Below are 144179 nucleotides of genomic sequence, written 5' to 3'. Positions count from 1 at the left end.
CTCTAGAAACATGAGTTGTTATTCTTGCATCTCATTTCGCATAAAACCTATTGATTAATTGTAGCGATGTGCTAAACTGTTTGTCAAAAACCACAGCGAAATCCTGTGTCTGATTCATTCTGTTATCCTCAAAGAAGTCCAACACAGTCCAGGAACCTGGATTCTACAATTCTTAGTCAGCCAGTCTGAGTGCAAAATGATGTGTATTATGTATTTGTTAGCAGCCTGATATTTTTGCGGATGCTTTCTTCAATCTTGTCAAAGAGGCAATGTGCTGATTTTTGAATGAATCAAAGTCTTTGGAATTATCACAGTTGCAAAATTAAATAAACAAAATTCTTCAGGATATTACTTTGCCAATAGTGACAGTAAATGTGGCAAAGACACTGACAATTTCAGATGGGAAAGATGTTTTTCATTGAGAACAGATGTTTTCAAATTTAATTTTACATTATTATTGAATTATAAAATTGGAGTAAACACATTTTGTGTTTTATTTAGAGTCAGACAAATATAGCATTGTATAAAATCCCACAGTGTAAATTTCACAAGGTAGGCCTGCACAAACTAAAAATTAAGTTGATGTGTAGCTGCAAACAATTTTTACGTATCCTGCAATGACTACAAAAATCGCTCTGTGTTTGTGTATGCGTATATGTGTATGTGTGTTTGTGTGTGCGTGCAAAAAAATGTGTGTGTGTGTGTCTCATTGTGTATGTGAGTGTGAGGTCACAGGCATACAAAGGCCCCCACTTGTAATTGTATGAATGAATAAAAGAGATTGACAGTAATACCATTCTAATAACTAATCAGCTCAACACAATGCCTACTCATTTGTGTTGACCTTTCAACCCTCAATTATGGAAATGAGTTCTGCCGTCCGCTGCTTGGCTAAGGAGATTTTTAGCCTGCTGTCACGTGTCGCTGACTTTTCCAGTCACTTGCTCCTTTTTGCTTGTTGTTTTGTTTTTTTAGATTGAATTTGGGCAGAATTTTCAGTTTGGTGATGTAGCAGCAATTCAAGAAATGACCAGATATATTTTTTTAATTATATTTACGGCATTTCTGCTTTAGTGAGTTGACACTCTAGTGCCTAGAAAGGCATGGAGAGAGGAGAGGTGACATACAACAGAAGTCATAAATTGCAAAGTAAATAATGTGCCAGTGACAAAGCATCTTGTGCCAATAATTTGAACAAAAATGTCACCAAATTCAAGGTATGAGAAAAAAATCCTTTGGAAATGTGCCAGATATAGTGTTATTTTGAATCCTTAATTTTATCAGACATTTTTTTCTGTATCTTAACTTATTGCTTTTGGTTGACAGCATACAGGATGAAATAAAATAATATCCAGCAATGTGGGCCCTGCCCCCAGCAGGGGTGAGAACGGGGAGCTCTTCCAAAGCCTTTCTGTTGATTATTAATTAAGTTAAAGACACCAGACTCTGATGGTATAGCTCATGCCCCCTTTGGCCAGAAATTACAGGAATACTGATGAATTCCTACACTAATGAGTCATTGTAATTGCCATGAAGGCTTCAGGTCTGCTACACCATGGCTTGCTCTTATCGTATCCTTTAAAAAGAGCTTAAGCATTGCATGGAGCTCAAGCTTACTCACTTCTCAGGCATCGTGATATCTTTCATGTTGAACGAACGAGTGCCGTCTCTGATGTATTTTGAAGGGAGATAATGCCGTTCTCGATCTCTCTTTTTATGTCTTTTACTCTCCTAGCTCAGGCAGGTCAAGCTTATTGGATGAGTTGCACTTTCTTATGATTTGTGACGGCAGTGCTTAGCTGATTGCATTGCTGTTAAACAAAATGAAGGCAGGATAACTAATGGAGCAAAGTAGGACAGGTCTATTTGTTTTTCACCGTTGGGAGTGTTCCTTTACTTAGGCAGGCTTCTTTTTTGTCTTTTCAGATATGATGCAGTCATATACATGCAAAAGAGCTATTAACCTTGAGTAACTCCCTTCAGACAATTATGAGATCAACCAAGAGCTACAACTTCACCCTTTTTGACATCTGCTTTGTTTGTTTTCCGAGGCATCCTATTCAATATCTTCTGATTCATTAAATTGCTTTTTATTTTCTATTCAAATCTCAGTAAAGTCGTCCCACATATTTTCTTATATATCTGAATAAACATAGAGGCTCATGCATCAAGTATGAAAGCATGATTAATGGAAGAAAGCAAAATTGCTATTATATCTGTAGAGATTATGCTGTGGATAAAACAAATGCTTGGAGTAAAATGACCAAACCACCCAAAATAAAGAAGTGGGTCGTGACTTAAAGCACCGTAAAAGAAAATACCCAGCAAGTTTTATTTTTCTTTTTTTCTGAAAGTGCTAGTCTATGAGTGTTCACTGAACAGACTGGAGTCACTGAAATAAAGCGTTTGTATTATGCTGTGGAGTTGATTGAGCACACTTCCTACTTCTACTGAAAGGGACATATGTATATGACCGCGCACATGCACGCACGCACGCACGCACGCACGCACGCACGCACGCACACACACACACACACACTCACTATGCATACGCTTGAACACAAAATAAAATAAACATACAAGGGAGGGACATTTTTTCATGGTTTTGATCAGGTGTGAATTAGGTCCATGTTCAGGGCTCATGCCGGCTTGTTTGGCTCTTGATGGTCGCATGTGGAAGAGGAAGTGGCTTCCTACAACTGTGATTAAACATGTGTAACTAATCAGAGACTTTGCTGCCATGGCACTAGCATGTAATTTGTTGAGTCTTATTTCAGAGAGCATGAGAGAGAGAGAGAGAAAGGGAGAGAGAGATAGAGACCCAAGCAAAGTTGAGTATTTCTTAATTGAAAGGAAATGTTTTGCATTTCAACAGAAATCTGTAAGGGCCCAATTTTCTATGTTATATGTATTTTGGTCGCACAAGTTTATTTGTATGAATGGACAAATTTAACGTTGAATGGTGCAGAAAATATATGAGAGCAATGGATTCAACAGATTTCTACACTTATTTTTGACAGCATAATCTACCTCACATCCAACACAATACAGTCCCTTGTTTATAGATTCAGGGCTTAAGTATTACTTTAGCAATGCTAAATGAAAAGGCCCAGGCATTTGAAATTCAGGTGGAAATGACTGGGCTTGATAGCAGAGGGGAATCCTAATGGGGCCATCAAAGACCTGATTTGTACCCAACAGACGCAGCAGCTGTGAATTGTATGAAATATTGGAAATCAATAGGTTCTATGGAATTTCATTAAGCGGCAGTATCCACAATTGATAGGCCCTCATAATTTGATGGATTGCACAAAGAAAATTATTAGCTGGCTCTATGGAGAGAGTGAGAATGCGCACAACTGGGTCTTGAGAATTGGTGAACTAGGGCAATTTGTTCAGAGTAAAAAAAAAAAAAGAATATTGATTTTGGTTATGTTAAAAGAGAGAAAAAAATCAGAGGTTAAATCTTTGCAGCGCTGCACTGCAAAATATGTGTGGATTCTTTATTGATTATTTATTCATTAATTCTTCTTTTTTGCTCCCTCCTCCCTCTCTCCCTATCCCCTTCCAACTCCCCTCCCCCTCCCCCCAGCCCGTGGTGATGTGCTGGATGATGCCGACAGTGGGAACGAGAGCCGCAGTGGCAGTGAGGAGACCCATGTATGTGAGAAGTGTTGCGCCGAATTCTTCAAGTGGTCAGACTTCTGTGAACATTTAAAGAGCTGCACCAAGAATCCTCTGGTGCTCATAGTGAATGAGAATGAGGGTACACCTAACCCCTCCCAGGAGTACCCTACAGAGCCCTCTCCTGTACCCAGTTGCTCCAGTGAGCAGGCTGACAGCGAGGACCCTAGAGAGGGCAACCACAGCCCTGCTGGTGAGGGGGATGACGTCCCGGACATGGCAACTCTGGATGGGGTCATTGCCCTGGAGAAGGAGGACGAGCCGATGGAGCTGGAGCTTTCTCCTGAAAAACCCCTGGATCCTGAGGAGAGAGATGCACCCTCCCCTGAGCCAGACGGCTCCCTACCTCAGCTCAGCGATGTCGCACCCTCCACTGTTACAAGCTACACCATGCCAAGCACCAACGTTACCCTGGAGACACTGCACGGCACCCGGGTTGCAGTGGCCCAGTTTTCGCAGAGTGTGAGGTCAGCGGCGGGCAGTGGGGTCTCCACCATGGCCATTCCCATGATCCTGGACCAGCTGATGGCCCTCCAGCAGCAGCAGATACACCAACTGCAGCTGATAGAACAAATACGCAGTCAAGTGGCTCTGATGAACAGGCAGTCTGCCTCACAGCCGGCTCTCAACCACCATACCCATCACAGCGCTGCTGCTGGAGCCCAGGGGGCTGCATCCTCATGTGTCGCCCCTGTACCTGGCCAGCTTCAGCTACACAACTTCATCACTCCTCCTGTCCATCAGCTACCTATTAGGTTGCCGGCCACTCTCAATGGTCAAGGCCCTTCACCTCTGACCTCAGCAATAGATGGGCCTCTCTCTCAACCACCACAAACTGGCAGTCAGCAGTCTAACTCTTCAATCCCCAACACATCCTCAACTAATTCGGTGTTCCCCCCACCCAGTGGCTCTGGACTGTCATCTCTACTGCCCCCCTGCTCATCCTCAGTCACAAACAACAACAATAGCAGTAGTAGTAGTATAACAGGAGGTGGTGGCATCAGCAACAGCTCAGCCCTTTCCAGGAACTCCACCACCCCTCCATCATTAAGCCACAGCAGCCTCCTGAGCTCTGCCTCCAGTCTACCACTGATACCTCACAGTTCCTCCAGCAGCGTCATCTTCCCCAACCCATTAGCCAGCATAGCAGCCACAGCCAATGCTCTTGACCCCCTCTCTGCTCTGATGAAGCACCGCAAGGGGAAGCCCCCCAATGTGTCTGTATTTGACACTAAGCCCAGCTCTGAGGACCCCTTCTTCAAGCATAAGTGTAGGTTCTGTGCCAAGGTGTTTGGCAGTGACAGCGCCCTGCAGATCCACCTGCGTTCCCACACTGGAGAGAGGCCCTTCAAATGCAACATATGTGGTAACCGTTTCTCTACCAAGGGGAATCTGAAAGTCCATTTCCAGAGGCACAAAGAGAAATACCCACATATTCAGATGAACCCCTACCCTGTGCCAGAGTACCTGGACAACGTGCCCACCAGCTCAGGCATCCCATACGGCATGTCTCTGCCTCCAGAGAAGCCTGTGACCACATGGCTAGACAGCAAACCCGTCCTCCCCACCGTCCCCACTTCAGTCGGGCTCCAGCTCCCTCCCACGTTGCCAAGCATGATGGGAGGTTTTGGTGAGTCTCCAAGCCTCACCCCGCTCAGCAGATCCCCTCAGAGGCCATCTCCACCCTCGAGTGAGTGTGCGTCTCTGTCCCCTAATATCGTCACTGACTCTGGCATGACCACTACTTCACCCTCCCCGAAACCCAACCTAGGGAGCGATGCACCTCCTCTCTTGAAACCTGAGGGTGTTCACCTGCCCCCAAACTGCTCCACTAGGCCAGGGGACAACACCTCCACCACAGCTACAGTAACTCAAGTGGTCCTTTCCACCACCGTCACCTCCACCACATCTACCAGCAGTGGCCAGGTCACTGAACCCATCACTGCCCCCAGCTGTGTCTCCCATCCTGTTCTCCCCATGCTCTCAGACCAGTTTAAGGCCAAGTTTCCCTTTGGCGGCCTCCTAGACTCTATGCAAACATCAGAGACCTCAAAGTTGCAGCAACTTGTAGAGAACATTGACAAGAAGATGACTGACCCCAACCAGTGTGTCATCTGCCATCGTGTTCTGAGCTGCCAGAGTGCTCTCAAGATGCACTACCGCATCCACACTGGCGAGAGACCTTTCAAATGCAAGATATGTGGGCGAGCGTTCACCACCAAGGGAAACCTGAAAACTCACTTCGGGGTCCATAGATCTAAACCCCCACTCCGTGTTCAGCACTCCTGCCCTATCTGCCAGAAGAAGTTCACCAATGCTGTTGTGCTGCAGCAGCACATCCGTATGCACATGGGAGGGCAGATCCCCAACACCCCGCTGCCTGAAAGCCTCCAGGAGATGGACACCGACCTCTCCTTTGATGAGAAGAGCTTAGATGCAATGAGCAACTATGACGATGACCTTCTGGATGAGATGGAGCAGGCTATGGAGGATGAAGCTGACCTGAAAGAAGGAGAGATGGACCCATCTAAACCATATTCACCTGGGAGCTCCCCACCAACCTCTGTCATCTCCAGCATTGCTGCCTTGGAGAACCAGATGAAGATGATTGACTCCACCGTCAACATGACCCGTTCATTTGGTCAGAAGCCCACGCAGAACGGCAGCAGCTTCGGAGGGGAGAGTGATTTCTTTACCAATGATTCTCTGTCTGTGGTGGGGGATGTCGAAGGTCAAAGCTTGGGGAGCCCAGCCCTGTCTGAGTCCTCTGGCTCCATGCAGCATTTATCCCCAGCTCACAGCCACTCTGAGAGCCAGCGCTCCAAGTCCCCCACCACACTCAACAACAATAACAGCAGCAGTGCTGTGACAGCTGAGGAAGGGCAGGAGAACAATACAGCTGGCCTGGCAACAGTGAAGTCGGAGAAATCAGAGACCCCATCCCCACTTTCTGCATCTGAAGGCACTGGGGCCCTTGACCTGACTGCCACTCAGCCTGGCAGGCACTTCATCAAGGAGGAGAGCCACTTCAACATGCTGTTTCTAAATAGAGACCGAGGTGTGTATGTGCAAAATCAACTAACCTTTAAGGCACACATCAGAACAATCTACTATTACATAACATCTGAATCAAATGTAAATACATATAATGGAAAATTGCAATTATTATAAAAAATAATGTAGTTGCTAAGGTAACAATATATAGCTTTGGCATTAGTTGCTCCATTACACACATTTTAAGCAATGATCAAATGATTTAAAGCTGCACGCGATTTTTAGGTAAAAAATACACCCCAGGAGTTAGTGACCACCTGGTGCACAGCACTGTTACTTGTGAATAACCTAAATATTATTCACATATTTTGTAAAAAAAAAAAAAATACACCCGTCTTATTAGTCTAAATCAAGTGGGGCTGCAACAGAAAAGAATGTCCCATCTAATTGAGATACCGTAGATCCACTCTGTCCAAATTCATTTCTGGTGTCGTGTATGTAGACCGGTGGGAAATCTTCTCTGTCCTGAGGAAGTAATGAATCAAAACCGAATGAAGCAAAATACAAAATGAACATGTATGTCCATTTTTTGACACCACGTTACATGGCAAAATTCAAGCAGTTGCCTCACTGCCTTTTGGAAACACTAGCATGCAAAGTTGCCTAGTGCAGCTTTAACATTTCAGATTTCTAATATTAACTTTAACTCTTTTCTTCCAGGCCTGAGCACTCCTAATTTGGCCAGCACTGCATCGAACATGATCAAAATGGAAATGAATGGACACGGCAAGTCAATGTCCCTGAGCGACAACTCTCACCTGCCAGTGGGCATCCAGGTTCCTGCTGCAGCGCCCCAGACCACCATGAGCCCCAGCATCACCCCCATGCTGGCACCTCCGCCCCCCCGCCGCACGCCTAAGCAGCACAACTGCCACTCCTGTGGGAAGAACTTCTCCTCCGCCAGCGCCCTGCAGATCCATGAGCGCACACACACTGGGGAGAAACCTTTTGGCTGCTCTATTTGTGGAAGGGCTTTCACCACTAAGGGCAATCTGAAGGTAGGAGCCAGCTTCATAAAGTACCAATAGTTATTTAATTTGACATAACCCGGTGCATCCTAATGGCTAAGATGGCTAAGGTGAATATCATGTAACTGTGACCCTCTGCGGTCAAATCTGAGGCTGCTTTGTAGCACGTCATCCCCCCTCTCTATTTTTCTTGTTTCTCCCCACAAGAAAATAACAAAAGTAAAAGACAAAATACTTTTCATTTCTATCTAAAAACATTTTAAATCTATTTTGAAGGAAATATCATCTTTTTTTTCTTTTTTTTACCTTATTCAGCTCAGTTTTGTCCAAAACATAATATGCCCAGAGTCACTGGATCTACATAACCCAATGAAAACTGAATGTGTTTAAAACAACCCAGCAATCATTTTGACTTTGAATAGATGTTGACATGACAGACTGCACAAACATTGAAAACTTGTGTAAATACAGTGACGTCCGTAGTCATTCATAGCTGCTACCTGCATCGTTTTGTGAAATTAGGACCTAAATATATTTCTGATATCAGGTCAAAACAGTTTACAAATTTATTTTACTATGAATTTTTATTGTGTGATAATTTCATATTCTGAAAAATTTGTGCTTGTTTGGGTTGACACTGATATTCAGCATTCTCCTGCACATTGCCATCAGTGAAATGTTTGCTGGGATTTACTTGCTGATGCAATTTAAGTTGAGGCTCCCATGACTTATTTTTTTTCGTTCTTTTTATTTTTATTGTAGGTTCACATGGGCACACACATGTGGAACAACGCTCCAGCCCGTAGGGGTCGGCGCCTGTCTGTGGAGAACCCCATGGCCCTGCTGGGCGGGGACGCCATGAAGTTCAGCGAGATGTTCCAGAAAGATCTGGCGGCTCGGGCCATGAATGTCGACCCGGGCTTCTGGAACCAGTACGCAGCCGCCATCACCAACGGCCTGGCCATGAAGAACAATGAGATCTCTGTGATCCAGAACGGAGGCATCACCCAGCTGCCTGTCAGCCTGGGAGGCGCGGGAATCACCTCATTGGGAGCCATGCCTGGAGGAATGGACCGGGTGCACACCGGCAGCAGCCCTCCCATGACGGGCATGGAGAAGGCCGGTCTGGAGGTTGGGGGCAGCCGTCCCTTCTCCAGGTTCATGGAGGAGAACAAAGAGATTGGGATCAATTAAAGACTTTTCTGTGTTATTCCAAGGTAGGCTTTGGCAAAGACTAAGAGTCTTAGGACAAGGAAAGAAACTGCTGATCCAGTTTGAACTCATACGTACTATATTATGTACAGATGAAGTATTTTTTGTTTGGTTTTGGAAATATAGTATTTAGTATTGATTAGAGGTCTTTGCCTTTCACCCATTCCCTCCTCACTTGATATTTCGCTTATACGAAGAAAACTTTGTCTCTTGTTTGAGAATATGTCGTCTTGCAAGATTTGCATGGTACTTATTGGTTTTTATCAGTATGTTTGACTGCTTTTATGAATTCCTTTGAAAACCAGGATCCTGTCTCATTTATGATGGGCAAGCATCTTATTTGGACAGGACTAAAACAGAAAAGAGCAGAGGTTTGTTTAAAGACAGTCTAGCCTTTGTCTCGCAACCTTGTTTATGATTGCTCTTTTAAATATAAAAGGGCCATGGATAGACTGAAGAAAAGACTGAAGTATAGTGTTTCTGTGCTCGCCTGATATTTTTTCTCATGAACTAGAAAACTTGAAAAAAATGATGTTTGAACTATTTTAATCTTTACATTTAGTCTCCCAGCATTGTCTTATAATATTGTCCTGTGTCTTTAGTATTTATGATATTGACAAAAAAAGCGGGTATACGAAAATATATTTAATGGCCCAAGCATTTTATTGATCCATTTTTTTCTAAACTGCAGGCTTCACTGATGAATATCTCTTTCAATAAAGACAACATGTCATTTGAGTTGAACAACAGAGAAAAATGGTGAAGTTTTATTTGGATATCTATTGAGACTATGTGTAACACGGTACATGGTAAAGAGGCTAGAGATATCCGAAGCTGCTATGACCACAACCCTGCTTTTAACCTTTGTAAAAAGAAAAAAAGTTATCCTTTCGAAGAAATATCTATGTATAGAAATACAGACAAATCTAAAACAGGTATGCATATTTTGTATCACATAAAAATAGACATCATGAGTTGAGAGTATTTGTCATGTTTGTGAATGCACTTTTTAAAAACAAGACGTTTTGTCTGTGAGTTACCGTTAACCTTTTGACTGAGCTATCTATCACGTGCTGTTTTAATTGTTTTCAGCGTACCACTCCTACAATTTGCAGAGTCGGTTCTCTGTTGTTGCATCTGTGCTACTCATCAGAGTGCAAACTCATCACTCAATCAAAACCTTCTTAAATAAAAAAAAAAGAGAACAGGTCGCGTGTGTTTGAATGGTTTCCTTCCCTACATCACGTTTTCCCCTTTTCTATGAGCCTTTTTTTTTTTTGCTTCCACTAAATGAAACAGAATTAAAATATTAGACAAAGATATACAAATCAATCGGTACAGATGATTCTTTAATTTTCTTACTAATTCTCTAAATTACTTTTTTCCCATTTATACACAGTATGATTTAGTATTGTTAGGGCTAAAAAGATTTAGGGGGATAAAACAGTCCAGTATAACAGGGAAGGTATTTTGTTTTGTGGTGTAAATTACCACTAAAACGTCTTACTTACATTTTGGAAGCAAATGACAAGCTGAAAAAAAAAAAATTGTATTTTTAAAACGTGGTTAGCATAAATTATTTTTCAAACCTTTACAAACAAATGTCACCGTTACAGAAGGATGACCCAACAGCAATATGTATTTGATATTCCAGTATTAATATAGTTCTTATATAGAAATTTGTGGTGATCTCCCAAAATTATCTGGTTTCGTTTCCTGGAAGCTGCTTCAAAATTGCCCTTTTATTTTTGGAACATCAAATAGATACTCCTCCTCTTCTGGGACACGGCTGTTTTGCCCACAGTTACCAGACATTTTGTAGTGATTAAAACATAGAAATCCTTGTGTAACCTAAAAGGAACATGTTTGATTTCCCTTTTTGATCCCCCTCAAAAATCTGTTTTTCTGCTTCTGGTGAATCCATTTTTTTGTTGCTTTGCATTGAATCCATTTTTGTTATTTATCTTTTGTTAAAAGCAAAATCATAATAATATGGAAAAGATTGTCAAATTACTATATTCATGCACTGTGGACCGTGCGTGTGTGTGTGTGTGTGTGTGTGTGTGCGTGTGTGTGTGTCTGCGCGTGTGTGTGTGTGTGTGTGTGTGTGTGTGTGGCTGGATGGGCAAATATTAACACTAGAAAGGCCAACTGTAGTCAGTTGACTGCTGTTTTGAATTTTAGAATTGAAATATCTCAGATTTAAAAATGTCCCCCTACTCTCTGTGCAAATATACAACATTTGAGAAATATACAAAGGAAATACTTATGATTAAATTTATCCTCTTCAGCTGATGGCTCGTTGGCCTTCTCTTAGACCCTGAAAATCCACTGGTCTTTGTACTGTTAAGTGAAATACTCTATCAACAACTATTCATGCAATGGGAAATATATCCATATATCCATACACACCAGTCTGGACACTTCATTCCTAACCAGGAGTTTTAATGATGTACACTGAATGTACAAAATATTTGGGACACTTGCTCTTTTCATGAAGTACACTAATTAGGTGAATCCAGGTAAAAGCCATTATCCCTTATTGATTTCCCTCATTAAATCTATACTGATCACAAAAGAGGAGATGAAGATAAAGAGAAGCAGACGAGTTAGAGGGCAATTTTTTTAAGCTTTCTGCAACTCAATGTGAGGAAGATGTCCTTAATATTTTGTACATTCAGTGTATAATCAGAATCAGAATCCTAATCACAATCATTAATGGGGCTTACAAATCATAATTCCACCAATAACCAATGATTGATTAGTACTTTAGAAATTTGTGGATTTGTGGCAAATTTATCAGCGCTCACATTAAGCACATGTACAGGTCTTTCTGTAACTATTCCCAGTACCGAGGACAAAATGTGACATGATGAGCCCTGCTGTGACTTATGAAAGTAACTGCTGTGCTTTAGAAACACAATGGGAATCAGGAGATCACATGTTCATATATGTGAGACAATGTGCGTGTGTCCCCATGATAATCAGTCTTAGTCACATCTGTGTGCAGCAGTGATGTGCCAAGGCTTTTCACTTCATAACTAGGATGCATTCCTGTGCTGCTGTGGCAGTATGGATTTGTGAGACAACATTGTGTCTGGGTAGCATATGCTGGTTGGGATTCAATGAAGTCGTCTTATGGGTATGGGTATGTTTGAGTGGTGTGTGTGTGTGTGTGTGTGTGTGTGTTTGTGTGTGTGTGTGTGTGTGTGTGTGTGTGTGTGTGTGTGTGTGTGTGTGTGTGTGTGTGTGTGAGGTAAAGCGCTGGTGGCCTCCCAGCATTCAGTCCCCCCGGAGCGTCACACTTGACACATGGTCTTGACACATGTGCGCACACCCAATCTCACGCTCACACACATGCTCTCACACAAACACACACACTTTCGCTAACACACACACACACAAGATAAAATTATACCAGATACTCTCAGGGACGGAGATAAAAACTATTCCTGCTGTAAACAACATGCAGCCACATCAGGTGCAAGATGGTAACTGAAGGGAAGAAAAGTTCCTCTCCGGACTTATCTGTGGCGATTAGACAGGCAGACGTGATTCACTCCGCTGCGAGCCTTTGATACTGAATTCCTCACAATATACAGTAAAAGATTAACACTCCTTTTTCTTAAGGCATGAAAAGAAATGACGCTGGAGGCAAAAATAAAACAGTTGAAGCTGCTCCAAAAAGACAAATCTGATTATCTGATTTCAACTTTTCCTCTTATGTGTTCACCCACAGTGTCAATGGAAATTAAGTTTAATGCCCGCATTACCGCTGCCCATGTTCGCAGACATTTTTGAGCAGCTGCTATGTGTGAGTTGCAGCTACTAGACATGAAAATTGTTTGATCAAATCAGGAGACCTCAAAGCAGCAAAAATGTAATAATACAGCCTTAACAAAAAGATATGAATATGCAAAGAAATAGAACTACTGCAAATAGTTAGATAATATTAGCTGCAGACACCAGTGGCTAATTTGCTGGTTGTCTAAGTGATGATTGGCCTGTAACTCTGTGTTTACATCCAGCTTGCAGTAGCTTTTATCCTATTTTAAGACATAGCTGTGTTTTTGTTATTTTTTCCTATGGGTTTTACAGACATATTAATTTTTATGTTGTTGAATCTGAGTTGAGTTTGCCCTTAGGAGCTCTTTGGGCTGATTCGGGAATGTGGGCTACTATTTGTAAGCCCATTGTTTAACATTGCACTGTCAGCTGATTGCTCGGGCTTAGTCAGTGGAATTGTCAAGTAATGAAGAAATTTCATACCGACTGTTTTTCTCCATGAGGGAACTTATTTTGCTCATATTTAAGTAGAAAAAAAAATACATTCCACTCATTCTTCAACTCATGTGCTAGCATTTAGCAAATGATTTTGCAGACAGCCCATCTGTATGTAAAGACTGTTGTTTGAGACTCTAAACAGCAATTCTTCTCAATTTTATAATATAATTCAATAGGCTGTTGCTTCATGGAAGTATTTTGTGAAGGAGGGCTGTTTCACCTCAAGTGATTTCAATTATGATGCCTTTCCAACTCAACATGGGGTTAAATGGGGTTATAAACTATGACACTGTAGGATTGTTATTTCCATAAACAAAAATTGCATGTTACCTAGATATTATGCTGCTATTATGTTTTTCCAGTAAGCAATGCGATACAATGCAATGCCTGACATGTAAAGTGCAATTTCATTTTACTGTTAAGACCAGAATGTTTATGAGCAACCAAGAATGCAGACAAGAAATAATTTTATTTGAGGTGTGTCCATTTAAGAGGATTTTAATACGTATAATTTTAGAGAGGGTTACAAGGCTAATTATCTAAAAGTAAACATAACATGCCTTTCCATTTCTCTTGGGATATTTTTCTTTTCTTGAAATGTGCCAGCTTTCTCCTTTATTCAGCACACAGACAGAATTGCTTGGCCTCCTTTGTTTTATCTCCAGCTCACTTGTGTTTGTTTGCTACCTGTTTGAAGTGAATATGTGTGACATTTGGGCATGGCACAGTGTGAACAGACAGGCCATCATTGGGACGGGGCTGTCGGCTGTTTGTTTAATGCCCTGCCTACTGTGAAAGTCTCCCTGAAACAGGCGCAGTAAATATCCCCATTGATCCAGAGGCAGGGGGCCCTACGATGATGTAGTGGCGAAGAGCCACAGGAGTAAATCTAACCGACAGTAATCCAATCCCATTCTCAAGGCCCTTGGATCTTAGATAGGTGCTTTAAATCCAAAAGTGTGCCTTTTTGCACAATTTCTCTGCCTTTGTTGTTGTTGGTCCTCTTGTTTTTACTGCCATGTCTCGAGTCTAGAATCAATCCATAGCGTGCTGTGTTCACCGGGGATGCTGTGTATATATATATATATATATATATATATGTATATTGTCATTTTTACACCCGTAATGATTCTACACATTCAGTCTCATGCTCATTCCACTGTCAAATTCCGCACTCACTTTCTCCTGTATCAAACCTACGCATCCACCTGAGGTACAAACTCCAAAGTTAATAGTGTGTGTGAGAGGTGTGTGTGTGTGACGACACTCCTCAGGTAATCGCCATTCTCTGTGGATAGCAGAGGGATACACTGGAAACTCTGAATCCCCATTAGGCTGGAATTTCCCTTTGATGGCCAAAAGCTCCCTACCTAGCGCTTGACTGGTTGCTTGGCCGCTTCAGCAAGTGTTAGTTTTCACACAGGCCCTCAAGATGACAAAGTTACGCACTCCAGATCCCCTGGAATAGGATTGTGTGGTTTACAAATTCAGATTCTTTCCTGTATGGATTGTTAAGAGTTGCTGAAGCGTGGTGCACTTTAGCCTTGAGAGCATTTTGAAACATTAACAGTTGGGTACAGTAAGAGATCAACAGTTCTGCACTGCTCACCAAAGTAGATGCCTGCGGTTGCTATTTCACATCAAAATGCTTGTGTTTGATGAACTCTACTGCATGCATCAACAGTAAACAGTGGTTATCATAACCAATGTTTAACTGCCACTCGCCACAGAGTGTAAAGACAATGAGCAAGGTCTGAAAAGATAGGGAAAAAAACATTATATCATTAATTTAAGTCAGAAATCTTGAGTTCTAATGGGAAAAACCTGCTTTGGAGATTTTGAAGTGCATGTAATTGTGAGATGAGGCACCTCCTGTTTGAAAGTGACACTGTGTTTGTGTGCCTGTGTGTGTGTGCCTGTGTGTGTGTAAGTGTGTGTGTGCTTGAGTACCACCTTCAGCTAACTGCTGCATCTCTCCTTCTATTCCATGTAAGAGGAATGTGAGGAGAGAAAAACCCCTTGACTTTTGCTCAGTTCTCATAATACTTTTAAGTTGATACACCTAGCAGGCCTCTATACTAACAAAGAGCTATATTCATCAGCGCCTTCTGAGAGTGGAACTGGCTGGTCGGAAGCAGGTTGAAGGATACTGCTCTTGCTGTGGACTAGTCAAGGTGGGGGGTGGGTTTATCTTGAGCAGTTAGGTCCTTAAAAAGGGAAAAAAAAACACCACCAGGGGGGGAAATTAGATGTTTTGGAAAATCAATGAATGCGTGGAACATAGTGGCGGTCCACCTCAAAGGAACACGTCATCAATTAAACAAACTTGGAGAACAGGCCCAATTCATCAGAGGTGGCGTGGATCAGCTATTGGGTTCAGCTTCGACGTGACAAATGCCGGACCTCCTCTGTATGCCCAAGGTTGCCGATCGATAGAGATCATCATTCTGATGTGGCCTTTTATCTCACAACCTGCTCCCCGAAGCCCTACATTATTCCCAACACAGAGATCTCAAAGGAGGAGGGGGTGAGAAGGGCACAAGCCTGATTGTATCTTTTATTCTCACGACGTAGGCATTATTTGGTCAAATTGTTTTCATGGCTTTTGATGATGACCCTTGTCTGAAAAGGGAAAGTTTGAGGGCTTCAATAATGCCGCCTGAAGGTCCGTCAGATTTCTTACTTGCTGTCATAGTTTGTTTTGTCATGTTATTAGTCCTTGGCAGATGAATATCACTCTGGTTAGCATGTCTTTACCCACTGAGGGATTAAATCCTTTCAATACAATCCTGCTCCCCCTCAGCGGTACTTATTCAAATGTGTCAAATCCGGCTGAGAGGAAAGCCTCCTGGGTTGGTATTGATCTGCGCCATTATGGAATTTTACGCCAATAAACTGTCATGACTTACTGTAACAGTCCAATGATTAGGGTCCACTTCAGTCACATGACCAAGGAGAGCTTCCTCATTATCAGAGGCCATTATGAGAAAATGGAATTTTGCAATTGAGTTACAGAATGATAAATATTGACTTATTTCAGCTTTAATCGGCTGGTTTAACTGTGTTATTGGTATATGGGCCTATAGAGTTGCCACTAATTGCAATGTCGTTATGACCATCATGATCCACTCTTTTGAATTCTTTTCAACTCTCATCCTTATGTGCAGCCATATGAGACAGACAACAACTTCTATGCTATACAAAGTGGCAATAGAGCCACTAATGATATGTCTAATAAGTGAAATATGGCTTCCCGAAAATATTATATATAAACGTTGCTGCCTACACGTCTTGAGCAGACTTGTTTTATAATCTGCAACATTTTCAGATAGATAAATGTCTCTTCTTTTACATTTGCTGTTCTGAACACCCAGTGTCTGGTAGGTCTTTCCTGAGAAAAATCCTCTGGAACACAGGAAATGATGTGTTTTAACAATAGCAGTTTGTTTGGAATAAACAGAAGAAGAACTGGGTAGTTAGCATGAGCAGCGATAGCCACCATGACTGAACAGACAAAGAAAAGAGTTTCTCAAACATCAGCAGAAAATCCAAGGAACAAGACGTCCCAGTACTGGACACACTGTTTGATTGACAGGTGATCTCTGGGAAGTGCAGTGCAGAAACACCACAGCAACGAGCACTTAGCACCATAGACTGAGACATTTTAATAATAATTAAAATAAATAAATAAAAATGAAGATCTTACCACTTTAAGTCACATCAAGTCACATTATGTTACAAGTGTAATGTACATCTGTGAAGATTTTTGACTATAACCCAGTTACATATATGCGGTTATATAGATATAGTCCCGTGTTAACCCCATAGTATGTCTAAACAAATTTTCAACATTTAACAGTCTAACTTTGTCAAATCTGTTCAGCTGCTCACAAGCGATGAAACTTTACACCTGGACTGTAGTGTAAAATATGCATGGACACTATCAGTTACATGCCTCTAGCTTACTCCAGCTTGGAGAAATTGAGGATATTACAACTCACTCCATGTTTCAATCTTTACTAGGCAGCCCCAGTTTTCCAACACTGATTTGAACCAGTCTGTGCTATCTGCTGTTCATTATGTGAGATTTACGCTATTCTAGTAGCTGCAAAAATTAATAGAGGCAAGGCTTGTAAAGCCACAACAACAGCACTTGAAAAACATGGAAGAGTGAGCTGTTGTTCTGACATTGTTACATAAGATCTTAAACATGCAATACCAACGATGCGAGAACACAGTTCAGTATGTGGTATGCTGTTATAGACCATGCTGATAGCTCTAAAAAAAAATTTGAAATTCATGTCATTATTATTGTCATTATGATCTATTATTATAAGATCTGTGACCAAAAAAAAAAGAAAATTATTACAAAATAATAATAAAACATGATGCATAAACATTACTACATTGATGTTGTTTTTGCCTTTGCTATCCAAACTAGCTAGAATGTGTGTGTATAATAATAGGCTACTGTAGCTGGATGGATATCAGCTACTATCATGGATACATTTGAGCATTTCATTTCACAGTTATTACACAGGTTTCATGCAGATCAATGTGTGATCAGCCAGTTTTTGATGCAATCCTGCAAAATGTATACTCTAAAACACTCAAAACATACGTTAAAAAAATACCCAATAAAGTACAAGTACACAAAAAAGTAGAGGAAAACGAAGAGTAATTATAATTTGTCACTTCCATCCTTGCTAAATACACAAAGGAGTAGCCTATGTTAAAAAAAATAATAAAAGCATTGCATCCCATTTCCTTTTCTTCCCCCTTTCTGCAGAGGGAAGAGTAAAAGACCCACTGGACTTTGTTGTGGTGGTTAAAGGGGATAAAGAACCAATGGATGAATGAATGTCACAGAATGCTGAAATTACACAAGGTTTTGAAGTACATTATGGTGTGCATTAAACCCAACCTCAGCAGATCCTGCAGTAGCCTCTTGACTGATATTGTATTTTGATGCAGCCAGAATGTGAACATTACTTGCTGATGTATGGAATTTGAAGAGTTCAGAGTTGTCACTGTCAGTGATTGACATGATGAGAGGATCGATGTAAAAGCCTTCCTGCCAAGCAATAATCCATCCAAACTGATCACGCTTAAAATTGCCTGGAGATATTGATTACATGTGCAAGCCCAGAAAACACGGTAAGCACTGAGCAATAACAATCAAGAAAGGAGCCTGATTTTTTTTCCCTCCTCCTTGACATTGTTCATTTCTATATTTCATATAGGCTGCACAATATACTGAGAGCTTTTCATTTAAAGGACTACATTGACTTTTGGCCCATTGGTCACCTTACCTAATATGTGATGAGAGGATTAGCACTAAAATCATCTCTGTGTCTTTGCTAGATAGTTCTGTCCGGTGCACATGCTAACACTTTAGAATATGTCATGCTAATGCTTTAGCATATGTTAAGTAATTGTTGGTGACTATTATCCAAAGTATGAAGACCTTTTAGTAATCCAATGATGGTAATGGTTTTAATTGTATGTCCTGTATATTCATAACTTCAACGCCATTGAAAGTGTTTGTTTTGTCAAATTTGACCAATCCCATAAACAAGCCTGGCAGGTTTAGACGTGTGTCATTAAAATTAACTAACCATCCAGCCTTAGAGTTGCTACAAGTTCTCATTTTCTCACTTTTAGGATAATGCTAGTTACAGTGTATGCTAAAGCGTTAGCATGTGCACTGCATGGAGCCATCAACCAGGACACAGAGATGATTTTGGTGTCAATCCTCTCATCATATATTGGGTAAGGAGACCAGTGGGCCAAACTCCAAAAAGTCAATGTATTGTCCTTTAAATTTTGTATATTCCAAATATAACTCCACTATTGGGAAACCAGAGCTTTTGTCCTTCTGGCTTTATAAAGGCCCACATGCGACAGGTGGAGATTAGCATAACCAGTCATCTGAAGACTATTCTCACTACAACGGTCTAAAAAAGTACACAAAAATGATATGAATAGATATTAGAGTGGAAGCACGGCAACAGATTGCCACCTTAGCAGCCTGCAATACAGTATGTGGGATGCAGCTATCCGTGATCACAGTAGACCATTGCATTACACCTTATCATTTCCTCTGGAGCTGAAACTCAAACTGAGACTCATCAATAATGCACCTATGATCTCCCATTCAGAAGATCTCAATGGCAGATCAAGCTCTCTCCTCTCCTCTCCTCTGCTCTCCTTCCACATACCTTCTTTAAACGTAATGCCCATGCATGTAAATTCAGTTTACTGACCACAGTCTCCATGCTAATGACCTAAAATGTCCAGGACCCTCATTTGGAGGTTTAATTTTCCACATAGATTTTCCCATTAGTCCATCCTAGGGATGTGCCTAACATTCATTTTCTCTTTTTTATTAAAACCCACACAAATGGATGTCTCCATAATGAGTTTTTTCTTCTTTTGGTCAGAGCAATAAAATGTCAATCGTTGTCTCCGGACAAAAGGATATTCCTGACTATATTGGGTCAGAGACTCTCCTCTATCTATCTCTCTTTCTCTCTAACTGAATTATTAAATACACAGAATCTGGTTAAGCAGTGTACATTTTCCTAAAGGTCAGAAAGTTCATTAACTATGGACTGCCATTGATTGTATCCGTGTGTATTTCTCTGTGCTTGGTGTAGGTTTTCCACCCTGATTATTGAGTATACAACTGCCGCACCAAGATTGCTATTCCATTGCTACAGTAATGAAAGCGATCACACAGGCTACTGCTGTAACATAATGTAAATGTGGGCAGGTGTAGATGTAAATACACTGTTCATATCAATAAAATCTGGTATTATAGCCTTATATTATGCTTTGATTTGAGAATTTGCTTTACAAAAGTATTGATGGGTAACATTTCAAAGGGTTGCCCCTCCAAAGTCCTTTTTCCCATGTCTGTTTGTGCCAGATTTCTGACTCCAACACACTTTCACTGGCTGGACAGCCTTTCAGTGTAAAGGGCACATGATCTATCTTTTTTTCCCAAGCTGTATCTTTAAAGAGAAAAATCCATAATTACTATGACAGCCCCAGTATCTGTTTCACAACAGTCCGCTCATGTCAATCAGCATGATGCTGATAACGATCTGTGTTTTGATTGAATGTGTGCAAAACTACTCATACTTTACACAAGTGACTTTGATGTTAAACCATTTGAAATCATATCAGATGCTCCGCAACGAAAGAACACCCAATCAACAGAGATGATTTCATAAAGAGGGCTCTTGGGTTTCAGCATCATAAATAACTCATGGTAATCCCATATTTCTCTGACTTCTCTCATTTGAGCTCAGGATGGAAAGAGGGCAGTTGTGACAAACATTGTTAGCAGGGCTGCCAGGCCGTTTTGACCTGGCTTTATGTGTCTTGGCTGCTCTGGTTTCTCTGCGCAGGGACTCATGGGGTGATGTCCCAAGTTATCCATATCCTTACCTATTTTAACCCATTACATACTCTGCATATAGGAAAATAAGAAAGAACCATAAACAATTTATTTTGCAATTGCAAGATCACAGGTCAGTGAGGCAACAGTAAACATGCATGAAGCAAACCATTTTGTACAATCTCCGCTCTTTCATGCTGTATGTAATGTTGCTGTTTTTGGCTCCCTGTGTTACACTGATAATGATGATGACGATGCGTGAGTGCATGTGCATGTGTGTGTGCACGTGCACCTCTGTAGGATTTTTGAAATGGCTTGATTCATAAGTCTTGAGTACCCCTGCTGAGACCTCTTCCTACACGTGCAATTTTCCGAAGCCAGCCACTCGCCAAGCAATAATTATGCTGAAGTTTTCAATTACACTCCTTCCATTTCATTAACAAAAAATGTTTGGCTATTGTATAATTAGATATATGAGCTTACCACCTACATTTAACATAGCCACTACACAGCAGCTTGATGGAAAACAGAGAAGGATTTTAGCATGTGTGCATTTACGGCGGTTTAGTAGTCTACTATAAAGTAAAATCAGCTAGACGTTATGCAGCGGGGCTTTTTACCCCCCTTTTTTCCATCATTTTGTAAAGTCCTCTAATCTACTAGAAGTATATAGACCTATAATTGGGTATCATGAGATGTTTGATGAAGCATGGGAACTTGTTTATAGGCAAAATACAAATGTAAATTGACCACGTATTATCAGCATTATTTGTTGGTGCCTATGAATTTATGTTACAAGATTAGACATTTGAACCATGTCAACCAGTTTCGTATTCGGTGAGAGGTTATTACTTACCTTAGCCTCTGACATCAAATTAAACTAAGAAAGAAAAATGGAATTTTATTCCAAGTAAGAATTTATTTTCCCCTTAAACAATTTTATAGAATGTTTTACACTTGGAACCTACTGCTCTGTATCTCCCCTCTCTCCATGATGCAAAGTATGACCCATAGATGATATTATATAAAAAATTAAACTGTCCGTCATCGTGGCTATCTTGCCATCTTAAGTGGCTGTACCCTGTTACCACACGGGCTTGAGTTTCAGGGCAATGCAATCCAATACAAGCCACAGAAACTCTCCTCAGCCCTGTCATTTTGTCTGTTCCCTTTCACATCCTTCGCAACAGGTTTCCACTGGAGGCCAAGATTGTTCTCAGTAAAGAGGTATGTGTTGCTGCTCTACGTAGATTACCAAAAACCACAAAGGCTATTGTTACTGAGGGTAACTTAAATCTTTAAATCAACCTATGCAGCAGATAATTTTAAGTCTCACTGTTGCACTGTGGGTAATTAAACCAGAACCTGGAGTTTTTAGAATTGTACCTTACTACTGAGTCACTGTTCAGTTTAGATGTGCTTGACCTAGTTGCTTGACACCAGTGCATCGCTGATAGACAGCAACACCTCTAGGTGTGTCTGCGATCGCAAGAAGCTGACCAAGACTATATACTGGAGACAAAAAGAGAGAGAAACAGAGGAGAGAAGAGTGATCTGATGACGCAGAGATAAAGTCAGCAGGGGACAGGGTTTTAATGAGGCTAGCCTCTCATTGGAGAGATGGCTAGGTGTTCAGCTGGGCTGTAAAGTGATCCCAGCCTGATATTCCCCGGCCCTGTGACAGAATTATTAAAAGCTCATCCTCTTAATGCAGCATCCACAGTGTCACCTTTCACAGGTCCTCAGACACACTTGCCCAATAGGATTGCCTTTTTTTCCACAGGTAAACTGCCATGGAACAGAGGAGCAATCCTTTGTGCCACAATCCAACATTTCTGACTGCGACTGCTGATGTTACATTGAACCAATTCACCATCTCTTGGAACAAGACTTGCTTGCAGCCACGGTTAATGTTCATCTTTATCTCTCAAAGTTAGATGTCAATATTATGTATATGAGACCTAATTCCCTGTCATTACTGATGCTAATTGCATTATGGTGGTCATCAGTTGCAAAAATGATCTCAAAGTGGTGTCCATTTTTAAGGTAATTTTGATACTAAATGGATTTTGCCTCTTCGTGCATAGGAGCAAGGCCCCTCAAGCCTGTACTAATTACATCCATAATCAAATGCGTTCTGTGTCTCCTTGTTAATGACATTGATCTTTTGGAATATACAAGCCTATATTCTGTGAGATTATTGGATAAAGTGCAGGGCGAAGTCTCTGTGACCCCAGAAGGAAGACGTCGTTGCAGACATAAGTGGGTATTAAATGGATATAATTGACAGTGACCCTTCCTGGCACTCTGTGCTGCTGGGGCCTCTGGTCCATGGATCATACAGCAGAGGGGATGAATTAACATGGGTTAGGAGTGGGGAAAATTAAAATTAAGAAAAGGGAGATAGGCTGAGAGATGGATCAATGTTGAGCCAGTGGGCTTATCATCTGATAGGGGCCAGAGAAGTCATGTGGTCAGGCTTCACTGATGAGGCAAAATGCACGTTCGCTTATATAAGTTACAAATAACTACTGCCCTTAATTTGGCACCAAATTTTACCCTTTAGATTGTCTGTTCTTCTATGCACTTAGTGGATTTAAAGTAATCTTTTTTAATTTCATTTTTTTCTTTGTTTGCATCAGCGACCTCTTATGCCTCCCAGCCAAGCTCCTGTCTTTAAGTACAACAAATGTTGGTGAGCGGGCAGCGACCATGTTTGCTTATTGATCAGACAGAGGTCGTGACCCTAGCCCTAATCCATTGTGACAATGTAGAGGGATGATTTGGAGTGAGGTGACTTCAACCTTACAACATATAGTCTGGGGTTTCCACTACAGTATGAAGGCTAATCAAGTCTTGTACTGTGTTTATAAATGTATCTAATCGTAGAGCTCGGTATTTCAATTTCTATGACATATTGACCTCTCTTTAGACCTCTATTTGGCAATCGTGCCACCCCTGCACAGGTGGGTCCCATTGTGGTGCGTGCTGTTTGGTTTTCTGCTGTACTGTTGGCATGATGAGGGTAATTGGAGTGTTGGTCTGGTGAATCAGTGCCAGCCTGGGTGGGCAGATTGCATATGATGATCATGTTCTGACCAGATGGCTAGCTGGCAGAAGGGCTTGGATTGGTAGGGTGTGCGTGTGTGGGTGTGTGGGTGTGTGTGTGTGTGTGTGTGTGTGCTGGGGGGTGGTTAACTGGATAGGGAGTAGAAATTTCACGACTGCTCCTTTACATTGATCAAAACGCATATACACAAATATAGGCAATGACAGCGGCTGAGCTGAGTGAAATGGTTTCAATGACAAGGGAGAATGATATGTAATATGACAGACACAAATGAACCTAATTTATCCTTGACCAGACATTTGTAACACAGCAGATCTATTTTCAATAACTGCTGGATCCTGTATTCTCTTGCTGGAGTTTGGTAGGTTTGAGAGTTTTCCCATTGCCACAGAATAGTGAACCACTAGTGGACCACATTGGGGTGGCCAGTCTCATGTTCTTGTCTAAAAACCGAGGCACTTGGAAATGTATTACTTTAGAAGATGACAAATGACTCCAGCAAAGTTTTGCACATGCGGCCGGATAAAGTTTATCTTTAGGGCATGTGCAGCTGCCAACAGTACTTCCAGAGAACTTTAATCTTTCCTTTCAGAAGCTCACCTCCTATTTCTGTGCAGGGGACTTGATGGGAGGCAGACCGGGGGTGTTTTGACACCCGTCTGAGGAAACGATCGCAGTGAGTGGGCCTGCTGCTGCCGCCGCTGTAGCAGTGCAGCCTGTCTACTGTGGTTCCCGCTAGCTGTTTCTCCGTAACTTAGCGCCCTGGCTACTTAATTAGAGCTTTAAGTTGGGAAAAGAACCCAGTCGGAGTACAGCACTTCTCCCAGTCAGCAAGCGATAAGGCTAACCAGCCACAGGAAGGTGCTTTTATTGAGAATAATCCATCAGTGTGATCTGATGAGGTGTTGATAAATGATTAACCCAGGGGGTACATGATAAGTAGCTTATTAAATGTCACAGATATGTCATCCATGTGCACGGCGATATTACATGGGGTTGAGTCGCTCGCCCTCACACGTCAACAGGGGCAAACTTCATTACAGTGATGCTGTGCTGCTGCACACCAAACAAATAAATTAAAAAAGCATGGAGCAAAGCAAACTGGCAACAGTAAACACTATTGATGTGGCCGGCAGATTTCATTACAACACTCTGCTGTTTCAACTAATGACTAACTTCTTCAGCAAAATCTAACATTGTGAGAGCAGCAAACAGAGAGAGAGAGAGGGAGATGGAGAGAGAGGGAGGGAGGGATGGAGGGAGGGAGCACTACTGGCGTTGCTGTCAGTAGGGGGCTCAGGCCTAGTGGGGAAACGTCAGCACTGTCAATGGGAAGGAGGGCTTGATGTTGCAATGATAGGCCTCTGTAATGGGCACTTTGAAGGAACAATCACTGCTTTCTGTGAATCATATAGCCCGGCATGTAATTCATGTTTGCGTCTGTGAATTTGTGCCAGAGCATGAGAAAATATATATTTCTAGTCCACAGTAACTAAGCTAAAGGTTAAGCACGTCCTTTTATGAGTCAGACTATCTTGGCTGGTAGTCTGACTCATAGTAGATCTTGCCGTATTTAGTGGGTTTTTTTTTTTTTTTTACTTTTTGGCTCATTTCCTTCATAGAATCTCTATATTTACACGAAGCATTTCCTGTTACACGGCTTTGTTGTTTGATTGTCAGATATTTTGCGGCAGGGACCCACTGAGTGAAAAGTCTCAGTTCAAAACAGTTTCCAAGCCATGAATTTTTACTGTGCCATAATAGCATATTGTGAAAATTTTGAGCTTGTTTGGGTTGATGTTGAACTTGGCCGCCTCCTGCCTGTCGCCATCCATCACGTCCTTACTAGGAAAGGTCTCTTATGATAATGACATCATAGGCCAGTGCCACTACAAAACAGCAATTACCTTGATCTAAGCTAAGCGTAAAGTTTATAGCTGTAAATTCCAAAGTGAAATATATTGTTTCTGCTGAGCACAACGTTTTCAATACTACCCAGGAACAGATATTCAAGTTATTGCCTGAAAAGAATCTTTAAATAGCATGGATACCACTCAGTTAGTATTGTATTGTATTACGACTTTGGACTGACAAAGTCACTGGTATATCTGAGTTGATATTTGAATGGTATGTTCATGTTTCAAACTGAACGAGATCCTGAATGCGGTGTAAGGTTACAATGTTGAATTACATATTTCAGTGCTGTATGCATTCAATCAGAGAAAGGATAGTGACGAGCAAAAGAAATCTGTAACTCTTGCATGCATTTAAGTTTGTACGGGCTAGAACAAATAAATGAACAATGACACAAAATGTCTGTCCCGTACAAGAAAGATGTAAGATAGCAATTGTTTAACTGGATCTTGTCTTTCCCTCCTGTCTTTAGTGTGCTTGACCACAAAGAAAGAAAGAGATAAATCTCTATTGCTTAAACCCCTGCTCCTCCTACCAGATTAAAAATTCATAAGATATATTGAATTGGTGTGGAAATCCCAAAATATATGCAATTTGATCAAGCGGGGATTAAAAGTGTCATTGTGCTTGTCAATAAGGGTTGGTGGCGACGTGGCCGTATCACATTGACTCCTGCGTATTAATACTCAGTGTCCTATTGGGCCATCAGCTGATTGTTTGGAATGTAAATGATGCTGCTGATGGCTCCGGTGACTGATGGCTTAAATTCCAATTAATCAATTGCTTCATCAGTTTCCCTAATTCAGATCAAATATCTCCTGAGTGCACACTCTTCTTTCAGTGGTATTAGGAGAAATAAATGCTCTGGAAGTAATTTTCATCAATCTCGTGTACATGCCAATATCCCTCACAAGCCCAGTCCAGGTTGAGGACTTAATGTCTTAAGTGTGTGTGTGTGTGTGTGTGTGTGTGTGTGAGAGGGATTTGCATAATAGGAGAAAAAGTGTGGAAGAAAAAAACGGGTTGCATATTTATGTGTTCCTATTTACTTAAAATGCTTTTTAATCGCTAAACCTTTCTTTTTCTTCACAATTGTCTGGCAAAACTAAGTTTGTCTAAAATAGAGAGAGAACGGAATTATTTTATAATGTTCAAGAAGCTCTCCGCAACGTCTGCAGTGTCCTTGGTTTTTCTTTGTGCCGCATGCCACACACCTTGCCTCCACTCTTATGTAATTTTGTCAAAGATTAAGATGGTTTTGAAATGCTTCAGCCTCTGTTTCATAGCAGCGTTGTCAACATGTACACTAAGGTGTACTGTAAGACATACAGCCTCATGTCTAATATTACATCGCTGTATATATAAGGTGGTTATGACAGGTCATGAGATCCCACCTGTAAGGACAGCCAACCAACCGCAGTAAATGAACTTGAGGTGAGCCTGCCTTTGTAGCGCTGGCCTATACATATCGCAGCATCTCAAAACTCAAGCTGCCATCGAAGCCCTCACTGTACGATAAGCCTTGTCAATTATACAAAATAAAATCAACTATTCATAAGTAGGGTGTAATGGGATATTGGCTGACAGATTTAATAATTCAGTTTTGCTGAGGCTTAACTGGCATTAGTTTGTAGCTAATGGTCGCCTTTGTAAAAAATTCATTGGAGACAATGCTGGAGTGAGAAGATACACATAATTATGCCTACTTCATTTACTTTAGCCCCCCTGCAATTTAAAAGCTAGTTTCTAAAGAGTCCTCGACCGTTTAAGCATGCACAAGCAAAGGTACTGTAATTTGATTTATGAATTTGATCCCACCCACCCCCTAATTTAATTCATCAATGTTTCAGAAGGAGCAATTATGCATTGTGCTACAGCTCTTCATAGCTCCATTATCCAGCCTGAATATCTTTGTCAGAGGGTGTGTAATGGTATTGCTAAATATTCCATAATGGCTAGACCAGGCCTTGTCCCTCACACCCATTATTAGTGTGTCCTTCTCTTCAAATTGAACTTCTTTTTTTGAATAATTGCTTTTGACAACAGCAGATGACAAGGACACGACTGAAGTTGAAGAGGGTGTGCGGAGCGTACGCTGCTCGCTCAAAGACTTTGACATGTAATTTTTTTTTTTTTTTTATAGCTGATCTTTTGTTTCATGGTAAGAACAAATCTGCCATCTGCCAAATTGAAGGCTTGTTTGATGTGGCCTCTGCGTGCTTGTGTATGTGTTGTACTGGGTATGCATAATTTTACTTTGTGATTCATTTCACACGGTGCTTTAATTTGCTTGAACAGCTTAGTTGAACACTGACAACTGTGTTTTTGCTCCATCGAAAAAAAAAAATTCCCGCGCATCTAAATTAATTTATTTTTGTCGATGTTTAGGTCATAAGACAACAGTGTTTTTGGCGTTATCAGGTGCAAAATGTCATTTCTCAGTGAAATGGCCCAATAGTGTAGTTCTCAGCATCATATATTTATCATTTAACTATTTTTCATTTATTGATTTATTTGTTTATTGAGTGATTCATTGATCTATCTCTCTGTCATATTTATTTATTTGTTTGTTTGCTTATGTGTTTGTTAATTCATTCATTCATCCATTTATTTATTTGTTTGTCCTTTCATTCATTCATTCATTTAGTCATTCGTTTATTCATTCTTTTTAATTTATTCTTTTTAATTTATTCTTTTGTTTGTCAGTCTGTCCGTTTGTTTGCATTTGCTCGCTTTATCTGCATTGCTCCTAATTCTTGATTGGAAGAAAAATGAAACTGGACTAATGGTAAAGAATAACATTGTGTCTGGCTTGTTTGCACTACATGGTGTGAATTATCTGGGCAAGAGTGGGTGGTCAACAAGAAGTGCTATCAGGCCTCTGAGAACAGGCAGTGAGGCGTACACCAGAACACCACCACCGCCCCCCCCCCCTCCTCCCTCCCCGACAAATGCTCAGCGGTCGTGAACTACATCGATCTGGGGTATAATTCTCTATGAAATTGATGGATGAGGGCAGCCATTGACAGAAAGGGTAAAGACCACTTTGAGATGTCCCCTGTGAATAAGTATGATGGAAAATAGATTGTTGAAGAAGATTTATGTTTGTTCTCCACTGCCACAGGAGAGGGTCTGCACCCCCCCACCGCCCCCCGTCCCGGCTCTGACCAATCAAACATGTCATTGTGGTCAGATTAAAGTCACTGGCTTTATTCAGCTGCCAACTTTGTGATGATTAGTTCCTTCGCTAAATGCAAAGATACAGAGGCTGCATTTATCTTGCTTAAAAGATCATATCCTCATGTAACTTACATCAGTTTGATACTGTTTACGACAATGTATATTATGAAGATTTATATCAGCCTAAAAAGGTGAGTAAATGTTATTCTGCAAATAAAAAGGTAGGTAAATTCATTTTGATACATCTCTGGTTATGGCTGACCGCAATCATGAAACTCAACACTTTGGAGAAGCAGCTATTTTCTAAGAAAACAAAGAGTGAATAAAAGTGGCACTAGCCCGCTAGTTTGGACAGTGAACTGGCAAAATAAATTTTCTCCTGATTCAAAGGCTTCCTGGAGACTTTTTCCTCTCTATTAGTGCCATTTTTTATGGTTTAGTTAAATAAATCTATAGTAGGTTTTAAGGTAGACCCTTCTTGCAGTGTATACTTCCTACTTCCTATCTAATATGTTATTTCTTTTTATGATCTTCTATGACCCAACTGACTGTTCTGTGGCTGTTATAGCCACTTGTAAATTATTGAGCCAAGTACTGTTTGCATTTTCCATAGCCCCAAAGAATTTATAGTTTCTTTTTTCTTCATTTCAATATTTTCATACCTATTTCCCCACTGAGAGGCTTATTCATTTTGGCATGTTCTTCTGTGCTGGTTATGTTGCTTTTCAGTGTGAGGAAAGGCATTTACCAGCTGAACTTAGTGAATGTGTGTACAGTATGTCTAGCTCCTGTCCTGGCTCCTCTATGGTGTAGTATTGTTTGGCTGCCAGCAGTGTAATCAGATAATACCACTGAGAGGTCAAAAGCACTGCAAGCTTTAGCTTCAGATTTCTGTCACCTTTTACAAAAACAACCAAAAGAACCATTTCAAACTGTATCTATACCCCACTGTAGGTGCGACTGAGTGGATTTTTAATATACATCCAAATACCCATACAATTATTTTATAATGACTTTGGTCAAATCTTGTAACTTACATTTAAATTGAAGCGACCACAAAATATTACCAGATTCTATCCCACGGCGTCTGTCCTCTGTAACTGAAAAAAAAAAAAAAAAACGGTGAAAAAAAAAAATTCTTACAAAGTCTCAAAAGACCTCCCTAATTTTCAGACCGCAACTTGTGATGCTTAATTTGTTGCATCTCAACAGTACATGTCTGTCTTATCAATATAACCAAATAATGTCTGTGAAAAAAAATAAAAATAAAAATAAAAATATGTGTTTGTGTGTAACGGTTTTTGCAATGCACAGTACTTAAGGGAATTACGGTATGCGCTGTTCTGGCTGCAGAGCCCCAGAGCCCTGCATAAGGAAAATACAGTGTGCGCTCGTACACCAGGCAGTACGGTAGAAGTCAACATGGAGGAGACATGACTAGAAACAGGTAGTAGCTTGGTGTTGAAATAGCACATAAAGGGTGTGGAAGCATTTGTCTTCAGCTCCAGTGACCCAGGTTCCCAATTCATGTAAACAACTTTTCTACTGTGAGTGAAGTTTTCACTTTCAGAAGAAGTTTTTCTTACAGAAACCATGACCAAAACATCAACCTCAACCATTTTTTTTTGTTTTAAACAAAGATTTAGTTGCCCCATAAATTTTAGTAACCCTAACCCTAATCCTAACCTTAACCAAGGTTGTTTTACTGACCTTAACCATTAGCTAACATTTTATGTGACGAACGAGTGACAATGGTGTTTCCAATTTGTGCTATTGTCAAATAATACTTTTTCCTTTGTCAGGGAGGAACGATTATGTGTCCACAACACATAATCTGCATTTCAGCGTTTGTACTCATTTTACCAAATTTTTTGAGAGTGTGTTGGTAATGACATGGGTTATGGTATGACAAACAGAAGCTGTCATTGTAAATGTTTAGGATGCAACTGTCAATCAAATTTGATTAAATTCCTTTACATTCGTCTTATACGAACCAGCAGCTCACATTCACAAAGCAAGTATAATCAAGCTGCTGTCGAGGGTAAGAAGGGTAAATCTAGTACAGCCATGATGTTCATGTTAACCTTTGGTGTCATGATCAGCTTCTTGTGTGGGCTCTGCCTTTAGTCCCTTCCCATGATGCTCTCCTGGTAGGGGTCCTCTCCTTGTGTAGCTTTATTTACATTATCCTCTTATGAAAACATCACCTTTGGCTTCCCAGAGGGTTGAAACAGGATAAAACTAGTATCAATTAGGCACTGAAAAAACTCCTACAAGCGATGTATCCAAAACTTCAGACCTCAGTGGGTCCTGCTTGCCAGAGGGTAAAGAGGTCTCTGCTTTGTTTATGTTTGGTTTGGCAGCCATTGCCAAGCATCATTTGTTGTCAGTAGAACACAGGGACAATGAGGAGTTTACCTTCCCATATCGTTCAACTAGTTTGTAGCAGAGAGCTCACTTTTCCTGACACAGAAAACGGAATGGAATAAGATGTGCAGCTTGACCCCGAATGATAAAACATCAAAAATATTGACAGGAAATTGACCCTGTCAAACACACACAAAACCAATTTCCATAATGCATGACCTGTAATTACTGATGAGGTCAGCGGGGATGTTAAAAGGGCCGTGTATCTGCATGACCTACAGACAGGTAATCGGCTGTATTGCAAATGAGAGTGTGAATAAGAATAGGATTTGATTTCTCATTCTGAATATATCGTGGTTTGGCAATTTCAACAAGTGATCGAAATGCTTTGTCACTTGTCATTTTTGTAAAGCCAAAGGCATTAAAACTATTAGTGCAATTACATCTCTTCAACTTTCTCTATAACTATGAATTCACTTGCATTTTCCAGGGTATGATCTCACATCATTTCTAGTGTCTCTCTCATCGACTGAGAGACTATGTGTGCATGTTCTTACATATCGATGCTTATGAGGACCAAATGTGAAAAATCCTCCAAAGTACAGACTTTTTGCTGGTTTTCACTTCTTTAATGGGCGAATTAAGGATTGGGACTTGGGTTTAGGGTTTAGATTAGAATAGGGATCAGGTGGGTATGGGTTAAATGACTATACCGACTTTAAGTAGTCACTTACAATTACTTAACATATTGTATGCTAACATGCGCACTATCTACCAGTAACACAGAGATGATTTTGGTACTAATCCTCTCATCACATATTGGGTAAGGTGACCAATGGGTTAAACTCCTAAAAAGTCAGAGAAGTTGTTTAAGGATAATTTATGTTTAGATTTTGCGTTTATGGTTAATATTAAAATTAGAATTACATGTAGGGTTAAGGTAAGGGTTAAAGTTAGGCATGTGGTGGTGACGGTTAAGGTCAGGGTTAGGGTTAGGGAATGAATGTAGTTAATGAAGGTCCTCAGAAGTATAGTGATATATAAACCTCTGCCTGTGTGCCTGTGTGTGTGTGTGTGTGTGTGTGTGTGTGTGTGTGTGTGTGTCTCCCCGTGGTGACGTGTGACCTGTTTGATTTCATGCTGCTAAGAGACGCACGGGACAGTGAGGATGTCCGGGTGGTGAGATGAGCTGTCACACACACCCGTCATCTTATGCTAAGGTGTAACCCAAACCTCCGCGAGACACCAGGACAAAAGAAAAAAAAAGAGCATCCTTATACCGTTGCTCCCTCCGAAGGACCTTTATATCTCTCCTCACGAAGAGATGACACCGCCAAGATCTGCGCTCCAGATTTTGTTGTCTTCCCGAAGCACTTAATGTGATCAGAGAATTAAAATTTCAGCGAGTCATTTAATGATAGCCTGGGCCAAAGGGCTTGCAACGCCAAGCTAGAGTTTCCTGTGGTTCTGCAGTCATATCTCTGGCATCCCAATCCCTCTCATTTTGTTTCATGCTGAGTACATTACACCCCTCCCTGCTGCCTCCGTCCCCTGTCCCTGTTTAATGTGATCAGATAGATTTATTATGGGCCATGAGGTCATTGAGATTTTCTGTAATTGGAGGCAGGCTGAATTGTATTAACAGGTCCATAACACTGTAAAGCAGAGCATTTACATTTAATTAGTTTTATTGAGCCCCCGCTCATTTTATTTGTAATGAAGCACATGCTGTGATTGAGGGCGGATTTTAATGATCTTTAAATAAGATGAACAAATGTTGCCCTTGAACTGACAGGTTGGGGTTCATGATATCTCTTTTTATGTCTTTTTATTAATAAAGACGCTGCAGAGAGCGTAGGCAAATCTTGTTACTGAATATAGGCATTATGAGGACATTTGTCGAGGATGTTTTAACAGCTTAAGGCCAAGGATTAGCTGGCATCTCCCGCTCTCTTTCTTTTGCTCTTTGAAAATGTATCTGCTCTTCAAGTGAGCATGGGGCTTCTCAGTTTCAGCTGAATGAATGGAGCCTATCAAAGAAGTAACACTTTGATGAGCTTTTTATGTATTTCGAGGGATTAATCTTGAGAGAGTTATAATGCTAAAAAAACGGCTCAAAAAATGGCATAATTTAGCAGCTTAACACTCATTTGAATTCTTGTTTTTTTCTGATCCTGTGTGTTTCTTTGTATGCTTTGGAAGTTGGCCAGCGTATGTGTACAGCTATGTGATATCAATGTCAGCAGCACTTTTGTGTGTGCGTGTGTGTGTGCGTGTGTGTCAGAATTTCCATGTGTGTGTGTAAATTTGTCGGTGTGTCTGTATCTGTGTGTCTGGGCTGTAGATGCTTTGTCTCATTAATGAGAGGCGTTCAGGCCTCCACGGGGGCCTGTGGAAGATAATCTTCTCCTGTTTTGCTATGAAAGCTCTTCTGAACGTAACCGAAGAAACTCACTCAAATGGCGGAGGGCCTGGTTGAATAATTCAGCATTTACAATCAATTTTGCCCCCCACCTCATCTCTACACCTCCCTGGACCACAGGGCCTGCAGGCTCATCATGGGAATGTTGACAATTCCCTGTACAATGCAGTCTCTGGCCCCGTGGCAACATGAGAGGCTGTGGGAGCATGGATATTTGTGTGAGTTTGCAACTTAGTATGCTGAATTATTAAACCCCCCAAATGCTCTTTTATTGCGCTCTCTCGAGGCTCAAAAGAAATTTACCGACCCTTTTTGTGAAACGGGCCACATTGGATTTTTGTCCGGTGCAAATGGGGTCTAACATACTTTTGATTGAAATTGGCTTTTAAATGCAACCCAGCAAACATTTTGACATAGGAAGAGAGCAAAATCTATTGAGAAAACCTAGCTGCCAAGAAAACATTCCTGTTAGAGTAGGGATGAGCTTAGGATGAGGCTCTTATGTCTGCTCTTATTTTTATTAGCTGTAAAAGTAGTGCAACAGGATTGTTAATTGTATGTTCAATTTTGATATTTCCAGCAAACATTTTGATGCTGTGTAGATGTTGATATCACAGTCAGCACCAACATTGAAAACCCATGTAAATGTAGCACAATTTGTGCGTGCGTATATATGTATAGATTGTGTATACACAGGTTTTTATTGCTATTGTATAACTAGCTGTATATATGTGTGCAAATGTGTGTCTGAGAGTGTGTTCGCCTGGTCGGTATCAGCTTTCCAAAGGTATGATTCGGCTGTGATGGAGGGGGTGGGGGGGTGCAGCAGCTATATTCTCCTGTACAATAAGCTGCAGTATAATAGTCCCGTGGATTACCTCAATTGCAGGTGATAACAGACAGGCAGTGGAGCGGACAGGCCGATACAGGACACCCACTCCTGTGTGGGAAGCCGTATGAATTATTTCTTGTTTGCCCGCCGACTGTCTATGGGGGCTGGGGGCCGGTGTTGGGGGTGAGGTGGGCGGGGGGGGTGGTGGGGTGGTGGGCGGGGGTTTGAGTCAGTGCTAAGGATCAGTTTGACTTTACGGGTAGAGGTGGGGAGACAGCGAAGCTTATCCAAGGCTAAGTTTGTGATTCCTTCAGGTGACACATCAGTTGCTTCGTATTTTGTATTGAATTGTTTTAACGTTTGATCCTCTGCTCTCTTTGACTATAGCATGAGCTTCAGAAAGTGAAATAGGTGAAATAACCCAGCAGACATTTAGATGTTGATAGTCTAGCCTGCGGCAACATTGAAAGTCAAATGTAAATACAGCGCCAAAAAAGTTGAGATGACGTCTGTAGTCGTCCATAGCTGTTACCCACATCGTTTAGTGAAATCAGGACATAAATATCTTTCTGATATCAGTTCAAAACAGTTTCCAAAGCTGTTTTAATATGAATTTTTCCATGCCATAATATCATATTGTGAAAATTTTGTGCTCGTTTGGGTTGACGTTGAATTTCTCCGCCTCCTGCACGTCGCCATCCATCAAGCGCTTGCAAGTAAGTGTTCTGTGTGTGTGTGTGTGTGTGTGTGTGAGTGTGTGCGTGTCAGTGAGTGTGTCAGTCACAGATACCTTATCAAGCAGGAGGCTGTTGCGTTGCTTAGTGCAATGCAGTATGCAGGATTCTTTGTCAATGGTGGAATCATGGAGGAAGGTGATACCTGGTTTAAGCATGATTAAATTGACACCCCATAGAGTGTCTCAGATACGTTTTTGTGCTCTTGATACTGCGGCGGCAGCTTATTCAACGCTGTCTCACATTCAGAGTCTCACCTGTCATGCTGACATCATTGCATTGCAATTACAGAGAGTGAGAGGGTGAATGCATTAGGCCAGCACTGTGGGCAAAGTATCAGGGCAATGTTGTATCTCTCTCTCTCTCTCTCTCTCTCTCTCTCTCTCTCTCTCTGAGTCTCTCTTTCTCCTGCCTTTGATTTTAAAGAGCACACATGAAGCAGACATCATCCCAGCAAGCTTTGCACTCCATAGGATAAGCATTTTCTGTGAATTATAATGTATTATGATGAGTTAGAAAAGTTGAATGGAAAAGTTTTTAAACTTTTATTATGAAATTATGCAATAAATAGCAATGAAAATGCACTTATGTGCATAAATACATAAATAATGACATAGGTCCCCTTTGTGGTTTTATGGCCATTCGTTGGTACATTAGAATATCAACAAGTGTATTTCTGCATAAATATGAAATATTAGCTGACACTAAATAACACCTTGCCCAATTCTAATCAATTCTTGAAAGACTCTTTCCATTTTGTTCTCATGGATGTGTTTTTTTTCTGGCGTTCAGAAATGTATTCGCTTCGACCCAGCTGATGGAAACATACTTAATTTGTGCAACATTTCAAACGTTTTCATAAAATTTGCTGGACAGTTGGATGGAAACACACTGTAGCTCATGTGACCGCAAAATTAATTCATGTGTGCTTTCATACAGTAAGCAGACTGTATGCATGGCAACCTTCCAGAAGTGATTCCTCTACATACTCATCTGCGGAGGACTGAAAGGTTAAGACTTAACTTCCTGAACATCTGCTCCCAAGATCAGAGCTCTGAGACTATTTTGGTGTTTGCAGTTGCTCCGAGGTTTGGAGTTATGACCAGCATGCTCTGTGGTGTATTTATTATTTACACAATTCAGATGTAGACAGTATTTATTTTCACTTTGTTCTCTCAAATGTCCCTCTCTGTCAGCGCACGTTGTCCCCCTAAAACCTCTTGACTTCTCGCCAGCTTCATGCCCAGCGATTTCTTGAAAGTGATTTCTTGAAAAACACGTGGAAGTGCATTTTATTGCTCTTCATTTTCATTTTTACAGAGAAGTGTTTGTATGTAGTGTGAAGATATGAGATATTCTTCGCAGTCGACACAGTGGCCTGAGTCAGTGATGACTTGTTAGCATCCGATCAACAGGTAGTTAGCAGATGAGTGTTAGGAGAGAGAGAGAGGGAGGGAGAGAGAGAGAGAGAGGGAGAGAGAGAGAGAGCACTAGAGAGTGAAGCAGAGCCACAAAGAGGAGCTTTGTTTATGGCCGTCGCTCTTGGCCACACACAGGGCTTAGCAAGAGAGCATTTCCTGTACTGATTCATTCTCCTCTCCGTCATTTGTGAAACTTACGCCTCTGTTAACAAAAGGAAGAAAATACGTCTGTGGCTACACGCTTACCTGCATGCATGCATTTTTGTTTTTTTTTCCATTGACCTTCTCATGTTGCGTGGTTAGTGTGTTAACCACTTAAATCAGCTACCATTCATCATGAAGTTAATGAAAAAGGATGTATGCTGCAACCATATAATAATGAGAATCATCACGTTTATTTATAAAGCACTTTTCAAAAAGCGCTTTTCAAAAGCAGAGACAGATACAGTCAACAGCAAAAGCAATGAAAACAAAGTAATAAATAAAAGCAAGTTTATAAAAGTCAGTTTTAAGTGAATTAAAAGATACAGATTTTGAGACCCTCAGGCAGGTTGATCCTGTAGTTTTTAATCTAGAATATATGATATCAAATGACTTTTCTGCTCTCTTGATGACAGATCTCATTGCTTAAAATTTAAAGGACATTATTTTGAGTTATTCTGAAATGCTCACAGATTAAAGAGCCTCTGTCTTCATCAAGGCAGCCAGACCAAATGTTCTATGTCTTTGACAAGAACATTACTAGTTAAAATCCCCCCCTTGGAGCTGTATTGCTGACTATGTTATAATCAGGGAACACCAAAGTGTTTGATGGACACTGCGTTTTGAGGCGTATATGCTCATTTGCAGGAGAGAGATAAAACGTGCAGACCATTCCTCAGCACAGCCTAGTTAAGCTTGGCTCTGCCTCTATATTTGGGCCCAGCAGGCAGTGTCGCAGCAGCCGCTCTGTGTGTGGCCTCCTTGTTTTGTCATCGTTTTCTATGTGTTTAGGAATCATCGGCAACAATCTGACCGCAGCGTGTCGTCTGGTGAGTCGAATGTGGAGAAAGCGCACACATGGCCAGGGTGCCAGGGTGCCCCCTGCTCTGTTTAGCTGCAAACATATGCGTGCGTGCAGATATACAGATGCACACGTACGTAAACACACACACACACACACACACACACATACACATACACGTACACATACACGGACACACATGCACTCTGGGTTATAGCTTCCTGGACTGATTTATGAAGGCAATAAGGATATAATTGCTTTGGTTACATATGGAAGATCAGAACATTTTAGTGTCGTGAGTGAGTGCGGCTGAGCTGTCCCAGTGTCGGCTGCAGTCGCCCTCAAGCGATTGAGGGGAACACCTGAGCCGTTTCCATATGATGCCAGCATCGGCGAGGGTGGTGGGGGGCTGGGGGGTTGGTGGGATGGGGGGGGGGGGGCAACCAGGACATGGGCGGCTGTCTTGCTAATGGGACACTTAGACGTCTGGGCTTATGTCATTCAGTCCCAGCGCGCCGCATCCAATCGCCCCCCTATCGCAGGGATCCAGCTCCGCGACGATCGATCTGCGGCTAGCCTCCTCCACCTCGGCGGTCATGGCCCAGGCAACCGGAGCCGCCGGGGTCCTGAGGCGTCCCGCTCACCGTCTACCTCCCCCAGCCCCAACACACACACATTGCTGTCCCACTGCCCCTGCGACTCCTGGCCTGACCTTGATCTGCCTCTGGAGAACCCAGCAGTAGCACTTTGTTGTTGCGTTTGGTGTGTGCACTGAGAGAAGCGTAACGACTCAGATGAAAGGAGACAGAGGGCGGCCAAATGAATTCCAAAGTCATGCTGAAGTATCGTCCTGGAATTCATTTGAATTGTGAGAGTCAGGTGTGCGTTGCAACCAGTGATGTCGTGATAAATAAAAAGGTGGGTGACCTCCAGCTGCTCATTATAAAGCAAACGGCCGCTGATATGAACAAAAATCTGTTATATTTTCACTAAGAAGCATTGATCAATGCTTTCTTCCCACTTAAAATACCTTATCCTCATAACCTAACTTATGTACATCAGTTTAATAATACTTGCCATAATGTTTATCATGAAATAATATCATAAAGATCTATGTTTATCTCTTATCCCAGAGATCACCTGGCAATCAAACAGTGTGTCCAGTACTGTGACGTCTTTTTCCTTGGATTTTCTGTTGATGCAGTTTCGGGCAAGGCGGCTGTCGCTGCTCATGCTAACTACCCTGTTCTTGTTCTATTTATTCCAAACAAAACGGAAACATGAAACGCATCACTTCCTGTACTCCAGAAGATTTCCCAGGATAGATCTACCAGACACCGGGTGTTCAGAACAACAAATGTAAAAGCTTTCATAAACTGGTGATGGGCTGAATCACTATTGTGCTACATCAGTTGGTGATAGACTAGATTATGACTGTAACAGTGTTGAGAAAAGTCATCTATGGCACCTCTATTGCCATGACAGTACAGGTCATCTGTCATGAGTCATGCCTTCTCATGTTGCGTGGATCTCTACTTGTTGTGAACCATGTGCTGTGAAAGGGGGGGTTGCCTTTAAGCTTATGAGTGGCCCTCCACCTCTTCCCATCATTGTCATCTAATATTGATGCTGTGTCTTCTTAGCTAAGCCCCGGTAATGAGGGGCTGATTTAAGATCGGGACGCTGATAGTGATGATAATCTGCATATGCTCTCTCATGAAAATGGAGAAGGGCCCTCTCGAAATAACCCTGTATGTCTGGGCGCATATGCTTTCAGTATAAACAGACAAGAGACAGACATCTTTAGTGTGATTGGAGAGGCGGCTGAGGTGATTCCTGAATACGACACTGACTCAGAGGTTATAGCTTTTAGCGACGCCTGAAATATGCTATGGAAGCTACACAAGAAATGAAATTCACATGAACTCAAAAATGACGCCTCAGTGTCGACGAGGAGCAAGGCCTCGGTGCAGTATAAAGTTGTTTATACTCATTCTATTTACAGTAGTTGTCAGTAGAAAAAAGCATTTCTAAATAGTTGTTTCTAATCTAATGTGAAATTTGAACCTCTTCTGTCTCTCTCTTTCCGTCTCTTTCTCTCCATTCACACACTGACTGTACTCACAAAACACACTTTGAAATACAGGAATGCGCTGATATTCTGCAAACCTAAAGTTTGTTTTTGTCTGGATGGAATACTGAAAAAAAAAAAAGAAAAAGCGGGTTCGCTATTGCAATGACAGTGTTGTTTGGAAAAATAGAAACATGCACAGAAAGCGTGCTGAGAGGCTGAGGGAGGCTTGTTTGCCGTTTGCTTGTATTCTAATATCTCCTTTATGCAAAGCTTTACTGAAGCACTGTGTGTGGTCCACTTCGGTCCAGTCTGCCGAGCGGATGGCCATGGTGGCCGCGTTGTTGTCTTTTTGACTTCATTTTTCAACATTGGCCAGTGTTGCTTATAATAAAACCAGATTATGAAAACATTTAGGAGTCCTGACATGCAATGACAAATTCAAATATCAACAAGGAGATATGACAAAAAGGGCACCCAAAGCTCTCTGCCAATGCTCATGTAAACAGCATTAGTAAATGAATTAAAGGTTATTGTGACATTGTTTGTCTATATTTCATCATTCTATTTTCAGGTTTGCTCTATAAACATCTGCAATTCCTAGGAGTGAACCAAGGTGGGGTTTTTTCAGGTTATCCTAGTCCCTCTGTGTTGCTGCACATCACCAGCTCTGGATGTCTTGATTGTAAAAATAAAACAGCACACTGTAATTGAGGTTGGTTTATTGATCATTTCGATTGACCGTTATACTAGAAAAATAGTCATTTTGATTCAAAATGAGCATATAAGATGTCTTGACTTGGACCAAGGGTGACTGAAATAAAATGAGGGTTTACACTGCATAGGATTTATATTCCTTTTTCCAACCACCTGTTGCAGCCAGCATCATAACTCTGGATAAATGAATGTTATTATTCTACAGTCTTTAAGTACCATACACTCTCCTCTCCATCACTCCACTCTAATAGCTTTAGCATCCCTCTGCTGGTGCTATTTGGGCCTCTTCATTGCTCTACCCACCCCTCCATCCCCCACCCCCTACCTCCGACCACCTCTCCAGAGAAATATCACACTGTTGTGGGTGCTAATCATGTTGAGCGGTTTAGTCTTTCATAAACAAAGTGTAAAAATTAGGCCACACTAACAATCTGGTAATTCAGTAGCGGTCGGCGGAGGCTGCTGCTATTCCATTTCAGGGCGGATTATGAATGCGTGTGCAAAGCCGTTGCCCTCTTAATGATGGCCCTGTGATATTACAGCTGCTCACAATTAGCCAGGACTCCCCCCTGGCCGCCAGAGCTCCCCTACGTAAATAAACGGAGGGACGGGGGAGGTGGGGCACAGTAAGCACTGAAACAACACGGCTGATTTGGACATCTGGTGCGGTAATAGAAACGTCTCTTCCACGCTTTGACGTAATGAATAGGGATCAGAGCCCCTGGTTTAAAACCCACCTCTATAGACCGCAGAGACACACGGTGCTACATACATCACTGTTTATTCTCATGTAGAAAGTGTTGAGGTGAGGGGTATTCCAGGTCAGAGAGAGAGGGAGAGACAGAGTGACAGAGAGAGAGAGAGAGAGAGAGAAAGCTGTGGTGTGGTGCTTCAGCATTGCGGCCGACCAGGAGACACTTGGTGTGGGTCTCCTCGACAGTATACTGTATATACAGAAGGTGGACAAAATAACAGAAACACCACATGAAAAATTACTTTAAATTTGAAGCAAATAAATCTCTAAATCACAGTTACAAGGCAGCTACTATACACAGGTGAGTCATACATGACAATTACAGGTATCTTTATGAGGTCTGACAATAACCACTTTTATGATATGTGAGTTTTCAAAGCAACATGAATCTCTGTAAACAGATCAATACAATCTTTGCAAGACAGGCCAAAGATTGGTCAAACATTGCTCACAAAAACAGATTGTGTGTTTTCAGTCTTAAAAATGACAGCATATGCCAAACATGGACAAACTGCATTGGAAAGAGGAACAGAGCTCAGAAGTCTTAGCTCACCAACAGCGATAGACTGAAACTTACAGCATAGTTGCTAAACACCACAAAACTAAAATGATCTGAAAGTTCCACAGCATTGAACCAACACCTCTGAGACACAGTCTCAACATAAACTGTTCATCATGAGCTTCACAGAGCTGGTATTTATTCAAGAGTGGTTTCATGAGCAACAGGATGAAGACAAACTCCGTCCGTGGCCTCCCCAACTGCTGATGCAACCTCTTAGATGCTGTCTTGTGTTATGGGGTATCAAGTAGTGGGAATGGGACACTCTTCTGTGATTCAGCTGAGTCATTATTTTTTAAGACTTTATCAATTGTATGTGTTTATGAGCTCCAGTGAGTGAGTAAAAGTAAAAGATATTTAAGCTCATGTGTTCATTGAAGGGTTGTTAAATTCCCACATCTTATTTGTGCTATGGGTTTTTAAGGTACTGCTGTTGTTTTACAGAACTCTATTAAAATGCTGTTTAAAAAATGAAAAGAGGGGAATGTCTATATGCATCAGTGTCAAATGGTAGACCCTCTCTGACAGCAACCCACTGAGCTGACAGACCAAAGCTCAGTCATAAATTACATTTACATTCGTTAGTCAAAGCTTAACAGGATAGTTGCAAAACACTTCTATTGAGCATTGAAGCTGTTCTGAAGTTAAACAGTGGCCCCACTCCTTATGAGCTACTTAATATTCATAGATTGCTTGGTGTTTCCACCTCCTGTATAGGGCACTTGTTAAAGAAAGTAAAGACAGACTGAGAAAGCATGCAGCTGAGAGAAAGCCGTCTTCTCTCCTTTTGATTTGTATCTTCTTACTGGTGGATTTCCTCTAGGACACAGAACCACGATGACTTCATGGTTTCCTTTTCTAGCGCTCAGCCTCACCTGGATCAGCAGAGCTACAGCAGTTAGCCAGAGCCTCGCTCCTTCAGTCTGCTGATCAGTAATCAATCTGGCTGGATACATAGTTTCGTAACCTTGACTTTCGAGATAAAGTTGCACCTATCCATTGGAAAGGTCAGAGCCAGATGTTAATTAACCAAGAGGGAAATGAACTAATGGGGGTTTTAGAGTGGCATTTAACGAGACACCTAATCCCATGGAAAGAGCAGTCACAGTATCACATTGTTCATTCAGTGTACAGTTCCATGCACAGTGATGGGGGTGTTGTACATTTACAGTCACGCTGTTTATGCAATAGCTGTTGAGTGTGATTTTGTTCAACTCAGGTGTGTTTACTCCTGGGTGTAATGAATGGAATGGCATGAGGCACCTTTATCTTTCTCACCTCTGAGATGACAGGAGTTTATATCTTGATCATTAGTGCCTCCTGCTGTGAGGACTGACTGGTCTTACCGTCTGACACATAGTAATGGTGTGAGCTTTTTTTCAACCTCAAACTTCTCTTTTAGTCATATGGAATACAAGAGAATTACTTGCATTCACTCTATCATACATCATGGTCCAGTATAACAAAGCCCCTTAAATGTATAGATTCCTGTATATGTAATGATTCATTTATTTTCTCTACCTGCTTAATCCTTTTCAGGGCGGCGGGGGGCTGCAGCCTATCCCAGGATGCATTGGGTGGAAGGCAAGGAAACACCCTGGACAGGTTTCCAGTCCATCACAGGAAAAACACAGATAGACAGACACTCATATCCACACCTATGAACGATTAAGGGTCTCCGATTCACCTGACTATAGGGAGAAACCTAGCAGAATACAGGGAGAACATACAAACTCTACCCAGAAAGGGCCAGGAATCAAACCCACATCCTTTTTCCTGTGTGGCGACAGTGAACCGCCGTATAAAATCAGCAACTGCTAATGTTCCTTACACTGCTTTGGTCACTTGACCCCCACTGACTTCAAACGGTGAACGTCATTCTGTGTGGTTTTGTCCGTGCATCTGCCTGAATACCCGTGACTGTATCTGTTGTTTTGTATACGTGATTGTATATGCAAGCATTTAGCCCTGGAATTGAGTTTACACACAGTGAGCACAGGCTTTGAGAGGGCACATGTCCTCAATAGGGCGTGCAGGAAGCTGACAATTTGACAGTAAACTCTCTCAGAGCAGTCGGCCTGATGTGGATCTTGCTGCGACTCAACTGTCACCTGCAGGTCCCTTTTCTTTTGACTTCTCATGGACTAAATATGAGGCTGTCGTTTAGTGGTTTTAGGGAACATGCCCCCCCTCCTCCAACCTATCATCTCCTCCTTCAATGTTGCTTTCCTTTCTTCTTTCCTTGCCTTTATCTCGGCCTTTTCTGCCCTCCTCCCCGCCTCTCCCTGCTTCCCCTCCTCCTACGGCTATACATGCATGACCCTTGTATCACCATCTGGTTCATATTGGGGACTGCCACTGTCATCTGCTGATAATTACTGTCACCTGCACATTGCGCGGTGCGATAAACACTTGGCGTTACCAGCGGCAAGCGGCGCGCACCGCGACGCTTGTTTAGAGCGCCTCGGAGCTGGTGGGAGAGGAGGCCAGAGAGAGAGAGAGAGAGAGAGAGAGAAACAGAGAGAGAGAGAGAGAGACTACCTCCATGACTCAAGCCAATACACGGGGGCCTAATTACAGTATGTGCCTCTTCACAAATCTCCAACATCTCTCGGTGAGAAAAACATGTCTGTATCAGGGTTTGACTGATATAAATTGGAATCGATTTAAAGTGGGATATGCTCCAGTCAGAGTCGTCCACCTCTGATATGATGGATATGATGCAATTTCTTTAATTACATATTTATTGTAGAATTGATCAAAATTATACTGGTTGTCTGTGGGAAGCCCTGAACCTGAATTGACTCGTAAAACATTTGAAACATTTTAGATCCGATTCCACACAAGAATGACTAAATATTTTATGTATATTTTATGTTATGTATATTTCCATTTTCTATGTATTTTTTTTGTTTTTGTTTTTTTTGTTTGTGCCTGGGTATTAGTGGAGATATTTAGTTCCCCCTGGTCTACAGCTAGAGGCCTTTCCAGGAATAAAAACACACCTAATATTTGTAGTTTTAAAAACTTTTAAAACCTTCAGAAACCCATGTTGAACCAGTGTGGTCCCTGGATGTCATGTCTAAAAATTACTGCAGTGATGTGGTAGAATAGTTTGATATTTCACCTCTGTCTTCTGCCTTTTCAGCTCCATTGACCGTCCAAGCCACTGACCCTCGCTGGTTCATTATGAATCATAAAAACACAAAGGCATGCCGTGGATGCTTGCTGTCATACGTGTCTAACAGAGAACATTATCCCGACCGTATCTAACAACAAGCATATTGCCACATCTCCTGTTTGTCATTACTGCCATGTTTTTTCAGGTCAAAGCACAGAGGGTTTCCCACTCACATGTTTATACGTCTAAATCACTGACCTTTGCTTGCACAGGAAATCCATTTGGGCTGATATACAGTATCTCAATGATAAATACTTCCCTTCAAATATTTATAATAGGATCAGGAAGCCACAAGAACATAATAGTTTAAATTAGAGCCATCAAAATGCAAGTGGCTTGTTAGACGACATCCAATTTTTGAAGTTTGGGACACCCTTTCACACGCTGCGGTGGGTAAGAACCTCCAGGAGTCAAGGGTTGCAATCATAATGATTTAGTGATGGCCTTTTCCTCTCTGCAGTACAGTATAAATCCCACCAGCCAGGGAATATAGCTTTGTCCCCTCTAGCGGTTCATCCTCTCTCACTCTCTAAATCTGCCTGGGACACCAAAAATCTTTTGACCCGTGAAACACTAAAAACACACTTTAGGTTCAGACCTTTTTAAACATTTCAGTGTGTTTTGAGTTTTGAATACACGTGAAGACTTATTTTCTGAAATGCTAAGTATCCAAGCTGGTGTGCATGTAAACAGCCACTGCTCCTCACTGCATGTTTTTTTGCTTTTATGCTCTTTTTTTGTCTTTTTTTGTTTTTTTTTAAGGATCTTTAAAATATTCTAAAAACATATTGGATATCTAATTTTTGAACAAAACATGTTTTGATCAATCTGTTCATTCATCTGTTTGTTTGTTTTGCTGTGACATGTTTTTAAACACATGGACAAGCACATTAAGATCAGGGTCAGGCTTCCCTCCACCCTGCACACCCACCATAAGAAAAGAACCAAAAACATTTTTTTCTCTCTTAATTGACTTTCATTTAATTTACATGTTCTCCCAATTAGTATATATAAATATGTAATATTCATAAATATTTACACTTTTCCTTAATGACAAAAGCTTCAACCACCAAACAATTAAATACATGACTACAGAGTATCTTGTCTTAGGTGCTGGAAGTCACTTTTTTGCTTTGTTTTTAATGAAGTGATATTTCATGTTATAAAACCTTGGTCTTCACATTTCATCTGGGTCCATGGTGATATTGCTGGGGATGTTTTGCTTTAATAAATATGAATAATCTTTATCCACAGTTTTGCAGCCTTATTTATCTATAATATGCATGTATTTGGCATTGTTGGCTAGATAAGACTTCCATAGGAGGAACATGCATCTCTTATGAGCACAGAGATTGTGACAAAATTTGCACAATATGATGCTATGAAACAATAAAAATTCATATTGAAACAGCTTTAGAAACTGCAGGTAGCAGCCATGGACGACTGCAGACATCACCTCAACTTTCAAATTATTTACACAGGTTTTAAATGTTGGTGCAGGTCATCATATCAACATCTATTCATGTCAAATTGTTTGCTGGGCAGTGTTTAGCAATAAAACACTTAATAGGATACCTGGTGTTTAAAATGTGTCACTTCTCTGTATTTCATTACCCTCATCTTGGAATATTTCTTCATATTTCATCCTCCTCAGAACCTCCAAGTGTGATGGACTCCTGGAGGCAGCAGCTATAAAACTCAGCCCTCCATCTGCCGAGGGAGCGCTGGGTGCTGCGCGACCGGTCCGCTGGTATTATATTAATGTATTTTCCTTGACAATTGGAGAGCGGGGAGAAAATGCCCCTGATTGGAGTTCCTAAGCTGCCCCCAGTGGCCTGAGAGCAGCTGATAATTGTGAGCGGGATAGATGTGTATATCAAATAGTTTACAAAATGAAGCCAGCTGTGTTTCCCCTGCATACTGTGGCTTCCTGACACGCACCATTAAACCTTATTAGCTACTTCCTTTAACTGAGATCCTCCTCACCCCATCTTCCACCCCTCATATTAACGTTTTTTCTGTTCCTCCAACTGGAAATTATTTGCTTTATTGTAGAGTGTCAACCTCTCGCTGTAGTTTTCTGACGCGACATAATTGGCACTTTAGATTATAATCATGGATGAGAGCTGTGTGATTGCGGTCTTTTATGCGCAGATTTCGGCAGATTGTTGATCATTTTGGTCTGCCTTTGCCTCTTCGTGTCTCTGCGTACGTCTCGTCTCGGATCCCTCTGTCAGTCTGGGTACCTTTTCCCAGAGGTCCTCTCTTCACAGCGCCTCTCACAAGCCATTAGCTTTGAAATGACTCATAAAGAATCAATTGAAAATGATCACAATAGGAAGTGAATATCAGAGGGGACGCTGCATAGCTCATGAACAGATGTCTGCATACACGCTGCATGTCAGACACAGATTATTGCTTTATACAGACATTACCGCCAAAGCCAAATGGGAGAGATAATTGTACTGATGTTTAGATATGATAATAATTTCTTGGAATGAGAGGGGAAAAAAAAAAATCTAAAATGACTCCAAACAGATTGACAGGTGGGTTGTTGAACGTTGCTGGTGGGAGGGTGCGTTCCCAGACGAGTCAGCCAATCGAAAATCAGCACATGCCTAAAAGTGAATGAAATATAGTTGACTGGAGGTTACCATATGAAGGCCAGGCTGTAATACGCCAAGCTATAGAGATGATGTACTGCTAGGAGGGGGCTGAGATTGTTGATGTAACCCGAAGTTGTTGAAGTAATTACTCCTTGTACCTGGGTGGTCCCAACGCGAATAGAGTGCTTGTTGTGGTATGTGTATGAGTGTGTGTGTGAGTGTGTGCACGTGTATTGGTGGGTGTAGCGGTGGTGGAGGCCTTTTACGATTGATAGCTTCCTATGTGGAGAGATATAATAACAGCCAAAACAGTGCAGATGTCTGATAATATTAAATTAGAGCTGTTAACCCCTGCAGCGCTGGGCAGATTGATGGAAGTGTCTCACAATGGGGCCTTTATACAGAGCAGGAAGGTATCCTGATGATGGTGAGAACCAGGAATGAAAGAGTGACAATAAGCCAAGTGATTACTTAATGTGCTATTACAGGTTCTTCATTTCCCCATGCAACATGGCGTTAACATAGGTGCTGATTCTGAAACACATAAACAGTATTATCACTGCATTTAAGACTGTGATTTTAGTTGCTTTTTTGGAATATTTTTAGGACATAAACACCATACTCCATGCAAGCCTTTCCATTCCTTAAAGGGACCCTAGTATAGGAATATGAGTTTCCTCTGCTTAGATGCATATATGATCAAAGATGTTCAATATAGACATTGGTACAATTTGATTTTGTTTGAGAGGTTTCTAAGTTATTGCATGTCAAATATCCATCATTTTTTACAGGTGATTTCAGACTAACTCCAGTAAACGCAACACAACTGGATTGGCTCCCCTCACTAAAGAATGACTGAAATCCCTCCAATCAGGTCAGTTTGCAGCCTGTAAAGTCTCCACTCAGCAGGTTTACCTCATTTGAATTAGAGGAGCTGCTGTTGTCGACCAGTCAAGGTCCAGTATTATGACTCTTCTGCCTGTGAGGAATTCAAAATCATTCAACTCAGCTACATTTATTTGCCAAACATCAAAAAGAACATTATCCTGAGCCATGGTATATTTAAAACCAAATCATGAAAACTCAATAATATGCGACCTTTAAGTTGTTAATTTTTCTTCCATCCTGCCTTGATTCTCAGAAAAGGATGAATCATGGGAAAGTTGCATGTGAGCAACAGAAATAACCTGGGAGCGACATGACAGGAAGGAAATGATTGGCATCAAACAGAGCATAAAAGCAAAAAAACATGCAGTGAGGAGCAGTGGCTGTTTACATGCACACCAATATTTCAATTTCAGCGCATTTATGAGAATGGTAACACTCCATAAGCCTGTCCATACCTTTAGTTGTTTATTTTAATTCTTCTTTGTTTACATCTAGCCTTCATGCCAAAGGATGAATCACAGGAAAGTCACATGGAAGCAATATGACTGAAGCTCATGACAGCAGGGAAATGATTGCTGTTGCTTCTGGCCTGGAAGGAGGAGGTACAGTCAAAAATCTCAGTATGAGAGCAAACATTTTAACAGAAACTTCCTTTCCTTAATCAAATCATTTTCCTAATCAAAGTAAGGGTTAACTAATTATGGTGCACATGTAAACATAGTCAATGCAATCATGTAATAAGTTGACATCTTCTCTGATGTCTTTTTATTTCCATTAAACAAGAATCTTGATTTGTCACTTGTCACAAAAAAGTAAATGGAACACATGTGTAGTGTTTTGTATTTAGTGTGTTAACTTGTTATGAGCCTTTTGTCTACCTGCTCTGCAATGCATCTTTCTCTTTGATATAGCGCTGCTAGATTAATGTGTCACTTGACCATAGACAGTGTTAGAAACAGATATTTCTTCTCTCTTTCTCTTAGAGGAGCCCCAGATGCCCTTGAAGCTTTGCGGAGTGTGATTTGTAAATGAGATAGGCGAGTATTACAGACCCTTGGTATTTCTCTTGGCGCCCTGCGATCAATTAAAGAGCGACAATAATAAATGTATACATTTAGAGGGATTTCGCTCCGGTGACAAATGATTTTACCCTTGAGCTATTGACATTGTCTGGGAATAAGCTGTGTCTGTCCCTGTTGTGTATTCTGTCTGAGGGTCCCTTCCTCTGCTCAGGGAGTCTGAGGACATGGCAGACACATATTCATCATTAGCATGTGAGCATGGATACGCGCGCACACACACACACACAGTCTTCCCCCCACACACACACACACACACATATTCATGCATGCTCCCACGCAAGCATCTTCTGCTTAACATGTGTGTGAAGTCTCAGCCTAAACCTGCATCTCTTGGCTCACAGGTCAAAAGAAGAGTTAGATTTAATCATTGTTCTCACTTATAATGGGATTTGGAAAGATAATCATGAAATATTTGTGTGATTCTCTTGTGCTCGCTGATACCATCTTTAGATCGAGGTAATTGGATCCCCTGCAGTCAACTGAATGATGATTGTGAGCTCTCTTATTAAGTGGGATGAGAAAATTGAAGACTCTGTGTGGTTGCATGTTCCTTGTAGCGCGCTGACATTTTCTTTGTTCATTAATTTCACAACTCTTCTCTCCCGTCTTTGTTTGCTTACTCTTTCTCCACGGCCGGGAGATTTAGAAGTGCGCTTGAATGGTCCATCGCACCCACTTTTCATACGTTTTTCTGTGTCTGACATCAAAATTGGAAAATATATCTTCTAATCCCCTTTTGATTTTATTCATGGCTTTGATATGTCACCTAGTTCATATGATTGATTGGTGGAGGGGGTGATGGAATGGTAGTAATAGAAGTCATTAAGCTGGTGGGGATCTAATATTACCAATCTGCTAGCCCCTGAAAGATCCATCAATAGGTGAGATATTTTCTCTGGGAGAGGGGGGTGACACATTTAACATATTTCAATAACGTAATTTTCATGTGGGGCAGGTCAGGCTGTGAGTACAAAGGGCAATAGTGTTGGAGTATGTGAGTTGAATCGGGGCGTATGCTAAGCAAATCAATAAAACATTAAAGGCAGCATGCAGAGAGCAGCCCATTTGGTACCTGTCTGCCAAGGGCAATGGTCTAGCCACTCAGAAAAGAGAGAAGGATTGGAGTTGCTGGGCTTGAGGAATGCTCTGGCACTAACATAATTGGAAGGTAGTTGCCTTATGACTGCAAATTGGGTTTTTGTGCTTCATCAATAGGCATTTTGACAAGCGGCGTCCATCACGGCGCGTCTCACTCTCGCAACGCCGACCAGAGAAAGAAGTGTCTCAATAATTACATTAAATCTCTCCCTCTCGCCCACCCCCAGCAACCTCCCTTATTGTTGGACAAGAAAAGCAATATGGTATAATTAGGTTTGATTGGGGTTGTGGTGGTGGTGTTGGGGGTGGGGGGGAGGTGTACGTTTCCGGTGAGATCTGCAGATGAACGAAGTTACCATAGCGACGTGCATCTGTATCCACCGGTGCGTGAAACATAAAGTGAGGCACGTGGGCACGTTGGACAACACAAGACATCTGTTAAGTGAGAGGATGCCAGGCGTATTGACACTGACCCGCTGCGATACATGAACTAATGGCGCCTAAATGCAGAAGTGCATCAGTTATACATGATCTGCTGGGAGGGGGTTTAATCTTCCTGGCTCGCTTTGTGTACGGTGTTTCTGTTGTGATTTGTTGGGGGGAAAATGCCAGCAGAAAGGTTGCATTTGTTGAGTTTAACCCTTAAACGCTGTTGGCCGCTGAGCTAGGGACTGAAGGAAGACTGATAGTGATATTTTTGGATTGAAGCTGCCGATATTCAAGATCATTAAATTTTTCAGCTTTCCTACCAAAAAAATAAAATACAAAAGATGATTATTATTCAGTACAGCATGTAGACCATCATAGGACACTAAAACTGGTATATTTGATGAAATTCTTAAGGGTAGGTTAGCAGCTCCTTAAAGGAAAAATCAACCCCAGAACACTGTTAAAAAACTATTGGCAATGTTCCTTGTATTCCTGTTTTTTAGTAGTGTATTTTTCTTATTCCTGGCCAAAGTAAACAATGTGATGTCAATGGAGCTTTAGCGAAGGTTCAGTCAGGAAGACTATATTTTGCATGCTTATGCTGTAGTTTCACTTCTCATTCCATACTGCCATTTCACTTCTCTCACGCATGCTTGTTAAGTCCTAATTCTCACCAAATCATCTGTTATAATAAACTATCATCTTTACTTCATTCACTCGTCTCTCCTGATTGAACTGATATTTCCAATGCAGCTACAATGGCATTTGACATCCAAAAATTGTTCAGCTATCTAAAATATCAACAGTAAACAGAATCAAAGAGCAAGAGCTTCTTTGTAGACTCACTGTTTTGCAGCAACGTTCAACAATCATACAGGGAGAAATCCAGAAATCATAGAAGAGGAAGAGATACCAATTTCTCTTTCAACAGTAGCCTCAGTAGATCAGAATGCAATGCAGCCACAAGACATGTTTTGACTAAGGGGTGCAGCTCTCACCTTTTCTCAGCTGGAAAAACTGTTGCTCCATTATCGCCGTTGCTCTCTCCACCTGCATGTGACTCACAGCTGAATGAAGCAAGATCCTGCCTCTTCTCTGGAGATTGTTGAAAGTCATTCTGGGGAATGTAGGAAATCACTAACTGAAGTAGAAGTAGACGAGGCAGGCTGAGTGAAAGCGGATACAGGAAAAAAGTAAATTGCAACACTTCATCACAAAATAACTGAAATGCACTGAGCATCACAGATGATAGCTTACGTATATAGCAGTGGAAGAGGATTTTTCCTTGTTTCATTGCTGTTGAGTAAGCAAGCTGTCGAGTAAAATCCTCCCACACTCCCACACTACACTGGAATGATTTCTCTGGTCAGACATCTTACATAAAAAAAGAATAAAAACATATTCATTAGCTGTGAGAGAGAGAGAGAGGAACCTCCATCATATCAGAGGTGGATCACACTAACTGGACGATATCTGATTTTTAATGAAAGGCCAATATCGGCCACATACATCGGTCGACCCATACTGCATATATGTGTTCACTAGACACTATTCACAGAGCAGCATTAAGACTAAACATCAGCTCTAAGGTCTTGTGTAATTGTCACCTGAGTTCCTGTGGGAGGCGGCGGACAGGGAACTGCATTAGCGAGTGGGAACGTTTCAACTTTACTGCCCACAGGGGAGCGGAAGCTTAAGGTGCCATGGTGCTTACCAAGACTAATATGGGGATGAGATGGGACTCTAACACATGGATTTCCTCTTGATGGGTTTGTCACTTGACGTTACACAATCCTAGAAGGAAAAAAAATAAAAGCTATGTGAAACAGCAGGCAATCTTTAGTTCCCATTCAGTGTTATCCACATATTGTCTACAGTGCTGTGAACCCCCTCGTCTTTGTGTCTGCTTCTTGTAAACACAGAACTGGACAAATAAAACAACAGGAAGTGTATGACAGAAAGCTCTGTTTGGTGTACGGTTTGATGTGTCATCACATTCGGTTTATGGATATTTCCCCTCTTGTTTTTGTTTTGAAATTGTGTAAACTTTTGTCAGAGATGTACACAGATAACTGAGTGTTTGGATTGCCGCTTGTTTAGCCGTCCTAGCGTCTGTTATTGCAGCTATAATGACAAACAATAATAGCAAATAATATCATTTCCATGACTGGGCTAAACAGACAGGGATATTTGTGATGCTGACGTGCGGGCCTGGGCAGGACATGATGACGGTAGGTGAGATGAGACAGCTGAATGTGACAGATATTGCTCTACTTTGTGTTGAACCTCCACTACAATGAGATCATATTTGGTAACCGAAAGCACACACAGACCCACTTTTATCCTCTTCCCATCATCCATTGCCTCTGCTCAGGTTTCATAAAATCTAGGTCGGTTGCCGTTTGTGATTTACCAATGAAGGCACCGCCTGAAAAAGGTAAAAACAATTATCCTCTCATTTTGGAGGCATATTTCTTTAAAATTGGACAGTCTGGGGATCTGTAATAAACCTAAGTGCTGGAATGAAGAAAAAGCTCCTTTTAAAGCTATCCACCTTGGAGCATGCCACTGGAAATCCTCTGGCTCTTTTTAATACATCAAAGCAGCAAATTAATCCTGAATACAACACATGTACAGGCAGGTAAATGAAGACAAAGCCACAGTGGACCTAGGCTACATGCCTCTTATTACAGACCCTTGATAAACTCTACCTCAAGCCTTACAAATGGCTTATTGGGAGGTGTGGGAGAAACTTATTCTTAATAAGCCTGTCAATTTACAAGGGAAGTGTAAGCCAGAGAAAAATGGTGGCTAAGAACACAAAGACAGTCTTTGTGCATACTGGTGGTAGTCTTCCCAAACTGCTCCTTTTAATACTGGATCTGTGTTTTGGCAGTACAGGTCTCATGATTCATGTAGGTCACTGAACATCATATCTGCTCCAGTTAAATCCAGCTGAGGAGAATTTAAGGAGGAAAATCTCTTCGACTACACTTTGTTGCATTTGTTTTTGCCATAGAAGAAGAGTTTGAGACAAAGCATGCAAGGAGCAAGAAGGTTGATTCACTTTGTCTGGTGTTGCCAGAAAATATAAAGGATTCCAATAATTTTCCACTTAGCCTTGCAAGCAATACCAGCATAAATCTCCATAATTTCTCTCTGTTCTCATTGTGACTAAGCTCTTACTCATTGTCATGGCAAAGAGGAGCAGACCAAAAGTGTTGTGGAAGATTATGGTTTGGAGCAATGACTCAGGAGTGGCTGACGTTTAGCGCCAGGACGTCAGAATCATCAACAGGCTCCTAATTCCAGTTATTATTCCGTTTAAACTGTTGCATGATGGGAACAGTGCGGTCAGCATGTTGTCTAATAGGGGATGTGTAAACCACACATTATGCTACGACAAATGTGAAAAAGATTTTAGATCCTCTGTCTTTTTGGCAGCTCAGTTCCCTATAACGTTAAGGATAAATTCACTCAGCTTATAAAAAATGTGAGACAAAGCTTTACTGCAGTACAGAATATGAAAAGGTCAAAAACAGCTACTAAGACACATTTTAAAGCCGATGGGAAGGCAATTCCTTGACTGCTTTGTAAATGTGTAATTGCACTAACTGTAACAGTACTTTGTGGTACTGTTTGTCCTGAGACAGCTGGACTCACCATCGACGGCTGAATCTCATCAACTCCACCATCAGCAGAGAAGAAGAAATTTAGTTTACTAATGTCACGTTACATGATTTCTGGGTAATGAAGTTCTTCAAACTTTCTCTACCTGCCACTTGGGGCCGCCAAAGTGTGAAGGTGCCTACAGCAGTGCAGCTTTAATATTGTAAGCATTGTGCATAATGTGTTGTGTAACTCACCATTCGGTAACCATCTGACCATAACAAAGAGCGCTGCCTCAGTATTTAGAAAATCTGAATCTGCAGGTTCATAAAGGTAAGGCTGTTAGGCGTTGTTGTAAATAGCAAGGTGCCATTGTTTGTGTGATGTAGTTATTCAATTCAATTCAATTAAAGACTTCAAGAAAATGTTATTTATCCCACATGGGGCGATTTAAAGGACATACTTAAAGGTACAAACAATCACTAAAAAACAAGATATGGAGTACACACATCACATAACAAAAAGAGACAAGACAGGACAGGTTTCCAGATTAAGTTGGCAATTTGCATATTTGTGCTGTTGAAGTGCAGAGTGCAGGCAGAGGTCAGCACTAAGATGCATACAGCTGAAATTATAATAGGTTACAATTGTCCAGTGTTGGAAACCTTACGATTCTTATTAAACATTTGTATTGCTTCTGGTACGAAGGTATTTTTAAGGAGGACTGGACAGGGAGGTGAGACCTGACCTCAGCAAATGGTCGGCTCTGCCAGATGAGTTTTTGAGCAGTGTTTTATAATAGTGATTAACACTTTTTATTCGTATTTGGTATATGATTCATGAGACGCTCACCTGTGATTTCATACATACAGCAGGCTACAATTCTAATATTTGAAACCAATTTTCCAGAGGCTTTAAGAGTGTGACAGGTCAAATTCTCTTCTGTGTTAATGTACAGGAGCATTCCGAGATGCATTTCCCTGCCGTTATTGACGCAGTTGTGTAACAGAGGTGACATATTTTGTTCCCTAAAGGCCCAGAATACAGTACAACGTCTCAGAGACGACTTCCTTCTGATAGCGAGCTCTGAAAGCTTCCTGTCACTTAGTGCAGTTTGACAGCATCATCACAGTGACCATTGATCTGTTTGCTTGCCTCTGCATTATTAAGATGACAATAGTGTGTGTGTGTGTGTGTGTGTGTGTGTGTGTGTGTGTGAGTGAGTGTGTCCCAACTGTAATGCATGTCTCAGATCCATTATAACCCGATTAGATTCCCCTCTCCTGGAAGCGCCGCTCTGTGACAGAGAGCATAATCTTTAATGGAATTTGTGTGAAATTAAATTATACGAGCATCAATAAACATAACATAATTCAGAAGAGTAAATGGGCTTAATTTATTGGATGGGCAGGCGTAATGGCACCGGTGTGTATAGAATGAAGATGTCAGGGAGACAGGTTTGAAACAGCAGGGCAAAGGGGTTGGCAGATACATCATCAGTGTGTGTGTGTGTGTGTGTGTGTGTGTGTGTGTGTGTGTGCGCGCGTGTGTGTCGTGTGTGTGTGTGACATTTTAAGTGAGTGAGAGAGAGTGAGAAAGATAAATGTTAACGATGGGGCATAGCAGGTTCTTCACTGTTCTTACTGTTATGTGTGTGCATGTGTGGGTGCATGTGTGTGTGTGTGTGTGTGTGTGTGTGTGTGTGTGTGTGTGTTCAATATTCTGAGGCAGGAATTTGGAACAGCAGGAGACTGGCAGATTCTTCATCCACATGAGTGGGTAAAGAAAGTTCAACCTTTTATTAGAGAAGACTGTAATTTAATGGGCAGGGTGCACACATGGACTAAGAAAGCCAAGTAAGAGAGGGAGACAGAAGGTGGCGAGGGAGGGAGGAAGAGAGAGAGAGAGAGAGAGAGAGAGAGAGAGAGAGGAAGACAAAGATTAAATTGAGAGACAGATGAAAACATAGCAAGAAAGCAATGGAGATGGAGAGGGAGTCAGACAGAAAAGGGGAAAAAAAGGATGAAAAGGCCAGGGTGAAAACATATTGAGGGATAGGGCAGGAAAGGAGGGGTTGGAGTGTGTGTGTGTGTGTGTGTGTGTGTGTGTGTGTGTGGAGTGGCGCTTTGAAAGGAAGATTTGATGGAGTGGCTCTGCAGCTGTAACAGTCAAGTGTTTGATTGCCCGGGCGGGACTCACGCGAGGTTGTCATTTTGCGTCTTAACCTTTTCGGAGGAGCTTTTCTTTTTTTGGGTGGGAGGTTAATAATCAAAAATGATCTGCTTCACTAGAGCAGATAAATAGTGTCAAACACAGCTGGGACGGAGAGGGGCTGACTGGCCACCACAGAGCTAAATTGATGGTTGTAGCGAGAGAGGAGACGGGGAAAAAAGCCCCCTCGCTCTACTGTATGACATGAATAGACTTCTAGGTGTCGCATTTTTTTTTCTGCTCTGTCGTTTTTGTGATGAGCCACAGTCAGAAGCCAGGCGGCACAGATGTAAAGTGTGTGTCGTGCGAGACGTGGGAACAGACTGCAGCTGAACTGATAGAGCGCCTTTACAGCGGCCTTTCCATTTACAATTTGAGAGGTTGACATTTTTATTTATTGTTTTTCTTTCTTTCCGCTGTCAGTCAGATTGGATGTATTTAAGGAATGTTCTCCACAGCGCTTGACTCTGCGTGAGGGATTATGTCATAGTCAGACTCCGTGTCACGCACGTACACACGCACACACACACACACACACACACACACACACACGCACACACAATAAGACATCGAAAAAGGCACAAGCTGTTGAGGACATATGTCATTGTCACTTTTTTTTTTTCTCCTCCTCCCAGAAGGCCTGACTGTTTTTGAAAGATATACTGTCTACAAAAGCCTCTTCTTCTTTATCCCATAAATCTGTTTGTGTGGTGGATAAAAGGAGATGGACTGAGAGGAAAAGAAAGCAACTCAGTTTACTTTATCATCTTTCACCCCCCCCCCCGTGTCCCTCCACTCCCCCCACTCCCCAGATTTGTAGCCGTAATCGAGGATAACTTACAGTATAATCTTGTTTGTTCCTTTCTTAAGTGGAGCGATAACATCTCTCCGGATCATGAGTGGAACGGCGGGGCGTTGGGGAGGAGGAGGCGGGGGGGGTGGGGGGGTGGGGGGGTCACGTCGGAGGAAGAGGAGGAGGAGGAGGAGAGTGGGACTGGAGCGATGGGGAGGTGGGAAAGGGCGAAGGAATAGAGAGCTTGTTGCGTCGCCTTTCTTTATGTGGAAATCCTATTGCGCTGGCGTTTATGACCGGCTGCCCGGCTGCTTCCACTCCAGGATTTACTGCCTCCGGCCCCCTCACCCCGTCCCGCCCCCGCCCCTACCCCCCCCCCTCTCTCTCGTAATGTAAGCGCAAGCGTTATCGGGAGAAAGCGGGGAAGGACAGTAATAAATATCAGCGATATAAGGGGTCAGCAATGGTCGATCGGCGAGGAAGATCCCCTGTCATAATTTGTTTAAGGACCTATATCCAATAGCTGTTTTGGGGATTGTCGATGGCCATTGGGGGGGGGGGGGGGTGTAATGCAAACAGTTCATTATTCAGTGAAGTGAAACGGGCTTCTGTGCAGATCAGTCACAGACACAGGAGCTCCCAGTATAACTGCCATATAAACTGGGATAAAAAAAAATACTCACTAGGAGCACCTCTGCTGTGATGATTGGTATTGTGTATAGTGTACTCCATTAGTACATGACTTACTGTAAGTAGTGAGAATGTAGTGGAGGGTACCAACCTTTTTTAGCCTGATGTAAATCTTCATAACGTAAATTCATAGTATACATCATAGTAAGTAGCATCAAACTGATTACATGCGTATGAGGACAGGGAAAAATCATAAATTAACTCATCTGGTGGATGTTTACCTTATGATCGCTGACTGGAGGTCAGGGTTTACACACTTTTTTATTTACCACTACATCACCATGAGGACACTCCTTAATTTTCACACTGGGATTGTATTTCAGAAGTGGCAGATTGTGTTAATTGACAAATATAACACTGGCACAACTAATCAATACTTCCTTCACACCAGAACCACCAGCATCTACAAAGAATATGAAGAAAGTGACTTATGTGTGATAGGATTACTTTTTCTGTCATTTGTGATTTTTGGCCAATGAAAACTTTTCCCCTGTTTTTTTGTTTTACTGATATCAGATACTGTCAACACAGCAATAACTATTCCCATCCTTCTCTTATATATTAGAGTTTGATGTTGTGTATTTAATTTGTAATGCATTTGTTGTGATATAGGACAATGTTCCTGGGCAGAAGTAATGACTGAAGCCGCATGGTTATTAAAGCCTGTTGTTTACGCCCTGCTTCCTGGGGGAGAAAGGCAGCTCTGATGCTTGCAGGAGATGCATATCCCTCATCAGGAGAGCTATAGAAATGTACGCCTTGTTAATTATTTAAAAGGCCGTGCAGGCTCAGAAGCTTGGGAGATGGGAGATGAGGGGTTGTTTGCTCACTGTCAGGCCAGAAATGCGATAAAGAGACCCTGGCCTTGTGTCTGCCAGCCTTTAGACTTTCTCAGCCAAACCTTCTCTCCGTTCAGGGTGTGGCTGATGGATGGTCCCACATTTTCCAAGCTTGAGAGTCGCCCTCCACCTCTACCCCCAACCCTCCCTACCACACCTCTCCCAACCCCCCACCTCCCCGCTCCCTGGACAGGTGGTACAAGTGTATATTTATTTATTTCCTTTAATACTCTTCTTTATCTCCCTCATTGTTAGCAGGGCTGTGAGATTGATCAATATTTAATTTTCTGGGAGAGGGAGTGGGGAGGAATCGGGGCTGCAGTGACAGTCAGGAAACCTCTCTCCATAGAGCGGCTTCCTCATCCTTCCCTCCCTCATTTCTTGTCTCTTCCCACTCCTCTATCTCCCCGACAACCTCTCTTTCACACCAGCTTCCTGTGTTAACCATTTTTTCCCCCTATGTTGAACTAAAGTACTCGTTAGTTTAGCCTGCTCCTCCCCTACTAGAAAAAAGGGCTGATGCTAACCTCTAATGTAATGAAGGATCATAAAGGGAGTTGCTGTGCCCTCCTGCAGGCCGACCTTGCTGTGAACAGGGCCCTTTGGTGACCTTTGACCCCATATGGTCGCAGCCCAGCGCTTGGATATGGCCTTTAATGACTGAGGAGTCTCATGAATGCATCATTTTTCACTCTGGAGACTGGGAGGTCTAGCCATTGCTATAAGCAGAGGAGAGGAGCACCGTAATGTATACAAGGGAGGAGGAAGAAGGAGGAAAAAGAAAACAGTTTATGCGTCATTGTGTTTGTCTGTGTGTGTGGCAGTCTTGGAGGATGCTGGCAGTCTTGGAGGATGCTGACACGTCCAAGTGCTAAAGCCACTCTGCACAACCCTAAAGTCGAAGTTGCATCGGTCAAAATAAAGGATGGGTGGAAGCGGAGCAAATATACTGCATTGCCGTGGATGAAAATGAGCAAGGTGAGGCCTGGCTTTGCCGATAAAGCCCTGAGACAACTGCTTAGTCAGGTCCAACTAATCATGTCCCTTTGTCAATGTATTTGAAACAAGCGAATTGTTGTCAATGACATAAGCCATTACTGTCTTGACCCTAGAGCCCTCCTCAGGATAAATAACCCATAGATTTCATTTAAAACTGACAAGCATTTATACGTCAAATTCCCCGCTTTCTCTTTCTTTCTTTCTTTTTTTTTTTCCCACAGAGAAGTTACACACTGGAAAGACTTGAAACCACACGCTATGTTTTATGTCAAATGGTTTTAAATGTTTTGATACAATCAGATTTGAAGCTCACTTTAGGCATCAAACGAGGCAAACACGTGTTGTGGAAAAGGAGAGCATTTTTTCCTTTCAGATGCCATTTTATTGAGGAATGTTAAATGGCTCTCTGCGGACTGAACACTCTCGCAGTTACTTAAAAAGATGAAGCATCCCCATTTTGCTTCTAGCTTTATCGGTGGCGTTGTACAGTAGATGATCATGAAAGGGAGCTGATAGTTTTGACTGCAGGCCATCCAGTCTCTCTCTCTCTCTCTCTCTCTCTCTAGATAGAGGGCAGTGCCACCACAGCTCTCATTATACCCCCCTTCCTGATAATCGCCACCAGAAGGAGCAGGAATTTCTCTCCACATGCTGGTGGTTTCTGGCTCGTTTCAACCTCTGCTTCCCATTGAGGGGAGAGGAATTTAAATTTTCATACACAGCGACGAGAAATTACTCTCACAAAGTTGTTCCTGTCTCAGAACGTCTGGCTCGCTTTGAAATATCCCCTCTAAAGACTTTGAAATCGCAGTGATAAAATGTTATCGGGAGAGCAAAAAAAAAAAAAAAAAAAAGAGAGCTATTCTTTTATAGGTCTCTCACTCTCTCTCTGTGAAGTGGCAGCAGCCAGTTTTAGCTCTTTCTATCTGTGATCCACATAGCTGACTAATAGTGTTGTGCAGCATGTGGTCTCTGGGGCTTCAGGCCAGGTGTTGGTGTTAATGCGGGAGCCCTTACAGCACCTGTTAGGGCCAGCCTCAGTCTAACAGCATCCACATAGACGTCTGGTCTGCTTGCCCTGCTTAACCAACATAAGTCACTCTAACTGAGGTAAAAATTTGCCGAATGTTACAGGAGAAGTTGCTGTTTGAAAACATTTTTTATTGAATCTGGTGGGAAGGCATTGACATTCTGTCATAATTACCATCACATGGTTTAATTTCCTCTCACAACATGAGCAACTAATTTAATTTCTCTCCGCCTGGAACAAGCCAAGTCAAGCGCTATGATATTCAGTGATATTATCAGAGGCAGCAGGAAGGCCTAGTGGTTAGGGAGGTTGTGGTTCGATCCCCTATGCTGCCATACCTGCTGAAGTGTCCTTGAGCAAGACACTTACCTGCTGAAACATGGCTGCCCCCCGACCAGAGGGAACAAAGAGAATTTCCACCTTGAGAGACAAACAAAGTATATCAAATAAAATCCAACTCAAGGCTTGACAACTTTCCCTCCATCTCCTCTCTCAGGTGTCATTATGTAACCGTCAGGAGCCGCCACACACAGCTTTATAAGATGTTATGACCTCTTATTAAACAGTGGCACTTTAAAGTAGCCCTCTCCTCCTCGCCCCCTCACTCAGTGGTCCACAGAGGCCACGTTCTTGCCAGAGATTATCAAAGTTAACAGGATTTTAATGGGTCCAGGGAGACTGGTAAAGACCCTACCAGGGCCAGGTAATGCCGTTCCCCTGCTACCCCACTCGCTCCCTAATGCAGACAGACTGCATATCCAAGCACCAGCTAAATAATAAACAGATGGCCGCTACCAAATATAGCCAACTCCAGTCCGAACTACAAAGGGACCCCAAAATGAAATGATAGGGTATTAAAGGGGAGATACAATTTGCAGGTCAAAATGTAATGGTAACCTTTTGCTGTGCAAATTGAAAATTAACCTTTGGGGGTACTGAATCATTCACAGCTGATGTCGTACACGCACGGCAGGCGTCTGGCCGTGGCAGAAAAAGCTGTAGGGGGAAAGGGGAAAATCGGCGGTGATGAAGCCGGATCATATTTATGACTCTGGGGTTTTTCTCTCATTTGTCTCCCCTCTTCAAGACCTATCGCAGCCAAGAAAATCAGGCATGAGACGGAGCGCTGAGAGAGCAGAGAGCGTACGCTGCCTCCGACTTCTCCGTTTGTCTCGTTCTCACATTTTATTTCCACCACATATTATTCTGGAGCAGTCGCTTTTCTGCCCCCTGACCATAAATCAAGTCCCCTCTGTGTGGGCATCATAGATGAACTAAATTTCCAGATGACTGTGTTTGCAAAAGGGTGTTTCAAAGAAAAACAAAATGCCACTCATTTTTCATAGAATTATGATTTCCGAAAAAAATGAGCCAAGGTCCACTGTATTTTTCCCCTGGATGAATGCATTTATACAAATAGGCTGGCCTCTTTTCAGTGTTCCTGGGGAATTAATCCACGCTCTAAACCCCGTCTGCAAGAAAAGGCTTATAATGCTAACCTTGTCATATTCAGCAGCTGTCAGCGAAATGGCCACTGTACCGGGCCAAGCTGGTAAAGTGGCCTATTCATTATCCTAATCTCATTAGTTAAGATCTGTTAAGTAGAGACCGGTTTTAATGCATGCTTTTCCCTTTTAATTATTGACCATAAATACATTGGAGTGCATTAGGGTCCTGGGGCGAAGAGCAGAGCGGCTCCTAATAGATTAGAGGACAAACACATTATCTAAATGTACATATATAACTAATCATGCATCAGCCATAGCCATGTGAGCGTCATGACATCAATTGCAGTTTGACATTTGACCCCGGCTATGGCCTCTCAGAGGTCCAGGCACACAGAGGTCTCAAATGCTGACTGAAACAGACAGGGAAAAAAAAAACCTGACGTCATGATTGCAGTAAATCCAGGAACCCCCCCTCCCCATTCCCTTCCCATAATGATTAAGACCGTATTGTTATTTCTGAATGCTAACAGATTATTTCTAAATTGCTCCACGGTTAATCATGTTACAGATTAAATCATTTGGGGATTAGTATTGAATACATGAATAAGCACTGTATGTCAGCCAGCATGCTGGTGATCTCATGTCGAGGAGAAACTGGTTCAGGGAAATGAGGGGGAGAGAGAGAGAGAGAGAGCGAGAGAGAGAGAGAGAGAGAAAGGGGGGCTCTCTCTCTCTCTTTCTCTTTTTTGCGGTTTCTCTCTTTTGTTTTCACTTTTGCTTTTTCCTCTGTCGTCTCCGTCATCCTCTCTCTCTCTCTCTCTCTCTCTCGCTCTCTCTCTCTCTCTCTGTCTCTCTCTAACACACACACACACACACACAGACACACACACACTTTTTCTCTCAGTGATGAGGGAGAGAAGTGTGCTGTTTGCCACATAGAAGGGCTCTTTTACCGTTGTGAGAGGCTATTGTGTTAAACAAGAGCGAGGGCATGCCCCATGGAAGTATCATCCCGCCTGAGGATCATCATAGCTTTGTGTGTGTGTGTGTGTGTGTGTGTGTGTGTGTGTGTGTGTGTGTGTGTGTGTGTGTGTATATATGTGTGTGTATGTTCACCTCAAATGTTGCAAACTGGCCTGATTGGAAGGATTTTAGAAATATAAATATTATAGAAATACAAATGCAATAACTGAAAATGTAACCACTCAAATATAATAACATTTTAGCAATGTTTTCATAAAACATATTTGATCATATATGTATATAAATAGAGGAATATTTGAATCCAATAATAGGGCCCCTTTAACTTCCTATCTTCAGGTGGTTGTGTGTTGAGTGTATCCCATCTACACACCTGGTTAACCCTTTACTTTACCAACCGTTTTTTACAGTTTACACTTTTTAGACTGACATAAAACTTAAGGACATAAAGTCCTAGTATACTTCATAGTAAGTAGTATCCAACTGGTGTACATTATGTGAGGATAGAGTATTTTAAGGAGAAAAAAAAAATAGCATAAATTGATGCTTTTCTGAAAATATAATTGACTTTTGTCCATATTGGTGGCTGTTACTGGAGATCAGAGTTTACGCACCTTTTTATTCACCACTACATCACTGCAGCATCAGGGTATACAGCAGCTGTTGAACCCCACAGGACAAGCCTCCTCTGTCTCCATATCCTGATAGAGAAACACAGAATAAGGACTATTGTCTTGCCCAACAAGACAACTTTCCACAATAGCACACAGTGTGTTTGTGTGTGAAATAAGAGCCTCAGGGTTACTTAGCATAAATGACTGGCTATGGCAAAGTCACCAGCAGAGTGTGATCTTGTGTGTGTGTGTGTGTGTGTGTGTGTGTAGGTGTGTGTGTGTGTGTGTGTGTGTAGTAGTAGTGCACATGTACAATGCATGCATGTTTGTTTGCAAGCATTGACAATGACACTGTAATATTCATGTATAATTAACTGAGGCAGAAACTGTCATAACATCTACTTGCCTTAATGGGACCCGATCGTAACAGCCATCATAGCTCTGTGACAGCTTCTCCAACATGCCGCTGCTGTTGGGTGAAACACTTTTAGTTTATCTAATGGTTTATGAAGGGGTTCAATAAGCCCAAGGCATGTTGAATTTTTTCAACCCATAGAAAAGCTTGTATTTCTTCAGTTGAGGTTAAAACATGAAAATCGCCAACATTGGAAGTTACAGTACAAGGCGTTCACATGTCAACAGTAATATGCTTCTGCAGTCTGGTATAATAACACACTTCCAGTATATGTGTCTGTGTTTGATAAGCTGCTAAAAGGATTACAAGTTTTCAACATCATTGTACATGGAGGTCTCTCATTGAAATGACGCACTGTGCATGCAAAAATAATTACCACCTTTGTCTGGAGCTAAATACAGGTGATGCATTCGCAGGTTTTACTTTTAATCTGCGTAATTACTGTATTACAATGTGTGTGTGTGTGATGTGTCTAATTCCCTTCTTCTCCAGTCTAACAATCTACAGTGTCTCCCTGCTTCATCATTATCAGGCCGCTCCATACATTATGGTCTGATTCAGCTCAGGCAATTATTGCAGGGCTAACATGTATGAGAGGCAGGTCATAACAGTCATATTGTATCGGCCATATTAGTGAGTCAATAAGAGCCCAGGGCAAGTTTATTTAATTACAGGAGTGGCCTGATTAGACAGCTTTCCCTGGAGTAAATATGGGCTAGATGTCATAATCATAACAATGGTGTTAATGATGAACAGGTCAAGGTAATATCCTCTGCTCTGTGTGTGTGCGTATGTGTGTGTATTGCAGCTTGTCAATGCTAATTACTGTGCTGAATTATTGTGTTTTGATGTGTTCATGCTCTGTGCCAGAGGTGTTGATTTCAGTAGTGCAAAGTGCAAAAGAAATTGTTTTTCATAAGCAGTAAAAACAACTGCGGTATATTCTAAATTTGTGGATAGGATAACACAGTTGTTTTTGAATGGAAAATATGTGTCAGTTATGTTGCGGTTGACAGGTGACAGTAGACACACACATGGTTAAATAGCGGCCTGGAGCTCAGATATTCATATCTCCAGAAAGCATGCTTGGAAAAAAAAAATGAAATGACTTGCCCTCTGTCATGTCCGTAGACTTAATGAACTAACACAATCAAAGCAAACTTGACATTTAGTCATTTTCTTAAAATAAATAAATAAAAAAAGGTTAATGTTTGTATTGTCTTTTTTTAAATTAAGGAATACACCCCAAACCTAGCATCTATCACAAAGGAAGATAATTAATTTGGACATGTTATTTAGATATAATTTACATATAAATGTGTTTTGTGTTAAAAATAAATAAATAACACAAATACACCATGGTGATAAATGACACCCTCAAGACTACAATTTACAATTAAAATGTTAAAGGTACTGATTATATTCAAGAACAATTTCTTCTTGACCTTTTTAGCTCAGAGAGCATTTTGACAATGCTTGCCTCCGCTGTCTGCTGCTCTGACTTTGTCATAGTTCACATGCACCTACGGTACAATTTACTAGACTTTTAGGTAACACTTCACTTGAAGCGGAGTTCAAAAGGCTGCATAAGGCATCATAAGCGCATTATAAGCACAGTGTGAGTGATAATTATAATAATTAGAGCATGGTATAATAAACACAATGTGCAAAAAATGTAGGGAATTGAACACTTTATGGGGCAATTGCATAGTAAATGACATGCTGTTAAACTGAATGTAATTCTTCTGTTTCTCTGATGATTGTATTGTAACAAAGATTCATCTATACTTCTAATGGGAATATAATCACAAAGCACTTCAAGTAATGTGTTTGCAACTTCCTTGTTTTTATATTAAATCGTCCCATGTGTATACTGTAAAACCAAAGGCTTTATTATACTAATTCCAGCATGAATGTTCTTTTTAATGATTTTCCACATTATATAAAACTCCTATATAACTCACTTTGGTCGGTCTAAGCATGAGTTGCCTGCACATGTGAGTGTGGATATAGACTGCTGCCATCATGATCCCGTTGCAAACACACTGTAGCTTAGAGAGGAAGATATGTCATCCCTTATCCACATGGTGGCAGCAAAGTGATAGACGTGTGTGAGTCTGCATGTGCTCACATACCCTGTGAGTGTGTGTGTGTGTGTGTTTGTGTGTGTGAATGCACATGTGTATGCCATCGCACATTTGACAGCGTTGATCTGACCCATGCTAATGAACGCCGCCGACGTCGCTGACACAGACTGACACCAGGACAAGAAAAAGACCCTCTTCTCTCCAACGCCTCCATTTATGGGCCTTTAAATAGCCCCACGTAGCCTGCTGCATGTTTATTAGTCATGTATCAGACCAGCAGCTGATGGACACGGATGCTCATTACCAGTTAGTGTTGCTTCAGAAGAGACCAATCTGCGCCCTGTGAGGGTCGTCACTCAGGAGCAAACAGGCCTGATAAAGATGGAACATGAACTTGAATAGGAAATGTTGCACCATATAGGGAACTAAAAGAAAAGGGAGCTTTCAGTGAAAAAATGTTCCTCATCAGATCATTCTGCATGCAGCATAATAGGTATATTGTGCTAACAGTACAGAATGTTCCCTTGAGAGTTTTGACTGTCAAATAATAATGTCCCTGTCCTTTCTTTTACCCTCCTCTGCAGGTATTTTCTCAGTAGGTTGGGTTACCTTACATCTGCATAAGTACCACACATCTTTTTTTAAATTTTTTTTTTTATATTGAGTTATCTGATATTTTGGCAATTGCGCAACGTGACACACGCAGGCCTGAGAGGCAGACCGGCACCCCCTCTTCCCTTCCATGCATGACATCACCATGTCTGCTTTTAATTAAAAGACACGAAACGGCAGTACGGGAAATATGAGCAAAATATTTGAATTTCAGTCACTATCATGTTTCCCTTATTTCACACAGACTGCATCCGTGGAATGTGCCATACTCCCGCATACCCAACGATGGGATCAGTCACTGAGCATTAGGAGCAGGAGCAGAGGGGAGAGGAGTGGGCTGTGGAGTTAATGCAGGGACTGAGGAAATACAGTATGGTCTTTCTATACCAGGTGCTTTTTATATAGGAGGGTTTGGTGTGGAGTAATGGTGACGCTTTCACTTGATGGACCTCATGAGCCTCTACGGCCTCTATATCATCCGCAGTACATCAGTAAAGCTTTGAGGTGAAGAGTGGAAATACAGGCACAGAGAAAGAAAGTGACATAGAGACAGAGCAAATCCTGCAGAAACTAAATATGTACAGCTAAAAGTCAATACACTGAAAAATAATTGTGGCTCAGTAAACGCTTCTTCAAAATAAACTCCCTCACTCAACAGATAATGTTTTGTGCTGTCCACCAGATGGTGCAAGTCTCCATAACTGAAATTCACTGCTTCTTTATGTACTTGTTGTCATCCTTGGGTACAAATTGGGTCATTCTTTTCTATGTGACTGGTATGCAACATATATTTATGAGACTAACCAAGTAAAGTTGGATCAAAGTCACCTTTATTCACCTTTCAGCTCTAACAAGAGATCACTTCAATACTGCTATAATACTCCTATAGGGACTTAAAATGTGTTTGTCGTACTCAATAGTTAATTGTCATCTTGTCACATTTTATGGTATTTTTGTATCTCTGATATTCATATAATATTCCTATTGGGAATTTCTATATAGTTTTGCTGTGATGTAACACATCGATTTAAATTAACCATAGGATTAGTTTTTTTCCATAGGGGAATGCTTTACATATTGGGTTTATTTCACTAGTCTGGTTACTTTGTTCACAGTAGAGCAGTAACTTATGTACCGTATATGGAAGGCTTTAGTAGCGGTCAGTCTTCATGCAATACATTATAGGACCAGCAGATGGCAGCAACAACACATGAACGAGGGACTCCATTTCATATTTTCATGATAGGAGTTTTCTAATTCACTATCAATCATGAGTAATTCTTTCTTGGTGTTAAAACTTACCACAAAAGGATATTGTTCATCCAGGAAAAAAAAATGTGTCTGTCTATAAAGGTCGTTTTGTCAGATTTGGCAAGCGGGAGCAAGCCAGGCACACTGCCTCACTGCATTTCTTCCTTTCTCAAGTTGTCTGCTGTTTGGAGTGTCAGTGACTCGTAGTCCATGTGTTTTGCAGCTGAAGAGAGACATTATGCTCCCCTAATACCCCCATCCAGTCCCTGCACCCCCTTCTGTAAAGCAGAGGCCAGGGTGGGTTATATCAACCAGTGCCCCAAACTGACTGAGGGAACTTTAATTAGCCTTGTTTGATTTCAGTCAGCCATCCAGACTCCCAGTACTTTCCATCTGCTCACATCTGACCTGCTTTTCTTTGCAGCTCTCTTCTGGTTGCTTCACACTCTCCTAACCATGCCAGGATGGCGTATTGTCACGTTGCTTCCTCAGATTAAAAGTTTGAGGCCACGGCATCTGTAAAGTGATACCCTTGACTCGCAGATATAATAGCACATCTTGAGTCTTATCATCTGCTATTTCTAGAGTTTATCACCTTGGTCCAGACTATAGGCCTATAGATAACTCCTTTGACTTTGCAAACATAGCAAGATACAGAGGACCATTTTCAATTTGTCATAATACTCTATGACAGTCTGGTCAATGGGAAAATATGATGATTTTCAATGGCAGAGGAACTGATGAATGTAGAAGCCATTCATTGTCTATGAGAAGTGAGTAACAGTGTGCACACAGAATGGCGGGATCGGTGGCAATGTGAACCAGGCCTGTGATGCAACGAGCAAAAGTTAAAAAGGATAGTATTATGCAAATGAACATGATGGTCGTTGTGTAAGAGCCAATCACATTTGGGAAAAATCATCTCAAATTCTCCCGGTCGTAAAATTTTTGTTCCTTTACATAACCCATCCCTGTCAGCTTAAAAAGATCTTGACAAACGCAGTAATGGTGCGTAACATTATCAGAAGTAGCATAACACATTTTAGCTGGTAACTGTAGCTCTGGTACGCTAAACAAGTAATATTACCTTGCTAGCTAACTAGTTTACACCCACAAGCAACAACATTTGATAGAGCAAAGTAACGCAAAGCGACGTGGTCACGCTGTGTCTGCATATACAGGTGGGACAAGGAGAAACTCTCTGTCTAACATGGGACTATAGGAGCCAGCTCCCTCTGAAACCACGTCATGGAGCCATATCCAGTATATTAACCTATTTGCTGAGGGAGTTTCATAACTGTCTGGACACTCTGAAAAAGCCACCATGGCAGTCAGTCTGCCCTCGGTACCTAATATGAGGCTAGGACACAGATCTGGTTCATGTGATGATATGTAAATACTTTCAGGGATATTTTTCCACCGTAAGGGTCTCGGGGCCCTGAAAAGCACACAAGGAGACACACACACACACAGACACACTGATACACGCAGACACAGTACTAATGTGTTCCGACGAGAGACCGATCTAGAGCCCGACTAATGCGAAAGTGGGAAATCTCATTCGTCTGGAGTTCTCCTCCTCACTCATGGCCTGGCATGGCTTTCTGGGAAGTGTGGAAAGCCGAGGCATTGAGTCACTGTAGACGCTGGGTCAGGGTGGTTTGAGACTGTTGGAGGAGAATTATGTCGGAGGGGCCAGTATGGAGCGTGTGTCTATTCTCAGTCTGGCTATCAGGGATTCCCTCTGACAAGACCTGAGCCTTATTTTCTTATGGCGGGGGGGGGGATGCACAGGGAGGAAAGTGGCGTGCGTGAAGGTGACGATGTGTGGAATTATATTGTCCAGACGTATTTACACATACAACCACAATTGCATGAGTAGAGAGCACCATAAAAGTTGGCAAGAAACCCTTTGTCGACATGTGTGCGCTGTGCATGCGTTTTCGGGTGCACATGCGTGTATTTCTCGGCATGCCTGTGTATTTTTCTTTGGCAGCGTTGCGGCTCCTGATCTCCCTTTACTGGAGGATGATTATGGGCCCAGGCGGTTTCCCAGAAGCCCTCGCAGTTACGTAGGTAGTGGCAAGGTTGTGACACATGGGAGCTGCTGAGTAACACTGCCTCCTGCTGCCAGGACTGACAAGCTAACAAACCATGAAGGCATGCAGACTTTCACAACCTCTTACCCAACCTGATGTTTCACTGGGGGGAGATGTGTCATAATCCCAAATGCATGCATGTAGGTCCAGCATACAGTATGGCATTGTAACACCAGATGCTCCTGTAAAAATGATACCATATGTGACGTCAGCACTGTTAGTTAATGTTGAGTAATCCACCATACTGCACATGTGCGGAGCCGGTGAATAGAGTGGTGTTATTTCAAATTAAACTAAACTTTATATTGGTTTAGGGATGTTATTAATGCATCAAGTAACGCAATGCTTTGGCTAAATCAAACAAGTGCCATACTGTATAGCGCTATTATTAATCTTTGTGTACACAAATGGCTTCAACTTCAGCCAAGCCCTGTTGGGAAACACCACAGGATGCTTTGTGTTACCAGCACTAAAACACACAACTTCTGGATGTCATGTCAATAAAAACGCCCAGTGCCAAGCAGATGGGCACGCAATTTCTCCCTGCCCATTGAAGGTCAGTGCGGCTGGGGCTAATCCTTGATACACTCGCTTGCTTGTACAGGAGAGAAGGGGAGTATCCTGTTTATTCTCTGAATACACAGATATGTGTGTGCTATGCTTCACCGCAGCTCTTTCCTGGCCATTTCTGCAGCACAATCCACATCAGACTCTTGATTTTCAGACATTGTTCAGCGTTTACTTATTGGAGAAGAACTGGAGTTCATGAATCATCACATTTTGGACGTCACTCTGCAAGAAAATATGACAATGTTTTACTGAAAATGCTGATTTGCACTGCGGGTAGCAAATATGACTGTAACATTGGCAGTCTCATTCAACTTAGAAAAACCCAAAAATGAATCCCAGAGCCCAACAGTCGTTCGCTGTTGAATACTAAATGGTAATTTGTAAATTGAGACTATTACTTATTGAATTTGTGCTATTACAATATGCCATGCTCACTAAGAGACGCAGGCTAAGAGAGTTGCTGCTAACTTATCAGCAGGGGCAGCAGCCAATTTTCCTACTTCAGTATGTTTCCTGGAGAGGGGTCCCTCATTACACGATTATACTATTTGGTTTCAGTGTAGTGGGTCCAAACTGCAGCATCAGGGTATTCCTCCTGATTGGGATCACTGTCTGAGGTCGGGAACACCGCTGTCGGATTCTAGTGAAAAACACACTAACAGATCAGGTTTCCAGAGGCTGGGTAGGAGCTCCTGGCTGCAGGGTGGAAGGGAAAGACTTCAGATGGATCCACAGTCGGGCAGGACGCTCTTTCCCTGTGGACGGATATCTTTCAGCAGCACTTGATTATGTCTGGTTGGATCTCACAGTGTTTTAATCGCATAGGTTGGACTGAGAGAAAAGGAAAACCGTTTCTCTTGATTCAGTGTTAAACTCTGTGTGTGTGTGTGTGTGTGTGTGTGTGTGTGTGAAAATATAATACACACATGTTTGTGAGTCTGAGTTAATGGAATTCAGCAACCTGTGAGTCACACTGACCTGATGAGAAGCTTATCCGGACACAGACATCCTAAATCTGAGTGTGTGTGTGTATGTATATGTGGAATTATGTGTGTGTGTGTGTGTGTGTGTGTGTGTGTGTGTGTGTGTGTGTTTGCGCACATCTGTGTCTCCTGTACTTACAAACTTACACATGTTTTAAATATGTGTGTATGGCTGCTGTTAAATCTTGTAGAGGCCCTAAAAAGCAGAACACAACTTGATGTAAACCTGACATTGGTGCTATCAGTAATGTGAAGGAGACCAGGTCAAGCCTTGGTCTCAGCAGAGCTGTCCAACACTTGAGGATCACACTATGTGGCTTATGCCTCATGTGATACATACTCGCCCTAGTCGTATCAGAGCCAGATGGGGGTGAATCAAAGCAGAGGGCTGACTAACAACACAGTGTGAATCAGAGTGCGTTTTGCCATCGTTTTCATGAGTTGGCCAACAGAGCTTCAACCAAATCATGTTAATAATACAAATACGCTTAATAATAATAATAATAATAATAATAATACAAAGAACGCTTTTTGTTCATCTTTAAGGAGAGGAGGTGGTTAAACTGAGTTAATCGGTTCTACCCTGGGATTGTCCTTGGGATAAGATTATACCAACAAGTCAATATAGTTGAACAATAATAATATTTTTATTTGTGTAGCATGTTTCTAAGACACAGTTCACAAGATGATTCAGTTTCATGGCACTAATCACTTTTCTCTATCACCTAAGCTTAGAGGGGGCATTACTTTTGCCCACACGTCAAAAACTTGTAATGCAAACATGAAAGCATAAAGCATCCCACCCATATGCTGACCCCGTAACCTTGCAACCCCCCGAGTCACACCAGTAAAAAAAAAAAAATCCCTCCCTACTGGACGGCTGCCATGGTTTCCAAGCAACTCACACAAACAGCAGGAAACAGATGAGGGGATCCCGTCACAGGGGCCGTGAAAAAGGAAGGCATTGACTAGAGACAGGAAAACGAGAGAAAAAAAAAAAGAAGAAGGGGGTCGGTCCTCCAATTCACCAGGCTTGCCCCCTCCACCCCACGCCACCCCTTCCTCCACATAGATGTCTAGCCTGTGCTACTTCTCTTTAAAATATTTTCTCATCCAGATCGACTCTATCTTAAACCACTGTGGGACTTGTTGTTGTACTGTAAAGCCAGGATCAAGCTATTTTTAATCGTTTTATGACATGTCAATACCGACACAAGGGCAGTGGAAGTGACCTGCCCGACGTTCGCTCTGTATCTGTCAATGGAAGGCCCGGTAAATTATACCATTGCAGCAGCAGTGAAGGACGCTAACTTGAATTGACATCTTCCTCCCCGTCTGTCAGTTGTCACACTTGTAGATTCCACAAAAGATATAATTATATTGCTTATGTTGGACTTGAACTATAGCCGTAAAGAATGCAACACAGTAACTTGACAGATGGGATCCTGTTTCAACTTGTCCCTGAAAATATTGTGCTGTATGAGTGCCCTACTTTGCCTCCTGCTCGTCTACTCTGTCCGGTATATGACAAAGTTACAGAGGGTGCAAACACAAGCTGCCCCTATGATATTTGAAACAACACATTGGCATTTTTAGGGGATCCAAAACTGATCAGACAGATGCATCATTTTGTGGGACAGTGCATCTAATGTCTAGTTCAGCATTGGAGACAACCCAGCCAGGAAATTTCAGGATGAAACAAGGCAACAGTAAACATGTCGTCCCCCATGAATGATGCAGTCTGCAGTCCCCCTCTGGGCCAATCAGGAACAAATATGTCACCTTGTGGAACAGGAATAATTGAAATGGAGCTGTTACTCAGAGGACTGGACCACTATGTATTTATTCATGCAATCATTCACAGATTACAAGAAAATACAAAAGAATTCGATACTACATGTTTCTACAAGTGTTCTGGGAAAACTAAGGAAATGCAGGACAGCTTATCATGTGGTTTACATCTGTCTTCAAATAAATCAGATTTATAAAATCTGCAAAATAAAAAAAAGCCCTCAGGGAAAAACAGTTTTTCAGGAAAGTCAAAATTGGAAAATCCAATATGGTGTACGATGATGTCCTGGATTATGTCCTGGAATATGTCCTGGAGACATATTTGTAGAGCAAGGACAGCTGGATATGTGCACCAAATATCATGTCATTCCAACTTTCAGACAGGGAGATATGACTGGTTATTAAAGTGTTTTATTTTGACCTGCAATTGTAGTGCCACCCTTGGACTAATCAGTGTAATTTTTGAAAAAGGCAAAACGCAGCGGTGAGATGCATCATTTCTGCAAGTTTCATTAAAATACAATCAGCAGTGTCTGAGATATTGCACATGTTAAACAGATGACAGAATGAATGAATGAATGAATGATGGGGCGCTACATCATTCATTCCCTTGTGCCAATCAGAGTCATTTTAAAAAAGCTGTAATGCAGTAGTGAGATGCATCACTCCCCCAAGATTTCATTGTGGATGACAATCATGTCTTGATATTAGAGACCATAATCTCTGTGCATTTAGGATTTAGGCTAAATGTCTTGTGTTTTTTTGGTAAAATATAATACAATATAAAAATAAAATACAATACAAATACAATACAATACAAATCTCCTCTCCTGTCATCTCCCAGTTAGAGAAAATAGCTACGGAAACCTGGCTGCATGTGACAAGTGGAGCCGAGTGTCAAAGAGGAAAATCATCTTTCAATATTTAGTCTCCAATATGCTTCAAGACACAGAGAGATTGAGCTTGGATTTGTGAGTGACCCTTTCACATCCGCATAACCAGGACCCTGGCTGTGCTGGACCATATAAAGGCGTTTTAATGTACTGCAGCCAAGCTGGAGAGCCCTGCAGTAAAAATGGCCTTGGCATATATGCCTGGGTTTAAATCATTGTAATGGACCTGGATGTGACAGTCATAGGCTAGAAAAATGAAACCATCCACCCTTATAATCCCAGAACCATTACTGGGATTTGCAACAAAACTGAACGAATACACATTTCAGTAGAGGAGAAAAAACAGCGCTTATATAATATCGCTTTGTCTGAAACTGACATTATGGTCTTCCTCGGATGTCTCGCCTGAATAATTGTCTGTGTTAGAAGTGATGTTGGAAAATTGTCTCATAGGCCATATGTCTTTGACCTTAAAGACTGTTATTGGCCACAAGTTTTGGATTAGATACACATGTGGATAAGATACAGCACCCATGTTGGAGCTCTTATCACAACTTTAGTGCACACTGTCAGCAAAACCAGTTGCAGAGAAAACAATAATGCCAGAGTGTAGCGAAAGGCCATTAGGAAGAAATCATAATGTGCAAATGATTTAACCCTGTGGAGTTGCACTTATTGTATATGATAATAAACAACCTACTATCATATTTTTTTATGAATATTGTTTCTCTCATACGTCCATAGAAACTCTCTTTTTTATTCTGGATGGTATTTTCAATAGCTTTCTGTGAATTTCTAAGTGAGTTTTGTCTCTTTGTTTATCTTTAGGGCTTCTGAGCAGCTATACAGTCACTTTATAAGATACACTTGTAGCTGAGTTTGTACTGAACAAGAATGTATCAGCATTAAGAGGTTAACAATAGTTTTTTACGTGTGAAAGTGCCAGTATGTACACCTAAATCACATTTTTGCCCATTTAGGACTAACAATAATTTCTGTCTCTAGCATATCATGTAAACAACCGTGACAATGTACCAGCCTATCCAGTGTTTCTTCCCTATTTTATAACAGCACTGCAGAGTCAATCTTAGTCAATGGCCGTGTGACGATGACAGCCCCGCTCCTTCAGTTTACGAGCCAGACGTGCACATTACTTCCTATTCATAAGAGGAATCTCTGAAAAAAGCCAGTAGCTAAACATACAGCAGTGTCCAGACATGCCTAAGATAGCTCCAAGCAGTTCTCCATTGCGAGTGGTGAAGTATAGTATGCACCTCCGTGGGCCTACATACTAACACGGGAAAAGGAGAAGTGGGGAAATGTGTACAATCCTGGTCGTGCGTGAGCGCCACAGTCATGTTGACGAACGGAACTGGCCGCAGCCATTCACAACTTAATTGTATTAACCACAGACTTCTCCATTTAGCACCGTCACCAGTCATTTCAGACACAAATCCAGAGAGAGGGCTGGCAGTCGGCGCTGCAGCTGCAGTAACTGCTGCTGATGCCGCAGGGTTAAACACACGGTGTAGCTGAGTAATAAACTTCTACTTGTATCAACAGCATGCACGCAGATGAGTGTTTACAGCTATTAAAAGTTGTCTGATTCAAGCTACGGTGCATAGCAAGTCTACTATAATTCTTCGGAGAAAATAGATAATAATAGTGCAGGGAGCGCGAGATGCCACTGTATACATTTCCCCGGATATGTCAAACACGAATTATATGTTGTAAAAGGAGAGGATTAACTGTGCAGCTTTGAGGGGAGAGCTTGGGTTTGCAGCCTTGAATTTTATGTATCGCACTGATTCACCCGGAGTTAGTTACACTTCTCTGGGTGTACATGTCTTGTTAGAGTCCCTGTCCATATTAATATCTGTCTCAAGCAATTTTTCCCCTATTGGTAGCATTCCTGATGTCTAGACAAACAAATATGACAGGACTAAGCCCACTGCTCTCTCAGCTGGACAACCTTAGATGTGATTATTTATACCTGTCAACTTTTAGTCCATGTTTTATGCGCAGATTTTTTATGGAGAGTTCTAAGAAACGGTCTCTCCCCATGCCAAGACTCCCGGGCCAAACCACTGGTAGTAAACATGATAGAAACTGTGGCAGTACTCATACTGCAATACCCACTCTCATCATTTATACATATCGTCAGCACCCTTGGCAAAGATTTCCTATTCTTTGACAGTGATGCACCACAGTAAAGTTGTGTACTAAGAGCAGAAAAACTCTTAGTTTCATAAAACCGGAGTTGAAATCTGCACCAGACACTTCTGATGTAGAAGTTGGCACTTATTGATGTGTGTGTCTGTGTGTGTGTGCCTGTATCAGCATTCAAAATGAATAGCCTTGCTTTCAAGAATGACCAAATAAAGAGATAGAGGCAAAAGAAGCCTCCATCAGCATCAATCCTGTCCCCGTAAATGTTGAAGCAGCAAGCGTCTGTTTACAAGACACGACCGATAATCGTTTTCTATGAAACACACAAGCGAAGAGCAGGCCAATCGTAAATCTGAGCGCAAGACACACTGCGTCGCTAATGCTCTCCGCAGACGTGTTGTGGCTGCTCAGTGTGTGCGGTGTCATTGGGCCAGATGTAGTAGCGCCATAAATTACATCTTCTCTGGAAATGTATCATTATAGTGAAGTGAAGCCGACGACCTATGAATTCTGAATTGACTCTGTTTACACCCTGTTTAGAGCTTCAACTCTACTAAGGATATGAACGTAATCACACAAAGTCAGAAAAACCCAAAGCCAGACATAAACATTGATGCTGACAGATGCTGTAAAATAAAATGATACAATGCCAAATGATGAGACATGGCTTTGTTACTACTGATAGCATGAGTAGACTAAGACTAGCGTAAATTAAAGCTTTGCACGTTAGCGGCTCCAAAGGGCAGCGAGAGGTAACTGTTGGAAAAATTTGACCTTAAATACCCAGAAAGCCTGTAAGGTGACATTAGTAAACTGCACATCAGTAAACAGTGACATCAGTAAACTTCATGTTTACCAACCTGACTGGTCTATGATGCTTTATATTAAAGGATACCAAAGGGACGAGAGAGGCAAAACATCTAATGTTGGTGAGTCCAGCTTTCTCTGGATGGAGCGCTGCTCACTGCTGTTTAGGAGAGTTTGTATTTTGCTCTTACGTTTTCATTTTACGTCACGTCTTGTAGGTGGAGAACTGAAAATACCTGACACCAGAAAGTAATTTGGGCAAATAGGACGAATATACAGGGTCTCGTTTAGAGGGAGATGCATGCTTTTCTCTGTTGCAGCCCAACTTTATGATTTAGGCTTTTAAGACAGCTGTATTTTTACGTAAAAAAATTGCCTAGTGCAGCTTTAAACGTTTCAGGGGATATGAATCAAACTGCTGAACCAAGTCAGAAAGACCCCAAAGCCAGATACAAACATCAGTGCTGAAAGTGAATGCTGTAAAGAAAAATGATACAATGCCCACTGATGAGAGATGGTATGGTTACTAAATGCGTGAGTACATTATGAGTAGCATAAGTTAACACCATCAGGTTTTGAGATTCGGCAGATCTTCTCTCGTGAAGCACGGACTGCTTAATGACCTGACGGCTATAATGTCAGTCACTGTAGAGAGTTGGTATGAAATGCTCTGACTATTGTTGACAGACACTGACCTAATGGTACTTTACTCAATAACACAGAATCCATCAAGATAAGCCTTCAGACTCCCATTGAACAAGACCATGCCACACCACAGGGTTTTAAGTTGTTCACAAGTAGTGAGGGCCCATCCCATTGAGACTGCCAATCAGTTATGCAGCTACTTTTTTCCTACCACTGGTTTGTACCATAATTCATCTTCTAAAGTATGTGATGCTGCTTTTTCATCTCTGAGCTCACAGACGTACATCAGCCAAGCCGCAGCCGACGCCAGAGAGCTACTGTAGGCAAAGAAAACACAGCGTACTATTACTTTCCCCCATGCAGTCTGCTTACGCTTGCCCCACTGCCTGCCCCCGAAAAGGCAGTCTGCTTCTGATTATGTGTGATCATCCTCGACGCTTAGACTTGCCAGCTACATTTCAGACTCACGGGAGCACTTTTTTTTCTTGAAATCTGGCCCTCATTCAAAAGGAATTACACTGTAGATTATCTAAACTGTCACTAATTGTGCTCTCCATGGGAGCCACCAGCATACAGCAATATTTCTGCTTCCCAAAATACTGGCTATATTGAAATTTTCACTCATCTCATTTCATTTCCACACTATATATAACCCCCCATGATTGTATTTTCAGTACACTGCATGTGCCATAAAATATACAAATATTCAAAGTTTACCTCTACTGCTCTTAGAACCCTGTTAAATTTAAAAGCACCATCCTTAATTAGCCTTAATGACAGATATCCAAATGCAAATTAGAACTTATAATATATCAATGTAATAGTTTCTTTTATTGGGCCAAATGCTTCAATGCTCCTATTCGGCAGTTATTTTGATAATTAGAAGCAAATTGCTGGATAAGTGATGAGCAATGAGCATGAGTTTGGGTAATATATCAACGCTATAACAAGTGTCAGCTGCTGTTTATCAACTGTAAACTGCTCAGCTAGAAACACTCCACTGGTTTTTACCTCTCTGTATCAGAATATGACACTAAAATATAATAACAAAGTCATACAATGGGAACTAGCATGTGGATAAATGATAACAGAAGTGCAATTAAGGAAATCAGCTAAAAAGTGAACCTCAGTATTTTCCTTTAACGTAGGCAAAGCATAAGGCATAGTGCCCACAGATTCATTGGGGATTGAGTTTATACAAAACAGTGGAAAGCAAAGATGAGGAACATGGTCTGTTGGTGCTGTCAGTGGTTCAGGGTAGTTATTTTGGGCGAAGCTGTGAAACCATATTTCCCTCAAACATGAGGAAAACACATTTGGAAATGAAATTTAATAGCATTTGAGCTTTGATTTTAATCATGGGGATAGGCTGAATGTTTTGAATAATGTTGATGATCAAATAATAGTATGATTGCCAACGTTGAGGAGATTTACCAGTATAGCAATATAGATATACTGTAAAGTGATACTTTGTTGATCCCGGCAGAGAATCCCCCCCACCCCCCACCCCCAGAGAGGTCAGAGGTCAGGGTCAGCTACAGAATAACAGGAAAAAAATGCATGCAGGATGTAATTCATTGGTTAGAACAATGTGTGTACCCCCATAACATAGCTGTGGATTATGAGGTTTATACTAGGTCTATAGATTGACAGTAAATCTAAGAGAGTCACAACAAACAAAAGTAGGGCATTTTCCAAACAACTGAAAACCTTTGGTCTGCAACAAGAGTAACATCCAGTAAATAAAAAGGTGTGTAAACTTTGACCTATAGGCAGTGATCGTAATAGGGCAAACAACCACCGATATAAACAAACAATCAATTATGTTTTCAGAAGATCATTAAATTAATTTATTTTCTTTAAAAAATCCTAAGGTGCAATCACCTAACTTGAATTGAACAAGAATTTTCAAGAGATTTGGGATTTTGAAGATTTTCAAGACTTTGTGGATTTAGCTACAATCCAATATCAATATCTTGAAACAAGGCAAAGATCATTCCACCAGTATCAAGAAAGTGACTTTTGATTCAAGAGAAGGCAGGTTGATTTGCATTGGAAACAATCATCTCACCCTATTGGCAGATTTTGAGACTGCATATGAGTCTAAAAGACATTTTTAAGAGCACTAAGGCTGTATACTATGAATTTATGCTATAGAGATTTATGTTAGGTGAACACGGTGGATAAACTCTATTAAAAGGTGTGTTTTCTAAGGTAAAACTACATTTTTGGTGGGATTTATCCTCCACTATATCCTTGGTAACATCCAGACCGGGGACTGGGGATCACCTTACCCCCCCTCAACCCCCCTACCAGCCCCCTCCCACCTCCTCCGATGGGATCCCAGGGTGGAAGACATCATCAGGCTGTCCAGGAGGCTGCATGAGCCGGCAGCGTCATCCCTGAATGGGCGGCGCACTGACGGAGGACGGAGGGTGTTTTCCAGCTTTAAAAGCGCCGGAGCCGGCCCCTCTGACAAACCGCGCTGCGTCACCGACCTGGGGAGCCTCTTGGAAACCTTAATTAGGCTAGAGAGAGCCAAACTCACCTTAACCACCATCCACTTCCCAGCCCCGTCTACTCCGCTCTCCAAATCCAGATTCTTTTTCAGAGCACGCTTATTCATTCGGTGTGCATACTCCATCGCGCATGGGTGCCAAGTGATACACTCGCCTTGATTTAATTGCATTGCGAATTATGCTTTTCTTTAACGGTGTATGAAGTGATCTAGCATTTGCATACTGTCATCGGTTAAAATATTATTATTATCTCATAGAGAGTTGCGCGCCGCTTGTTGAATGCAGGATACCTTCTGCCTGAGTGTCGATTCCAAGTTCAGCTTTGGAGCAGCAGCGGGGAAGGACCGGGGACTCCAGTTTCTCACCTCTCTCGCCGCCGATATGAAGTCTGCAGAAGAAGGTATAACGCATGTATACTGTTTTTTGCTTGTTTTTTTTTCATGTGCCATCAAACGTTAATCGATGAAGTTGCGCTCTTCGCCGCAGCCGCCTGTTTTTAAAATGTGTTGACATCACCTATACGTGGTTGCAACTTATGGCAAATGATTGAAGGTTGAAGTTGAAATTACTATTAGGCAGGAGGCGTCAGCTCTTTCATCTAATATCACATTGACAAAACATCCTGCTAACCTGACCAGTGTCAAAGTGACAAAGTGGACAAAGTGGAGCAAAGTGGAGCAAAGTGGAGCAATGACTGACAACATACTATTATTTTGTGAGCAATTATTAGACGTCCTGTAGGTCACCAAACTATCAACATTGTTGTCCTGAATGCTTCTCTGATGTGATTTTGTTTGTATAGGCTATGGCTCCAAAAAAAAAAAAAAGTTCTTGCAATTCTTGTTTTGCCCTGCATTATAATGATAAAAACTACAAAAATCAATATGCACTCACCCAGGCTGAGGTATGGTGCATGCCCATGCTTTGCCATAGACCCATTTTATGTCCATTAGGTGTCTCTAAGTGTCTTTGTGCAATGAAGCATGAGGGGGTGTTGAGTAGTGTTGCTCTCACCTGCATGGCATATTTGAGCACTTTGATAGGAGAAGGCAAATTGAATAGTTTTGAATATTAAGTGCAGACCCACTTCAGATAATAATAATAATACTAATGGTAATAGGGAGAGTCCTCTTTTCTCTCCCCCCTCTCCACAGTGAGGGCAGAGGTCAGGCTATACAGAGCAGCATCACTGGAGCTGGTAGGGGTTCAGTGTCTTGCTCAAGGACACTTCAGCAGAGCAGATGCTTCCCCCAGGTTGACAGTCTCTTTAAAAACTGAGCAATCATACTCCATACCTATAACAGTATGATTTTTTGATCTAATCCTAACTTTAACCGTTTCTTTTAGCTCATTCTTGATATGACTCTAAGATTCACCATGTGTGGATACAAACTAAAGTCCATCAAGTCTCATTGATGCTCTGTCTCACTTAATTCATAAAGTCTTCCAGTGCTGATGTCATTGGCTTTTTGTGGATTTGGGATTTTCATTTTGTCTTTGAGGTTTCAGAAGGACGGGTGCGGGCAGTATTATTATTCATTTCAGTCCTTCACTCCTAAGCCTCATAATTGGTAACAGACATGTGTGAGAGAGAGGGAGAGAGAGAGAGAGAGGGAGAGGGAGCTATGATCTGTGTGTTCAGGGATGCTGGGTAGCTTGCTTGACAAGGAGATGCGCTTAACCACACACAGCTTCAACAGTCTGCCGGTGGCTGCTTTACTATCGCACACATACATAAACACACACGCACACACATACACACTGTACTGGTGACTTTGCCATAGCCCATAGGCAGCCATCTGCGATAAGTGGCCTTGGGGCTCTTAGTTCCAGAGGCTGCAGATGACTTCTATGTGCGACCACCTAGCTCTCCCTGAGGTCCCGTCTGTCTGAGCCCAGCCTAGACCACAATCCCCATGGATAAACCCATCCAATCCTTAGTCATGCTGGTTTGGTTGTGGGGAGAGAGTGTTTTGATCGCGATAGAATAATTGAGAAAAATTGTGGAGGAGAGAGAGAGCGCTCTATAATCTGTGTGATAGTCAATGTTTTCAAACACACTCTGCTTACACCACATTTTGAATGCGCTGCACTGCTTGGAAAACCGTTGGGAGCAGTGACACTGAGAGCATGAGTGAGTCATTTTATTTTTCTTTCATTTGTTTCATGCCACAATTTGCAATCTGGTATTTTTGTTAGTTCAGCAGGCAAGATGTGTGTGACCCGGAAAAAGCGAAGTTCATGCAGTGCAAGAGAGTGAAAGCCCCAGTGTGTTGGAGTGGGTGTTAGAAAGACGCTGAGGATGTTGCGGCATAGTCCGCTGAACACACACAGATAGAAATACTCAAAAGGGGAAAAAAAAACAGCTGCATCTCAGTAAAGTCAGTCAGGCCTGTAGTCAGGAGGTGTGTCACACCGGGTGGAGTGGGCAGGAGATTATCATCTGTTCAGCAGTAGAAGAGGGAAAACCAGAAGAGAGGAGCATCAGAGGAGACAGCGCACTAGTGTTTTTGTTGAAAGTTGCTCTAATCGCTAAGGCAGAGATGAGTTTCCAGCATGAAGAGCAAGAGTTTGATTTCAACTATCTGTTTGAGTACAGCCAAGGTGTGCAGCCCAGGACTGAGAGAGGTGGGTGTTGAAGGGCTACAGATGATTTCTTTCCCATACTGTTACTGTATGTATATTGTATAGTGCATAGACACTGGTGTATTCTGGGATCATGATGAACATTTTCTAATGTGTATATACATATGTTTGTGTGTGTGTATGTGTGTGTGTGTGCATGTGAACTTACGTAGGGGCTGTGATAATGGGGAATAGGGTTTGACAGACTAAATTAATGTCTCATTTTGTTCTGATTTTATAATTATTTTCTTTATATTGTCACTTTGTAAATTATATGCTCCATGTTCAAAAGGAGATGAGATAATTTTGATGGTGTAAAAAAGTGCATAGAATGTTTTCAGACTGGATTTGCTATGATATGCTAGGATGTCAGGCTTTGTGATTGGTCACTGTCTGCTTTTTTGTTACACAGCAAATTGGCTTCATTGGACTAGTTGCACATTGAACTATTTGCCCAATGCACACAGCATAATCACCTCTGAAAATAGACTGTCATACACTAATTTTAGCCAGCCAACCCACGTATTCTCTGGTGTGTGACAGATTCATCATTTCATGTGATGCACAGCATTGTGGTTAACAAATATAGCACACTGCATAGAGGGGAATGCCCCTACCTGCTTTGTAGAGTGTGAATGGTTTTCATTTTGTGACTTTTATTCTCATTGAAATTATCAGGGAAAGGCAGATGTGATGTTTACAGTTACTGGCAGAGCAGCCAGCCACAAATCAAAACAAAGAAGCTCACCTGCTACAGTATAGGCTATATTTTTTTCCATTAAATTAACAGAGTTTTTGTATTATTGTGTTAGTTCGTCTGTGATTTCATTGTGTGTGCATGCATGTGTGTGCTTTTGTGTATGTGTGTGTGTATCATGGTGCGTCTGTGTGTAATGCTTCAGCAAACTCTCTTTGACTTAATCACAAGCTTAGAGCGATGCGAGAGTGCTGTCAGTTTTCCACAGGGGAGGGCCTAATTCACTCTGTGAGTGATGCAATCAATCAAATAAAGCATCCATCAGCGCTGTTGGAGGAGCTCCTGTAGAGTACACATGACAGTAGAGACTGCCAAATAGACCTTCAGATGAACTGATCAAACAAACAGCATGGCTGTGCAACTTGTGACAACACATCAACTATGTATAGCAACAGTGCTTTGATATGACTGCTAAGCTTCTCCAGACGTTTTTAACATTAAAGAAGGGAGGCAGTCAGTTGCTGCAACTGTGGGATTTTTGTAGGAATTGTATAGGGATGTGGTTTAAAATGTAATCACAATTTAATTTGTTATAATTGTAATGGAATGGGTCTGAAGGCTTTGTGGAGCCACAGTCTTACTGTATAGTTCCATCCATTTAAAATATACTTTTTCCTCTGTGTTTTTTCAGATGCATACAGCTACACACCAAATGTCAGCCTGTCGCTTCCGCTGGGCATGGGAAACCCCTGTCTGGCCACCCAGTACCACACCTTACAATCCAGCCCTATCATCTCAGTATCCTCTTGCCACCAGGCAGGCTACGGCCTCCAAAACGACAACCACGCAGCGTCAGGCTATTACCTGCCCCAAGGCCTGAGGCCCAACGGGGCTCCGGCCCTGGAGAGCCCCCGCATCGAGATCACTGCCTACAGCCAGTTTCCCGAGGAGGAGGTGGAAGAGAGCAGCAGCGTGGACCATATTATCAAACGAGGGGTTAACTCCATCGTGACGCTGACGCTGCCCAACGCAGACGGCTACCGCGATCCCAGCTGCCTCAGCCCGGCGAGCAGCATCTCCTCCCGCAGCTGTAACTCCGAGGCCTCCTCCTACGAGTCCAGCTTCTACAACTACGACAACTCCCCCCAGAACTCCCCCTGGCAGTCTCCCTGCGTCTCTCCCAAAGGCTCATCCTCACTCCTGTCCTGCCCGCACGCCGGTGGCCCGGCCGCTTCCCCCCGCCACTCGCCTTCCACCTCCCCCCAGATTGGGGCGGTGGCCGAGGAAGGCTGGCCCGCTCAGCCTCGTGGCTCCAGGCCTAACTCCCCTTCCTGCAGCGGAGGTGGAGTTGGAGGCGGCGGCGGCGGCATGGGGAAGAGGAAGTACAGTTTTAACGGCGCCCCCTACCGCCAGACATCCTGCTCGCCCAACCAGTCACCCACCCCCTCGCCACACGGCTCCCCCAGGGTCAGCGTCACAGATGATAGCTGGCTGGCCAACACCAACCAGTACACCAACTCCGCCATTGTGGCCGCCATCAACGCCCTGACCACTGACGGAGTGGTAGACATGGGGGAGGGAATCCCAGTCAAGGCCCGTAAGACCATGCTGGACCACTCCCCCACCATGAGCCTGAAGGTGGAGCCCGGCGGTGAGGAGCTTGGTCCCGAGGGCGAGCTCTGCCACGAGGACTACGCCTCCCGCCTGGCCTTCAAGAAGGAGAACTACTGCGGAGGCTTCCTGGATGTGCCCCAGCACCCCTACTCCTGGTCTAAGCCCAAGCCTTACCTCAGGTAGGTGGAGCCGCTGTAGCTGCTGCTGTGTTAGAAGCTGAACTGTGTACTGTGCAAAAGTTAAACACAAGAATCCGCAAGATGAAACAGTGTGACTTCAAAGTTGATTGAACCAGTCACTCTGAAAACAACCCAGCAGTCTTGCCTCTAAATTGCCTGGAGAAGACAATGAAACACATCAAGGTGTTTACTTATTTAGACAGATTTATGGTCTCTAACATACAGCCCAAGGACTAGTTATAAGTTTTCCAGATGGTACAAAAGGAAAACAATTCTTCCAATAGCGCCACTACCTTACCCCGCTGTTGTCTTCTCTATTCCAAATTTAGTGTTGTATATTTATTGCAAGGACAACATTGTTTTAGTTTTTAATCTTCAAAGGCCATATCAAAAGGCAGAAATCCAAAAGTTGTATGCTCTTCACATCCAAAAGGGCTTCTCTTTGAAGATCAAAAAAATTTCATAAATCATATTGCACAGGGAGGAGTTGCCCAGCGTGTGTGTGCCCCTGTTGCCATACCAACCCCCACACAAACATAGACACACACGCACACACACACTCAGCTGTATCATTGATTTCTGACTTTTGAGCGAGGTAAGCTTTTACAATTCGGTGTGTCCCTCGTGGCACTTTTTTTTCCACGCCAATAGCAGACTTTCCTGTCGGAAATCAAGTGTTTGATTAAGATAGTGAGCAGCAGGAAGTAATGGTGACAGGCCTGGCTGAGGGGGAAGCAGTCTGTGGGTTAATCAGCCGGCCTGCCGCTCTGCTCTGTCGCGCCGCCAGCCCATCTCCTTCTCTGCTGCTAACGTGATGTCATGCTCTGACTGGGCAGATAAAGCCCTGCGGGGGGAAATCAGTTCGTTTTGGGTCAACAAACAGCCTGCAAGTTCCAAGAAGATGCCAGAGATTGGTTTCAGGCGACCCCCCCTTCAGGTCAGGGGTTCTGTGCTTAACAGGCATCCGGCATAGAGAAATATTGTCTTGCACATGTTTGTTTTGGTTTAGATATCTCCACGGTCTTCACATGGGAAGCCCTGACTCTCTGGCCCAGAACAATGATGTTAAGGGAGGCCAGCTGTGGCTCTGAGAAAGAGATACCACGCTCCAAGGCAGGGCGTGCTGCTGACCCCGTTCCATTGTAACTCCATTGTTTTAAATACTTACGTGGCTGCGCTTTATGATTCTACAATTATCAATTTGGAATGGATACTTTGAGTTGAACGAATCTTATCGAAGCTCAGGCTCATCTTTAACGCCCATGTGTGTGGGATTTGTTATTGTGCCCCAGAACTGTCTTTCCTCCCACTGTCTATCACTTTCTTCACTCCCCGCGTCTGTCACCACCTGTCGCACCATAATACAAAACATACTGCACTCTAACCAGGACACATTCGGCTCTCATTTATTTTTCATAAAAAGGGCCACTAATTATTACCCAGGCCTAAGGAATTACCCACGTCAGAGAATGACTTCAATTGATTAGATTATAGGCCATGATGAAATGGAGAAGGATCAAGCCAGTTGGATTACATTTAAGTGTCCTAATTTGAGACTGATTTAAAGCAAGTTTAGACCTTTTTGATTTAGATTTCCTTGGCAAGGATGCACCCATGGAAAAAAATGTGACCTCAGAGCTCCTAGTTTCGCAAATCAAATGCACCTTCAGCTTTGACTGAAATAATAGAATAGAATAGAATAGAATAGAATAGAAAAAAACAAAATAAAAAATAAGAGAAGACACGAAAAGATATTGATTTTAGCAAGATCTTTGGTGCTAAGTGCTCATTGCTGTGGTGTTTCTGCACTGCACTTCCCACAGATCACCTGACAATCAAACAGTGTGTCCAGAACTGTGACGTCTTTTTCCTTGGATTTTCTGTTAATGAAGTTTGAGTTTCTGTAGGTGGCGCTCTTTTATTTGTCTGTTCAGCCATGGTGGCTATCACTGCTCATGCTAACTACCCAGTTCTTCTTCTATTTATCCCAAACAAACTGGCAATATAAAACACATCACTTCCTGTGTACCAGAGGATTTTTCCCAGGAAAAACCTACCAGACACTGAGTGTTTTAAAAGCTTTCATGAACTAAGTTGAATCACTGTTGCGCTATATCAATCAGTGATGGAGAGTAAATAAAATTATATGAAAATATCGAGGTTTATTACTTTAACCTAATACAACCATTGTCTTGTTATTGCAGCCCATCTTTGCCAGCTCTCGACTGGCAGCTTCCATCCTGCTCCGGCCCATACAGCCTGCAGATCGAGGTGCAGCCGAAATCCCACCACAGGGCCCACTATGAGACCGAGGGCAGCCGAGGGGCAGTGAAGGCTTTATCTGGAGGCCACCCTGTAGTACAGGTATGTCCCAAACACTGTGTTCTGACAGCAGGCAAATCCAATTTGTTTTTCAAATCTGATCTTTAAGGCTGACTGTCAACAATGTAATTTACGAGTGACCAGATTTTATATGTTTAGACAGTATAATCATTTGCTGTCACTATAACATTGGTTGTCATAGTAACAATGCAGATGTGCACATGGTGATTAAGGACACATTTTCAAAGTTTGGCCGTTACTTATTCAGAAGTTTTATGACGGCAACTTCTAGTGACATTGCAAGGTGAGAGAAGCCATGGAACCTCTTCATTTGTCACCGCTGTTCTCTGGCTGACTCTTCTCCATGCTTGCTGTTCTCTGCTCTTGCTGTCAAAACGTGACGTCAAATATGTCAAAAAACACTTGAAATACCATCTGAGTGGACAAATTGAGATGCACTTTGAGGGATGCGATTTTAACCTAATTTCAAACCACGTACGAATATGGACTTAATCTAATTTGAAAAGATCAGATTCCACTCGTATCAAAAATGCAAAAAAAAAAAGATTTCACCAAAAAGATTGGACTAGTTTACTGAAACAAAAAATATTGAGCTGTCTCCTAACTCCCTGCAGCAGGTGTGTGTATATGCACCACAGTCTGTGTTTCTGTGTGTGTGTGTGTGTGTGTGTGTGTGTTATGTTATTAATGGCCCCTGAAGCCGGGAGTCAATCTACTGCAGCAAAAGGTTGCTCTGACCAGCAGCAGTGCATATTGACTCAATTAGTATGGAGCAGGACCATCACCTCTCAGTATTGTGCTTGGCGAACGCATAAAGAGCATACGTCAGTCTCGCCAGCAGCACAGCACAGAGCTCCTTTCTCTACTGCGCTGTCATCACGCTACGATGACATCTTGGTTTACTCAAGGCGGGGAACTAGCAGTCTGTGTGTGTGTGTGTGTGTGTGTGTGTGTGTGTGTGTGTGTGTGTCCAATGTTGGGAGTCAATTCACTATAAATTCACTCAATTCAAAATGTAAATGAAACTGCATTTAACATCATAATGATATAGCATTTTATAGTTTGCAGACAATGTTCAGTTCCTAATTTGATTCAATTTAAAGTGAACTGATCACAACCTTGGTGCATATTTGCATGTGTGTGTGCATACAGTGACAACAAACCCCTGAACAACCATTTATCATGCAAAGCAGCAGGCAAAGCAAACACTGAATCTGGAGCAAAAGTTTTTTTGGACCAATGCAGTGTAAAGCTGGTGGTCCATCCCTCCCACACACTTAGCATCAGGCGTCGTTAGCACCACAGCTGTTTTGTAAATAGATGTTGTCAGCACATCCTGGGCCTGCTCAATGTCAAACCCCCTCGACAGCTGTTGGCTAACAAGGTGTTATAAACACACGCCTGTCAGCCTTCAGGTTCTCTGTAAATACAGGTAATTATTCCCCTTCATTACGAACCTTTGTATATCAACATGCTGGTGAGCTAACATTTTAAGCTCACGCCTCCCCATGCTATAGTTAGAGACTTTTACCAGCGTGAGCCTGCTATGTGCTGGTAGGTGAGACTGGTCTTGATTTAGTTCACACCACTGTTACTCATACTGGGGGCCAGAGGAAAGACTAATGACTAAGCATCCTTTGTGTCTACGTATTTACAATGTTTCCCAGATTTAAGATGATGAGTTGGCTTGTTTGTGTCCTGCTACACAGGCGCCATGGTGAATTGATGTAGTTATTAACATCTGTAATCAAATAAAATGTATTGCCAACTTTGAGAGGATGTTTTCAAGTCTTACTGTGTATGTCAATCATGATTACAAAGTAACAGTCATACAGAAGATATGATGACAGCTGCTTTACTGACGCACAGTCACCTCCCCCACTCAAATAGCGCACATTTTACTCTTACTTTTTATTGAGGAATGATTTCATGCGCCTGATATCGCATGTGTAATGGATTGGCATGACTTAGGGGTTTCGTAAGATTGTGGAAGCCACTGGAAGCATGGCTGCTGGCAGAAAGATACATCTGTGGAGATTAGGCAATAACCTGTACACAGTAGAAGTATATATAGTATATATAGAAGTGAAAGTTTAGAATTTATAATGTAGCCTATCTTCAGGGAATTTTTGCATCATTGGGCCTACAAAATCTCTTACTCTCTCTCTTTCTCTTCATTGCTCTGTTCATCCTCTAATCTCAGAGGATAGGGCATGTTGTAGTCCCCAGTGCCCTGTGGTAATGAGTGGCAGGCGCTGGATGGGTGAGGTGCAGTCAAGGAGAATGAGTCAATAATGACACGGGGGCATGGGTGTAGGAAGCAGCTAAGGAAGTGTGTGTGTGTTTGTGTGTGTGTGTGTGTGTCTTTGTGCTTGAGACGAGAGAGAGAGTTAGAGACAGAGAGAAGGCAGAGGGAGTCACCAGGCAGCTGGGGCTTGGCTTGGCTGCCCCTGGAGATGCTCTGCTTCCTGCTGATTAGGGCCTGGGTGGCCCTCAGGTTGGCTGAGGATGGGGAGGGTGGGGGGCGGAGACAAGTCAGAATCCCAGAGCCCGTCGGATGCCACGTCCCCTCCCCGTGCACCGCTACCTCCCTCCCACCCCAGGGGGCCTCCGCTTCACTGAGGATGTCGCTCCATGTGAATCGCTCATCCTTCAACCATCTCCCAAACCCACACCAGCAGGCCTCCTTCCTTTAAACCCAGTCACCCACAGCCCCGTTGTTTTTTTAGCTCATGGATGGGCAGACACACGCCTTATGAGTGATGGTGACATGTGTGTTGGAAAGCAACAATGGATGAAAAACACAAGCAAGGTGAAAAACATAAAGGGACAGTGTCGACAGCCTGAGACGCGCCACATGACTCCCAGAGGGGTAGCAACTGACAAATAGTCAGTGTGTCAGAAAACCAAAAACTATCTTACCTTCCTCCGCTCCTGGTTTGTTTCATATACGCTCAGCCGCTTATTCACTGTAGCAGAAGTCATAATGAGCGGAGGTGTTTTCTCATCTGCTGACAAATACACAGGCTTCTCTTTGTTTAGGAAAGTTCAACGTCTGTTAGGGCTGACATCATGCTGAGCTGCAGTAGGTCGTCCACACCGCATTCACATCACTACCATCCTCCCCGCAGGCTGGAGATGTACTGATGGTGGTGGTGGTGGGTGGGTTGGTGGGTGGGGGGTCTACGCTCCAGCGGCACACTGATGGAAACCTCTAGATTATGGGTTACCTCGACTCATTACCCCTCTGCTGCCTGCACCGGCCCTCTGCGCTCCCCGTTCCCAATCTCCATCATTTATTCTGGACTCCTTCTCCTCCTCCTTCTCCTCCTCTTCTTTCTTAACCTCCCCCCTCGCGATTGGTCCACGTCGTGACCCCCGCGGCTGCTTTTCCACTTTATTTACTGCAGCAGACCACAGCACCATTAAGGGGATCTAGGCTACTCCACTGGCTCCTCTCTCACTGTTCACTGAGGCTCCCCTCTCTTACCACAGTTATGTCAAACGTCTATAGGATGGTTTTCAAAGCCGTGCTCAGGAAAAACCAACAACCTGGTCTACCTTCACACAGAATATCGCCGTGACGGTGATTGATGGGTTTTTCCTTAGGCGAAACGATAGGCAGAGTTGAAAAAAAAAGTGGAATTACGCAGAATTATTTTCATTCAGAGTAGAGACCAAGGACGTGACCCTGCTCTGATCTACTTTGTGGTTCAGCTGAAGACGTTGCAAAGGTTTTCAGGTTTAAATCCAGTCCGGGAACAAAGACCTCTGCTGGGCCCTTAGTAACAGCAGAAAACAACACCTGTGGAGTATTAGACCTATCGCACACAGCACAGTCATGCACATGGCTTGTGCATATAGGATAATGACTGGCCTATAGGGCTTTCTCTCTTTCTCTCCCTCTTTCTCTCCCTCTCTCTCTCTCTCTCTCATTAAGTCTAAAGCAGCAACAGACATGGTGTAATTTCAGCAGGATGTGGCCATCATCCCTATTAAAGTGTGCGTGACTTAATACCCATCTCCCTTCCCCTGCAACTGCATGAAATGCACATCAAATTTGCTGTATGTTTCCGCCACTACAACATGAAAGACCTTGGCAAACATGTGCTTGGTTCTTTACATGTGCGGTTTCACCTTGGGATCGGGCGCTCGCTGGTTGTGTAATGTCTCCAAGAAAACCCCTGATCTACAGCAACCTATACTGTAGCTGCTAATTTGTTGCTCATTAAATGTACTGCCACCTCTTGTTTGACATTCAAAAGGCTCTGTGTGCCCTGCAGTGCTGTTAGAGTTTAGTCGGGGCTGTTATTCTGTGCCCAGAGGGGTATTTATGCCACTCTTTAATTCTGTGGTTCTCCATCTGCGGGGCTTCCCTTACACTGGTATTGGGCTACCACTAATTACCAATGAATAACAACTGGAAAAAATGGAACTAACTGGGCATCATTTTCACTGGTTTGAGGTGATGACCAGGGAGCCCACAGATTTATGAGGCAAGACACTGGTGGGTAGTCATGCTATCACGGGGCACAGCAGTCCTCCCTACATCACCCTGCCCAGATTCTCTGTAGGTTAGGGAGGGTTTTTCTTATGGCAGGCTGTGCTGGTAACAAAGCCATTCTTTTTATATGGAATTTGGACCCTTGCTGGTCTAGACATGGGCTAGCGTTTGAAACCTTGCCCTCAATGACATAACACCGCAGTATTCAGTTCAACACAAACTTTGAGGGATATGGCTGTTTAGTTGCTTATAAAATGGAGTACCGCTTGGAACTATGGAAACCTGACACATTAAAGGATTGCATATGTTTTCTTATGCATTCAGTATGAGGCGCTGGAGACATTGGGAGAGGGGGAGGATGATGGAGTAAAGTCTGGAAGGAGAGACAACTTGGATGAGTGTAGATTTAATTGGGTACAGCAAAGGCTGGCTGTGTGACTGTCAGCACTCGAGAGAGAGAGAGAGAGAGAGAGAGAGAGAGAGAGAGAGAGAGAGAGAGAGAGAGAGAGAGGGGGGGGGGGGGGGGGGGGGGGGGGGGGGCGATAATGGGAAAAAGCCTGAATCTGCTGTTGCAGTTCTCCTCCCCTGCCTCAGTGTCTCCCCTCCTCTCCTACTTCCAGTCGTCCTCTCCTTCTCTCCCCATTTCTCTGCGCCACGTGGACTTCTACGAGTCATGACATTTCTCCAGGCAGTGATGAAATCACTGTGGAGAGATAGAAGGCAGCCCAGTGCAGGCTTGTACAGTACATTCACACTCACTTTCTAGCCAGGCCAGACACATCTACTTTACCAGCAAGTCATCATTAAACATTACATGTTCTATCCTTTAACTTTTGGATCCAGGTGTAAGCGGTGTTGAGTGTGTCACTATCACTAAAGAAATTGAGGGATACAGTATGCAATGAAAATGCTGAAAAAGTATTGTTAATTAGATGAAAAAAACATCCTCATTATTCTATCACATATGATTTTCATTGAGTGAAGTGAAGGAGCAAACAAAAAAAAGCCTTTTGGAAAATTACTTCAGACGATTTCAAAGACGGGGCTGTAGCCCGGGGGCTGAAACTTGCAGTAGTTATGATGGATCTGCGATGGTCCAAAGGCGACTGGGAGATGAATGGTGGAAAGTGGACGGGTTGCGCTCTGCTTTCGCTTTTTAGCTCGACACCCCTCCACATCATCACAAGTGACCCAGACAACACAGCTGCATACAATTACACAATTAATACATCAGCTGCCATATCCACAATGTTTTATTTGAGCCTGAGCTATCGAGAATGGCACGTGCAACGGTGGCTTGTGGTAGGAGGTGTAAATGGATATAGCTGACACAGTGGCAGAAGCTGGCACGCTCAAACAGCTGCAAATCAAGCCTTGATTCAAATTTGGTTTAGATTATCGCAAAGATAAATATACGTGCGCCAGATAGAATGTAGTTACAGCTAGGAAAGCTCATCTGGTCAAAATTAGGCACTCCCTCGTCCAACCTCACAGGCAGCAAGAGACACAAATACGAAGCTGAGGTCACAGGTGTGAGTGAAGCCTCTGTCGTCGGCCCACACTTAAAGTTTATGACAGTATCTCTGTTTTTTTCCCCCATCTTATTACCCCTATGAGGATAAAATGAAGAAGTAAGTTTTGCGCTCTGCTTGTGGTGCGTACTTGAGTGAGCGTCACAGGGGTTCAGTAGGAGAGAAGGGGGGGTGCGTAGGGAGAGGGTCAGGGGAGCACATATGGTAAAGGGATCGGGGGAGGTCGCCCAGGGGGGACTAGACCGCCTTCCTTTGCTGCTGGGAAGGCCAGCGTCACCGAGAGGACTGCCTGACCTCATTAATCACTTCCTCTCCTCCATGAGGTCACCGCGGCTCTGAATGCGGACGCCACCGTCGGTGCATGGCTACCGCAAGACGAGTGAAGGGATAAAGACCACCCCTCCCTCCTTTCTCTCTTGTGGCTCTCCACTCGGCCACGTGGAGGCTGAGGTAATGGTTGGAGGTCACCGAGAGATTCAAAGAAGAAGTCTGCGGAGGCAAATGTGCAAAAGCGACAGACGACACGGCTTTGTAATGCGACTGCCTGCGTTTTATTAAATCACGAAGGAATGTCGTGCAATTTAACGCAACATTTTTTGCAGATTTGTACCTCATGCTTTGCCGTAGCACACTCACTGGTCTATACGTAAGTAACTGGTAGCATGTGCGGCTATGGATAATTACCTCTGGTGACACCATAAGTAAAATATAACAAGCAGAGCGGGGTCTGCCGGTGAGATCACCACATGGATGAAGTGGTCCCCTGGGATGCCAAGACTTCAAGAAGCTCCTGACCCCGGCCTAACTCACTGATGACTAGCATGTGTGACTAGCTCACTGGTCAAGACAGCTGCTAGAGACACTACGCGTAGTTGAAGAGAAAAATAGGACTGTTGGAACTGGAGATGTATGACAGCCCGGCTTTACCACTCCCCATGCACTCCCTTGATATCTGAATCAAAGAGTAAGGGAGATCTTGTCATTACATCCGAGCCAGATAACCACTGGTATTTAGATTATTGAGACATATGGATATATGCTGTACCTCAATGAACAGTCATATCTTCCCTCTATTCAAGGTAATTAATATTGAAAAAGGTATAACTGGGGAAAAGAACCACCATCTTCTGCCTTATTCCGTTATCCAAAGGTTATTTCATCAAATATAGGCTAAGGATAGTTAAGCTCCACTGTTTATTATCAGGCCAGACAAGTTTTAATACAGTATCCAGACAAATTTGTTTTCAAACCAAAGACATTAGGTGTCCATGACACTGCAGCACTAATTTCCACAGACCTTCAATGACGTAGTTCCCCAGTCCTCCACCAACCTTCCTCTTCCTCACACCCCCATCCCTGACCCCCCTCGCAAAGGTAATTATAAACCCATTAATCAGATTATGTCATAGGTTACATGTGGTCTGCATTTTGTTATATGACTCAATCTGTTAGATAAACAACAGGGGTCTTTTATTCCATTCGACGGATCCACTGTTTTCTCTCGGACGGGGCTCAAAGAAAATTGGTCTGAAACGATGCGCTCGTGTGTGCTGAGATAATTGACCAATTTGTGGGATTTTTCAGATGGCCATGGTTTGGTGAGACCTGTCTTGAGTAAGTGATCTCTTGCGGCAAATCTCCCATGTGGTCAAGCACCTAGCTGGGTGGATCCACAGAGGTCCAGCTCCACTCAACGAGAGGTTAGCCCTCTCTGCATACCAAATGGATTCTCCAGTTTTCTGAAAGTTTGGGCTTGGAGAGACTTCCAAGCCCACACTGACATGCCCACGTCCTCAAACACTCATGTGGATTTTTTTAACTGAAAAGAGCAAGCATATCCTGGGAGGTCTGCAGTGCAAGACTTGGTTTCACCCGAAATGATCCACATTTGGTTGGCAAATTATTCTGGTCAGAAATCACACACACAAAGTATCGGTTGTCCTTTACCACACTGTGGAATCTGCAACCCTGCCTGTGTGTTCATATTTTTGACCCATTAAATCATCCATTTATGTTACTTTAGACACTATTAGAAAACGATCCAGGGATGCTAAATGTAAAGAAAATTGCCACTTACAGGTCACATCTGAAGTGCTGTTGACCCCAAAGTCAACAGTACTTTTCAAACTATGCACAGCTATGCAGGTTTTTTCTTTTTCTTTTTTTAAGATTTGATCTTTTTATTGGTGAGCAGTGGCAGCTAATAGAGGCCTGCTAGAGGAAGTGGTACTTGTTTGAAGTGGTGGTTCTGATACAGGAGTCTCTTTCATCACAGTGGGACACTGTCTCTGAGCTTTAATGAAAATCATAATGCATGTTCATAACTGCCCAGAAGCAAAGGGACTGGATCCTGTCTGCATGCTAAGCACCATGAAGTCTTTTGGCCTTCTTAACTACCACATTTGGGTTCGCGTTTGCTGAAGTTGACCGTGTTTGACAGTTAATGTAAACTTTTTTTGCTTTAATATAATTTGTGTAGTAACTAGTTGCTGAGGTAACAACATTGTAATAACACACTTTACAGTGGTAACTGTCATGTAGTCATTGCCTTCTGACTCAAGTTAAATGACTGGTGATACAAAAGTGATATTTATAAATGTGCATATTGCATATTGCTCAAATGTGCATATTGCTCATAGAAATACACAAAGATACTGTAGGACAAACTGTAAGTTCTTTTTTTCATTGTTCATGTATTATTGAAATGTATTCAATGCACTGTGTGTGAGTCACATTTGACCAGAAGATTGGAATTTGGACACTGTGTGTACCAGCAGTTTATTGAACACATGTGCATGCAATGATGTCAATGCTATTGTGTTAAGATATACAGTATATTCGGGAGCACAGTATTAAGAAAATCTAGAAATTATTTAAGATATTCCGGCTTATTGACAGTAACGGCGGAGTAGAATTTTAAGGTGAGGTTTACCAATATCCCACTTTTGATAAATCCGAGATGCAACTTTATAACTTTATATGCGGAAATAGGTGTTAGCCCAATCAACAGTTACGTAAAGCTCATAAACCGTGAGCATCACCCCTTGAGGCAGACCTGCAATGATTGTCCTGGTTTCTTATTTTGTCCCTGAAAGGGTCACTTTCCATTGAGTCACTGTCGACTGCTTGCCTCTCCGTAGGCACTTTTTTTTATAGCAGCAGTGAGATTTTAATGAACAGTGAAGTGATGGGAAGCCAACCTCTCCATCAGCCTCGACGTCTCTCTACCCAGGAGATCTCTACCCCAGACAGTCTGAGAGACATCAAAAAACTTTTTCTTTTTTTTTTACCCTCCCCTAAAGGGACCTGCAACTAACTCAAAAAAGGAAAAAAAAAAGACTCTGAAAAAGGGGTCTCCAACCCAACCAGAAAACAAACACAAAGACAAGGGGCTTATTTTCGCAACCCCTCCACCATGTCAGAGCTATCATTAAAGGCCCCTTTAACTATCAGTAGCTGATGTGCATTCAATGTCTGTTTCCCAAACGAGGGGTTGTATGAGATGTCTTAAAACCTGATGTTGGCTCTCACCTGGCTCTCTTTGTTCTCCCGCCAGCTTTACGGCTACATGGAAAGCGAGCCGCTCACCCTGCAGCTGTTCATAGGGACCGCAGACGACCGCCTCCTGCGACCGCATGCCTTCTATCAGGTCCACCGCATCACCGGCAAGACCGTCTCCACCGCCAGCCATGAGGTCATGCAATCCAACACCAAGGTTTTGGAGATTCCCCTGCTGCCCGAAAACAACATGAGAGCCATGTGAGTGCTCTTAGACCTCCACAACTCCACTATCCATCTCTTTTTTTTCACATTTTCCCTGTTTCCCCTTCTTTCCTATGCACACACAAAAACACACACTTTTCTCTCTTTCGGCACCTTTGTCTTTGCGTTAGCTCTACAAACATAATACCTGATGACAGGTACTATACAGCACAGGCTTCTAAATAGCCTTGGAACTTGAGGCCTTTCTACACCAAGAGAGAAGCATGATTTCTAAGGAAGTGCAGTAAGTACCTTTACCCTGCATTGACACTGCAAGCAACTAGTTTGATGAGTTACTCTATTCTTACCAATTGTGGCCAGTGTGAGAGGCTCCAACAGAGGCTTTGTAGTTGTGTCACAAATCTCATAGTAGCCATGGCTAAAGCTATCATCGAGGATTGAAGAACTGGCTGTATGCAAATAATGGCTAATAATCAGGGTAGAAAAAGACTGAACTGTGGTGGTGTGAGTGTGTCATAAGTAAAAGTGAATAGTCTGATAACAGATTTATTTCCAAATGAATATTTATTTCCAAATTCAGCTCACTTAACCCAAACAAACAACTGGTTTTGGTATTGTTAGCTAGCCAACTTTTAGCAAAGCAATGTTAACATGCGAGCCACTGAAATTTGCTACTACTAGCTAGCGTATAAATCAGGTATGTTTACAAAAAGACAATGATGCTAGCTAACAAGCTGAGATTACTTAAACACAAATGTGGAAATGACAAGTTAATTCTTAAGTCTTCCCAGTTCTTTTAAGATGGCTTGTAGAAAAAATGCAACCAGCTGTTCACATTGTTGTTCAAAAACTGAGGACTTTCACTGCCAGAATGCAGATTGAGTGTTCATGAAACTAGTGTTCATGAAACAAAATGTGTGACGGTGGGTTAGCCAGTATCACATAATCTTCTAAATATACTCTCGGCTTACCTTTGCAAACATTAGCATTATTAGCTCCCCTACTTCTGTAAATGGTCTTGTCCTCTGCCACTCTCCCTCCAGACTTGCAGTAGGCTAATCCAAGGGGCTATGCTCTGCACTGTGTCCAGGCAGTAGCTCCTGTCCTGGGGCTCCATTCAGACTAGAGGGTTTTCTGGATTGGGGCCCAGAACTCTGTGTTATGGATAAAGACACTATCTGAACCCAGGTTACATAAGGCCGTTACCTCTCACTGCACCTCAGGTTCCTATTCGTCACCGTTTCAAATTGTGAAATATATACTTCTTTGTAAAGAATCGATAAAGATTTAATGGGTCTTTGCTATGTTAGGAAGTATTTTAATGTTTGTTTAAATATTGTGGGAGGTTATGAAGATATTTAGCCAAAGTTATGGGACATAAGAGCCTCTTGACTTGGAACTGGCCTTTTCTGGTTGGGCATGGATGATTTAAACATGCATACTGCCTCAAAGTACCATTTCCAACAATACCACTATATTCCTCATATTGTATCATATTTAGTGGTGCTGGCCACTGGGGATAAATCTGATATAAAAAATTATTCAAAAGGAAGTTTCTTTTCCCCTTTGTCGTCAGCCTCCATGCTAAAGGAAGAGGAGTGAAAGTCCTCTGTCTCTCTTTCCTGACTAGCTGAAAGGTCAGAGTCGAAGGAAAGCCTTTGACTGTCTCTTTCCACTGAGCTGTTAAACAGTCGTCTTGATAACACAGCATCCATCTCTCTGCTCTCGTGCCAACACTCATTTGCTCACTGTGTGGGATGCAGACAGTCAAGGGCTGCAGTCAAACTACAGACGGTTCCAATCTGTCTTTCTCTCCTCTTTTCTAGGAAAGTTTATCCCATACACATAAGGTAGCTTAATTTCCACTTTAGTAGTACATCCGCTTCTGCACATACTATTAAGTAAAATATTTGTCATAAATAAATGTCCAATCAGCAAGGCTTCCTCTAAAATAAATTTTTAACTGTTATCGCTACAGTTACTATGCAAGAGTTGTTGTTTTTCTTAACTCACATTACTTCACATGCCTTATTACTTTGCTGTCACAGAGCACTATCATTTTCATCTAATCTAAACATCTCCTTGCTGAAGATTTAACTGTCCCACATCTCGTACTATATAGGCCATGAAGACTGACTGTAAAATAATGCGTGACAATGTCCATCATCCTGTGTTTGTTTTAAAACTATAACTGTGTGACAGAACACTTACATCATGCATGGCTGGAGGAGCTTGTAGTAAGCGTTGTGTGTGTTATTTTTCTTATTTATTCAAATTCTGCAAACCAAAGTCAAGGGGAAAAATAGATTTGTATAAAAACTGACATTTACCATGTTCCAGGAATACTGCCCAAAAAGCTACAATGTAAAATAATTGAAATGCCAAACCATATCCCATATGTATTCCCTCACTTTTTTACCAGCCACTATTTGGTTTTATTTCATTTCATGAAAGGCCAGTCTGAAAATTAATGTTTTTTTTCCGCTAAGAAAAGGGGAAGAAAATCCACCCCTTACCCCCCAAATTATGAAATGAAATAAAATAAATAAAGACAGACACCTTGAAAAAAAAAATGGCTCTACTGTTAAATGTGGCATTGGTTAGTGGAGGTTTAAACCCTAAATGTTTGAAATGTTGAAAGTGTGAGGCTCGGATGGTGTGAAGGGAGCGGACAGGCTTGGTGCAGTCAGACAGCAATAAAGTGACTGTGAGAATGCTGACTGCAGCCAATGGGTTTTTGCCACTGGAAAGAGCTTCTTGAAAGTGTCTGGGAGGTGGTAATGAGGGTGGTAGTAGGACGTCTACTCAGTCCTGAGGATTCCACCACTAATTCTTGGACTACCAGGACCTTTTAAAACTGTGATGTGTAGTAATTAATGTCCAAATCTGTCTTTGAAGAAGCCCTGGATTAGGAATGACGCAGTTGTGCTCCATTGGACTTCCGATGCGGAGACTTCGCCGCTGGCCACACTGTGTAGACACTCTGCTCAGTGTCTCAGTTTAAACAGCCAGCTAGTCAAGGAATCGACCCGCTCCCACCTCAGCCTTTCTCTGCTCTGTAGAGAATAACCTGTGCTCTGCAATGTGAGAGATCAAACAGTTCAGAGCAGAGACGAAGTTCAGGCAAAACCCACCCAAACCCAGTCTACCCAACTTTTTAGACTGACATGCAATCTTTTTGATAGTTTGATCATGTTATATATCCTAATAAGTAGTATCAAAGTGATGTAAGTTAAGTGAGGATAGGGTCTTTTATGGCAGAAAAAACGTAGATTGATGCTTTTCTGAAACTATAATTGATTTTTTATTATAGCCTATTGGTGGTGGTTTGCCGACTGGATGTCATAGTTTACCCTCCTCTTCATTTACCACTACTGCACTGGTGAAGAGGAATAGATGCGTTCTTCATATGCTCATAATCTTACATTAGACTTTTCACTTGTAAATAGGACAAAAAAAAAAGACTAAACTTCCCCTTTCCATTATCTTATGTGTCACCATCGATTCTTCATGTCTCCCTTCAAACCAAGTATTAAATCTTGCCCTTTGCATGCTTCTGTGTGTCAGAATTGACTGTGCAGGGATCCTGAAGCTGCGCAACTCGGACATAGAGCTTCGCAAAGGGGAAACGGACATCGGGCGTAAAAACACACGCGTGAGGATGGTGTTCCGCGTGCACATCAACCAGCCCAACGGCAGGACGGTGTCCCTACAGGCTTCCTCCAACCCCATTGAGTGCTGTAAGTCAGTATGAATAGGCACCAAGCATGCACACACACACAGAGACATACACACATGCACACATAAATAAACACACAAGCTGGCATGCCTCTCTCTCTGGGCTTCGCACATATGCACGAGGTGGCATCTATTGTTGTAATCCAATAAACTGAGCTACTATTTTATTACCTGCTGGACCAGATTCAGTGCCTCTGCACCTAATAAGGTTTATATGATCAAAGCAATTTGCCAAGGCAATAGATGCATTGTACATGATGCCAGACACATGTGTTATCTATCTCAATACGCACTTTATGACTGCATGCATAAGTTATTGTGGTAAGACTACCCCATTAGCACAGGTTCCGCAAAGGTCATTTACCAGCCCCAGTTTTGGCATGGTTGACAGAGTGCATTGAAAGAAACCTCTGTTTCTTTGTCATTCATTTGTGTATATAGGTGTGATGTTATGTGCACCCGAGGAAGCCAATTAAGGTTAGATGGTAAGAAGGAGCTGGCACTCTAGTTTATGATCCAGAATGGATCATGTGAAGCTGAGCTGGTTCATCATTACAGAGACATTTTATTTAATGAACTTAAGATTTCCTCAAGGTTTGAGCACCGCATTTTAGCTATTATGATATTATGCAATCTCAGAGAATAGGGAATTACAGACAAATGCATAGCAATGTGATAATTACTGTATAGTGTGTCTCTGTCTGTCAATCTGGACAGAGGCCAGAGATGACTAGCTAGCCACAATTGTAAAAAGCAGAGACAGGTGGTTACCCATAGCCTTCTTTATGGAAAATAATGACTCTAAATCTCAGCCACCATAGAAATATTGTTTTGATCAATTGTCCTCTATTTATATTTTATTCAAATAGCAGCTGTTGGCTGAAAACCTCTGAGCTAGAAGTCATGAAATCGTCATTATAAAGTTGATAAGCCTGTTTTTCTAACCAAGAACTGCTGTTTTATTGGCTGTGTGCTGTGCATGTGCTTCCCGGAGGTAGCGCTGGAGGTCTTGGGGTGGATGGGGATCAGGCAGCGACTTTATGTGGGTCCACAAATCCGTCTTGAAATGTGCGGGTGTCTGTGTGTCCCGTTCAACAGCCCAGCGCTCGGCGCAGGAGCTTCCCTTGGTGGAGAAGCAGAGTCTGGACAGCTACCCCGCCACCGGAGGCAAAAAGATGCTCCTCAGCGGTCTCAACTTCCTCCCTGACTCCAAGGTGGTGTTCGTGGAGAAGGCCCAGGGTAAGCTGCAGTCACTAGACCACGTTTACTGCCTCTCATTTTCCCTCTTAATATCTCTTTCAAATGTCTCTCTCTCTCTCTCTCTCTCTCCAACTCTCTCTCTCTCTCTCTCTCCCTCTGTTGCGTTTCCTCAGTCTCTCCTCCCGTCAAAATAGAGCAGGCCTTGCCAGCGAGCCACATGTGGTGTGCATTAAGGCACTATATTTTTAACCAAAGCGTATTTACATTTGCTGAAGTTTCCATTGCCTGTTCACTGACGCTCGCCACAAGTTAAGGAATGAATCACAACCAGGGCATGTGCAATGTCTCTCACTCGCTCTCTCTACTTCACTGTCTCTCGCTCCCTGTCTCTCTCTCTTCTGACACTTAACCCTTGCTCACTTTTACTTTCCTCCCTTTTCTTTCTCTTTCTAGTTGAGCCTCTCGCACACGGAGACGCTCATACTGGCTCTGTATCATTGAATCATGGTTATTATTCCTTTTTTCAGATTTCAGCCATGCATTTCCTCCCTGCGTGGGAGGGAGCAATGCTGAAAACACTGTTGATCAAGTTTGCACGTTAACGGTCATTTCCTTGATTGCACCCACTAAATCAAAGCAAAGGTCAAAGGCAACGGTACCTCTGAAGTCTTAGCTATGTAAAAACGAATGTAATGATGCTGCTGCTGGTGGTGATGATGAGCAAGAATAAAGGAGGGATGAGGAAGAAAGGGAAAGGATTTTTTTCGCATCTCTGACAAGACAGGGAATATCCACCAGTTAATGAATCATAGATAAACGCTGTGTGTTTTGTTTTGGCTTTCCAGCAGAGATCAGTCAAATTCAGCACTGCTCTGATAAACATGCGAGTAGGTTTCAAGATTTCAGCATAATCATAAGGCTGCAGTGTGTGCTTCATCAAGTGTTACTCTTTATTTTGGAAAACAGGTGTTTCGCAATACCTAGTGTTGGTCTTAGTCTCAGCAATAAATCTTTACAGAAACCCCCTGCTATTGAATCACCCCATCCCCAGCCACCCTTTCCCTTTTTTTCCTCCCTCTACAACTCCGGGCAAAAATGTCCTTGAAAGTTCATAATATTCTGGGGAAATTAAATTAGGGGGGGGAAATGCCCCCAGTAATAGGATAATAGTACCCTTTTTTGCATGTCACCCTGTTCACATTTTATGCGTTGGGTTGTCAACTATTCACGCATGAATGTGACTACTGTCCCCCGCGGGCCACTGTAGGTTATTTGTGGGAATCTATGACCGAGGGATTCTTGCTCTGAGTGGGAAAAATTTAGCAGTTTTTGATCAGAAAACAACCTGAAGCAGCCTGAAGCAGTAGAAAATGTTGGCACCACGCAGCCAGCAGTGGAAGAAAACGCCGACCAACACAAACCACTGCAACAACAAAAACTAAAACAACCAATATAAAAAACCATCCTTTTCTGTATGGCCTGCCGCCCGTTTCCAACAGTGGGAAAGAAGTAAAAACAAATCTTAGTGGTACAAATTGAATGTCTATTTGCCAATATGCAATACAAATGTCGTATTTCGTAGTTCAATAATATTGCCCCTGAAAAGGACCAAAATGCTCCTAAAAATCACATCAAGGAGGCAAAAAAATGCCCCCTGAAACTAAAAAAAGTGAATTTCTTGCCCTGCTGTACACCCGTGTCACCCTACCCTACCTCTCCCTCACCACGAAACAGCACCCCTCAGCCCCTTAGAGCCCGCCGGGGTCAAGGGTGAGGCAGGGAAGCGGGTGAGGAGGGGTGAGTGTACTTGTTAATGTGCGATGGGGTCTCCCTCTTCCTGGCTTTACTTAGTCATGGAGGGGGATCCCCCCGGAGAGGAAAGCCCATACATGCAACACACCTTCGCCGCTCCACCCCTCCCTGCTTCTTGCCTTCCCCTTGACCCCTACTGGGTTGTATTTCCTCTCTCTCTCTCTCTCTCTCTCTCTCTCTCTGTTTCTTTCCATTTACCTCCGGCACTCTGCTTCCTTCCCATTCTCTCTCTTTGCTCTCCCAAGCCTCTGCCTCATCCTCCACTCTTCTCACCTCTCTCCTCGATACCCGTTAAAGACATTAGCCGGTGTGGAGCTGTGCGCTAGTGGGATCCCCACACTCGTGCCTGCCATCGACATTTCAGTGGTTTGTTTTTCGTCTCTGTGGTGTCGAGAGAGAGAAAGAGAGACACTGAGAGAGAGAGATATAGAATGAGAGAAAGAGAGAGAGAGCGAGGTTGTCTGTCTACTACTTTGTCTGCTCTTATGTAAACTTTAATGACCCACCACTTCCAGGGTCTCCTAAGTCAAAAGCCCATTACAGACAGACCTACACACTCTACACACAGATGCACACACACACACACACACACACACACACACACACACACACACACACACCATCCACTAATGGTCACTAACTATGAGCAAATACGAGTGTGGAAAAGTACTTATGTCCTAAATATACTGCAGAATATTGTCTTTTGGCATTTTAATCAGAGAATCCTGCTGTTTCACGAAGGTTTTTAGCCTCAGAATTTCTCTGAGTGTTGATTTAGAAGGACGGAACTGGGATACAGAAAAAAGGAACCAATAAAATTATAATTATATTACAGATTTATTCTATAACTTTGGTTTTATTTTCCCTCGGAAAAGTTCATGACTAAATGCACCCATGAAATACGCAGCACCGCAGCGCAATAATTACCACTCACAGACACGTGCTCGCATACACACACACACACACACTTACTGGGACACACACATCCACATATACAACCCGACTTGTACAACACAACACCAATCACTGCTTTTGCTACAGTGGTGACAGCCATTACTGTTGCTGCCATCAGAGGTCAGGACGGCTGCTCACTTTCCAACATTGACTCCAGTAAACACCTTCCAGAAAATTCCACAAATCCTAAGGAGCAACAGACGGGTTTTGAGCATCCAAATCCAACTTATGTGAATAATTATACACAGTCGAAATCATCCAAGTCGGACGGAGATCACAAACAGTACAAAAGCCTATTAGCACAAATGAAGCAGTCATAAATCATAAATATACGTATGTATTTCTCTAACTGTTGCCTTCACACATTGGGGGCATAGCTAAGTTTTGAGCTCAAATATATATGATTATTGCATTATTGCATGCTTTCAAAATAAGATGAGCGATGATAATGATTCATCAGCTGAACCAAGTTTTTGGGAGATTGGCCTATCGGCCATTTTCATTTAAGTGGTAGAAATGTTAAATCAGACTTTTCCCCCAGCTGTCTTTCACTGCCACTTTACTCTCCCTCTCCTCTGTCCCTCTGTGTTGTTTTGCTTGTCTCTCTATCCCCCCTGAGACGGCCCCAGTATCAAATGAGCAGAGCTCATTGATGATGCCACTGCGGGAGACCTTAATGCGCCTTGAAAAATAATTACTTCTACTTTTCAAATGCCACGGCCATTCCCACTGCTCCACACCGGCACCTGCAGGATAACTGATGCAAACTCTGGGCCTTTAGTACGTGTGTGTGTGTGTGTGTGTGTGTGTGTGTTTGTATGTGTGTGTGTGTGTGTGTGTGTGCCTACTGTAGTTGTTATCCCGCGGGCCTGTTTTCGTGTTCAGTAGGAAGTGTTTTCAGTGAGTCATTGGTGAGGGATTCCCTGTAGAGGGGTGAAACGGAAAAGACAAGACCCTCAGAGGCTGGATAGAGAGACGAGGAAGAGGAGAGGAAGAGGAGATAGAGAGTTTCTATGGAAACCCTGCCTGTGACCACTTTTACTATTTCTGAGACATCAGAGCATAAAAATGATCATATCCAACCCTGACATTGCGTCTTGCTTAGTGAATGAATGCCAAGGATAGCGTTTAAAAGGTTTTATATATTCATGTACTTTCCATAGAACTCTTTCTTTATTCCATCAATGGATTGATCAGTATGTTGTTGCTCCTAGGTCGTTCCAGACCACACATAGCAGGGAAAGTAAGGTAATCAGGCTGTAGCAAGATAATGATAGACTGTTACAGCCCTCAACTCTGCATTTTTTTGTTTTTGCTGCAGTATAAACAGTCTTTGTAACGGTAATTATTGTTTGACACGCTTTTAAGTAATTATTTTTTCTCTGGGCATTTATGAGACTTTCCAGCTTCTTTTGCGTTGTTGTGCTTGGTTTGATTTTTCTGTTATTTTTTTGTGGTGTGTGTGTGTGTGTGTGTGTGTGTGTGTGTGTGTGTGCGTGTGTGTGCTCATTGTCAGTTTGTGGGGTTATGTGTGTGTATGTGAGTGTTTTAGTTTGCCTAAACCGCTCTTTTGGCACTGGTGAAGGAAGGCATACCTGACGCACCTATTGCAGTGTGTGTTCTGGCTTGCCTTGCTTTCCGTGGATGGAAGGAGTGCTGGAGGCAGGGTGAAAATAGAGAGACAGAGAGAGAGAGAGAGAGAGAGAGAGAGAGAGAGAGAGAGAGAGAGAGAGAGAGAGCTGGGGAAAGCCTACGCTCTGACTCAGAGGGGAGGTGAGGGAATTCCCTGGTGAGCTGGATAGTTTTTACATCTGGTCGGATTGGAGCGTTGCCTGGAGCTCGGCAGCACCACACAGCCGGGGCAGCAGCAGGGAGAAGTCTAGTCCTCTCCACCTCTGCTTCAGGCTATTCTAGCACACAGCCAGGGAAGGGAGAAGTCTGAGCTACAGTACTCTGTAACATTAGGACAACATAGTCCACAATAAGACCCTCAGGCTCATTAAAACATATTACTCTTGTCGTGTGGAAACCTGTCAGCAATGGGCCAGTGAACTATTTTGGGTCTTCATAGCCTCATAGTTTAAGAAACCAATGTCTACAGACTTGGATCTGCGCTGCTAGAGTTCATAGACAGTCTGTTTATACTTCATTGTACGCCTCTGCCTTGGGCAAGTCTAAACATCATACGAATCAGTCGATGTATTGTAGCAGTAAGATGTCTAGACTGTCCTCCAGCTCTAGGCTATGATAGCCCAAATAATCTATAGCACTGTAGCAGTGTGAGGTCAACCTCCACCTCTGCTTCAGGCTAGTCTAGCACACAGCCAGGGATTAGAAAAGCCTGAGTTACTATCCCATAAAGGTTTGCCTGTCACCATCAGACCCTCAAGCTCATTAAAATGCATTATTCTTGTCATGTGGAGACTCGTCAGCAACAGGCCGGAGCACTATTTTCAGTCCTCACAGCCTCATAATTTAAGAAACCGAGGTGTACAGTGATCGACCAAGCCTGAGTTCATAGAAGTCTGGTTATACTTCAATCTACACCTCTGCTCTGGGCAAGTCTACACATCATAGGAATTGCTTGATGTATTATAACAGTAAGATGTCTAGACTGTCCTCTAGCCTCAACCCCTTCTTCAGGCTAGCCTGCACAGCACATAGCCAGATAAGGGATGCAAATCAGTGTTTCTTTCTATGGCATTTCTTCAGATAGGGGCCGCCCACCTGGTAAGAGTAGTGATATGTCTTAATAAGGCTCTGACCCAAGGCAGGGGACTCTGTTTCCCATTTGGATCCCTCGCTGAAAACAGTTTGAGTTGAGGCTTTACAGCACCACTTCCATAAAGAGGTCTACCTCCACTCCTGCTCCACCATACAGTCATAGTAGGGGTCTGCATCAAGGAATCCTCATATACCTAGGCTAAAATATACACTGTGCAACACACCATGGAGAGCATCCTCTTCGATCTGCACCCACAAGTCAAGTCTGCTTATGCTTTCCCTGTTACACACCAAGACTAACTCACTACTAGACCGTAAAGCCCTCACAAATGTACTGTCAGGCCATCATTTCCAGTAAAGCCTCTCAATTTGGAGCAGACCCACATTTGTCAGATTTTGTCAGTCCTCAGATTGGCAGAAGCCAGGTGTTTCAGAGAGGAAAGCAGCATTACCCCTGGGCCGGGTCATGGGGGAACCCCCTTTGGCCTTTTTGGCTTTGCTCTTCCCTGGACCCCAAATTAACTGCCTTGAAAATATGTGTGTAAAAGTAGTGCTGTATTTTCAATCCAGGTACTGTAGCAACAGCAATGCTGGCACTGAAATGGAAATTAAGCTCAATATACATAAACAGGACGGAGAAAAAAAACAACTCAATGAAAATCATCTCTGGAAAAGAGACAAAGCTGCAAAATAAGGCTGGATTGTTTCACGAGAGAACCTCCACAATTAAGTCTGTGAATCATATTTTCCATTCCCAGAACCACTAAAGTGAACATTCTTTGGCCAGTGGAAGTTGTTGTGCTGTAAGAAATGCACAACACTTTTTGTAGAGGGAGAAAGCTCATCTGGCTGTTGGTGTAAAAAAACAACAAAAAATGCAAGGTTACTGTAAGGACAAGGATGTCTCACATTGGGCTATGAGCAGGGATGTAGTGGAGAGTGAACCCAACTCAGTTCTTCTGTCATAAATCTTTATGATGTAAATTCATAGTCTACATCATCTAAGTAGTAAAAAACTAATCCAAGTTATATGTGGGTGCTTTTCTAAAATAGAATTCTAAGATTCTAAGATAGATTTTGTTTATAGTGGTGATTGTTTGCCTTATGATGATCACCAACTTGCGGCAATCATAGTTTACCCTCCTTTCTATTTACCACTTTATTTACCATTGGCTTTGAGGTTCCACTGTATGTTTCCACACTAACCAAAGTTCCATCAATCAGACAAGCAAGAGGATGTGTTTGTGTGATATTTATTGTGAGAGCAACACTGTTGCTGTGATATCACAACATACACAACATTATTTGTTGTCACAAAATGTAATAATGTTCGGTCTTGGGGAGTGTATCTAATTGTGGTTAAATTGTAGAAGCCTCACCCTACATGCTGTCTTATTGACAGATGAATGAGTGTGTTGCCCTGGTTGTCTCTGTTGGTGTTAGACTTTGTGGATTTCTTTGCACAAGTGAGTCATGTACAGCAATAGACAGATGGTTGGTTTGCCCTAGAGCACATAGCCTCAAACAATGGATAAGTGTGTGTGTTTGTTTGTGTTTGTGTGTGTGTGTGTGTGTGTCTTTCCGTCTGTCTTTCCGTCTGTCTCTCCGTCTGTCTGTCTGTCTGTCTGTGTGCATGCATGCCTGGTGCATTCACACATGCATGTATTGATGCATGTGTGTGTGTCACTGATTGTATTGTATAGGGAGTTCCCTGCACACGGCTCCTACTCCACTTCTTGTTTTGCGATTTCACCTCTTATCAGTCAAACTGAAGACCAAAACAAAGATAGAGGATACTGTGCCTGTTGTGTGTGTGCATGTGTCTGCGTCTGTGTGTGTGCATTATAGCGTGGGCGGAGGCTACGTGAAGGAGGAGGTGTTGTCGGGAACAGAAGCATTTTGCAGATGTTGCAGGGAAGGAGTGAATGGAAAGTTCTGCGGTTATCAGTCCTACAGCACTCTCTGACTCGCAAAGGTATGCCACATGTGGCACCGTCCCAGCTCAGCCTGAAGTTTAGTTTTGCTAAATCTGACAGAGCAATCATTGAACGTTTGGAGAAACAGAGCGATGAAGAGGGATAGAAGGCGAGAGAAAAGAGTAAGAGGACGGTAAGAAAGAGGAAAAGAGAAAGAAAAGCTTGAAAAACATGTTTACTAGTGGAGGGTTGCTGTCGTAGTCTTAGGTTTCCCTCTTGGAGTGTCTCCCAGAGCGGAGGCGGGTGAGATTCCCTTCCGATTCCCCTAGACGTAACATGAGGAACGCTCATCTCTTTCCCTCTCTCTCTCTCTCTCTCTCTCTTTCTGACCTTCTCTCTTTCTTTGCTCGCTCTAATTGCCCTTCCATACTCTCTGTCACCTCCCTGCTTCATGTGTACCTCATTGCTTTGGTACATCCCTTTCACCTGTCCGTACACACAGTATCATGGCTGTGGCCCATGGCGGCTCTGTAGGCAAATCACCCTACTGCGATTTCCCAGTCATCGACATTCTCTCCACCATAGTAATGCACATTTCTCCATATGCACAGAGCCTTTCCCTGAGTCCAAATAGAAAGCCCTTATCTGATCTTTTTTCCCTCGTCTGTTTTTCTCTTTCCCTGTGTTTTAATATGGCCATTTTGGAAAGAGATATCTGCTGATGTTCACTCTCTGAATAATAAAGCTGACCACCCGCCCCCACTCACTAACACAGCTCACCAGTAATAGGCCATCCGTGACTGGGATCCTTTATTCTTTCACGTGCTGCATGATGTGAAAAACATAATGCGATGGGAAAAAAAAAACAACATGGGTTTAACATCTTCCAGAGCTCCGGACTTCGCTATTGGTTCTTTGGATACCGACTCTTATTATCTTATCTGAGGGCTTCCTGTTCCTCAAGCACAGCGCAATGTGTTGCAGCGATTGTATTGCTGTATCCATAAAGGCACAGCCGCTGCGTACCCTGTCAGCATAGCAGTGCCGCGATGCCTATGCCATCACCTCGCACACTTACCCAGCCATAGTGTGCCACCAACACAAAGGGTGTTCTGTGTCACTTCTATTTCTGACAGCCCTAATGAGTCATTGGCCCCGAAAAAAAAAAATGGCACTGTGGTCGGTGCTGATTGCCCTAGCAGAGCCCAGAGCGTCTGTTCGCTAAGGTGTGGCATGAAATCACAGAGAAACCCAAAGAATGTGAGCTGAGCTTCTACAGGCTCCCAACAGCTGCAGTAGCTCACAGGCCTTTTATTGCATGGCAGCAAGGGAAGCCTCCTCACCACAACAAGCTCGGCATGAGAAAAAAAGAGAGAACAAATGAAATCTGCTTTTTTTTTTTAAGTTAAGAATAGAAACGAGAGGAAAAAATAGGAAAAAATGTTAACTTAAAGAGGATTTAAAGAAGGGACAAAAATAGGGCAGAACTCAATTGAAAGAAAGAGAGGGGGCAGTCCCCAGTTGACTGTTAGAGATAAAACAGAGCCAAAACAAAGCAAGTGTCACCGTGACTGAATGGAAAGGTAAACCCCCTAACACCATAACCCAAATACACACCTCCTCATCCAGCAGCTATAACAATATTATGGGTGTCAGTTGCAAACGTGTGCCACACTCCATCTGAGGTCCATCTTATTCTTATAATGATGCAGCTGATAATGAGCCATAATAATTGTTGTATTTTACCCTGTTGCCAATATAGATGGGCATCACCTGTGGGAGACAGAGGCCAAAGTTGACAAGGACTCCGTCAAATCTGTAAGTACACCTCAGTAACATGACACTTTGGAAATGCTATTGCTCTCTCCAATCCCACCCTCCCCCCACTCCCTTCTTACCTCTCTCCATCTCCTCTCTCACCTGTCCCTTGTAATGATGTAACCTTTGCTAAGCTATTACAAGTGCCGACATAGACGATGATGATTAGACCATGCAATCCTGAATGGAATTTTCACAAAATCTCTCTTCCCACAAGGAGTAAACACTGATTGCCATATTGTTTTTGCCACTAATAAGCACAAACACACGCAAAGCATAAGAAAATGCAAGAGTGCGCGCACACAAAAACAAACCGAGACACTTAGACGCACACACACACACACACACACACACGCCATAGCCCTCCCAGCATAGCCAGACGTTTAGTTCACAGTGAAGTGTTGTGGCGTGCTGAATTTGGACTGAAACACCTCGTCTGAGCCGTGCGCTGCACACATGCATCAGCCAAGAGTGGATTAGGGCCTCAGCTTTTTACCTGCTGTTTTCATGAGAGCCGTAATGAGAAAATAAACCAGTGCACCCATTTCACTGACGCCCAGTCACACATTTAGATTGTGTTAATAAAAAAAAGGGGGGGGAGGCGAAAGGGAATCGTCAAGAGAGGAACAGCGAATGTTGTTCTACGTGTCACAGAAAGCTGCTTGTGCTCTGGAGTTAATTAACATTTCATGGAGGTTCGTTAGGTCTGCTTTCAATGTGGAGATACTACAGTGCATTTGTCAAGTACAGGGATCTGTGAAAACTTGTTTGCTTGTGTGTGTGTGTGTGTGTGTGTGTATGTGTGTGAGTGTGATGACAGTATGTTTTGAATTGCTGATGCCTTTCATCAGCGCCGTCTCATCCTCTTTCCACCTCCCCTTTTTTGTGTAATCTGACTGAGGCAATTTACACTTGCATGAGGTCTAAAATAAACCGCACGTGTCTAAATGCTGCAATGTAAAGGTGTTTTTTCTTCTTGTTGTTGCTGTTATTTCACTCAGGCGAATGACTTTGTTGCATCAGGAGGGCTAAATGTGGACTCTCTGATGCTTAATTGGCCTGTAGGGCTGGCTGATGCACTATGGCTGGAGTCCCAGATGCTGGAAAATTAGTGGGGGTGCAGGGCTCGGCCGGGGGGGGCGGTGCGGGGAGGTGGGGTCGATGAAAGACAAATAGTACAGTGTGCTTATGTGGAGCTCCGGCAAACAAGCGGAGAGAGACATCAAGAGAGCACTGGCCTTTTTCTCATGCCAGCCGCCACCAGGTCACCTTACACTACTCCAGCCCGCCTGCCTGCCTGTGTTTTTATTGCTGCTCAGAGCGTGCTAACTTTCCCTGGGTGGAGAGAGAAAGGGAGAATCAAGCCATGTGCACACTCTCTTACACACACACACCTGCGTGTTTTCTTTGCCGTCATCTGGAGGACAGACCGGGTCTATGGACGCAGACCCCCTCACCCGCCCACCCACCCACCCACCCACCTTTCTCCACGTGTAGCGCCGACCGACAAAAATCTGCTTCCTGTCACAGTGCCCCATTCTGGCCTGTTCCGACCCCCGACAGAGAGACAGCCATCCCAGGAATTAGGCATTCAGACAGACACAAGCGCTCAGACAAATCCTCTTCGTGTCCTGTTGGCCCCTCGTCAGAAAGAAAGCAGTTTAAAGTTCACGTCCGTCCAGACTTGCCGAGGTCTGGCCCTGGAGGGGGGGGGTGAGGCTCTCCACAGGGAGACATGGCTGTGCAAACAAATAAGCCGGCTACCTCTCTCGCCTCTGTAGTCCGTGCTGTATGGGGACCGAGGCTAAAGCCCTGGGGTTTTCCTCTGAGACAAACAGGGGCACTGGACCAACCTCATGGGCTCTACCGCTGCGTATACACAGTCCAGACGAGCTAATTTAGACCAGTTCACTCAGCTGCTTTAAGTCCAGCCTCTGTGAAACAGTGCCATGAATGCAGGCCAACTGCACAATAAACATAGCTGTTGATTAATGGGCTCACACATGCTGTAGTAAGTCTACTCTGATTTACATTTAGTTCTTTGTTAAAGGCTTTGTAAACCAGACACGATGACATGAAATCAGATGAGTAAACACTACTGAAGGATTTACAGCTTATTATATGATGGTATCAGCAGCTGGCATGTCCTTATCTCATAGAGGTAAAGTGTCTTCCATCTTGTGGGTTTGTTTTCCTCTTCAGAGTACAGTTGTTGTGGAGATCCCTCCCTACCGGAACCAGCGAATATCCAACCCGGTGCAGGTCAACTTCTACGTCTGCAACGGCAAGAGGAAGAGGAGCCAATACCAGCGCTTCACCTACCTGCCTCCTAATGGTAATCATTATAAATATCTCTTATTATTTTGTGACACTGAAATACTATTATGATTTTCTCAAACCACACACAATACATTCATCATATACAGTATATTGCCAGCTCACTGACACTGTAGTTTACTGCAGCCATCAAGATTCCATGTGAAATTTGTGGACTTTTTTTTTAAGTTATGCTTGGCAACACTTGGCTTTGGCCTGTGAGTGAGAGCAGAAGATGTGAGGTGTGTTTATTCTGTCGTGGGGCTGCGTTCCCCAGCGATGAGGTGTACCTGCTGACTGACAGAGCCTCCGGGCAGTGTTGATGTTGAGAAGTCAATCCCCCGTCGACCTGACTTTCACACCCCACCTCACACAGCACCTCCCGTTCACCAGCACACCTACATTATGCGTGAATGCACATGCATGCACATATACACACGTTTGCACGCACGCACACACATGCACATACACACAGTACACACGCCAAGGCAACGCTCTGCCCTGTCATTCATGTAGCAACCTGAAAACCCAGGAATACCTCTCTCTGTGCTCATCATGTGTCCCTGGCCTCTATGTTTATATATGGCTTTTCACATTGGAATTTGAAGAATGTATTGGTGAGAATTAGGAGAGCTACTTCATAGTGGGTTTCTACCTCAAATTTACATTGAGAACTGTTGACTAGGCTTTCACAATAGGCACAGGTGAAGCATAAGCTTTGATAATCAATTTCAAACATCAAGGTAAAATATTATTTTATTTTGTCTTTATTTATCCAGGGAAAGTTGCCCAAGTATGTTTGCTCTTTTTCAGCAACATCCTGCTTCACATTCATACAGTTTCACACTTTCACACCAGGAAGTTACCCAGTACACCCACAGTCTGCTACTGTTGGCCGCTGAGCAGCTCCACTGAAGCAGTCAGGGCTTCAGTGCCTTGCTCAAAGGCACCTGAACAGTTAGTTGAAGTAGGGGAGAGCGTTACTCATACTTTTTCCCCACCCACATTTTCCCAGTTGGTCTGGGAATTCAAACCAGCGACCATCCAGTCCCAAGCCTGCTTCTCAAACCTCTAGGCTACCACTACCCCCTGTTCTTGATAACCAGTGAAATCCATTAGATCAAAACAATGGTATCTTGTTTTCATTGATCAGTGTCTAATGGGCCTAATGCTGCTGGAATAGCATGCTTTGTGTTTTAAGTCTATAGCTGCTAATAAGATGTGACATTTAGATTATCGCCAGATGTATTTATGGCCAGAGGAGATAAGCAGTGATTCAGTCTTTGGACGAGGCTCTGAGAGAAAGTAGAGCAGGGCCCTATTTGGAGATGCCTGATTACTGTGATGAAGTGCATTGTGGGTAACTGGACCAGTCCAGGGCCAACAAACTGTGGCCATATATAGCATATCCATTCCATATACGATCCTGATACAGAGAGAGAGAGGGAGATAGAGACGGAGAGAGTCTTATCAGCCTGCATTGTGCATCTCTAAGTCATTTCACTGAGTATAAACATGACTCTAATTAAAAGATGACTTGTTGTGGTCTCTGTTTTGCTGCCAAGTAAATCACAAGTACAGCATGGACCACACAAGCAGGGCCAGTGTCTTCATGAAGGAGCATAATTAACTAAATAGTGTCACAGCCAGAGAGACCATGACTCACAAACTATTGAGTGCTATTTTGAGATTTACCACCCTTGTAATTGTGTTTATATACACACATATTACAGTACAGAACATAGCATCTGTCCACAAGCAAATACATTTAAATTGGAGATAGCTAAGAAAGGCAACCTGGATAACAGCAGATTGTAGTTGAGGCAGAGCTGCTCTGGAGGCAGAAATAATCTCATTGGTTGAGTTAAACCTCGGTGGGCGGAGCCAAAGAACCACAGTTTTTCTGGCTAGTAAAGTTATACTGAAGCCCAGTGAAAAAGGCAAGCGGTAAGAGAAAAAATCTAGTCATACTAAGTTATCTTGGTTAGCTAGTTAGCCTAGCTGAACATCCAAGTTCAAACTAGCCATACTAGCCTATAGCTATATCTAGGTAAGATAGCTAGCTAGCCTGCTGACCTTCTAAGATCATGAATGCCATCATGAGTCAAGTTTGAACAGTTAGCTCTGAGAAACTGATTCTTTGGCTCCACCCATTGAGGTTTAACTCAACCAACGAGATTATTTCTGCCTCCAGAGCAGCTCTGCTTCCAAAAATGTTTGTAGAACTGAATCTCTAATCTGCTGGATAATATCAAGGGTTTTGGATAATATAAGGGTTGTCATCAGAGTAAACAGACCCTAAATGATGACTGTGATAGTCTCATGGTTTGAATACAATAACAAAGGAGGAAAGCCCAGTGTAGCTGTTTGTTTTGGAGGGTTTCAGTGTGAGTGTTTAAACACAGACAGTCAACACTGTGGCCAGGTATGGAGGGGTGGGACGGGGCTAGAGAGGAGGAGCAGTGCCCACACACACACACACTGTTGTCATCACTTTCTTGCCTGCCTATATGAAAGGGGTTCTTCCGGCCCACTGTCCCACTTCAAGTACAGTTGCGGGCGCTGACGTTGTTTAGAAAGAACATTTCGTTCACACTCTGGTGTCTGCTCGTCTATAAAAAGGCAAAACCGACACTTAAAATAGCCTGACTTGTTTGAAAAAGCGGAAGGACGAAGCAAACACTCTCTGGGACACAGATGCTAGTGAAAACCACCTTTATTTTCCATTCTGGTCATGTGACTGTCTTGTTATTCATTGCCGCTAATGCATATACTCCTAAGAGTGTGCAACTGTCTGTTGAGCTGTAAATGTGGTTGACACCTGCCTGAACACTGCTGGTACTGAAACCTGCATTTAGAGAACTAAACACCCAAGGGCAAAAAGAACAATTTCAGTGTGTTTTGTCCATAGTTTAACAGGCACATTTCCAGGGAGATTGTATTGTTTTAGCCATGTAAACCTGATTTTTATCTTCCCTCAGCCTCGCCACACCTCAAACGTGAATGATAACATATTATTATCAGATGCAATCTGTATTGGAAACATGGCTGCTCTCAGTCTTACTAGTTGACAGACAGAGATAAGCTTGAGTGACACGGTACTGGTGTACTGTAGGCTTGTTGAAACATGGCCATAATAATGCATTGTGAATACAATTAAAACAGGATTTTGGTCATTCAGAAACATCGCCTTAGAGGTTGGTCATTAGCATTGTACGGTATGTCAGTGAACAGTGGGGCATTGAACAGTGACTGGAATACAAACAGATACTGTAGGTCAACCATTGTCTCCTTTCTGAAAAAACAATCCTGAACAAAAGGAGTTAACCTTTAGCTTTCCAGTAACATCAATTATAAATTCATGATCTTGGAATTATAAGGTTCTTTATGGGCTTTTGTTTTTTTTTATCAAAATTGATTTATCTAAATATTCATGATTTTTGAATGTTATTGTTGTGTGGTGTTATGCCTTTTTAAAGAACCTTTTGGGGTTAAATATTTAAAAAGATATGAAGTAGATAACAATTCTTGCCAGAGTTGATGTCAAATGTTTGATACTCAATATCTCAGAACTGCACTCCACCCAGATAGAAGCTTATAACTCCCAGCTCACAAGTTGTTCCATGTGGAGTAAAAATGGATTCAGCCTATGGATCTCTCTGAGATATACCATCAGCAGCAGTTGTGGTTTGGTACGTGGAGCCTAAGTGCTTGTCTGTGATGTTGAGATGTACATACAAGTGTCCTTGTCTGGCTCCCGGAATGAGCCTCGCTTTTCCAAGATCCCTTCCAATCATTCTTGCGTGCGCAGAGACGTGACGTGTTGCTCTTCAAATAAGAAACAGTTTTCACCAACCACATTAAACAACAAACGCCAAAAAGTGCTGGCAATGACCGGAGCTTGAGCGAAGAACTTCTCGGAACCCCTTTATTTTTACAGGCCGTTTGGAGATTCCTCTGTAATATCAAGTTCTATTCTTAACGCAAACGGGTGCCGACTCCCCCTCTCTCCATTGGTTTGTGGTTGGGGAGGTTGGAGCGGGAGAGGGGAGAGTGAGAAACATGTTCTGTGACACATACAGGAAAAGTTAATGAACCACACATTGTTCTTTTTTTTTGTAAACATTTGCACAGTCATGTTTCCCAAATTGGACAAAGACCGAACTGTTTCTGTCATGTCTACAGTTTTGGGCATTGTCCGACACCTACGGTACACTAAGGCCCACAGTATGCTGGGCGACCAGATTGCCTACACAGTGGGACACGGTGCACTAGCAACCTGTGAGTTAATGAACTACCACCTGTTCCATGTTAAATGTCACTGCAGATTCATGCCGCAGGAAAAAGATGACTTCAGCATAGGATTTTCTTTTTCTGCAGCACAGCAACACCTGAATTTTGTGCTGTGGAACCACCAGGTCGTATCCCAACTCGGCAAGCATCCCATCGGAAATGAGAATCAGAGCCCGCTGTATCCCATAGTCCTCCTTGCCTGTGGCTGCAAGTAATGAGGGTCTCCTTCAAAAGACAATCTACAAGGCTACATAAGCCCTGTTTGCTCGCCCTTCCTAATCAAATACACTGATACAGGCACAGACACACAAAGGCACACACACACACACACACACACACACACACACACACACACATCTATGTCCCTATACTGCCATTCCCTTCAGAGGAAACGAGAGCTCAATAAATACCCAGATCAGGCCCGATCAGTTTAATACGAGCAGACAGAGGGAAACTGCCAGAGATGGAGAGAAAACCATGTGGAGAGCCTCAACTGTCTGTGGGCCATAACCCACAGGTTGGGAGGAAATAGAAGCCAGCTGAAGTTGGGACTCACAGGGTGAATCTGCTTTCTCTGCTTGCAGACGGAGTGGAAGGGAGATACACAGATGGATCGATTTGGAGGGAGACCTCTCTTTTTATCTGTAGCAGAGGAGAGAGCTGAGATCAAGACAATTTGTGAATCTAAGAAAAAGATTTTAGACTTTGAAGAAAGGCAAACGTGATTTGATTTACGATTTTCTTGTCTTCACAGGCATAGAGGCAGAGACTCCTAGTTTGTCACTTTACTGAAAATGAATACTTAAAGCTGCACTAGACAAGATTTTCATGTAAAAATACACCCGTTCTAAATCAAAAAGTGGGCCTGCAACGGGGAAGAGCCTCCCATCCCCACTAATTGAGATGCTATAGACTCGCTCTATTTGCCCAAATGAAATCCTGGTGTCGGGTTTGGTCACTGGCAGGAAATCTTGTGTCATTTACGTCAGATTTGTTCATCCTCAAAAGTTAAGAGAGACATACCAAAGCAGTCTCCTAAATAGCAGCCGTCCAGGGAAAGCTGAACTCACCAACGTTAGATGTTTTGCCTCGCTCGTCCCTTTGGCATACAGCATCAAAGACCGGCCAGGCTGGTAAACATGAGCGTGTTGTGTGCAGTTTACTGGCGTCAGGTTACATAGTTGGTGGGTGTTGAAGTTCAAACAGTTTCCAGTCAGTTACCTCTCGCTGGCATTTGGATTTTCCAAGGTGCGAAGTTGCCTAGTGCAGTTTTAGCGCTAAAACTACATTATCGCATACTTATATCTGCATTGTGTCAGCTTTTCAGAATCTAAGAAGAATGGCCTTGTTTTTTGCTTGATGATCATTGCATTTTTGAGTTTGTTTCATATGGTTTTGAAAGCGTTCCATAAGCCAAAGGGTTGTAGAATTTTCCCAACCCATAAAGGACAATGCAATTCCTTGAATTGAAGGTAAAAGGTGAATCGCCAAAGCTGGAGTTCACAACACGTATTGCTTAAATCCTCGTACAATCGCTCATAATGATGTCGCGCTCTGTGGCACCATGGCACTGTGCCATCCATTCACCATACAGAGAATAGAAAGAGAGAGAGACAAAAAAAAAAGAAACAGTGAGGGAATTGACTGCGGATGTAGTGTGCACCATGTGACTTGCTTGTTATTCCCCAGGCTGAGGAGAGTAGGCCCCGCGCATCATGGGACCCGCCTTACGATGCTCCCCCAGACGCCGGGCCCGCTCCCTGGGCTCCGATAGCAGACAGGACTGACGTAAATGTGCTCCCTGCTGGGTAATCACAGCACCTCAGCTCAGGCCCCAGAGGCTAGAGGCGCGATAGTTAATGTCTCAGTCAGGTCCGACTCCCACAAAAATAATAACAACACATCGAGAAGCAGGGTGTTGTTCATGTGACACACATGACGCTTCATACATTTTGTTTGCATCCCTCGCCTTTATCGTTCAAAGGTTCTATTGTGTACGAGTGCAAACACATGATTCAGACAAACATCTTATTCATATCGACATCTGTAGGCCTATGAGTAAATGTCAATTGGAGCAAATTTAGCCAAAAACACTTATGGTTGGCATCAAACACTCACCACACCCATTAACACGTTTTAACAATGTGCCGAAATAGAAACAGTGTGTCCATTGTGACTCAGAAGCCTTTGCTATCCATCTGGGTATCTTAACACTGCCCTATTAGCGGTGTCCTGGCACAGTCGGAGCATGTGTACTCATACAATAACTCGCCAGTGAGATTTTTTAAAGTGGATTTCTCTCCCTCTTTCCCCCCAGGCTTATATCCATGTCTGTGAACGCTAGGGATTGAGTGGTGATTACGTTTAAAATTTCAATTAATAGAAAATCTCCCTTGTTTTCAAAAATTGTTCTTGATGACGGACAGGAAGCACGTGATGACTGTCAATCCGAGCTAATCAGGAAACGGCGCAGACCACCTCTAAATGGACTGGGAGTTGGAAGACAGGAGGCAGGGTGATCAAGTGGGGTCATTGCACTCTCCTGCATTAGTTGAGGCCCGGAGCTCCTGAAACCACAGGCGTAGCTATACAGCCTCTTAAGGAGCTCAGGCGGCCTAATCAAAATCAAATCATCTCTTTTCTTTCTCTTTCTCTCTCTCTTGCTCTCTTTTGGTCCAGAGAGCAACAATTACTCTTAAAGTGCGGAGGAAGCCTAGGGGTCCCAGGCTCCTAGAGGAACAGCAGCAGCAGCAGCAGCAGCAGCCCACTGCTTTAAAGTAGTCTTTTATGGGATATCAGAGCTGGAGGAGAGTCCAAAGAAAATAGGTCTTTTTCATTATTAGAGCCAGCTGTGGCTTTCCACACTGATGACTCATCCATTTTTCTTTCCCCCCTCTATTCTTTTGCTTTTTTTCATAGTGTGGTAAACGGAGGGGGGTTGGGGGGTGGGGGGGGGCTGCTGCTGTGTTGGAGGGCTCAGCCAAATTGACACTGAGCCCATATTCGCTGGTGGTTGTTTGTTTGGATTAAGGAGGGTATCCTAGCCACAATCGTGCCTGCTCACCAACTCCTTTACTCACCCTTGCTCACGTACTCATCGAGCCACGTGGATCTCCTGCACGTTTCTAATATCTCTTCCTTTCTCTCTACTTTTTTTTTGTCTCTCTGTTTCTTTTTTTTTTTTTTTCTTTTTTTTTTTCCCCAGTGCCGATAATAAAGACAGAGCCCAATGATGAGTATGACTCTCTGGGGACCCCTGGGCTGCCCATGCATTCTAAGCCCTACTACAGCCAGCCCAGGCTCACTCCCATCATGCCTGTAGGCGATCCTGATGCCTGCCTGGTCGGAGGCTACCCTCCCTGCCCGCCTCGCCACGCCGCCATGCCCGCCTCCTCCCCCAGCTCCAGCCCCACACTGCATGACCTGTCCCCCGTGGCATATAGCAAGTGCCTCTCCAACAGCCCCACCCACGCGGCACCGCCGGGCCCCATGGTGCCCACCATCCAGGAGACCCCTGGCCGTCCAAACCTCGCCCACCCGGCCTCCCCGGACCACGGCTCTTCCCTGGGGATGCTCCATTCCCAGGGCAGCCCCAACCACCTCAACAGCCCGGGACCCCACGGCTACCACCCCATCTATGCCAACAGCAGCCCCTCGTCCTCCCCGGTGTCCCACCCCTCCACTCCGGGCGGGGCGGCGGAGAGCCCGTTCGTCCAGGCCTACAGCCCCACTCAGGCTCAGGCGGCCGGCTCGGCCCAGGCCAGAGGGGGCTCCCCCAGCCTGCTGCCGGAGGACGCCAGCCCCCCCTCCATGGCCATCACCGTCAAACAGGAGCCCCAGGAACTGGACCAGATGTACCTGGATGATGGTGAGTCACCAGAAACAAGGCGTATCTGAACTGTCTGGACTTTTCCATTAGCTCATAATTTGAATAATTAGAAGCATGTTATTTTTCTTTATGAAAACCTCTCTTTATGAGCTCTCTGTCCACGTCAAAATGTTCCATTTACGCAGCACGTTGCATTTATTTAACACCTTTTGCTTATCTGCATGCCACCACACATAACCGCGCCCTGCTGCACCTCTTACTATTTCCTGATGAAATTCTGGCAGCAGATTCACGTCAGATTTGTTTAATTTTAGACCCCGGCAGATTTATTTGCTTTTGCTGTAACGTGTGGTCCGGCTTATGTTGTCCAAGTAGCAGCTTTACTTTAAAACTTGATGGGATTTTGAAACAATCTGTCAAAACATCAGAGCACTGAGGTCAGTCGGGGTGCAGCAGAACAAAAACAGTGGCACACGCGTACCGAACCAAACTGTTGACACAAGGACTAATGAAGGAAGCAAAACAATGGGTAGGGGTTTCCTGAACCAAGCCATTTTTCCCCCATCTTTCTGGGAGGGATGCTGGGAGGCAGAAGGCAGAGGCATTGTTTTCCCGTGTTTTCCCCATGGAGCCTCCACCATGCGGCTGTCGTCATTAGTGGAGACTGGGGGGTCACCGGCCCCCCTCTGGAAATGAGTCCACACCCAAGGGAGCATAGGGTTGATGCACCCACTCTTTATTGCCTCCCGTATCCACCTCTCATCATAATTAGCGCTCTGTCTCAGGTCACTAACCTGTTATCACAGTGCTAACGGAGGCCTCACTTGTTGTTATAATGTGTATTCATGGAACGTATCAATGGCATCCTGCCAGTTGAAAGTGATAAAGTCCCCATGCATCCAAACAGGGGGAGGGAGGGGCGGATAACTCTACACTGAACTCAGGAATATCACTCTTCCTGTGCACCTTTTGTTCAGTAAACAGAAATAGTATGTGTGCGCGTGTGTGTGTGTGTGTGCGCACACTTAGCCTCACTCAACAGCTTAGGGAGTACAGGGGTGATAGGCATGAGGGGACCAGGGGAGTTTTGCTGTTGAGCTATAATTGAGTTGAAATGCAGTTGTCAGCATATCTGTCAGTCCTGATGAGTCCCATTAGTCCTCACCCCATAAACAGACAATACAGAGACAGGGGAGGATGTCTGTCTGTTATCAGCTCTATAAAATAATTTCCAACGTTTCTTTTCTTCTCTATTCCATTTTCTTTTCTGGTTGAGGTGCTACAGTGAAATAAGAGAATAGTGGCGTGGTGTCGTCTAGAGATTTGCAGCAGCATTGTCATGCATATGTGTAATTCTCAAAGTTTTCAATAGTTATGGCAAAGGAGCCTTGAATTCAGCTTTAATTGAATTAGCCTGAAACTCAAGCTTTATTTTGCATTTTGTAATAGGGTTGTTAAAGGGTCCTTTTACACTGTAATATGGCACAGTATGAAGATATTCCAAATGTCCACAGAAGTGCTAAGGTGAAATCAAGTAACCTTGTTTCTCTTCCCCACTGCTCCATTCACTGTCACTTTAGCAGGGTCAATCGCTCTCCGGCGCAGTGGCCAAATGTATTCAGCCAGTGATTACAGCTGCATTAGGGACGCGCAGGAATGTGTATTGATTGACCAAGGACAGTGAGGCAGCCCCTCAATGTGCTGCCATTTTGCATCACCTAATGTCTGCGTAAGCATCTGTGGTGAGCTCCTGGACTCCTGGTAAGTGTGCGGTGGTAACAGCATACTCCAAAGGCATCTGCTGCTCCCGGGCCCGGCCCCATCCCGAACCCCTCAAATGAGCCCTAAGCTAAAATAAATAAGATCGGAAGGCAGCTCACAGGGCGTCCCGCTCCCCATCCACATGCATTACCACCGTATGTTAGCAAGCTGAGCGCTCCATTAGAGAGGGAAGACGAGCGGATGACCTCACCGCAGCAGCAGTGATTTAACGCCAGCCGTGTAGAGTAGCGTTCCTCCCCGGCAATCGGGGACCGGTGATTTGGAGTCTGCGGGAGCACACTTGAGCTTCCCCCAGAGCGGAGCGCCTCCCACGCTCAAACGCTGAGGCCTCCGGCTCTCATCAGCCAGAGGAAATGTGTCTCTCTGGCCAGCCCCAGACTTTACGCAGCCCCTGAGAAATCACTCAACTTATCAACGGTGAGCTACTGTACCGCGAGGAGCTCCGTTAGCATGGAGGGAGTCCAGGATGCAAACCCCCCTGACTGCCTTACACAGTCTCCTTTGTAATCTGTAAAAAACTCCACTCTTCCCTCTGCTGTGATAGAAACTTGCTAACTACAATAAGTGAGAGACATGAGGCGATGTTTCTGCGGTCGGCCCTGAAGCTACATGGGAAAGACCCAGTAGCTGATTTAGTACTCAGATTGATGAATGATCATCTGGCCATGGTAGGGTTTGCAGTTAGATGTAGGCTCTGTGGTGAACCAGCCATCTTCATACAATGTCATGTTGGCTTGTTGGGAATGCAAGCAAGATGTACTATTGAAGAGGATAAAACACCCTACTCTGCTAGAAGACTCAGCATTGCCATTGTTTGACTCATGGTCATGAGCAGTGCGCGGTGAGGCTCATATAAAACAGAAGTTTCTCCAAAGATTTCATACTTACTCACAGCCCACTATCTCTAATCCAGCGCGATTTACAAGGCACAAGGCTTTGAGCACAGTGCCAGTCAAATGACATCAATAAAAATAACAATAGAACTTATGAGAAACGAGGAGCTCAGGATTTACGTTTGCCTTGTTAGCCTTTCTAATTAACCCATAAAAACAACGCTGCAATGACGGCACTCTCTGTCACACGTCCTTAGGAGCAGTTGTGGTGACATCATACTCTTGTCTCGCACATACACTGACACGCATGTGTGCATGTGTGTGCATCTACATACACACCCACATACACATGTACATATGCTTTTGATCTTATACTTGGTCTTTTTTAAACAGACGATTTTGGAAAATTTGGCCCACATTTCTCGCTACAAGCCCTTCACTTGCACCACTATGCTGGGTGTTTATGGAGGTTTTTGTGTGGATGTGTGTGTGTGTGTATGGATGTAATGTGTGTGTGTATGTGTTTGTGTGGAGCAGGAGCAATGTGCTGGCTGGGCTAGGCGTTTGGTCCTGTGAGGCTGCTGCTGTGTGTCCTCTCTCATTAGCTGCTGCTGCGATGGGTGATATCATGAAGTGCAGCTGAACGCAGCGCACAGCGAAGGAACTAGCGCTAATCAGAGGGCCAGATTTCTACCAGCTGGCTCTCTGGAAAACAGAGGGCCCTTATTCACCAAAATAAGAAAAACACTGAGTGCCAAGCGGTCTCTGCCGATTTCTGACATTTGACTTATGTACTCTGATTGCCTCACGTTACAGGGCAAGTTTTCCTCGTGATTGTTTCCTCCTCAACTCAAGGTTTGTGCATTTGAAACGCTAGCCGCCTTGTTTTCTCAAACTGAAAACAGAATTGTTGTCGCTCCCCCCCCCCCGCCTGCAACAAGAAGGCATTCTAACGTTTCTGAGGATCTCCGTCCACCATTGTTGCTTCTGAAGGCAACTCAAGGCTTTCCTCATGGAAACTTTTACACATCCTGGCAAGGTGCCCAGACCCCAGGACTCCGCAAAACCCCTAATGATGATTGAGAGCGCGTCCGCACCGCTCTGAAAACATGCTGAGTCGCTTACATTGGAGTGTGCCGCGAGGCTGGCTCTGGGGCGGGGGGGGGGGGGGGGGGCAGAAGAGAGAGAGAGGAGCTGTTGGGGGAAGGGGAGGGGGGTCATTAAAGTGGAGGTTGAAGTGTCTAATGGGACTCACTAAAGCAGAGCAGCTCCTGTATGTTTGGACAGCATGTATGTGTGTGCATGTGTCTCTGTTTTAGTTAGTAGAGGCAGTGAGATATGGAGGTACTATAAGACCCGCTGATGGTTCATAGTTGGAGCCTGTGCTTTCACAACACTCCACCTCTGACCCTCTGGCCTTTTGGGAGCGGGTCGAGCTTCGGCTAATAGTAGACAGAGAGAAAGGCTGTCTTTTGGTTAAGTGCAATGCCAAGAACAGAGTCTCCTCCTAGATGTAGCGATATTGACAGGTACAAGAGGAAGGGTGATGGCTTTTTTATTATTAATGACTAAAAAGAGGATGTGGATTTTTTACTATTGTTGTTATTGCTGCCTTCTCATATTAGGAATCTTGTTTTCCTGGCAGTCCTTGAAATGGTGAGGTATAAAAAAAAAGGTTTGGCCTTTCTGGAGAAGTTTTATAGTCATAGGAAAAATTAATATGTAGCCATATGCTAAGATTGGCCTTGGAGAGTCATTGACAGCCTAGGTGATGGTTGGACAACTACACTTTTGGGATCACCAAGAGAAACACCAGTATATTCAATTCAAATTCTTCTCATTGGGATCGAAAACCACTCTTTTCACTCTGTAATTTAAGCAGCTATGTCTCTCACTAGCTATTACCATCACAACCTCACCCAGCAGCTGTGTGAGTAGGTCAGTGATATATATGAACTTCTATACAAAGTAGTGGTATATGGTACTGTATGCTATTTATCCATTAATGGGATTATAAAATTAAATGGGAGGGTGCCAACTGACCTGAAAAAGTTTGTAAATTATAATAGTATAAAATTGGAAAAGAGTGGCATGGCCAAAATTGTCAACGTGAAGAAAATAGTTGTAGCCAGTAGAGGCACGCACTCAAAAAAATGAGGTCACTATTGTACTGGGTCAGCAAAAAAAAAAGATATCAGTGCACTTCAAGTCAGTTTGTAACGAAAAGTATAGGAAGTAGATTTGACTGATATATGGAAGTTACAATGGAATTAATGGAACCCAGAGAGCCACATACCATGGCGTCTTCGCAATAGAAGAGGGATACCTTTGCAGTTGAGTGGAAGTCCTCTGGATTACCTTAGCACCCTCTGTTTCCTTTTACATCGCTTTTATCTCTGTCCCATTGGCCAGACATAAGAGCCTTTAGATTCCTGGTTGTGATCAGCTTTTTTCAACACATATTATGAAACCCACTCAATTATAGGCTGTATTGTCCAAGATTGCTCGCAGTTTAGCAAATAATTGGATCTAAGTGGATACATATGACAATGGCAATGGGGTCACAGTATTAACGCTTTGATTTTTAGCCCTTTGTAAAGCCATTGGGAATATTATTAGTTTTGATAAGTGCAGCAAGATGAATCTGTAAGAATTCAATCCATTCATTACCACAGTATTCTGGCTTTCGTGCGTGCATGCGTGTGTGTGTGTGTCTGTGTGTGTGTGTGTGTGTGTGTGTGCGCACGCGCACCCCAAACCCTGGCAGCAGAGCCAGAGGATCTGGTCTGGTTTCAGTCGCTCCGTCATAATATCCACAGTCACTGAGAAAGAATGTGTCTGCTGCGAAACTGCAGCTAAATTATCTAAACAAATTGGGTTTCTTTTGTGTCTGAATTCTGATACACGCACGCATTTAGATGGGAGAGTTAGATTTCATTTTAAATGGGTTTTGTGTTTTTGAAAGGACGCTCAAATGTCAGAAATGCATGAAGCAGATTTGCTACTGTGAGGATGAATGACTAATTTTCTCTGATTATTCCAAGCTGTGTATAAGGGTGAGTAGGTACAGTTGGCAATGATCTGCTTTATCAATAGCAGAAAGGTCTTCATAGTGAAGTAGAGAAGAGTAAATCCATGGGGAATGTGTGCGCACACACACTTGCTTATCCTGATATATTTGAGTCCCTTCATGGAATTTATATTCCTCTGGTTCATCATGTGTCATGTATCCCATGTACTTTCTCCTGACGCAGCCGTTTAAAGGCTCGGTTTCTGTGGCTCACATTCTGAGGTTTAGGAAACACGCGTTGAAAAGCCACCAAGCCACGCCGATCACAGCGGGTCAAGACCCAGAGAGGGCCTGTGGCTTGGCCGGGATCCTCCTGTGTATTTGTGATGGTGGAGCTACCACCTCGCTCCAGACACACTCATTACTGACTCCTAATGTGACTGATGTGAATGTGGTCGACTGCTCCGGCAGGATGATCACTGATGACTCCGCTCAGTTTGATTGAGTCTCATTCCCCCCAACGAGCCCTGAAAAGTTTATCTGTGTCCTGGCGAAGCTACAGCGATTTCAGCCTTCTGCGATCCAGTCTCTTTACTTATTGGCATGAAAATTTGCTAACTGTACATCTGGGATATTTCCTACCGGCATAAAAAGAAAAAAACTGAGTACAAGGAAAACACGCAAGCACACATACACACACGTTGTCCCATCTACAGTGAGGTCAGAGGTCAGGCTCAGCTACAGAACAGCACCTCTGGAGCTGGTAGGGTTTCAGCTTCAGGACACTGGCAGGGCAGAGGCTTTCTGTCACAGAGGTTTGAACCCGTTTGAAGGACTCTATCCTCCTTGCAATGTAATAACCGCACTTACAGACTTCGCACACACTCCCCCAAAAGCAGTTGTAGTGCTTTTGGTCAGTGTTTAGGGGATGTAAATACCTGTGGCATCAGTAAACAGAAGCAGGTCTCCATCCCAGACCATTTAATAACAGCTCCCCATCTGAAATTTGTTAGCTCAGTGAAATAGTATCCTGTAGCGACGGATGTCAACAGAGAAGTCTGCTCCAGCCGGGAGGGATGGGGAAAGCCGTGGTGTTTGCAACTCTTGGCAGTCTCCTCCATGCGCAGATAGCTCAGGAGGGAGAGGTGTGTGTGGGTTGGGTGTGGGTAGGGGGACTAAAGAGAGAGAGGAGGGGGCATAAAGACAGACAGTATAAGAGAGAGTACAATAAAGATATAGAGTTCCAAATAGTGAGAGTCGCAGTAGCATCTGTCACAAGACTATAAACCAAATGCACATCGTCCCCTGTTTCAATGCGGCAGCCCTTTACACAAATCATTCTTGACACAGGCATTTAAACATAAAGAGCAATTGTAAAAATGATAAACATGCCATTCTCAATCAGTCCCTCTATATTTTTCCCTAATCATGTGGATTTAATTTAACTGGGATCTGAGATTCAATTAGTTCTTTATTCTTTATTTTAGAGTAGTAGCTATTTCCTTAGGCTATAGGCCAGCTAGAAGGCATGAGATGAATTAGGAAGAGATTTTGGGGTCAGGAGATTCCCAACATGTCCTTAGATCCAGGAATATTCACCAAGCATGAGAAGAAGCAGGTCAACCATAGAAATAAAGGAAAGGCAGACACAGACAGACAGACTAAGAGACAGAGGGGAAAATCTGAGGTGGAAGAAAGTAGCGTGCAATCTTTGGTGATTTTCCCTGGCAGTTTCTCCTGGTGCCCCTGTTCTTCACACACAGACACTACGTGCTTCTTTCTGAGGTAAAGCTGTTAAAACCAAAACACTAAAAGTCAAAGAAAGGAAAACACTGTGAAAGCTAAAGATCAAGTTTTTTCCCTCTCCCCCGAGTGATCGCTTGCAGTGCAGAGACTTACCGAGCAGTGGGTGAATAGGTTTCCTTTCAGGAGAGTGAATGATCATAACCACTGAACTGTAAGTGTCCTACTGCTGGCATATGACCCATGGTGGCTATAAATTTCAACTGGTCCCCCCGACTCTCCAGATTGTAGTCTTAAAAACAGCTCAACTCTCAAACAGGGAAATCCTTTCACCCTCAGCATCGCAGCAAGCCATTGGCATTGAGAAGTTAAATGATGAAAGGCTAAAATGCACAATCCCCAAAATTCTATTCTTTAGCACTAGAAAGGCCAAGCTGCCATCAATTGACTGGTGTTTTGAATTTTATCATGGAAATATCTCACCTTTCAAAATGACCCACTTTCTGTTTTTTTTTCAAAATCATGCAAGGGAATAGCATTTATAATTATATTTATACCCTTCACTTTATACTGCTAAAGTCCATCGGTCTTTCTAGTGCTAGTAGGCAAGACAATTCAGAGGTAACTTTCTGCTTATACAGTAAATCACCCATGTCGACTCTGCCGCCGCATACCTTGAGTTTTAAAGCTCAGGTCATAAATGCTCTGTGTGAATGAAAATGTCACATACATTTTAATTTGATCAGTGAGATTTACTGCATCGTAGAGTAAAAAAGCAGGCTCCTGTTTCTGTTAAGGTATTCAAGTGACATTTCCCCCCCCAAGCCCCAGCTACTATTAAATCTGCAAGAGATGAAACAGGGTGGACAAAAGCAGGTGAAAGTATGATTCTATGATTTACAGTTGACAGCAAAGGTCTCTCTCTCTCTCTGCTTCTCTGTCTCTGGAAGAGTAGCCATGTCTTCCCTTTAGATTTGGAGATAGTCTGGGTTTCTGGATGGATACATTACAGCCTCCAGATGGATGAAAGTTTGTCTGTATTCTATGAAAATCAAAGAGGGGTCGACGGGTGTTGGAGAGGAGGGAAGTGGAGGATTTGCCAAGATAGCCTCCCTCCTGCCTCCAGGCTCGTCCAGGTGAATAAGTCCACGATGTGCCCTCAGGTGACCTCCTCCTCGGTGTCTGTGAATCCCCACTGGCGTTGATGATTTAAAGTTGTAGGGCGGCTCTCGGGGTCAGCAGACTGAGTGTTAATCAGATCACACTCGGCTTCAGTACAAAGTCGTAGCTGCTCTCAGATCGCTAGAGCTCAGCAGGAATGTTGGAAGACAGAGGCCGAGTTTTTCTGCACAGCAGGAGCTTTTTAAGATTTAGTTACCTTCAGAATAGTATTCAGCGCCGTTGCTGTGACTTTACAGAGGAAGAGCTTTCTGTCCAAGAGGCTGATTCTGTACGGTAGGCCGCTCCCCCTGCTCATCGAGATGCTGGATCAGTCGAAAACTTACAATCTAATGTAATGTTTGGACTATCAGACTGTGCTATCAGAGCATGCTATCCAAAGCAGTAAAACAGCCTATGAGAGAATAACGTTGTTGGCATTTGGAGCACTCAAGCAAGAGGATTGTATTGCAAAGTTCAAGGTAGTTCTGCTACTTTGTCATGCTTTAAGTTGAAAAAAAAATGGCAGAGAACAGTGAGCAGAGCTAATACCTTTTCATGGTTGGGAAAACAGACAGTTTAACCAAAGGCCATGATGTGCAGATATACACACACACACACACACACACACACACACAAGCAGACATCCACACACACTTAGAACAGCAAGGTGCCTCTCTAAGCCGTCTGTCTGTGATGGATAGTGACCAATAAAACTTGCACTGAGGTAAGCCTTTTTGGACAAGGAGAACACAGTTTCTCTATATATAAATATAAAAAAAAAATAAGATTCTGAAATCCCACATTACGACTGACAGGCAACAGGTGATTTAAAGAAGCAGAATACAAATGCTGATGTTATAAATCGTATTATATGCAGGTGCACAGCCAAATTCTCACTCAGACGGCCATAATCTACTGAAGTATGATTGTTTCAATATGCTCATATTTTTTGCTGTGTGCCATTTTCAAACCCAGCGAAATCTCTAGCCATCTGCATCAGCCTCTGCTGGAGCATACGTTTCTAATTCTGAATCAATCACAGCAAGTTTATCAGATGGCTGAGTTATTTTACCATAAACCCACTGGTAATGAGGCATACAAAGAGTTTTAATCTGTCTCCTTTCATATCTCAATCACACAGACGTGTGTGTGTGTTTCAGTCAGTTTGGTGCATTTTCAGGCTTTGCTGTTTGCTTTGACTTGGTTATGCCTCACTAGTTGTTGTGTGAAACTGAGCTCTTGATTTCTCACCATCTGGAGTCATCTATACGCACTTTATGACAGAAGATCTTCAGCTCCATACTTTAATGTTTACTTTTGACGGTGTGATTGTTGGGCTGTTGTGATTGTTTACATTACATGAGAAAAGACAGTTTATACTCTTGGTTAAAGTTGTAATCCGCAAGATTCTTGTGTATTTTTTATTTGACATCTTTGGTGCTAAGCGCTCACTGCTGTGGTGTTTTTGCACTGCACTTCCCAAAGACCCTTGAATTTCTGTTGATAAAGTTTAAGTTTCTGTAGGTGGCAATTTTTTCTTTGTCTGTTCAGCCATGGTGGCTATCACTGCTCGTGCTAAATACCCAGTTCTTCTTCTGTTTATTCTAAACAAACTAGAAACGTAAAACCGTCACTTCCTTTGCACCAGAGGATTTTTCCCAGGAAAGACCTACGAGACACCAGCTGTTTAGAACAGAAAATGTAAAAGCTTTCATGAACTGGCGATAGGTTGTGTTATATCAGTTGGCAACAGAGTAGCAAAACAAACATATATTATACTTATTTTTACTTTAAATCTTTCTCAAAGGTAATTTAATCTGTTGCAGTGTGAGAGGGCTGTACAGTGAAAGGTGACTTCATTTCAGAGAAATGGGCGATGAGGGCACGGGAGAGCAACCCTAACCATGTAAACACCTCCCCCTCATCCTCCCTGGAGACCGGCCTCAAGCGATCACACCCGCAGCCTCCTGGGCCCAGGAGGAAATGAGAGGAGGAGGAGGTGGCGGGCTCACAAAGAGAGGGAGAGGCGAGATAGGGAGAGGCGCAGCACACCATGCAAGATCAAAGAGAAAGTTTATGTACTGCTGGGGCCAAAATAAGCACATCAGTGGCGGGGCTTTCACTAAAAGCTGTTGTCTTTAGATTTGCTGTTCTAATTTGGGGGGCTGCTGTTTAATTTTTATTTTTTTTCTCAAGGCTGGATCAGTGAGTTTCTATGAAGCTTTTCGGCTTTGACTCTGACTCCGGCTAAGTGATTTTAATCTGGCCTGGGTAGACGCTTAAAATCTCCTGGGTCAGGTCGTTTAGTTTGGCAACCAGTCGGATTCATCTGGCTACAGAGAGCAATAAAGTAGCTCCTCTGAAAGGTGAGGCACATCAGAGACTCACAGGTGGAGATTAGAGAAGAGCTCCACTTTATCTCACTGACTCCGCTTTACTCCACATGGAGCGCGAGGGATATGTCACTGTCGTTTCTCAAGGCCGCTCCGGCTCTTCTCTCCAAATGAGCGAGGAGCTCCGGTCTAGAAGCAGCAGCATTGCCTGGAAACTTCCCTTGAAGATTCGAAGACTCCCTCCTTGATGTCATCGGAGCTCAAGCGCTTAACTGTTAACCCTCCCGCCTTCATTTCTCCACATCTTTTGTCTTTATCTGTCTCTCTCCAGAAAAGAGGGACCACATCACTCCTCTCCTGGCGTCCCTTTACTGGCTCCCTGTCAAGCTACTGAATCGACTTTACAATGCTCTGCATGGTCTTGCACCTCAAACGTCCATCTTAACGAGTCATTTAGTCTCATATTCAGCCTTCAAATCTTATTTTTCTTAAACCAAGAGAATTTTTCTCTTGGTTTAAGAAAAATAAGATTTGCCAATGAGGTGAGACAACTCAGAATGCACTACTATCAATAAAATGACACTTGATTCTACAAAACTCTTGAAACAAATTGATTTGCATTGGAAACTAGTGACATTATCTCACCCATTGGCAGATTTGTTCACTTATGTTAAGCAAATTAAGATTTTAGGACTCAATAATAGACTAAATGACTAGATAGATATTTTTTGCAGTATATTTCTGAACTTTGGTGCATTTACAACACATGTCCCTTAGGGCGCTCTTGGCTGTTCTATACAATAACCTTCCCAAAAGTATTACATTAGCAGAATTGCTATTCAAGAAGACTTTTCCTTACTCTATGGCCTTTGAGTGTGATTCTCTCTCTTCTCCATATCTCTTTTCTCTTGCCTCCTCTATCCTACCTTTCTCAATTTCCTCTTCCGCCCTTCATTTTCTTTCTCATCTCCTATTTCTCATATTATGCTCTGTTTCCATGACTCTAGTTCTAATCTTGTGGCATTTCATAGTGTTATTGTTCACCTCGGCGGTGTGGGGAGCTGTTTGGCCGCGGCCCATGGCACAGGAGTGTCTACACAGTGCCACAGCTGCTGCAGGAGAGTTGTAAAACCTGAGCTTCGACCCTCACCGTAAACTCAGCTTCATTTTAAAACAAACCCTCACTCTCCGGCCCTATCTCTTTCACTTTTTTTTTTTCATCCATCTCCACTGTCAGTCGTCGAGACTGAGTGGTTCCACATGGGAAAGCTTCACACATCAGCGTAGCCGTGGGGATGAAATATGCTGTCTGTACATATCATCACATCATTAGGCCCAAAGGGAGCCCTGGGATGGATTAGATGCTCTCTACCTGCAAGGCTCAGATGAATTTATGAAGCACTTTATCACGATGAAGCATTAGTGGAACACTTTGTCTCTTTCCATTTGTGTTTATCTATGGGAATAATGATTGCATACTTGTTGGTATCTCTCTATCGTCTCTTTCGGCCTCTTTCAGTCTTTCTATCTGTCATTTTTTTTCTTTCTCTCTCTCTGTCATGTGTATGTGTGTGTTCTGACCTTTGACCCTTCCTTACTCTTGACACCGCTGGTTATCAGCAGAAGATGAGTGACGTCGCTCAAGCCTCTCCGTCCAGCCGTTTCGGGCTTTGCGTGGGAGGCAGCAAATTGTCCATTAAGTGTTTCTGCTGAGGTCGAGAGAAGATTTGATATAGTGGGGAAACAAAAGTAATATGTACCAGGAAATTCAATTGTCTCTCTCCAGCAACTTCGAGCTTTAGTTTGGCTTCCCCACCAAATCAATTTCACATGCATGCAGAGTTCAAACGAGGTTTAACGTTTAAAGTGAACTTGTGTGTCTGTCTTTCGGCCTGTCTTCTTTTACAGTGTGTGAGTTGCTCCACAGATTCAATGCCAGTGTTTATCTGTGTTTATATGAACGAGCCCTCATGACTCAGACCTACTTCCTCATAGGCTGCTGAGAGCCTGAGTGCCACAATGGGAGGAAACTACCTCCTCTTTCTCACAAACCTGATGTGGTACTATAGCAGTTACAAGTGTAAGCATAGGAAACATCCCCCTTTGCTACAGTGTGAAGGTCCTTGACCCTAACACCGCTACGGTTTATTCATGTAGTGAAAGTGTCATTGGTTCAGGAAGGTGCTGTCCTCTCCCTCGGTATCAAGAGACTTCTAGTGAGAACAGAAGTCCCTTGCAGGAAGCCTCGGTTGCAACCCGGAGTTCAGAGGTCTTGTTTTGGAGAGTCAGCTGAGGGAAGCCGAGGGAAGGTGAAGTCACCCTCTGTCAGGTCATTGCCAGTCAGTCTTGATTTGGCCGAGATCGGGTTACGACAGCAGGAACCTCCAAACGGCTCCCGGGCCCCGGGGCTCTGCGTCTCCCCAGACCACAGGGCATCCTCTGTTCTCTGAGGAAGGCTGGCTGTTATCGAACCCCTACGCACAACGCTCCCCACTAACCATGCTAACTAAATCCCCAGTGCAGGTCAGGTTCAGGCTGAACTCATGCAGTCAGAGTGGCCAAATGAAGTCATAACGCCCCAGCCTGGCTAACTGAATAACAAGGAGGCCAAATTGCAGCACAATGACTGTGATGGACTTCTCTTTTCTCTCCTATTCATCTTTATCAGAGTCAAGGATGACAAGCTCTTTAAAGCTACATTATGCAAGATTTCTATGGAAAAATAACCTTTTATCAGCCTAAATCACAATATGGGGCTATCACTAATTGAGATGCAATAGATTTGTCCTATTTGCCCAAATTAAATTCTGGTGTCTAGTATGGATACTGGCAGAACATTTTCTCCACTCACAACAAGTGGCAGATTGAAACTTAAGAGCGAAATACAAACCGTCTCCTAAACAGCAGTGAGCAGCACTCCGTCCAGAGAAAGCTGATTTCTCCTTCGTTAAATCTTTTTCCTCTCTTTCCTCCTCTTTGGTTTTGTTGTGGTATAAAGCATCAGAGACCGGACAGATTGGTAAACATGAGCATGCTGTGTGCAGTTTACTGATTTCACCTTACAGGATTTCTGGGTATGGAAGTCCTCAGAATTCAAACTGTTACCTATCCTTGCCATCTGGGGCCACAGTTGCAATTACCTGCAATGCTCAGAGGCGACGTGTACTGTGCCATAGAGGCAGCATGCACACTGGAGGCTGTTCACCGCCCCTCCTTGCTGGATGCAGCGAGTCATTTTTCATCACTGTTTATGCAGACAGATTACCTTGGAGAGGTCAGCATTCATTCAGCCAGCAGTCACACCCGATGGAGACTGGGCTTCAGTTATGAGCCGCTCGCCCTTCCAAGGAACATTGGTAGGCCTCCACAAAGGAGCTGAACTGTCCATTGAGCTGTTCAACACGGCTGGCATCGTATTAAAGTGCAGACATGTTGTTGTGTCACTCTCACACCTGCCTGAAATAGAGCGCCCAGCAGCCCGGTCCCTGTGTATAAGTCCTGACAGTTCCCGACCGCGGTTTACCGATCACACCGGCACTTCAGCTAATAAACAATGTCACTTTGTTCGGGTGAAGGTTGCAGGGAACGGTTTGCAGTAGGGGAATATGTTCAGTTCAATTTTCCGCTGTTTTTGTTTATTCATGTATCCTCCCAGTTACAGCTTTCCATTATTACAGTGAAATGGGGAATCAAAAAAAAAAGTTTCCAGTCGTGTTGGGAAGGTTGTCAGGCCATCGGGAGTTCATTTAGGTATATATCTGAAAAGAAGCATATTCATTTATATCCATAATATGCAATTGCACAAGACAAACATGCTCTCTAAACTAATAGGATTATAAATATAGGTTTTTAGATTTGTTTTCCAACTGCATATAGAGATCATGAAAACAGAAATTAACTCCCTGGCACACATTTTAAAACATTACAACGAGCTTTACAAGGCCTGGTTTATGGAAGAGAGATTGTATTATGCCCATGCCCATCTATGTTATGCAATGGGTTGAATTTTTGTGGGTAAATTCCGCTCTGAACAAAATGTTCCCTAGAATATCTAAGTTCCTCACCTTCTGCTGAATGTATTTGTGGTTGTCTAGTCATTTCTGAGGAGGTCAGGCAGACACAGGGAGAGAGTCATCTAGGACAGCGTGTTTTCCCTACAGAAAAGGAAATGACCGAAAATGCTGTGGCACCTGACCTTCTTTCGTCAGTGCTGAGGAATTAGGTGCATCTCAAAAAATACTCAGAATAAGGTGATCAGAATTAAATTGCAGACTAAATTGATGCATGAAAAATGTTTTAGCAAATTCAATTAAATCAAACTAGAAATAAACTAAAATCTATGCCCCCAAAACTAACTGACATAAAATGAAAATGAAAATTCATTTAAGTTAAGGTAAATTTAGCAAACCCTTTCTAAAATTTAAATGTGGCTGGATTGGATCAGTGCAATTTAAATTTAAAAGCTGATGGAAATCCCTATTATTCATACTAACCCTGAAACAGGAGGGTGACCCTGACATTTAAGGTAAATTATAGTAAATGTACTGAAAATGGCATAAAACCAATCCATGTGAGCATACTATAGAAGCAAATATTCATATGGTTATTATTTTTTGTCATCAATTATGCAGTTATTTATTTATTATGTCCATAATAAATGGGCATAATACCATATATTTATGAGTCAGTCAGTTTTCATCAACTGCTCTTTAAGTTCGGTTTTTCCCAGAAGATAGTGGCACTAAATAGTGACACCAACAACCCCATTAAACATCTATAAATAGCAGCTTGGTGTTGTGTTGTGGTGTAACAGTTGGCCACATCCTGTGTCTGAGGCTCTCACAACGTCAACAAGGTACATAGATGAAAAAGCAGGGGCCAGTCTTCTACCTTTAGATCTCTCTCTTTTCTTTATTGCTTGTTCTGCAGAATGGAAAGTCATTGGGCATGACAGTGGAAAATATTAGTTGATAAAGCACAGCAGAATAACATTGCAGTTAATGTGTGGGCGTAGGAGACGTCACTATTTTTACACTGAAAAGAAGAAGAAAGGAAGCGGCAGCTTTTCCTCTGAGACAAATAGAGGGTATGTTTGTGGCTTTTTGCAGACAAGCTGTTGGGTTTTCCCTGCGCCGGCAACGTTACCTGGAGCTGTTTTCTTACCTCGGCTATAGAGAGGAGCAACGACATTAAAGTTTGATCATTTAATTGTTACTTGTGCTCACACCTCCCTTATGTCCTGCAAAGGCAGAACCAAAAATAACCTCAGCGTGTAAATGCCTGTTTAGCCCAGAGCGGAATTGAGTCGAAAACAGCCAGCAGTGTTGGCTCAGGTTGAATTTTTCCAATGGGAGTTCCTCCTGTTTAGGGAGGTGAGCCCCAGCTAACCTGTGGTGTGTGTGTGTATGTGTGTGTGTGTGTGTGCGTGTGTGTGTGTGTGTGTGTGTGTGTGTGTGTGTATGTATGTGGGTGGGTGAGGGTGTATGTAAAGTGGAGCATACTATTATATGTGTGTGGCCCATTTCTTTAAAGTGGTAATCTGCAAGATCCGCTTTTCTTGTTCTTGTTTTGTTTTGTTTTGTTTTTTTTGCTTTTTTGTCTCCATCTTTGGTGCACTTTCTGGAGATCTGGAGGGGTGGTGCTATGACGTCTTTTGAGTTTGAGTTTCTGTAGGTGGCGCTCTTTTCTTAGTCTGTGCAGCCCTGGTGGCTGCTTATGCTAGCTAGCCAGTTCATCTTCTATTTATTCCAAACAAACTGGAAACATAAAAGACACCAGGTGTTCAGAACAGCAAATGTAAAAGCTTTCATAAACTGGCTGTAGGTTGAATCACTATTGTGTTCTATCAATCAGTGATAGAAAATAACGAAAGATAAATGTATTTCTATGAAAATGTTGCTGATTATTACTTTAATCAGCACCATATCCATCAGTTCAATACAGCAGTATATTGTTATCCATTTACATAGAAATGCTGCAGGTCATATAAGGACTCAAGCATTTTTTCTGTCTAAACTGATGACATTGTGATGCCTATTTATCTGACTCTCATTGTTATGGATTAGATGTATTTGTGTTGATCAGTGCTGATGATCAGCTGTTGACCTAAACAGTATCTAGTGATAAGGAACTGCAGGCCCAGTCTGACTTGGACACAAATCAGCGGGCCTTTGGGTGGGTGGACTTCCTGTCTCAGTGATTTTACTAGACTGAGTCTCTCTCTCTCTCTCTCTCTCTCTCTCTCTCTCTCTCTCTCTCTCTCTCGCTCTCTCTCTCTCTCTCTCTCTCTTTATCATGGGGTGCCCTGAGCTGAGGAGCCTCTTGTTTGTGTTGAACCGCTGGGTTTGGGGTCCTCGCCATCTTACAGTCACTTCCCTCCGTTGTGCCAAAGAACACAGAGCAGATAAAGGCCGGGGACTGATCTCTGTCTGCCCGACTGTGGGAAAGGCGCGGGCACAGGAACTAGTACAGGAAAGACAAGAAGATGACTTAAAAAAGAGATGTGTGTATGGGACCGATACAGATTATTTTAAAGGCCAATATCGATACTGATATATTTGGATTGAAGCTGCCAGTAGCTGATATTCACTATCTGTCAGTTTGACCCATTTCATGCCAAAACAATTCCAAAAACTACAAGGATTCAGTGTTTCCCCAAGACTTTTACTCTTGTCAGGGTGGAAAAGCCCCTGAAACAGCACTTAGACCATCATGGGACACTAAAACTCTGCACTGAAACATATATCAGTCTAACTCTAGTGTGTACAGTACTTATGCATGTGCCCATGTGTGTATGTGAAAATCAACTACAAAGCCAGTGCACAAAGAAAAACATTCTTTATTGCTGAGCGTGTCATTGGATGCGACTCAATGTGAAAAACCCGACACAAAGATATTACAGTTCACCTCTGATGGGATGTTCAACCTTAATTATCCAGGGAAAGTGGACTGAGCATGCATGCTTCACCACCATGCTTCACATTCACACACCTTCAGGTCATGAGCTTGCTCCTGTAATGTCTAGACTACCGCTGCCCTCATTAAATCTAACATAAACATCTTTCAATTTACCTCTGATGTGCTTATGATCTCTATTGTCATTTGATGAGATTTTTTAATAATGACCCCCACCTCTCTTTTGTTTCCACAGTTAACGAGATCATCAGAAACGACCTCTCCAGCATCTCTGTGCACACTCACGCATAGACGTCCAGAAGTCTTCTGCAGCAGCACACACACACATGCACACACACACACACACACAGAGGGGCAACATCAACAACAAGGAGACGACGATAACCCTCGAGATCCAGATGATGAAGAATAAATTATTGACCAGGATCTTCCTCATGACCGTCGCTGCCATCAACTCCTCCTCCTCTTTGCGTTTCACTCAAAGGCTCGCTGCAGAGCCACACTGACAATCACTGACAAGAGACTGCATAGCTACATTTGAATAAATAAAAAAGATGAATGTTATATTTACAAAAGGGAAGTGATATGGGGAGCAAAGTATACGACTACACTTGCCTTAATTCACAGCAAAAGCTCTTCAGTGGACCAAACAGCTCAATGAGACTGAATACTCTTCTATCGTTGACAAATGACAATCTCCATTTTGAGTGTGATCTGTGTTGTACGTTAATGCATGGACAAGCTAATGGGACAATGAGTGTCATACGTCACCATTTTGGTTCATTTGTCTGTGCGGTTAATCCATAACAACCCAAGTGGTGCCTTACAACAACAACAACAACAGTGACAAAACACCACCTACAGCAACAGTCACTCAAATGCAAATGTTTATGGCTCATTGTAACCCAAAGCGGTTGTTTTTATATGACATTTTGTCATTTCAATGATTTGTTTACAGGGAAACAGAAAAAAAAAAAAGGCTGGAAAAATATCTAGGGAATATGTGAATAGATTAGAATTGTATTTTTTTTTCCTTGCTTTCTTATTATCTCATTGTTCATTTATACTGAATGTTATGTATGATATTCTTTTTTGTATAAACATGTATTTGAAAATCTACTTATGTATGCCTTATGCTTATATTATGCAGTTTGCTGTTTAGCTCTCAGTTCTCCATTTGTCTTCCCCCGATATGATTATGTGTTTGTACCACTTCTACTACCTTGCATTATTCCTTTCACCTTAGTGCCTATTTCTATCATCCTGCCCCCAGTCTTCCACTCCTCCGCCATTATACCTACCTAAGAAAACCACACAGAGATGCTCAGACAATCAGAGAAAATATACATATCCAATGACAACAATTGCTGACCGGCAGGGGCTTATACAGGCAGGTATCAGCTTTCTCTTCTCCCCCAGCTAGAGGTTAGTTAAACAACGGTATGCTTACCTGCTGAATTTCGACGAGAATACCCCCGGACGATATACACTTGTCCGCACTTCTTGCACTGCAGGTTCGCGTGTAAATAGGCAGCACAGATAATACAAGTATGCGACAATCTCAGTTTTACCCTTCATCTGTGTGATAAAACTGAGGAGCTGGCAGGACTGACACTTAAGCCTGGCAATAATTGATCGACTTATATCAAAGGATTTTATCTTTGGTGAAATTATTGTCCAAGTTTTTCCTTTTTTCTCTTAATGTTGACCTTAGCGTAGAACGGTTCCCCCGTACAAAACCTAACATTATGCACTTTACCATAGAAACAGAGCAGGTTTTCTTGCTTCCAGACCAAATATTGTAGATTGATTTCCATTGTAGTGTGATAAACAGACGAACTAACCCACACCGCCTCTTCTTTCAAAGAGCTGCAGTCTTTTCCATGTTAAACATCTTTTTCAAGCATGCACACCATATTAATGTTGGGGATAATTTAGCAGACAGTAGCTTTCAATATAGCTTCCTAATACATTTTAGACATATATAATAGCATGACTGAACTGTATGTATAAGGTTTCTATTTTGTGCCTTATTCTCTTTCTTGGCTACAAGATCATTGCAACTCTATAATGCTTTTCTATGTAGGCACAAGGTGAAACATATTTCTCTTTAATATGAAATATTTATGAAAAATGAAATGGTGTTTTAAGTGCATTTAATGTGTTCTCAACAATGAATTAATAAATGACATAATGATGACCATACTTAACTGTAGTTCTCAATTATTTTGGCCTTATTTTTAACTCTGAGCGAACTGTATCCAGTATTTCCAGTGTTTTTGTGAGCTGTTTGATATTACTGTCTGTCCTATAGTTTATTCCCTTGATAAAAGTTTGCCTCTACAAAAAGGACTTAAATTTTAGCTTTTTAAAGATCAGAACTCCCACAAGATTTTTCATGTCTCTGACTGTGGGGAATGATATAATGTTTTCAGATACTCCATTTGCTCTTTATATCTAAAATAATAAATTTTGCATCACAAAATACTGAATCAATTACTAAGCTCCTCTGTCTTTTTTTTCTTTTTCTTCCTCGGTGCATATTGAAAGCATTCTCGGACTATTACACGCATGGCCCATATGGTGGTGCTTTACTTTTAAGGCTTTCTCTGTAACTCGGGGCTGTGTGATTTTCTTGTGTTATACTGCTTGACCTTAGTAAACCTTGGACTGTTCCAACCTGTCCCTATATTCCTAATAAAACGTCAAATGGAGACAGTTGGACATTGACAAGTGTAGGAAAAAATATTGCAGTGTCTTTTTTTCCAGGCACAACACTATGGCATTTTCAAAACTGTATCTATTTATTCATCTATCAATTTACTCATGTATTTACACTTACGTATTCATTTACTTCACTTAAAAGTACAACAAAATAATCAATAGATTAAGGCACTTTACCAGCTGCTTTACATCATACAAATCTTTCTCCGTTGCCAACAAAGAGCTTCTTGTTTCAAGCAGTGGGCGGTGTTTGTTCTTGTTTTCCCATTTTGTTTCAAACTTAAATGCAAACCTATACTTCAGCTTATACAATGCAACAAGCTGCTGATATGCCAGGTACAAGCAGAGGCCTGTGTGTTTTCCGGTGAGTATTGTTAGTAGTGGGTGGTTGGGAGTGACACAGCTCCTCGCCATGGGAGCTGTGCCACGCTCCTGTGTACCACCTGCCAGTCCTCCAGACTTTTTCCATCCAGCAAAGTTACGAATCGCCCATCCCCATAGTGACAGAAGGCAGGCCTAGGCGGTGCTCCACTGTACAACCGTGGCAAGCCCAAAATAGCCCCACTATTTACAGATGCAGTCACGCCCCTTTTTCCTGGCACCCTCTTCTTACCTAAGTCTTCCTCTGACAGAGCCGTAGCCTTTGACACAGTGGAGAAATGACTCCGGGCCATGGTTTCCATGGCCGATGCAACAGACAGGTGGAGGGACTGAATAAAGCAATGGAATATTCATGATGCGAAAACAAGCAGAGTTGCAAAATTTATTGACATCTGTTGAAAGGCCCGTGTGATTTTTTGTGATGTTCACAAAGATTAACAAGTACAGAACTTGTACAGGCCCACGGCAGCTTCCACAATCCTTTTTGTGT

The 144179-nt window shown here is 42.9% G+C and overlaps 2 protein-coding genes across 3 annotated transcripts; both read left to right on the top strand.

Annotated features, from left to right (window-relative positions):
- Window positions 1-3592: 3592 nt before the first annotated feature.
- sall3a (spalt-like transcription factor 3a) lies at window positions 3593-10086 on the top strand (the record flags this gene model as incomplete). Its single annotated transcript, XM_071530077.1, has 3 exons — window positions 3593-6743; window positions 7394-7736; window positions 8469-10086. Coding segments are annotated over 3 exons (3926 nt in total), but the record flags the coding sequence as incomplete, so codon positions are not given.
- Window positions 10087-81167: 71081 nt separating this feature from the next.
- On the top strand, window positions 81168-142668 carry LOC139653127 (nuclear factor of activated T-cells, cytoplasmic 1-like). 2 transcript variants are annotated; one of them, XM_071530078.1, is made up of 10 exons: window positions 81168-81390; window positions 85004-86105; window positions 88310-88469; window positions 98041-98243; window positions 101775-101947; window positions 103044-103184; window positions 112314-112369; window positions 114572-114704; window positions 122184-122846; window positions 140820-142668. In XM_071530078.1, exons 1-10 carry the CDS (start codon window positions 81270-81272, stop codon window positions 140873-140875), a joined length of 2808 nt encoding a protein of 935 aa, XP_071386179.1. In that variant the 5' UTR covers window positions 81168-81269; the 3' UTR covers window positions 140876-142668. The 2 variants fall into 2 exon arrangements, with proteins under 2 accessions (XP_071386179.1, XP_071386180.1); XM_071530079.1 differs by lacking the exon at window positions 140820-142668 and adding an exon at window positions 130306-130349.
- Window positions 142669-144179: the final 1511 nt, after the last annotated feature.

This window comes from Centroberyx affinis, unplaced genomic scaffold (genome assembly GCF_046629955.1).
Source record: "Centroberyx affinis isolate AG114_WGS23_722 - 3 ecotype Tasmania unplaced genomic scaffold, CSIRO-AGI_Caff_v1 ptg001881l_1, whole genome shotgun sequence".
NCBI classification, from domain to species: Eukaryota; Metazoa; Chordata; class Actinopteri; order Beryciformes; family Berycidae; genus Centroberyx; species Centroberyx affinis.
This window is presented reverse-complemented; position numbering and strand designations above follow the sequence as displayed.

Bases quoted from the DNA above. Each gene is read 5' to 3' on its own strand.
- LOC139653127 (XM_071530078.1), top strand. From the start codon at position 81,270: ATGCAGGATACCTTCTGCCTGAGTGTCGATTCCAAGTTCAGCTTTGGA. The intron at 81,391-85,003 runs GTATAACGCATG...GTGTTTTTTCAG, and splicing joins TATGAAGTCTGCAGAAGAAG to ATGCATACAGCTACACACCA. The intron at 112,370-114,571 runs GTAAGTACACCT...TTTCCTCTTCAG, and splicing joins ACAAGGACTCCGTCAAATCT to AGTACAGTTGTTGTGGAGAT.